The sequence below is a fragment of the Brachyhypopomus gauderio genome, chromosome 4 (assembly GCF_052324685.1).
Source record: "Brachyhypopomus gauderio isolate BG-103 chromosome 4, BGAUD_0.2, whole genome shotgun sequence".
Classification (NCBI taxonomy): domain Eukaryota; kingdom Metazoa; phylum Chordata; class Actinopteri; order Gymnotiformes; family Hypopomidae; genus Brachyhypopomus; species Brachyhypopomus gauderio.
Genome location: NC_135214.1, coordinates 14199638 through 14324007, shown reverse-complemented (window position 1 = coordinate 14324007; position 124370 = coordinate 14199638). Strand labels below are relative to the sequence as shown.

Genomic DNA, 124370 nt, shown 5'->3' with positions numbered 1-124370 from the left:
ATGCACCACCATCAGTTATTTGTCTACATTTTATATAACTTCATAATGGGATTACTGGGATGGCTTGGGAGCTGTTCTTTTTTTAGATAATTTACTTAAACCAAGAACGAAGTCATTCTTCTTTAAACGCACCACACTTCACACTTTGGCATTTCTCTTCTGACAATAGTTGTGCTCTGAGGACAAGGGTTCTTACATAGCACACTGGGAGTAAAGGTCAGAGGCCCATGACCCCTGGACCATTGACAGCACGCTGCTTCTTTGCACCATGGGACTAAGCCAGTTTCAGACATACAAGTCACATGTGTTCATTGACGCTCGTGTATTTTTCTTCTTACAGCTAGTTACTTTAAGATGTCCTGTCATATAGTGCAAGTCTTGCAATACCATAATTAATTTGCTGGTTTGTGATTTAAAGAGGTGCCTCTTTAAGCCATCACCATTCTAGTGCTCATGTCATCACCATGCAAACTGCAAAGCTGAGGAATTGTGGGGCTTGTAGGAAAGTTATAGGGTCTGAGTCTAGGAACAGCTATGGATACTGGATCACAGTCAGCTAAGGGGTCACATGATGTGATACAGTCCTGGTCACTAATCTTGCTTTCTATAATGTTGTTTCTTTTTCCACCCATAATTCCCCCACATGTTTTGGATGAGTTACTTGCAATAATGGTCCAATGATATTATATATATAACTGGAGTTGTGTTTGATGAGCACTCAGCTGAAACATATTCCACAGTAAGGATTCTTGCATCTTAGTAAACTGCAGATGGGTGCACTGATCGTGTACACATTCAACATGTACATTTGGTGAAACTGGATCAGAAAAGTGATTTTCTCTGTTACTCCAAACTGCTTTTCAAAGACCTATCAGATATTGTTCATCTTTTCCCTCAAACTCTGTCTCTTGAGTCCTTTGACCTGCCCACATGATACACACCCACCAGATGGAAGTCATCAGGTTTTTGCAGATACATAAACAGTCCCATTATCTGCTTAGTTGTTTATTGCAAACTGTATATAAGGATTACTTTCACTGATATCAAAATATCTTTGAAAAAAACATCTTTGATATTTGGTTTATTTATTTATTACCATTTTATCCAGTTCTTCTGCCTCAGGTTAAGATCTTCAGTACACCCCGGTGTAAGCAGTGGCTTGTGTGAGGCCCTCTTAAGCTTTGCTGATGGAGGCCTAACCCTGACATCATCCTGCAGGCATGAATAGGCAGGCGTGCTGTGCTGTAGGTCTGAGGGCAAAAACCAACGATATATCTCTTCTCTGTATTAGCTTGGGCAGATTGCATCGAGTTGTAAATTGGTCACTAAACAGATGTCACTCACCAAATTCTCTGTATGGGCATTAATAAGTGCATGAACTTCTTTTATCATCCCAGATTTAACAAAGGAAACCTATTTAAGGTTACTTTTTTACACTTCGTATAACAATGTGTTTGTATTGATGAGAGATTCTGTTAGAAGTACAATGTTTAAAGAAACTATACCATAAAGTCCATTTAAATTTTAAACATAAAATCAAGAGGTCAAATGCATACATCATGGGTCTTAAAAGAACTACTACAGAATCATATCACCTTGTATGAATGCTAAAGAGGTATTGGGGATTCACATGTCACCACTTGAAGTCAAATTAAACAGGTGACAATCTGACTAACTTAAGACAGAGTTTAGAAAGTCAAGTTAAAAGACCTTAAGATCCAGGTGAATCAAAATTTTTGATCTATACATTGTCTGTATTCTATTTTTTTTTTCATAGAGACATTACTCATTATGTAAAACTCTTGTGTGAACAAAACAGGATTTGTATTTGAAATTTAGATACGTCTTCCAATTACTGTCACGTTATGGAGGGCCCCCTGCCGGTCGCCCCCATCCACAGCAGCAGTTGTCCTGTTTTTGTTGCATTGTGTTTGTCCCTCAGGTGGGCGGGGTCTATGATCCGCCTCACCTGATGGTCGTTTGTCTGACTATATATGTAAAATTTGAATTACTTTATTATGTCAAAAATTTGAAAAAGACATTTAACATACAATATTACACATTAGTCTTTAGAAGGATGATTATATTCATCCTGACTACTCTATTTATCAATTATTTTATTCATCCAGATTATTCTATTCTTATCAGGAAAAATCATTAATCTTTCATGTGACATTTGTGACACCAGGTACAAAACTGAATTACTGACATTTGAGATTAACTATTCTTGGTGGTCATTTATGAAAATGGTCTTTTCATGTAAAAGTTCATCTACAATGTATGTTGAGGAAAATTGCATAATTTATTGCATAATTGCTGTACATATATCCAATCATGAAATTTGATGAATTGTGTATCAATTCGTACATACAGTCACTTTTTTTCTAACTCTTTTTCATACCCCTATTAACTTAATTATGATATTAATCCACATTCACCATTTCAGATTGGTTATAAAATTTTCCAGATTGAAATGTTGTGCTGGTAAATGATAACAAAAGACAATAAAATAAAGTTCAAATGTTCACGTGTTGGTTTAACATGTTCTCTTTTTTATTGTTTAATATACATAGATTCTCTTCTTGACAAAAAAATAAACGTGTGTAAAAAATGTGTTCTAACATGCAAACATACCTTTTAAAAAGTCAAGTAAATGTTCAGAAGATTTTCATTTTCAACATGATTTTGATAAATGGTCCAACAAAATATTTCTATAAAAAAGTAATTAGGATGCAGAACCATTTGCCAGGTAATTCTAGCCAAGACATGCCTGAAGTTAAGTGATTATCAACCACACGATATGAGCGTCTTTGCAGCTGAGGCAAATGAATGACTTGTGAGGATAACAGTTTCATTAATCAGTCTGATCACAGGAGAGTAGAAGCCTGGCCTTGTTCACATTGGTTGCCACAGGATAATAAACTTGAATAGATGCCAAAATGTAGGTAAGGAAGGAGGAGAGGATTGAGAGACTGCACAGTTCAAAGGTCATCTGAGACTGCCAGGTACTTTTAAACAGTCTACATGCTTTACTTGCTACTTCCTTCCAATATCACTTTAGTTCAATAGTTAATCTAATATCATGTTGCACTCAAATAATATATTGCTTATTTAAATAAGTTGAATAAAAATTTCAATGACCTAGTCAATAGCGTGGCCCCTCACTGTGGCCCCAGCATGGCCCTTACTGTGGCCCCTTACTGTGGCCCCAGCATGGCCGTTACTGTGGTCCCTTACTGTGGTCCCTTACTGTGGTCCCTTACTGTGGCCAGTTACTGTGGCCTCAGCGAGGCCCTTACTGTAGATGTGCTTCTAAGACTGGAATTAGTGTTGCATTTTGTAAGAGTTCAGAAAATATGAAGCTTTCTTGATTACTTAATTGGTGATGTTTAAAACATCTGTGAGGAAATTTACCTCATTGTAAGTTTTACTGAATCTGCCACTACAGCCATGACATTTCAGTTAAATAACTATTTCAATTTAAGCATCTTAAAATATTCCTGCTTTCACTCTCTGCTTCTCTTTTCTCTTTTTTTAAAATTTTATTTCATTTTATTCTGTGTGGTCAAATTTCACACATCATTCATTCGTCATCAAATCGTTCTCCAATATTTTTACTAGCAAATCCAGCATTCATTGAGAAGTATATTGTATATCTATGTATATTTATTGGGGAATTGTCTGTTAACTCAACTTCTGAAGTGCCCTACCTCCAACCATCTGGGCTGACGGCAGATCAGTCTGTTTCCAAGGCAACCCCCACCCTGCTCCTTGTATGGTTGGAGGGCTTCCATTGTGTTCCATTGACTTTTTGTCATGTAACCCGACCATGTTTGGGAGGGCCTAAAACAGGACAGATCAGTGAGTGACCAGGGCATAACAGATTCACCACTGACCCTTTAGGTAACGAGACTCACCACAGGTCCTTTTCCTCTCTCTCCCACTAGAGAAATAACCAAACAGAGGAGCTGGTTTCTTCCCATCCCCCATCGCCTCACACCACCTTGCCGCTCAAACTCACCCACATTTGCAGTGGAAAAAGACTGGGGTACCCCTAGACTGCAGACTATTCATTAAATAATTACCAAAATATTTGCATTCTATTTACTAAACCATTTTAGCAATAGATTAATGTCTATAATAAAATGTTCTCTTTGTTACTGGTGATAAATGTGCTCATATTGAGTATAGCCAGAGAGTTCGACTGTAAAAAGCATTGTTACTTGTAGTGTATGTATTATTAAATAAATTTGTTAAAATCACCTGAACTACCAATTGTCCTAAGCAACAAAGAACAACGAAGGATAAACCAAATTAGTTTAATATTTAATAATAATTTAATTTAATTTAACAGTGTGAGTGATTACTATAAAACAGTGAGTTTTAACCACACAGATGGTAAAAATGTGTGTGGCTGGCACCTGATTCCACTTTCATTTATAACAGTGAACTGAAGCATTAAAGTCCTGTGAATATTTATGGCACCATTTGATTAATGTAGTCGGCAGACAGTTTATAAAATTTGGGGCATATGCAATCAACAAACACAACATGGCCTTTGTAAAACAGCTTGCGTGGTGTGTCTGCGGTGTATGGGATGTGATGAAGCAGATGTTTCAAGCCTGAAAGTATTTTTTTCTTGTCAAAACCACCACGAGTGGCAATAAAAATACCACAAACAAGCCACATTATTTAGGTGTAGTAATCTGACTGCATGTGTCTCCAGTTAATGGAATTGTCTTGTACAATAATGTGTTAGCAAAAAACAAACACGGTTTTGGACCTTCTAATTAAATTACTGGTGGTATGTGGTAAATACTGAATGCAGGGAAAATGAACAGAAAGGCTTATCACTAGGGTTGGCATGGAGATTGTGTCAAGTATGCATCAACAGTATTATAGCTGTTCCAGCAAATCCCTCCTCCCCTTGCTTTAGTTAGTGGTCAGCATGACACACACTTAACGCTAGAGTCCCACATTTTGCCGTCTTTGTTGTGTGTGTGTGTGTGTGTGTGTGTGTGTGTGTGTGTGTGTGTGTGTGTGTGTGTGTGTGTGTGTGTGTGTGTGTGTGTGTGTGTGTGTGTCTGAAATCTATGCTTAGATGTAATGCTAAGTAACATATAGAACTGCATAAAATAAATGAATAAATAAAGTAAAAAAATAAGGTAAAATAAATAGAGAAAACATTGCACTGTCATACTATACGGCTTCATCGAGCCCCAATTACAGCTCCTCATCCTCATGACCACCTCACTTAACTGACAACAACATGGATGTTTTGGAAGCATCAGCATATGATGTTGCGCAAGTATTGTCACATGCAGCCTGGTGGTCTCCATGGCACTCACCTTTGACCTACACAGCTGTTCCGTTCAAAAGGTGGTATGAACCAAAACATGCTGCACAATTAAAACATATCACAAAGGTTACACCTTATGGATATACATTCCAAAGATGAAAATATAGAAAATATTGCAGTAAAGTAGGAGATCTTTGTTAATTTATAGTATAAAGGTGAGTCAGCTAGCCAAATAAATATCTTGTGACATGGAGATGTCTGGAATACACCCACATGTACTCTCACTGTTTATCAATAATTATCTCAGTATTAATATAAGTATTGTACCAGCTAGCTTGGACAACCGTATGCTGTAGGCGAAGAATTTCGCTGAATTGTCCAGCTGCGCTGAACTGCTTAGCTAAGCTGCACAAGCAGCGGTAGAAACATGCCAAACACACCAGGACATTCCATGCAGAAAAAAACAGTGGGAAAGCTTTCACCCTCCTGGATGGACTGAGCTATTTTGTGATCAACGAGACACTGTGGCTAACACTACGTAAAACATGCAGATTCAAGAAAAATAGAATCATTCTCTAATATAACTAATGTTTGGGGCACATTAAGTATATTGTAATAGTGTTTATACAATGTATAATTTATGTAATCATTGTTTTTATTCATGTATTTATTTGTATTTATATTTTTTAAATAGTGTGGTTCCCACGTCCCACATTATAGTTACTACCAATGAATTATCCTTAAACACAGCAGCAACAAAGTAATGAATTCTTGATAAAATAAAGAAGACAATCCAATATAAACTCCAATATCACTAGAAGATAATAACAGGTTCCACTTTACTATTTGTCATCATTGGTGTACAGTTAAGACACTCTCCAGAGGATGCACACCAGTGATGCCCCAAGAGAGCCCTCCAGAAAATGTCCCATACACATACAAAGAACTCACATTTTTATGCATGTTCAGGAATGATAATGTAATTGCCCCACCTTCTTTGAAATAGTGTTTGGAATCTCCGAATCATACATTATTCAATAAACACAAATTAAAATGCATCATTATGCACATTTAAGAATGACATCTTCCCACTGGAAGATTTTGAGCTCACACCACCAGACACCTGTAAGATAAAGTTAAATTCTGCAACATTCTGACCTTACTAGAGACAATAAATCATACACAAAGACATACAATAACTAACAAAGAGGCTTTCAGCTCATTAAAATTATCTTAGCCAGTACTGACAGAGTTACATCCCAAGGTCCATTTTCCAAGGCCTGCTAAGAGAATGTTCCAGAATGGTCCATCTTAAGATTGCACAGTGGCCCTACAGCCACCCACACCAGGGCTTCTTAGACTTATTTCTTAACTTTCCCCCTGTAAATGTTTTAATTACCTCAATAGAAAATGGCACCTCCAGCATTATTAGAGAGAAAGAATATCTGATCGTTCCTCTATTACATGATTCAGACAGGTTACAGTGTTACCTGTGAACTGAACACAATTTGATAAAGACTTAAGGTTATCAAGAACATCCAGTTGATATTCCAGGAAAAGAAAATTAAAATGTGGCTGGTTCACACATCAATGTAAATGTGAGGTATGCCCACCTTTCTTGAATTACTTAAAGCCAAGCTCCTAAAAGCCTGTCATTCAAGGTCATTCAAATTCAGACAGGACCACTTTACTTTTCCTGAATGAGCCATTCACACATGCCTCAGAGTCTACAAAGAGTCCGCATCGTAGGGCATAAAACCAGCAGTTACAAATTGCATGACAAGTCTAATTGTGCAAGGCTAAAAAACAACTCTTGGCAAAGGATGTGAGAAAGAATGAAAGAAAAAGGGACAGTATACAGGAAGCTTTAGCCACTACATCCTTTGATAATGTGCAACAAGAGGAAATATCTCCAATAACAACGACTTCCTAATGCCCTTCTACAACAGGAAGAGAGGAAGCTAATGCCACACTGGTCCTTGTCAAGTGCATTCACCAGGCCATAAGCAGCCGTGCATTGATAAACTACACATTGATAACGCGTCGGGAGATTGCGAAGGTTTAGCGTCCTCTTCGTCACTCCACAGTGCCTTCATCACTATTCGCTCAGTTTGAGTCAGTAATACACACATATATATATAGGCCCATATATTTTTGGAAGGGGTTTGACGTTTCATCGCAGCATTTTTATTGTTGGCAAAAACGACTGCTAAACGAAGGAAAACTAATGTAACAATTTGCAAGGAAATAGTGATGTGAGAAGGGGAGAGGACTATCGGGTTTCAGACCCGGGGCCCCTGAGGGGGTGGGCTGTTCAGAAAGAGGGGGAGGAGGAAGAGGAATTTCGGGATACTCTTTGTGTAGACGGTAGCTATTTAGAACCGAGTCGGAGCAGAGGGAAGGATCACATGGAAGCGTAGTAAACTCCAGTGTGTTAAGAGTTGAGAAGCAAGGCTTTTGTCTGAACATGGCTAAAATGTGGTGATATTTTATACCTATTCTAGCCCAAACCTTAAAGGAAAACGTGTGGAAATCTACTCGTGGTACGTGGATTCTTTGTTTATACTAAGTGTTTCAACCGTATATCATACTGGGATTAGATTTAATAGTGGTAGGCTAGCTAACAAAGCTACTTATATTGGTTTGTTAAGTAACCACGTATGATTTGATTGTCTAATTCATTGATAGTTAGTAACTATCCAAATAAGCTAGAAAACGTCTGAACAACGCTGATGTTCTAGTTCGTAGGTGAGTTCTTTGGCCACAGTCATTTTGAAATGAGGTTGTCCCATCCTGAACGGAACGCGCGTTTCTCGCCTCAGACGGAGAACAATAGTGAAGTTGCTCATCTTCACGTTTAATGGAATTCGTGGTGAAACGTGTCTTGTTCTTAAGCGCGTGCCGTATCCCAGCCGTGACGTGTGAACGTTAACGGCGGTTTTAATTTGTTTGTGTAACGGTTCACCTTTTAAATGTTGGAACTTAATGGCGCAACAATGGTCATCAAATCTCGCGCGCCAGGTAATACGAAGTTGCTAAGCTAACGAGCTAACGCCACAGGACGTTACACTAGCCACGGAGAGGAGGCGACACGTTGCATGCCACACAAGCGCCTTAAACGGCTTTAAAGGGACGGCAAAATATCTGTAGAAGCCATCTTTTTAATTTCCTACTGGTTTTGGTACTTTACCTATTCAGTAGTCGCGTTATGTCTTTCGTGACTGCACACAAAAACCATGGGGAAAAAATCAATAGTTATTGAAGAAAGTGTGTCTGATTAATCGATTTATTGGAAGTCAAGCTTGGAAGGCGCGAACTTGACTCGTTTCATATTGGGATATCTTTAGTTTGCTCTGTCCCACTTCACTGTCGTGATTGTCGTTTTGTCTTAAGATTTTATGACATGGGTGAATAGCTTTTCAGGGTGTTTTGTCGAAGCTAAATATTTCTCAGTGAAAGGGGACTGTGATTTAGCTCCAAGTCTCAAACACAAGGCCATTGTGGGATCATTTGCAAGTCACCTTAAGAAAAAAAACCTTTCCAGAGGGTAGATCTAAGCTGTTTGTTTCTCCTGACTACTCCAGCATAATCTTCAACCCCAGAGGCAAAGAGTTTTTGGGCTGGAACCTTAACTACTCTCCCAGATGTGTCCCACAAAACCACTGTGTTCTTGTGAAGTTATAACTCACACTTGAGGACTGTAATGGTCGCAAAGCTTTACTGAAATACTGTCAGGAGGAGTTTCACAGTTTTTTAAGTGGTGCTGGAGTTCAAGGATTGTCCCAAAATCGAAATGGCAAGAAAACAGTAGGCAGTTCATAGTACTTCTCTGTTGATTACTCCCACATCTCCTAATTACCGGAGTGAGATGAGCTTAACTATATCAGGAGCTTCACAAGTGTGGCTTGTCTTTTTAGTTTACTTTTTAAATTGATCTCTGTGACATTAGAGGCTTGATTCTTACACACTGTGATATCTCAGTCTTTGGCAGGACATTCTCGACAGCACCTGCCTGATCTACCTCTGAGTTCCTCCCCTTGCTCTATTGAGGGACTCGGATGTTGCATCAGCTCGTAGTAAGATGGCCCGTCTGCAAATACAGCGAAACAGCTGGAGTGTCCTACGTGGAGAGGCTGTGTTGACCCAGAGCGGTGTGGAGCGTTGGGACCGGCTGGGCACCAGCTGTGGGTTTTCGCATTACAACCGCTTCATTGTGCTGCTGACTCCAAACGGATGTCTTTCTGGCACAGAGTACAAATTGCAGTGATTCGGTGCTTGTGACTGTGGTGGCGTATACCTAAGTGTACAGCTTGGGAGCACTGTGACTTCTGCTGTGCTAGCCACACAGCCTCCCATAAATTTTCCCCACCCACATGCCATCAAGCTGCTTTACCTGTAAAATTGCATCGCCTGCAGTTATTTAATTCACTTTTTAACTATTTAAGTCACTAATTTGAAGGCCACACCCACCGCAGCTTCTGCGTCTGAATTTTCCAGTGGACTGGATGGATTTCAAGTCCATGTTTGTACCGTGGCAGTCGTGAGAAGCACTGGGAGCGAGTTGGGTGTGTGATGAGCAGGTCTCGCGCTCGCTCCAACGTGCCGCTACATGTCACGGTAGTGTTGGCATTCCCCCGCCCTCGTTAACCCGGCAACTGGCAGAGGTTGTGAACAGCAGGCCAGAGGGGTTGCCGGGTACCTGATGAAAGAGATTTACTGAAGAGAAGCGTGAGGATGGCTGTGTTTGCACTGGGGGGGAAGGGGTGCGGGCTTGACGTCTAGAGCTGCTTACACAGGCAGTTCAAACACTGCAGTGCATCACCAAGTTCCTGTCCAGGTGTGGGATTCCTCTCCTTGACCGGACCACATCCCCTTGGCTCTGTGTCACTTGCTAAACTGGTTGGCTATTTTGAATTTGCAAGTAAGTGCTAGACCACTTAAGTCAAGCAGCTCTAGAAAGACAAATGGTGAATCTTAGCAGTTTTACACTTTAGTTTACCGCCAGGTTTTGGCTGAAATGGCTTAGTCCTTATAATGTAAACATCATTATAGTGGCAAAACTGCAAAATAAGACAGGCTTTTGTACAGAGATTGACAAACAACAAACTAATTCTTTTGTTTATATAAAACAAATTAAAAATTAGGGGGGGGCAAAATGGTTTGCCAGTGTTCTTGTGTTATTTGGTTAATGGCTGGGATGTTCAGTTGCCAGGTGGATAGCAAAGACGTGTTTAATGCAGTTAAGCATGGAGAATGCTTTGTTATCGAGGTTAGTCACTGATTGGCAGTGGGGGCCTTCACAGCACTGGTGGCGCCATCTAGTGGACAAAGCACAAAATGATTTGTTTCCTTTTCTGGTTTATTTTGAGGTACCCATCCCAAAATGTTAAATGCCCAGTATGACAACATCAGATAATTTTCTACTTTTCTCTTTTCTCGAAGAGCCAGTGTTCAGAACAAATATGTATTTCAGAATTAATTCAACAACAATATAGTTTAACTAGTGTTGTCACTGCAGTGGGGTCGGGGGTCCAGGTCTGAATGCAGAAGTTGCCACCACAGTAATAGCAAATCAGGTCAGTGTGTCTCAATTACCAGGCCAGAATTTTCAACTACAGAATACAAATTAGTTTAATTGCTATTCGTGTACACCATATCGCCTAAGGCGGGACAGTTGGGTATTTAGTGGAGAATGGGAGCATGTAATATAACCCTAATATAACTCTAACCTCTTCTCATGCAGATGAAAAATGAGCAGGAGTGTGTGCTGGGGTTGGTGCTGAAGTGTGTGTGTGTGTGTGTGTGTGTGTGTGTGTGTGTGTGTGTGTGTGTGTGTGTGTGTGTGTGTGTGTGTGTGGATATCTCAGTTAAATTGTGGTACTGTAGCAAGAATGCTATTGCATGGGTGTGCCTAGGCTCATGTTTCTAAACGCCATGTAGGAATGTCTGCTGTAGTGCTGCTCCTAATTTCTGGATGTCTCTGGTTTTCTTTGGCAGTACTGAGAGGCGTGCTGCACCGGCGACACCATGAGCTGGAGTTTCCTCACTCGCCTGTTGGACGAGATCTCCAACCACTCCACCTTCGTGGGGAAGATCTGGCTCACGCTGCTCATCGTCTTCCGCATCGTGCTGACGGTGGTGGGTGGCGAGAGCATCTACTACGACGAGCAGAGCAAGTTTGTGTGCAACACGCAGCAGCCCGGGTGCGAGAACGTGTGCTACGACGCCTTCGCGCCGCTCTCGCACGTGAGATTCTGGGTCTTCCAGATCATCATGATCACCACGCCCACCATCATGTACCTGGGCTTCGCCATGCATAAGATCGCCCGCATGGCGGACGAGGAGTACCAGCCCCGCGGGCGCAAGCGCATGCCCCTGGTGAACCGCGCCGCTAACCGCGACTATGAGGAGGCGGAGGACAACGGCGAGGAGGACCCCATGATCTCGGAGGAGATCGAGCCCGAGAAGGAGAAGGAGCCGGAGAAGCCCACGAAGAAGCACGACGGGCGGCGGCGAATCAAGCGCGATGGCCTCATGCGCGTGTACGTGCTGCAGCTGGTGTCGCGGGTCGCCTTCGAGGTGGCCTTCCTCTTCGGCCAGTACGTGCTGTACGGCCTGGAGGTGGCGCCCTCGTACGTGTGCACGCGCAGCCCGTGCCCGCACACCGTGGACTGCTTTGTGTCGCGGCCCACGGAGAAGACCATCTTCCTGCTGATCATGTACGCGGTGAGTGCGCTGTGCCTCTTCCTCACCGTGCTGGAGATCCTGCACCTGGGCGTCAGCGGCATTAGGGACGCCTTCCGCGACCGGGCGCAGCGCCACCGCATGGCCATGTCCGCCCCGCGGCCCCTGATGTGCAGACAGGTCCCCACCGCACCCCCCGGTTACCACACGGCCCTGAAGAAGGACGTGGGCAAGCTGGCCATAGGCATGAAGCCCGACTACAACCTGGGGGACTCGGGGCGCGAGTCGTTCGGGGACGAGGCGTCCTCCCGCGAGCTGGAGCGTCTGCGCAGGCACCTGAAGCTGGCACAGCAGCACCTGGACCTGGCCTACCAGAGCGAGGAGGGCAGCCCGTGTCGGAGCGGCAGCCCGGAGTCCAACGGTACGGCCGTCGAGCAGAACCGGCTCAACTTCGAGAAGCAGGAGAAGCAGGCGGCTGCTTGTGAGAAAGGTGAATACCGGTGGAAACGTTAGCTTGGTTATGCATGACCAGGATTTAAGTCTTACACACACGTTCCTGTTCACTTAAGCATCGTTCTAGTCCTTTCACAGAATTGTATGTACGTAACATGTTGGCATTATACATGATCTTCACTGTCTCTTCCGTAGGACTTCGAGCCTGATTCCTGAGACTTCTCCTCCTGTCCTGCCAAAGGAATGTCCTGGGAAAATGGACGTGTACTGTTTTTTGTGTGTGTTGGGTTTTCTGTAGCGCAACATGACACCGTGTGTGTGCGTGCGTGCGTGCGTGCGTGTGTGTGTGCGTGTGGACACTGGTGGACCGTAGGAACATGCTGTGCAGTATTATATCAAGATCTAGTGTCTGTGTCTGAACATTTCAGCAGCCAATCATACTTGAGACCAGTCCGCCTGACATTCCAAAGTAGCCAAGACTAGGTGGAACCTTTTTTTGGTTTTGTGGGTGAACAGTTTTTTTTTTTTTTTCGTGTGCGTATCATCAGAAAGACGGCTGTGTTCCTTCCACATGCTTAACCCATAGCAGAAGAGCCGTGGGGTGCATCTCAAACGCCTTTCGTTTTGAACCGGAGTTTACATGTTTTTGTCATTCCAAAAAGAAACTGATGAGCCAATGAAAAACCACAGTGGGCTTTTTGGATATCCTCGGTACGTATTTAGAACAAGTAGACTTTTTGTGTTAGTAGTGCACCGTAATTAGGATGTGTGTCTGTGGGCTGGTGTCAGCTAGTGGCCGCCCTGTGGTAGAAGCTAGGATGCCATTACTTGCTTTTGCAGAGTTTGGGTGGGGAAGGTGCATTCCTCCAATAGCATCAACCAAATATCTGTGTCTGGTTGTAAAGGAGGTTTTTGGCTGAAGTTAATTGACTCAAAATTTTCCATCATAAAGGTTGCTAAAGAAAAACTAATGTGTTTATATTAAAGTGCATATTGGGTTGAGAATCAGACCCCCATGTTTAAATCCATGGCTACTTTAGGTCATAACACCTGAACACAGTAGCTTGCAGCGTTGGATGTAAGACCGCTGGTGTTTTGCAGTGATCGTGTACAGGCACACAAGTGGCCACATCTCCACTGTTTGTAAATGTCCATTCCATACTTGCATTCTAAGCGAACATATGATGTTGCACAGAAACCCAGTCATGGAGTTCATTTGTAAGGTTTGGGATGCCAATTATTTACAGCAGCGTTTGCGCACCCTGCCTTCTCTCGGCGATTGTGCCATGACGCCAATGGTGTTGATATGACTTGAGTTCATAGATTGGCAAATGTATCTCTGTTCCTGGGGAGACTTTCTCTGGACGAACTGGAAACGCGAGCAGGTGGAGTGGAAATTTCACAAAGGCAGCATCTCGCTGAGCCAGCAGGGGGCAGCAGTAACCACACCGATGTTCCAGAGCTCTCTGTGTGTCTGCTCTGCTGCACTGGAAGATCGAAGCCACCTTTTGGTGCCTTTTGTCTGAATGATCAAAACGATGAAAACCTGGGAAATGCTTGAATACTTGTGAATCTTAATTGTTGATCCACAAGGAAGCTTTTGATAGTTTTTCTTTCCATCTTATGTGAGATGTTGAGTGTATATGGAGATTTGTTGAAAGTGCTGTTATTTTGAAGTGGACGAAAAGGCTTCTCTGTGAAGAACAAAAGATTTGTCTTAATTTTTATGGGTATTGTGTTGACTTGTTTTTGTTTTAATTTTTTGTTGTATTTTGTTTGTGCTTTTGGTTTTTTGTTTTTTTTTACATTCATTTTTGAAACTATCATTAATGTTGCTTCTCTATGCAAGCCTAATCAAGCTGTTCCAAACGCACCAGTATGCAAGTCTACCAATCTGAATTCTTAAGCACAGTGAGGCTCGGACCATAATCTGGAGAAGCGGGGTCCACCAGTTGTAAACCTAACCGTAACATGCTCCTGGGAGGCACAGAGGCCAGTATAGGTAACCGTTTAAAGAGAGTAGCTCCAGGACACGCATACTATGGACCTGGTTTGCCAACACAAGTGACACAATGCAAGTATAGGGGAAGAATGAGCAGTTCGCTGGTCCTGTCCCTAAAACTTCTTCAGTGTGTTTCCCTATACACTAATGGCTTGCTAAGTATGTGTGGGCCCCCACATAAGTTGCTGCTTCAGACACGGACTGAGTGGAAAACCTTGTGAGTTTGGGGCTCACTAGTGACTGTAGGTTTGGTCTAAGACTACTGTGTCTTGAAACCCCATCCAAAGTAATCATGGTCTTTGCTGCAAAATATTGCAATTAGCTCCAATTATTTGGCATTAGTTCTGAGCAAATATCTGTGGTCATCTCAATTTTTTTATTGCTATGTTTTGTAAGTTTTTTTTATACATTTTTGTACAAATCTTATTTTTGGGCAAGTTAAAATTCAGAATAAAAACTTTTGAAATTTACTTTGTGGTTCTTGTAACTTTTTTTAGTGTTGGTGTTTTAAACAGATTTATAAATACATTCCTGTGTCATTCAATGTAAAATTTGGAAGTGAAGTCAACTATGTAGTCTACAGTCTGGTGTAGTATAGACTACACCCTGTAGACTACAGTCTGATGATGTAGTAGAAAAATTGCTGAAGAAATTCTGTGAAGTGTGTAGTACGCTGGTAAGGGCTACTACTGGATGTGTGTAGTACACTGGTAAGTGCTAGTATTATACCCACCCCAGCAATGTCCTCCATCATGTTTCCATGTAAGAGAAAATGTTAGAAGGAAATTTGCAAAATGGTTTAAAAATTGTAAAATTTCAACAACCCTGACTTTCCAAATTACTCATTGGTATGTAAATTCCTTTGATAAATAATTAATCAAAGATTGAGTACAGTTCTTTGTCATATTTAACAGATCAGTTCTTATTAGTGCTGTCAATTCCAGGTGCCGCGATTAAAAGTCCTCACCAGGATTTTGCTCAAGCTTGCTAGATTTTCTAAATAGCAATCCAGGTAAAATTAGTGGAATCAACACAATCCAGGAAGCCTGAGCAAAATCCTGGTGAGGACTTTTAATCGCGGCACCTGGAACTGTCAATTCTAGTTCTTATTTACTAGCACTAGTTCTTATTTAGAAATGCCTGAAAATGTATATATAAGCTTGCCATGTATGTTGAATTAGAAACAAAGCCATGTAGTCCAGGGAATTCTGCTAATCTCCAGTGTGGTGGTGTGTCTGGGATCTGGGAAAGAGCTTCAAAAAATCAGAAGCCAGGTAAGCAGATTTGACTCCTTTATTATGATCTGGGGAAAAAGTACATTCAGTGTTCTGTGGCCCAACCTGTAAAAGAGACAAGAACCCAACGGACACTCTTAGAACTTCAGATAACCTGTGGTGATAGGGCCTGTATCTAATACTTTGTTACTTGTATCTTCATGGTAGAGTGGCTAGACAGAAATCTCTCCAGAGTAAATGCAATATCTTATCTGGAGATTGTTGCATGGAATATCAAGGACCCAGCCTGAGGAACAACATGCCAATCTGATTAGGGGAAAAATGCTTGCTCTTAATGGAAAGTGTCATATCTGATGCAAACCAGGTATGGTTCAGCATAGCTAATAACATACTCGGGGGAAAGAAGGACTGGAAGGCTGGTCATGATTTAGGAGATCAATAACAAAGTCAAAAGCACAGAAGACTTGGAAAAGGATGCTTTGGCGTGCTCGTCACCTCCGACTGGGGCTAGAGTATCCTGTCCTAATGTCTGCTCAAAGCACACTGCAATCCTGGAGTGACATTGTGGCGAGCTTGTGCTTGTCTGTCGGTGACCCTCTCCTCCTCTTCTGTCTTGAGATAACTATGTAGTCAAATTAACCACTGAACTCCAGTGACCTTGAGTTAAGTTCAAGTTAATCTCTTGTAGAGCTGGTTATAGAAGCTCCTGCTTACCTGCCACTGTGTTTGCTTTATGACCTGCTGTTTTCTGTGAATGTGCTTTTGGTTTTTAATGCTTTACCACTTGATGGCCTTAAACTATTACCATTACATTAATCAAATATGACATTAAAGGCAAAGCCAAAAGTTTGCAGTTGCTTTTGAAGTGGAAAATAGCATATTTATAGACGATTTTGTAGAACTGCAAAATGAAAGCATGTTCTAATAGTTTGTGCCACTCTGGTATATCTTTATGGATATACTTTTGGGGAAATTTGATAAGATATATAGTGCATGTTAAATGACTGCTTTTTCAGTCTCTTGAAAGATACAGTGAAAAATTATTTTCTAAAACCTTAACAATATTGCTTGATTAAATGAGATGAATATGGTTCATTTTGATTAATGTATACACTTTGTAAAATGACAATAAATGAAAATATAGACTGATCACATTTCATGCATGTAAATTTGGGTAAAATGTTATCAGTCTTTATGGCCAATTTTCACTTATCTGAGTTCAGAGTCTTTCTGCTGTTATCAGACTGGCTGCAATAAAAAAATATTCATGTCATATCTAGCTGACTTATATGATTCTGCAATTGATAATCACTCCATTTGGCTAGTGTGTGTATAAATGACTCTGAGAGGAGTCTCCTGAAACATTTCTATGGCAAAAATGAAGGACTTGGGCAGAATTCTCTTATTCTGCCTGTGGAGTTTCTACTGGGTCTGTATTCATGGAGAACATCCACAGAACTTCATGCTCCTAGCAGGTCCTTTAACCAATCGCCTTGTGAAGGATTTGAAAAGAAACCCTTCTGCCAGACTAATTTTGCCTCTAGAGACACCTTCAGATTCAGATGATGCCTTCCTCTGCAGAGATCCTCTACCATCACAGTCCAAGAACTACTTCCAGTACCTTGGGAGGAGAGGAGTGACCCATTTCAAAGTTCCTTTGTCTTGGTTGAACATCCTTCCCATAGATGATCTTCATCATCCCCACGAGGAGACAGTGACCTGCTACAGGAACCTCCTGAAGCACCTGAAAGGGGCAGGCATCCAACCGCTGCTGGAACTTAATGGTTCCACAATACCAGAGCCCGTTCGCATCAGATACGGGGGCTGGGAGAACCCCGTGTTGGGGAAGATGTTTGAGACCTACGCGTCATTTGTTTTCTCTACATTTGGAGATTTGGCTGACACGTACATCACTTTTAGTCACGTACATGAGCTCAAAGATTCGTCACAATTTCAAAATGTCCTCCAGGTCCATATAAATGTCTATCAACTCTACCATCGCACGCATATTGGTAAGATGTGTGGATGTACACAACTTGCCTTACCCCAAGGTTACATTCTGAATTACGAGATTAACTTTGTCGTTTACCAGGGATTTAAATAATATCTCAGTTTTAGTATAATTAGAATGAAAATGTAATGCAGTGCAAGCCTAATAGATATATGTGTGATTTTTAGGTGGCTATATTTCCCTTGGAATCAGAGCCAGTGAGATTTCCAGTCTTTACCAAACAGGACTAATGAATATGGTAAAGGTTTGCAAGTATCATAAGTCAATATTTATGGTATAAACATGTTAATCTGAATTGCCTTCTTTTTTTCAGAAATATATAGATTTCTTGTCTGTTCACGTGGACTATACCTGCACAATGACAAATCTCAGAGAGGAGCTAACAGAAGTTCAGGTAATTCCAATGTGTCAGTTTTCAGAATTTACTTTACTTTACTTTACTTTACTTTTACTTTATTGTCCACCGAAGTGGAAATTTGCCTTTGGCTTCTCAAGAAATGTACAAATAACAACGTACCAAAAAAAAAAAAAAGGGGGGGGGGGGGGGGGGGCACACACAATGCAGTGCAACAGTTACTAGGATCCTACCAACCGCGATAATCAGATAGTACAACCAACTAAGGAAACAATAACCATATATCAATAAAAGTAAAATCACAATAAATAAAAATACAGTCACAATACATCAAGAACAATCTACCCAGACACAATCAGTTGGCATTCAATGCCAGCACAGCATGAGGTACAAAAGAGTTTTTATATATGTTCCGGCTTGCCTTTGGCACCCTAAATCGACGGCCAGATGGAAGTAACTGAAACTCTGAGTGCAGTGGGTGTGAGCTATCTCTACTTATACCTTTGGCCTTTCTAAGCACAGCCCTGTCAAATATATGACACAGGGGAGTCTGCACCTTACCAATAACCTTCCCAGCAATTTTTATAATTTTTGAGAGCTTGTTTTTATTCTTTACACTCAGGAATTTTATTTTAATGCTACCTGTTCTCTTAAAATTTTAAGTATATCACTTTTGCTTTCTTATTTCCAGAGGATGATTGGTCTGCAACACATTCTCATATATCAGATAAGTATTGAGAATTGTGCTGAAGACAGTTTTCAACCTCTCATCAGTGCCCTTGAAGGTAATTGTTGTCATGTATCCCATAATGATATGGTTTAGTGTTTTATGTAATCAACAATCAAAACAATTTGCACTTGCGTGATACTATACCATTTAAACAAATCAAGAGAAGATATGGATCATAAACTGGGAGGAGGTGGGGGTTCATCAAGTGTTTTTTTCTCTTTAATGCTCCAAAGGTCTCAAAACATTTAATTTTATATGGTTAAAAGTAATGAAACATCTATGACTCTGTTCTCCCCATGGGACTATACAATGTACACTATATACAATGTAATATCCAATGTATATTAAGATAGCTCATGGGTTTTTAAGTGCCAAAATTCAGTTTTATAACATTTACAAGCATTTGGTGTGTGTGTGTGTGTGTGTGTGTGTGTGTGTGTGTTAGAGATATAGAGCGAGGGAGAGGGAGAAAGAGGTTTAAAATTTATTTTATTATAATTTTCAGCCTTAAAAAGCACTGAGATTTACATTGTTGGCTGTGATGTAACTCAGCTGTTACTGGAATTTGATCAAGGAGACAAAAGGTAAAAAAAAAGACATTTATTTTAAATACTGATTCATTTATCGGTATTTCATTTGATGCTGGTGTAATCTTTTTGAATATTTCATGCAAATATTATTCCTTAAACCATGCAGCATGCTGAGTGACAACACACTCTCTGGTGTGGAGGAGAAAAGTACATCTGCACTCGCTTACCAGAAGGTCTGGGAGAAATTCAGAACTCAGAGCCCATCTGAAAGAGATGCTTTCCTGAATGGCTCATTCCCAGATGGGTTTCAGTGGGCCGTCTCTACTGAGGCATTCCAAGTGGAGGGTGGCTGGTCCGAACATGGAAAGGGGGAGACGGTCTGGGACCGTTTTGGCCACGAGGGTCGTGTCTTTGGTAACGAGACTGCTGATCTGGCATGTGACAGCTACAACAAAGTAGACTATGATGTGTATCTGCTTAGGGGCCTGCTTGCACCTCATTATCAGTTCTCCATTTCTTGGGCTCGCATTTTCCCCACTGGTCAGAAGGAAAGTCTGACTGAAAAAGGGACACAATATTATGACAAGCTGATTGATGCGCTCCTACAGTCAGGAGTAGAGCCTACAGTCACCCTGCATCACTGGGACCTGCCGCAAGCCCTACAGGACCGTGGAGGATGGACCAACGACTCCATTGTGGGGGCTTTCAAAGACTTTGCAGACTACTGCTTCTCTAAATTTGGAGACAGAGTGAAGACATGGAACACCTTCAGCAGTCCCTGGGTGGTTAGCAACTATGGGTATGGTACAGGGGAACACCCCCCAGGTATCAAGGACCCTATTGTAGCTTCTTACCAAGTAAGTTTGTTAAATTGGCCTAACAAAGTACCATTCTAAGCATTTTAAATTCATGACAACAATCGACCCACCTGTTCTTTTCCTCTCAGGTGACACACAACATGCTAAAGGCGCACGCGGAGGCCTGGCATGTCTACAATGACAAGTACAGAAAGCAACAGGGAGGGAAAGTGGGCATTGCTCTGAGCTCAGAATGGGCTGAACCAAAGAACGGCGCCAGTTCCCAGGACGTAGAGGCAGCAGAACGTTACCTGAGCTTCAGGCTGGGAGCGTTCGCTCATCCCATATTTGTGAATGGAGATTATCCAGCACTGCTGAAAAGACAGGTTGATCAAAAGAATACCGACTGTAGCAAAGAGGTGGCCAGAGTCCCAGCCTTTACACCAGCCGAGACACAGAGGATCAGGGGCACGGCTGATTTCTTCGGGTTAAGCCACCACACCACATGCCTTGTCAGCTATACTCGGGGTAGCTGCACCCCTGGACCTGACAGCATTGGAGACTTACAAGCTCACATTGACCCAGACTGGCCCACCACAGCATCGAGCCAAATCCAGTCTGTGCCATGGGGACTTCGTAGACTAGTGAACTACATCGCTGCAGAGTACTTATCGGTCACCAGTGTACCCATTTACATCACTGGGAATGGGGTACCAACAGAGTACAGTAGTGATCTGCTAAATGACACTCAGCGCATAGACTTCCTAAAGGCTTACATCAACGAGGCAATGAAAGGTAATTATTAATTAAGGTCATTAATACCATTATGTGGGGAAATGAGCAAACATTAGATAGCTATAATAAATATATAACATTAGATATATAGAGTTCTGCCGGAACAGGATCCGGGAACTCTTTAATTTTGAAGCGTGCATTCCGGTAACTGTCTGCCTCGATCCGGTAACATTTTATGTTATCCGTTGTTTGCATTCCGGCATCGTTTGATTTACAAATTAAGCACTGACTGAAACTGCATGCTCAAATATACCTTGGTCTTTTTAAACAATCTGAATTTTTTAATGTGTTAAAACAGCCATCAAGTTGGACAGTGTTGCTGTTCAGAGGTTCACAATACAGTCCCTTTTAGATGGTTTTGAGGGTCCTCAAGGATACAGTGAAAGGTTTGGTCTGCATTTTGTAAACTTTGAGAATTCCAATAGACCCAGGACCCCAAAAGCTTCGGCCTACTATATCTCACAAGTCATTGAAAGAAACGGCTTTGAGGAAACGAGAGCAATTCCTTTTAGACAAATATCTGGCAGTGAAGAAGAGAGTTCAAGACGCCCCCATCTGCCACCATCTGAAGTTCCCTCAAAATCAAAAGTTGTATGGGAGAAGTTTTCGCCTCAGTCCAAATTTCAGAAGAAACTTTATCACTATGGAACATTTCCAGAGGGATTCCAATGGGGTGTTTCGACCTCAGCATACCAAATCGAAGGTGGCTGGAATGCTGATGGGAAGGGATCTAGTATATGGGACACTTTCACCCACAAGCCAGGTACAATCCAAAACAACGACAATGGTGATGTGGCTTGTGATAGCTATAATAAAATTGAAGAAGATCTCTACATGTTGAGGGCCCTGAAAGTGAAGGCATATAGGTTCTCTTTATCCTGGCCTAGAATATTCCCCAATGGTTTCAGGTCTTCTTTAAACAAGAAGGGAGTTGATTATTACAACCGACTCATAGATCGGCTCATAGCATATAACATTACACCAATGGTGACGCTCCACCACTGGGATCTACCGCAGGCTCTTCAAGACAACAACGGATGGGACAACATAGATATGATTGACATTTTCAATGACTACTGTGACTTCTGCTATGAAACGTTTGGAGACAGAGTAAAGTTTTGGATGACCTTCAACCAACCGCATACGATTGCCTGGTTTGGCCATGGACTTGGGATTCTTCCCCCCAATATAAAGAAACCCGCCGACACTCCTTACAGGATAACACATAACCTCTTAAAGGCTCATGCTAGAGCATACCACACGTATGATCAGAAATACAGAAAGACACAGAATGGGCTGGTGTCCATTAGTCTGAATGCTGACTGGTTTGAACCTCTAGATGTAAACGTCCCACGAGAGGTGGAAGCAGCAGACAGAGCCCTACAGTTCCAGCTTGGATGGTTCGCCCATCCCATCTTTAAAAATGGAGATTATCCTGATGCCATGAAGTGGCAGGTGGGTAACAAGAGTGCTCTTCAAGGCTCCCCGGAGTCCAGGCTGCCATCTTTCACCGAGGAGGAGAAAGCTTATATCCAAGGCACTGCTGATGTCTTCTGCATTAACGCCTACACCACTAGAATGGTTCGCCACGTGACTTCTAGGCTCTCTCCTAAGTCCTATGAGCACGATCAGGATATTGGCGTGAAGAATGTGGGAGACTCTCAAGACACAGCAATAAAGGAGATGAGGGCGGCAGCCTGGGGACTGAGGAGACTTCTTAACTGGATAAAGGAAGAGTACGGCGACCCAGAAATTTACATAACAGAGAACGGAGTGGCCACAAACACTGGCACAGCTGACGATGACACGGACAGAATATTCTTCCTGAAGACCTATATTGACGAGGCTCTGAAAGGTGTGGTAATGTTGTTAAGGGTAAATTCCATGATGACAATATGGATTGGGAAAAAAGTATTTCATGTTTAAAACATTGTGCTTTCTTTTAATAGCACACAACCTGGATGGAGTACGACTTAAAGGTTACACTGCTTGGTCTCTCATGGATGCTTTTGAGTGGCTCAGTGGCTACAGTGTTAGCTTTGGACTTCACCACGTGGACTTCACACACCCAGATCGCCCAAGGACTCCGAAACGCAGTGCTCACTATTACTATGGTGTCATAAGAGACAATGGTTTTCCACTACCAGAGGAAGAGAAGCCATTGTATGGTTTTTTCTGTAAAGGATTTGTATGGAGTGTAGCCACAGCATCTTATCAGGTCAATAATATCTTAGCTATTATATACTGTATATACGTTTTTGGGGGGGGGAGGTGTTGTTTTGTTTTGCTTGGGAAACTCTTAATTTTTTTGTTTTATCACATTTGCAAATTTTAGATCGAGGGAGGCTGGAGATCAGATGGAAAAGGTTTAAGCATCTGGGACAGATTTGCACACACACCACTTAGAGTGGGAAATGATGACACTGGAGACGTGGCTTGCGATAGCTACCACAAAATCAAAGAGGACGTTGACACACTCAGAAGACTCAGGGTCAACCATTATCGTTTCTCCATATCATGGCCAAGAATTATGCCCGATGGAACTACAAGAAATATCAACCAGGCAGGACTGAACTATTATCACCGCCTGATAGATGCACTTCTGGAAGCCAACATCAAGCCTCAGGTGAGCAAAATCTCCTCAAGACGAACCAAATACATCTTTGAAGGACACAAATAAAAAATCCTTCTCTTTGCTCTTTGGTTTAACTCACTTGGGAGTTAAAGTTCTGTAACAGCAAGAGTGTGTTGGTCACTGCCCTGAAGATTATACAGAAGTATACAATAATTGCTTTAATTATATAATCCAGTGATTTTTTTCTCCAGGTTATTACTTTTAAGCATAGTAAGTCAAATCTGACCAGAGATGTTTATGTTCTCTATGTGTCTTATTTGCAATGTATAAGCTTCGGAATTAAATATCAAGGGGTTATGATGTAAAGTGTATATCCTTATTATGTTATTTTTAAATTGTAAAAGTGAAGATGTATTTTTCTTGGCAAACAGGACAAAAGACGGAAAGTGGGGATCCCAAAGTCTTTTGTTTTATTCATGTTTTTAACTCCATGCTAACAGGTAACGTTGTATCACTGGGACCTTCCTCAAGCATTGCAAGATGTTGGCGGTTGGGAGAATGATACAGTTGTTGAAAGGTTCAGAGACTATGCTGACGTTGTCTTTAGTAATCTAGGAGAAAAAGTGAAGTTTTGGATCACCATTAATGAGCCCTATAATGTTGCAAATATTGGGCATGGCTACGGCACTGCTGCACCAGGTATGGTAATAATTAAAGAGCTTCATTATGGACTCGGGTTGGTATGAATGATGGAGTCAGCAAAGGTGTTTAATTTCTGTTCAGGTGTAAGTTTGCGGCCAGGCACAGCACCGTATAATGTAGGCCACAACCTCATAAAGGCCCATGCTGAGGCATGGCACCTGTACAATGACAAGTACCGTGCCAAACAAGGTGGAATTGTGGGTATCACCATAAGCTCAGAATGGGCTTTGCCTAGAAACCCTTACAAACAAGAGGACATTGATGCAGCCAGACGCCATGTGGAAGTAAGAATGAGCACGAGTTCCTATGGCTTAATTCTATGAATATGTTTGAAAATAAAATCTGACACCTGAACTACCGTTGAAACACAGTTTCAGATTGGCTGGTTTGCTCATCCTATCTTTAATGGAGATTACAGTAAGGTGATGAAGACCAGGATCAGAGAAAGAAGCTTGGCTGCTGGTCTACCCAGATCACGGTAACGCACGTTTCACTTGTCTTCGTCTAGGTAGGGGAGGCTCAAATGTCATGCTGAAGTAACATCTTTATAGACTTCCAGAGTTTACCCCCGAGGAGGTGAAAAGGATAAATGGAACCTATGATTACTTTGGGTTCAATCATTACACCACTGTCTTAGCTTTCAACATGGACTACAAGAACCTCCAACACTACGATGCAGACAGGTAACTAATCGTGTTCTTCTAATGGTTGCCCAGTAAAGCCAGTAAAACCTTTCACTTACATCTGCTTGCACTTATGTAGGGGTGTGGGAACCATTCATGACCGTTCATGGCTGGACTCTGGATCTGCCTGGTTGAAGGTGACTCCACCTTGGTTCAGAACTATCTTGAACTTTATCAAGGAAGAGTATGGAAATCCGATGATTTATATCACTGAAAATGGCATCTCTGAGAGAGGAGACATGAATCTCAATGACATCCACAGGATTCACTACTATGAAAATTACATCAATCAGGCTCTGAAAGGTACAACAAACATCACTTCATAAACGTGAATAATAAACTTTGGGAAAGCATGTTGGTCATGGATAAAATCATTTTCAGGGTTTTCACATCTGTTTTCATTGCCTACAGATGGTCATTTGCACTATGACGTACAACTACATAGACAAAAAAAATCACTTTTATAACACTAAAAATGCCACATTTATATTTTAGCATATTTGCTTGATGGAGTGGATATACGTGGCTATGCAGCCTGGACTTTGATGGATAATTTGGAGTGGGCCACAGGTTTTGCTGAGAAGTTTGGCCTCTTCTACGTAAATCGCTCAGATCCTTCTCTACCACGTATTCCTAAACGATCTGCCACATATTATGCTACCATTGTCAACTGCAACGGCTTCCCGGACCCGATTCACGGACCCCACGATTGTCAAATCCCTGATCCAGAAGGTAATCGCCTGTGTCATTGTAACATTTACAGTCTTATTCAGAAACATGTCACATTAATATCACACCCGACCAACCTTTGTAAGCTTTCGCAAACATTATACTTCAGAGCAGGGCCGGAGTGGGACACTTTTTCAGCCCTGGAGTTTCATGCCCAAATCCGGCCCAAAATTATTTTTCCCTCCCAATCGGCCCAAACTAGAGACTGACATGAGCCGGCCCATCGGAAATCCTCCCGAATCTCCAGATTAGCCACTCCGGCTCTGCTTCAGAGCATTAACAAATAATCAAAGAATGTAAAAAGGTTACGAGGCCGTTCTCTGAGGTGTGCTCTTCCATGACAGGAACAGGTACGCCTCCCACATCAGCTCCTCTGCCTGAATACATGGTGCTGCGTTTCCTGGGTTTGGAGGTGTCTGCTCCAGACGCTGAGGTGACGCTCTATGTCCTTCTAGCTCTCACGCTCACAGGCGCCATCATGGCTGCCTTCTTCGCCTTTGGGTCATTTAAAGCAAAAAAGAAAGCAAAGCAGCCCAATGTGGAGCAGTCTTTTCAAAATGTATATATGAATGACTTATAAATGCTTACATGCCAGCAATATCAATAAATGAAAAAAATGTTTACTTGAATTATGACAATATGTTGCATGTGAGGACTTCATAATATCCATATTTGGTCATCAGTATTGTATCAGTAACAAGTGATTATCTTTATTATTGTTGTTACAACTGTATTTAAACACACAGGTGTAAATTAGTTAAGTTTGTTTTTTTCTAAACTAAATAGTCTGTATTTCCATTACAATTGTTTAGACTCCGTACATTTCACAACATAGAACTATTGCGAACAAATACATCTTAAGCTGAGTTGAGTAATCTGAGTGTCTCTGTGGAAATCTATTAAAATTATATTTTCGTGTTGAGTTCCATAGTGGCAATGGCCCCTAGTTATAAGCAGTTAGTCTGACTGTTGACAAATAAAATCACACATTCTTTAAGCAAATGCTCATAAACGCATTAATATACTGACACAGATTGCACTGTCTGAACAGAGTTTTATCACTACAAAATGTATGCTAACCATTTCACTCCTGTGACTTTGTGAATAACACCAAATATGTAAACGATAAAATCATAACTAAACATTCATTTGGCTGTTATGTCATTTATTTAATACAGTGCATATGTATTATGACTATTCTGAACAATAGTGCTGTTCATGGTGTCCGTGACCTTACTATACATTGCTCAGGATCACATCACAGTCTTAACATAAAAACACCTGAACAGAAGAGGGGAGAGGGCTGGAGTGAAGGAAAGCAGAGATAGTTAACTGCTCACCTGTGTAGTGAGCTCACCTGTGTGTAGTGAACTCACCTGTGTGTAGTGAGCTCACCTGTGTGTAGTGAACTCACCTGTGTGTAGTGAGCTCACCTGTGTGTAGTGAGCTCACCTGTGTGTAGTGAGCTCACCTGTGTGTAGTGAACTCACCTGTGTGTAGTGTGTAAAGTGTAGTGATGAGTCCTGACTTGCAGATCCAACCCAGTGCCTCAGAATTCACTAATTGACACTTCACATTGCAATTGGACAATGATCCAAAACATTTACACCATTTCATTTATAATGTAATGTAATATATTTTATTGTGTTTTATTCAACACATGGGACCACCCAGACTGACTTCTATATGTTCTTGGCTTTCTCTTAAATCTTTTTACTAGTACTAATAGGCTAAACTATTTGGGTGACATAAAAACTATTGACCTGGCAGAGACAACAAATGTATAATACAAATAAATACAAATATACTAAGAATACCAGTAAATGTTTTGCACTTCCCCTGCATGTCTGAACAAATGTAAAATAAAGTTAGTGTCACGTTGTGGGGGGGCCCCCTGCCGGTCGCCCCCGGTTACAGCGGCAGCGGTCCTGTTTTTGGTCACGTGATGTTCGTCCCTCAGGTGGGCGGGACCCGTGATCCGTCTCACCTGAGGGTCGTTTGTTCGTCTATATATGTCTTGTCTTTGTACCAGTTGACTGCTGGTTATTATTTCCTTAATCTGGATCTATGTCACGGGTTTTTGGTTTGCGCACTTTCTATTAAACCATCCTCTTTCCCTGAGACTTGGCGTGATCGCTTCCTTTTTAGTTGCTCACACTGCCCGTCACAGTTAGATTGTTTTAATAGTGTGAAATATTTTACAGCATGTCCTTGTTTTTGTTGAAGGGTGTTGAATTTTTGTCCCCATGAAATAAAGCAAGTGAAAGGTGTGAATGTTGGTTTTAATTTGGATGTTTCATGGCCCACATATAAACACTGAAGATAAACAAATTTTTTTAATGTGTCCACATTTAAATATTGCAGAGAACTTTAACTTAAACATGTGTATAAACATGTGTATAAAGAGGCAAAGTTAACATCTAAAGCTGCATGAATCGGAAAGTTTTCTATGTCAGTACATACATAGGTTTCTTCCAGCAGTAACGTTAGAAATAAAATGGCACGTTTACTTGATGTCCACTAGGTGGCAGCAGATCCCCATATAAAGTTGCTTTCAAAATAGAATTGAACAACCGGTGTCATGTATGTACAAATATTAAATAAAAAAGTCTCATCCACCCAGTGGGTGAAGAAAGATGATTTTTTTCCCTCAGATCTTCTGCCAGAGTCTTGAGAGTTTGTGTTTTTCCTGCTCATAGAACTGTGCTGTTCTGAACTGAATTTGATGTTGTCATTCCTGGGATCTTATGGAGTCAGTCCACCAATTTAGGGGCAACAGCTCTAAACAGCCTGTCACTGGGACAGCCTTGGTTTCAATATTCCACTTTCACAGCAAAATTTTACTACCTCTGTCTCTCTCTCTGTCTCTCTCTCTCTCTCTCTCTCTCTCTCTCTGTCACACACACACTCTCTCTCTCTGAAAATTACACATGTAAAAACTTAGTGAAGTCTTGGACAAGAAGGACTCCACTGTTTCATGAAGAATGTAATGTTCTCTCTCCGCCTGAGTGGTGTAGAGCTGCTGTCTCCACCAAAGCAATCATTTAGAGAAGAGGCTTGCATTAATTATCCACAGGTGTCTCCTAATCGCCTGTGAGCCAGAGCGTGTTGCCTTTAGCCGTGCCTTGCACTGCATTCTCGGTTCAGTTTTCATAGCTGTTTGTGAATTATCAGACTGGCCTGGCCCTGGGCACTTGGAATACAATTAGCTGTGTTGTGGTGTGAACTGATAAATGTGATTGGTTTACCTTAAGTGGGTGATGAAGCTCCGCCCCTCTGCGCTCAGATTTAGGACCAGTAGTGATTCCATATATCCAAGGTTCTGGAGTTAGACCTGCCAGTTCTAATGAATCTCTTCCATAACCCCTCTCCTATCAATAGCACATATGTTTGAATGCAATATTACATTTAGAAAAATGCATTTCCTCTTGAGTTTTTTTTTTTGTCTTTATGTATTTATTGACTTATTTGATCTTTTCTTTGGTGCATCACAACACAGAATGGATCGTTTATATTATGCTCCAGTACATTATTAAACACATTACCATTACTTCACCACTTTGTTCCATCTGTGACATTGCAAGAGAGTTTTTAAGATCATGTGTGATGCTCAGTGGATAAAAAAAGGTCTGATCTGATCTATTCTCAGAATCAATTATATAAATTAGTGCTTAAAAATAGTTTAGCACAAATTGCAGTGCTATTCTCTGTGGGCCAAAATGAAGGAGCTTCATGACTGAATGTACAGTCACAGCACGTAGGTCTTCATGCCCGAGAATGCAAGAGCATAATAATAAACATGCACCAGGATTCTTCTTCCCATCTAGCTGTTTGTCTGTGTCCTGCTTGCAGAGATGGGCTCTCTTCCTGTGTGTACGCAGGCTAATCTTAGACCACCGAAATCAGATCTCAGCGAGCATCGGCAGCGAGCCCCCCCGCGGACAGCTCGGGCGAGCCTGCAGCTCCGTGCTGTGTTCCAGGAGACCGGGTCAAACCGGGTCACGCTAGCAGCACAGGCCCGGGTAGCAGCGGTGTTACCTGGGCAGCGTTGACGTCAGTAAGATCTCAGCTCCAGAAGAACGACCCCCTCTGGGGTACGTGGTGTCTGTGGAGGCTGACGTGGCGCAATACCAAACTAGAACAATTCCCTGTCTGGAAGGAGTCCTGAGGTAAACATTTAAATAGAGTTACTCTCCTCGGCTAACTCTCTCGGTGGAATGAGCCTCTCGCGTCCATTAGGAGCACTCGTAGCTGTGGCGGAGAGATGTAGATGAGATGTTCTTCATGAGGCGTGTTTTTCTCTCTTTCCCTCTTCGCTGGATATCTGACATGTTCCCCACCTCACCCCCGACCACAGAAGCTGAAACGCAAGAGCACGCTGGGGCGGGAAACGGAGGTCCGGACCGGAGGGAAATTGTTCATTTCAACAATCCGAACGTGATACAGCACCTGTGTGTGGCTGTGCGTGTGCGGCGTGTGTGTGCGGCTGCCCTCCACAAATCCAGCAGCTCTTCTCAGAGGCCCTGGGAGGAGATTTGGAAGCCGTAATGACTTCAGTCATATGTAAAAGGTGGCAGCACATTTGAAGATAGCCCTTTGTGTGTTATTGGTTCCAGAACCCCTCACACAGGGAACAGCTGTGTCATGTTGCAAATTGTTATTTTACAGTGCAGCTTTGTGGCTTTTTCCTAATGTCTAAACCTCCCCTGGTCTCATCCGTTTAGGAGCCGTATTAAAGAACACTTGTCTGTGGGTTGCATTCGTGCCATCGTTTTTCTGGCTGGATTTCCTATGTTCTCCGAGAAGCCATCATCACCCACACTCTTTCTGTGCCTTGCAGAACAGGTCTGCAGATCTCTGGATGAATTATAGATGATCTCTGATTACCACTGTACTAAAGCATCAATTACATGGAATAACATTTATGTAGGAAAACTCCTTCACTGCCAAACTTACGTGAATTTCTTTAGATGGTATACATCAGTCCTGTCACTGCGAGACGTCAGTTCTTTGCCCTTGGCTACACAAAGTCCCTATTCATCTAACACAGAGCCAATCACTGCAGGAACTCGACGGGTGATGCATTTTGGGAAAGGAGAAATGTAATGTTCTTGGGACGCCATTCAAGTAGAAACAATTTCGCTATGCAAAACTGACAGCTGGGTTAAAATAGCTTACATTAATATTTGTTTTTGTTCAAAACAGCTGGGACTTGTTCAGCCTGTAGCTAGGGAGTTGTTGTGTCTGGTGCCCATAGCAACCTGCGATGGAAGAATCTGGATTGGTGAGTGCGGTGTGGTGTAAAGTTTTACAGTCTCGTTAGGGTGGTGTGTTGCCACATTAGAGGAGAAGAGAGACGGACACCCACACTCGCCACTACATGTGCTGAGCAGAGAGGAGTGATTATGGGAATCACGTTTTATGCCTCACCACGTTTGCTGGTATATAAAGGAATGGCCCTTATCCTTTTTGGTTTGGTTTGATGGTGTGAGCATATCGGCTGGAGAAGTGAAGCTGTTGTGTTTTCAGTTCACCCCTGCGCAGTCTCAGCCCTGTGCTGTCTCACCCCTGCGCTGTCTCACCCCTGCGCTGTCTCGGGGTGGCTTTGCTGACCTGTCGTTCCGTAGTCCTGCCTGTTGGAGTTTTTATCCTCTGTTTTCGGGATTTATTTTAACGCCCCTCTGTTAACTGGCGTTGGCACCAAGACTTGACAAGAGACCTAGAAGTGTGGGTGTTCTGCGGATGCCTGGTTGCCATACAAAACTAGCTGTTAGGCTCTGTGGGGAGACCTGTCTGCTTTGACAGGTCTTCCACCAGAGCACGGAGCACACTCATTCCATTAAACTGCCGCATTCAGGCAATATTGTAAAGCGTTCCTGTTATGGAAGCACTCGGTTGAATTGTGATCTAAATAAAAAGACATTTCATCTTTACTGACCTAATCTCTCTTGCTCGTGATCATCGGAGAAACGTTAACGGACCCGTGTCACATTCAGAAGGATGAATGCCACTCCATAACAGAAGGTCAGACTCATTTCTTGAGTCTTTGACATTGTGCACAGTCGTCGTTTAAAAAGGTCAATTTACATAACTGATTAATTACTTTGCTAGGACATCCTGGATGTAATGTTTTGAAGGTGAAACAGCTGTATCCTTTACATGAGAACAACAAATAGCAATGAAGGTTTCAGTGATTCTGGTAGAATTATTTTTTTTTAATAAAAAATGATTTCAATGCAGTGTTTGCAAAGAAATAGTGTATGCATACTCAAACCAGGTTGCATTTTGTCTACATTGATAATTGCTTTGGGAGTTTAACATCAGTGAGTTGTTGAGAACGTTATTTATGGTTAAATGTGGCTGGTGATTGGCTAAAGTCACCTCCCAGATTTCAGGTGTTACATAACCACATTTATCTTGATTCCAGCTAATCCTGAGATAAAGAAAACACCTTTATGTGCAACTGTCACCCCACAGTACTGTTAATACATCCACCATGTTCAGATATCTATGTGGGACCTCACATAAACACATGAAACCAACAGCAGCGTTTTGGGTTTCTTTGGGTTGTGGGAGAGTCGTTTTTGTGAACATTTCTGTCAGAAAGGGCTTTGGCCAGGACAGTTGCTATACAGCACCAGATGAAATACTATAAAATGCTAAAGGCCAATGATTCTGATTGGTGCTTTAATGTTTTGATGTATGCAGCACAATGAGAGATACTGAGTTCTGTGTTTCTCACTGGTGGGCAGTTTTGAACATATGAACCACCCCATAGCTGTTCTAGGCTTGATCTTGAGGCGGTGGTTGTGTTTCATACTTCAAACACTAACCTTGCAGCAAAGGGCAGAGTGTGAGTGGCTAGGGTGGTGGATCCTTCACACAGGAAGCTCTTAGGAGGCTTCCTGCATCTGTGTCCTGATAACGAACCGGAGAGCACAAGAACCATCTGCACCCAGCTGAACATGCTAACACCTTTAACACTGACATTTATTGACATTTAGAATACGTAATTACGGAAAAGAATATTCAGTAGACTTAATAAAAAGCTTAAGGTTTGGGAAGCAAAATTCACAAGAAGTGAGATAATCTCCTAGAGGCTTGTCACTGGAATTTAGCTGGTCTTGCAATAGTCCGGTCTTATCACATATTCCCCATCTTCATGAGTTCTAAGCTCTGTGCATGCTGGTTGGAAATGACACTTTGTTTATTTATTTAGCTTCCTAAGTTGCTGAAACTGCAGTTGTAGCATTTTAGGCTTTTCCTTTCTAATTGAGATGATGTGATTTGGGGTAAATTGATCTTACCATTGTGGGGAAATGGTTGAGTATCAAATTATTTCAAGCAAGCTGCTGTTTGTTTTTTCTATGTTGATTTCACTTCAGTAATGGATGCAGACGTAAGAGCTATTTATACACACACACACACACACACACACACACACACACCCTCCGGCTTCATGTGCTGCCTGGGCACGCAGTCCTTGTTGAGCTCAAATGATTGATGATTGAAGCAATTAAAGTAGAAAGGGGCACTTTAGGCAAAAGACAAGCTCACGGTTGCACTCGGACTCCCCCACACCTGGAGACATCTGCATGAACATCGGTTTGAACTGTTTGTTTGTTTGCTGTTTGTTCTCTCGTACCCTTAAACAGTTTGTTACCAAAAGATAAAAGACAAGGCATGATGAACTACACAAACCTGCACTTTGTGGATTTACAGACGGTATGCCTTACACCGCATATTCTACTTCTTCACATTCCACACACAGTTTTATTGGCAAGTCAACCAATGGTGAGAACATCCATGAAACAGGTTGACAGTATTTGGAGGGGTTTCTGTGTGACTGATTCCTCTTGTGCTCTACTTAAGTACCACCTGGTTTGTCCCATGATGCTCTGCTCGCTCCACGTGAACACACAGCTCTGTTATCTTCTCATGAAGGCAGTCTCCAGACCTATCTTCAGAACCTGCAAGGCTTTGCTCATTCCAAAGTTTACTTCAAAGGCCATGACATTTGACTTCTCTTAAGTGCCCTGCTTGGTCACTGATACTAAGATAAAGTCGAACAGCGTCCCCCCGGCTGGGAGACATGTGAAGTCAAAGCAGCAAAGGCATTTTGTAGAAAAAAGTCTCTATGATAAGAAAATTTGTCTAATCTGTATAGTCAAGTCACTCTGATTTTAAGGGAGCTATTTGTGGATTCAGTTGTGTGTGTGTAACCATGTCTCTTTGTCTTAATCTGATAGATACTAACCCTAACCCACATATTACATATGAAGAACGTGTATATTGTAACGTGGCTCGCGCCACGGAGCGAGGAGACGGACACAATCGCTGAGAAGAGCGAGATTTATTGCAGGGCATTCCATAATCGTCATCGTAGTGGCAAGCAGGGGTCATAACAGGAGAGCCATCAAGGTTGGACAGGTACAGGGGCATAACGATACGGAAAGCAACAAACGACAGCAGGGCAACACGAAACTGAGAAACACATAAACGGTCAGACATCCAAAACAACCGACCACCAGACTGGGGAAATACAGGGACTATATGAACACTGAACTAAACTAGGAACAGGTGGGGACGATTATGACAGGGGCGTGGCGGACAGTCAGGGAATCTCAGAGACAACGAGCGGGGCAGGGTAAACAGGCACGGAACACAGACACGAGGGAACCCAGAGTGGCAGCCACGAGAGGGGGCGTTGCCCTACGTGACATATATACAGTATGTATATTTGACAAGGGTTCATAATCTCTGACTTTATACTAAATATCTAAATATATAAATAATTAATCTATATAATAAATTTATAATAAACTATAAAAAAAGAATCTAATTAGCTAATTAGAAAATGTGAGCTCTGTTTTTAATGTTTTTGGCAGAGACATACAGAAAGCTTACTCTTAAATATCAAGACATAGTATTCTGTGAATCTATGAAGATCCTTAAAATGTTTAATTTCACTATGACCTAAAAAGGATCCAGGGGTCAGAAAGCTTTATTTAAAACACCCTCAATAGAGACTCACTGTGAGGCATTTTGAATTAACCTACTTATTCATGCAGGTTCGGCATAACAGCTGGGGAAGACTGTGAATCCTCCTGTACGTGTCTAACGTCTAAGACGAGCCTTGATGTGCGTCTTCCGTTTCATTAGAGGTGTTGAGTATGAAGATGCTCTGTGATTGTGTTATGGTTTGTTACATATTCCGCTGTGGTGGTACCTGACAGGGTTCTCTTCACGGATGGAGAGCTGTTGTCGCTGCAATTCGAAGGCAAATGTGGAGTGTTCTGTTAGAGAGCATCGTATTCTCCTGTATCTGACAAACAAACAGGGAATAGGGAAAGAGCCATTATGGAGAAAATCGTAGTCTGTGCTACCGCAGGGTGTAGTGCTATAGGAATCCAGGTGGAAAGTCTGCTCGGAAAGATCTAGATCTTAGATAAAACTTGCTCAAGCCATTGACCTTTAGACCTACATGCTTCTCAAAGAGTTCTCAAATAGTTTGGGATGTTGTGATTTGCATCATGACACATGCTCTCAGAGGCTGTGTTCACATTTACAAGGTCAGTTTCTTTTTTTTTTTTGCTTATATCTAATGTTTTGTCCTGGCTGTTCATATTTGTAAACGATCCATGTCTATATATGTATCATCTTTGTGTACAGGAATGGGCATATTTCCAAAAACATGGATGTGACATCATCATAAAAATAGGAATAAGAAGAAGCAGGACGTGAGTTCATTGGCTGAGTTTGAGTTTAAGGTGAAGATGTGGCAAACGTCCAAGATCTTCAGGCCGAAGCTGTTGCTTGCCCATCTGTGCACGATGATGTGTGGGTGTGGAGAAAGAAACCCAACTCAAAACCCTCTAACTGCTGAGACTGGGGTTACACAGCTATAAATATATACATATCTGGGACCTCGTATGAAAGTGACCAAGATGTGATTGGAAAAAAATATGTGATTGGTTGTTTTGTGTCTGCGTTTAAATAGCATAGGGGAAAAAATAGCGATCCCTGCTTCTCTTGCAGCTCTTAAGTTACAGCATGGTGGTGGCGTGTGTGTGTGTGTGTGTGTGTGTGTGTGTGTGTGTGTGTGTGTGTTTGGGCCCTGAGGAGTGGAGGGAGGCCCCATCTCATCCAGTCACCTGCACTGTCTATGGAGTCTCAGCCCGCCAAGTACAAAGCATTTAATAACTAAGAGAGGTAAAGGACATAGTAAGAAAAACTGTGAGAGGCTTCAAAAGAATTCTGTTCTGTCACCATCTGTCCAACTCTGGCACAAACAAGAGTCTTTTCCCCCTTACCCTGCGACAGCCTGTTGCTGTTGTGTCAACCGCTGGCGTTTTGCTCAAAATTAGGGGCCCGATTTGCTAAAAATGACACGGCACCTTCCTCTCTTCCCCTGCTAGCGTGCTGGCTTCCTGAAGCTCACTTCTGGTCCCCCAGAACCGCTCCCAAACTCCTCCGTGGCTGCCTGTTCGCTCGTCTTAACAAGGAGGGCTGCAGCTTGTTATTTCTGGACTAAGATTGATGTCACACGAGGCACATTCAGAGCAACTTGCCACGCTGTAATTTAGCTGTCAGAGGAAGTGTCAGCCCTCCTTCATATTTGTCACTATCCAAGTGAATCGCATTTGCGTCAAAGTCAGCTTCGAATGCTTTCGCTGTTTGAAATGTCTGACAAGGTTGAGTGATGACAATATTCTGTCAGAAATCTTCTAATAAGTGGTAAAGTGCCATTGACATCTGTGTCACTCTCACATGACTTATTCGCTTTCTCGTGTAAAAGTCTTTGTGCCCCTTAAATAAAAAAAAAACATTTAAAACACTTTCAGTTTAAGAGCTAATAAAATGCTATGTCATTCTAGTTCAGAGTCTTTTTTTTTTGGTTATGCTGACTACAGATTAACGGAAAGTTTAATTAAATTTCTATCAAAACTATAACAGGTAGTTTACACAGCTGCTCTCTGATGGCTGAATTTCAAAAGGGGAATTGATTTGACTGGAGGTAATTATATCCCAGGTGTGAGTAATAACCTGCTATGGATTTTAGCAGAGATGCATAATATTGTGGTAAACAAGCATTAATCGGATATCGACAAAAGAGTCGTCAGAATTACACAAAGTTTAACTTTTTTTTGCAGCTTTTACATTACCTATATGGTTCCTTATATAGACATGCATTATGTAAATGGACATTCTGTTTAAACTTGACAAGCTGAAGATGAACATTAAGATGAACTTTTTCGGACCCTAAGTGGTGATGTTTGTGGACTATTAGAGAGGGATGAATTAATCTGCGGTGACAGAAGGATTTATTGAATCTTTATTATTGAGCATGTTCAAAACTTTTTTCCGAGATAGAGGAACAAATCTTTTGGTGGTGTTATCAGCCTCCACTTTAGGAGGTGTTCATGTTATTGATTAGTGGCTGTTTTGGTCCAGGTTCCAGCTGGGACCTCATGCTCCACCCCTGCTGGTTTCCCCGGTCCAGACCGATGAGTCAAGTGGGCTTCATACAGGGTTCCTGTGGCTCTGCTTCTACCTACTGCATTCTCACCCCATAAACACCACCCTCCATCCTCCCCACGCACGTTCTAATGCCTCTGCTCCACCCATAAACACCACCCTCCATCCTCTCCACGCACGTTCTAATGCCTCTGCTCCACCCGTAAACACCACCCTCCATCCTCCCCACGCACGTTCTAATGCCTCTGCTCCACCCATAAACACCACCCTCCATCCTCCCCACGCACGTTCTAATGCCTCTGCTCCACCCATAAACACCACCCTCCATCCTCCCCACGCACGTTCTAATGCCTCTGCTCCACCCATAAACACCACCCTCCATCCTCCCCACGCACGTTCTAATGCCTCTGCTCCACCCATAAACACCACCCTCCATCCTCCCCACGCACGTTCTAATGCCTCTGCTCCACCCATAAACACCACCCTCCATCCTCCCCACGCACGTTCTAATGCCTCTGCTCCACCCGTAAACACCACCCTCCATCCTCCCCACGCACGTTCTAATGCCTCTGCTCCACTCGTAAACACCACCCTCCATCCTCCCCACGCACGTTCTAATGCCTCTGCTCCACCCATAAACACCACCCTCCATCCTCCCCACGCACGTTCTAATGCCTCTGCTCCACCCATAAACACCACCCTCCATCCTCCCCACGCACGTTCTAATGCCTCTGCTCCACCAATAAACACCACCCTCCATCCTCTCCACGCACGTTCTAATGCCTCTGCTCCACCCATAAACACCACCCTCCATCCTCCCCACGCACGTTCCAATGCCTCTGCTCCACCCATAAACACCACCCTCCATCCTCCCCACGCACGTTCTAATGCCTCTGCTCCACCCGTAAACACCACCCTCCATCCTCCCCACGCACGTTCTAATGCCTCTGCTCCACCCGTAAACACCACCCTCCATCCTCCCCACGCACGTTCTAATGCCTCTGCTCCACCCGTAAACACCACCCTCCATCCTCCCCACGCACGTTCTAATGCCTCTGCTCCACCCGTAAACACCACCCTCCATCCTCCCCACGCACGTTCTAATGCCTCTGCTCCACCCATAAACACCACCCTCCATCCTCCTCACGCACGTTCTAATGCCTCTGCTCCACCCATAAACACCACCCTCCATCCTCCCCACGCATGTTCTAATGCCTCTGCTCCACCCATAAACACCACCCTCCATCCTCCCCACGCACGTTCTAATGCCTCTGCTCCACCCATAAACACCACCCTCCATCCTTCCCACGCACGTTCCAATGCCTCTGCTCCACCCATAAACACCACCCTCCATCCTCCCCACGCACGTTCTAATGCCTCTGCTCCACCCGTAAACACCACCCTCCATCCTCCCCACGCACGTTCTAATGCCTCTGCTCCACCCGTAAACACCACCCTCCATCCTCCCCACGCACGTTCTAATGCAGATGTTAGATAATTAAGTCTTAACAAGCAACTTCCTTTCACTGGAGGCGGTTATTAGAAACCTCTGAGGCAGATCATCGTGTTTCTGAGGATCAGCACAGACAAAGAGAGATCAAATGGCTTCCTTGCTGACCTTTGCTGTCTTCATCTCAGAAGCCATATGTGTGCGCAGATGACTTTGTATCTCATAGGTGTGTTTAACGCTGCTACTACTGCGTGACGTTTGAGGATCTCAGCTGCATTCTTGGATCCGACTGCCCCGTTCCTCGGTTCCTCCTCATGTTGTGGTAAACTCCCACTGGAGTGTTCCCGTAAGGTGTGCCAATGGTGTGAGCAGTGCCTCAACACGTCCAGCTCTTCCAGGGCACAAAGCCAGAGTGTCTCGTCTCATAGAGGGACGTGGGTAACAGCACCAACTTCAGCCTTATAGCATCACTTACACTGTGCATATTACATTTCTGGGAGTTACTGAAACAATATCAAGGGTTAGTGATATAAATAGTATTTCACAGCAAACTCAACTTCCAGTCGTCATGTAATAACTAACATTATACGAAATGCTATTGTTAGGCTTGTGCTACTAATTTGCTATTATCAACCATAGCTAATGATTTGCTATTATCAACCATAATTAAAAGACAATAGAAATAATGTTGTTACATGACAACTGGAAGTCGTGCTGTATAGCCTTCTCTGTGTGCTGTGATGCATTATTTAGGATGACATGACATTCACGATGGCATGTCACTATGTACACTGTAGCAGACAGTCGGGTGGGTGTGGTAGGGAACATGCGTATCTGCTGTCCACAAACGCCACCACACGTCAGCCCAACATTAAAGGTTTGGCATTTCCCTCATGCATGAGGGGCTTAATTAGCTGGCAGATCTGAAATGAGGAAGCTTCTGTTCTTCTGCATTAGCATTCTTAAAGGAGAGAAAACCACAGCATCAGAATCGTGAGAAACTTCTTCTCTGTCTCATAAATGGTCAGTAATGACCACAACATTACCGTATCTCTGTATCAACCTTACTCAGGCTGCGTCCCGCATGCTCATAGATTCCCCGAACACAAGTAATGCAGACAGTACAAGTCAGAGGAGATGACATTCAAGACACACAGCAGCTTTAAGTGGATTTCCTCAATTAAACCACATGGAACAGCTTCATCTAAACATGACCTTTGCAGACTCACCAAATGCTCCTTTGAACATGCTAACAAAAGTCCCACTTATGTTGGCAAACATTAACCCCGTTTAAACCTGAGTTGCTATAAAGTAGTAACAGGCAACCACTTATCAACCTTTCTTATTATATCTTTGCCACACCTTAAGTGTTGTTATTGCTTTTATAATACAACAGATTGCCTGATCTCCTCACATGCCCCAAACCCAGATTTACAGGCTGTTCAGCTAGGAAGGCCGTGTGCCGCCCTCTTGAGTGCGTCAAATGAAATAACAGAATCATGAAACAGCACCGCCCTCATGGACAGCCAGCGATACTGTAGCGTGATGTAGCACCACTGAAATTCAAACTCTTTGTATGGTTCAGCATTCTGCTGCATATTAGGAAAATGACTGTGAAGAGACTTGACATATTGTTTTGAAATCTAGGTCCAATGGCAAAGTGTGATTGTGCTGTAGGATATTTTGTTTTTTTAAAAGCTGCTGAAATCATTTCGCAGACTTGTGTAGAACGAACCAGTTCCCCGAGCAGCAGCCTCATGAACCTGGCAGGTGCTAGTCTATTCTATCAATCCTTGAGGACATGTTACATCAGCCTTGAAGAAACTGTAGTAATTGTTCCTGCTGGTTATCATTATTCTTATCGCTCCGCACGGCAAGGTCCAACTTATTAACGGGGTCTGTTGAGCACATAAAAGGAATAGCAGGATGGCGTTTTATCCTGTGAAGGTGTGTTTCTGTGATCTAGCGTGGCTAAGGAAGGGTCAACAGCTGCTCAGCTCCGTGTGGTCCTAATATAGCGTACTGTACCTTGACGCTGCTTTGTGGGTATTTCAGGCCTTGATGAACTACACCGAGGCTTGCCGGGGTCCTCTGGGCGAGATCTCAGTACCTGCGGTGCTGTAGGGGACCAAGGTATCTACCAGGCTTCTCCCATTAACATGTGGGTGTCTCATGTGCCGATTGTGTGGGCTTCTTTCATCTTCCAAGCTTGGCAAATTTCTTAAGCAGCTCTTTCCTATCTGACCAATTCATATATTCATGGATTCTAATCAAGAAGACTTTAATTACAATATGGTAAGAATGCAGAGCCGGAGTGGCTAATCGGGAGATTCGGGAGGAATCCCGATGGGCTGGCTCATGTCAATCTCTAGTTTGGGCCGATTGGGAGGGAAAAGTAATTTTGGGCCGGATTTGGGCATGAAACTCCCGGGCTGAAAAAGTGGCCCACTCCGGCCCTGTAAGAATGTATCCTCTTCATTCTAGATGAATTATCATATTTCATTCTAGATCAGATATCTAGATCATGCTAATTGTCTCGCATTCACACTCTGCCTGCCCACCACTCAGTGGATCAGAGAGGTGCTCTCAACTCAGAATGTTAGCCGGCAGGAAAGCACTTCATCTTGACTTCCTATCTTCACAGCAGTGTCAGCTTTGGCTTTGGGTTGAACTACTTTAGCACAGTAGTGGGTGAGATCACCGCCTTTGCCAGTTTAAAGGCTCCGTCTGGTTTCCACTCCCACAGCGTGTCCTTGTGTGTCAGCGGTCTGAGTGGGTCATGCACATCAGACCTACGGCTACAGCAACTTTCAAAGTGACTTAGAAGTTGGTGGACCAGGAAGCTGCAAGCTTTGCTAAATAGTTGTGCAGTTAAACGGGCCACCATTTAAACCTTGTGATGCACGAAGGTGTCTGGGGCATCACGTTCGGTAGAAGCCTCGTTTAATCTGCACTCAGCTTCCCTCATTCTCTGTTATGGTCCACCATGCTGAAACTGACTGTTTTAGCCACGCCCCCTTTATTTCATAGCTTATTCAATATTCTGCAACCCATTTTGGTACCACAACAGAAAACAATAAGCTGGTTAAAACCTGTGCAGATCCTCTGTTGTGGCAAGAGGGTAATGACTCCCCATAAGTACCTTATTTAGGGGTTTAGAGTCTGTACACTCATAATATTTTCCCTATTTGATTTATGCACCACAGAGAGACTACTGATCCTCTCTGTGGGTTTTATTTTTTGCTATTGAAGTGCAGCTCTGATCCAGATTTGCAGGCTGACCAATTCCCTTTGGCTAACACAGCTCCCCAGAGCCCACGACGTGCCTGCAGCTGCACTTAGCCCTAAACGGACATGCACGGCCAGACTTGCTTTGCCTGGTAACAACACCCTCTTCATGACACACTGCAGTATTCTCACTTTATATTCTACATCAACCAATGACGCACTGCCTCCCATGTCAGAATGTTGCACTGTGGTACAATAATTAAAGCCCATAGCCGCAGGGCCTTACTGCGCCACTGGATCCATTTTTAGCCACGGCCACAGGTTCAAGACTATTACTTCTTGTTGCACGGATTTGTCAAATTTAGCATAAACGCTCCCGTGTCCTCTGTTTATACACGACTAGCTTGTGTCTGCTGTTGTCCACCTGCAACTCCCGTTAGACGCAGGCGCATTCTAGCTGGAAACGAACTGGCTTTTAATTAACCTGAACGTTGGCCAGTATTGCTACGTGTGCGTACGCGTCCTCCACTCCATTCATCCGCCGTGGATTGTGAGCTGAGCGTGATCCTGTCCGCTATCTCAGGTATTTCTCCACTCATGAATCCAGCATGTCTTTGTCCTTTCACTCTTTCTAACGCGCTTACTTTGAACACAACATGAGTGCATACGCTCCACTAATGTTCCAATATGCTCCCGAGAGCTGATCTCTCTGAGATGGAATCTCAGGTTCTGGAGAGGTCAGGTCTCCTCCCTGTGTAAAAACAGCAGGTTCTCCCTGTAGCATCTTGTAAATTCCATATTTAACATACAATCCAGGCGGTGATAAAGGCTTGCAGGACGCAGAATGGAGCTCGTAGCTCAGCAACGTTTTGGGTCGTCAGGTCACAGAATGAATCCAGCACAGGAACCACTTGTCACCTTGACACCTACCTTAGTTCCTCAAACGCAACTGATTCACAGATTTCTCAGCCTCCAACTCAGATAATAAATATGCTTTACCTTGCAACTCAAAAAAGGGGAGAATGCTTTAAATTCATCTTTTCATCTCTCAAGCATGGAATCTAATAAAAGCAGATGATTTTATCTTCCGTGAAGTCTCTAATCAGTGCTGTAATTGTTTTTACTGAATTGAACTGCATATTCTCCCTCTGTGAAATTCCCATCCAATATCAAGGTCAATTCTATCGCTCCAAAAAGACCATGCACAACCCTCACTCTGTTTTCCACCATACCCAGCTACGTATATATACAACTGTTCAAACTTCCCAAGTTCTCTGGCTGAAACTGTCAACTACAAATGTGATGTTTGAACAGCATTGCATTCATATTGTGGGTATCATAATTTACAAAAGTGAGTGGTGCCAGCTTCTACCAATGGATCTTTTACGCCTTTGCTTTCCTGTGACGTAAATATCTGGGGGGACCCAAGTAGAGACCAGCAGCATCACAGGTTGATGTACTTCACGAAAACCGATCTGTGCAAACCATTGATTAGTGCATGTGTGCTGGGGAGGTAAGATATGTATCATGTTAGCAGCACTGATAATAGCAGTGTGAATTCTGGACAGGTGCAGCCTGCTATGGGGGTCTTACAGTGTACACCAGGCAGATGCATACAGTGAGATGTGTATGTCTGTTTTACATACACTCATCATTGTATATTGCAAAGGTGTGGGTGTGGAGCTTCTGTAGTGTTATATAGTTTTATTTCAGATCGATATTCGGATCCAGTAAATACTAACATGCCCGTATATTTAAATCTTTATGCAAAATTGCGTATATACTCCCAGTTTGTGGGGTGTTATGGGGGTTTAGTCAGATGCTGGACACAGGCTTCTTGGCTTGTAGGGTAATGCTGTTCTTACAAGTGTGTTCTGTTTTGCTCAACTTAGCCCTCAGTGGTAAAAGAGTGATGCTTACAAGCTGGAGACAGGCTGCAGCATTTTGAGCAACCTGTGGGGAATTGTTAAAAGATTCTGAAGCAACAGCGGGACAGAGCAAGAAAAGCCCTTGGACCACAGTAATCTGTGTTTAGCACATTGTGAAGAAGGGCATAATAGTGAATAATAGAATATATATGTATATATGGAGTTTACAGTTAATGTTAATGGTTAATGCACCCTGGTTAATGCGATGTCTTGTAGAATCTTTCGATTGTAGTAAACATGTTTTCTCAAGGTTAAGCTTGTACAAAATATGAATGTTTGGAAATATTCAAGTTGTGGGGACATGCGTCCTGATGATTACCTCAGGCATCATCCTAATCCAGCCAGAAAAGTCTGAGATTAACTGCTGAACACATCTCACATTCTCACTCTTCTTCCAGCTGAAGCAGGATCCGCTTGTCTCCCATCTGTTTGTCCGGGTCATCCCCTACGCCCAACCCCTGACCACTGACTCCTGCTCTCACGTCTTGGGCTGCTCCGCCTATCTGTGTGGGTTCTGGCCTTGGTCATGGAGACACACGCAGCTTCGGCGCCACATGAAAGCGGTGTGCTTATCAGCAGCAAAAACTACACATTCCGCCATGCCATGATAGCGCAAGAATTGAGAGGCGATACACGCTGCTCAGAACTGTGTCATTAAGAAAGACTAACAGATGGCAGGTTCTGGATGCAACCCAGATCTGAGTCTAAAAATGGCAGAGGGAGAAACTGGTTCAGGCCAGTTGTCACATTAATAGTTCTTTGTTCTCAGTCATCTCCACCAAACCTCCACTGCAGCTCAAAGACAACAGCACGCTGCTCTTCATCTTTACGGCCATGTCGTGATGGCCCTGGTCCCGCTGTCACTGTGTCTGTTAGCATTACCCAGCTCACAGAATACTGCCAGATACTGAATCATCATTTCAGTGAATGAAACAATGACATATGGAGATATAATGTAGATGTACCACGCCAGTCCAGCTCCAGGCCTTTAAAACCCAGATGGTTTTATCATTCAAATCATCTTACTTTGGTGCTTTTCTGTCACATACAATTACATTTTGTTTATGCAAAATGCAAACAAATAGCTGTTTACATTACATGCAGATCAAAACATTCAATAGACAGAAAAGTATACGGGTTAGTGTTTGGTTTCTTTGAACTTAATTAAATACATTTCAAAGTTTGTACAAAGTTGGTGCAAAGGTTTCGAGTTGAAACACTTTACAGACTCTGTCCTTACCATTTTACAGACACTTTACAGACTCTTTCACTTTACATACTCTGTCCTTCCCATTTTACAGACACTTTACAGACTCTGTCCTTCCCATTTTACAGACACTTTACAGACTCTTTCATTTTACAGACTCTGTCCTTCCCATTTTACAGACACTTTACAGACTCTTTCACTTTACATACTCTGTCCTTCCCATTTTACAGACACTTTACAGACTTTCACTTTACAGCAGGGCCGGAGTGGGCCACTTTTTCAGCCCGGGAGTTTCATGCCCAAATCTGGCCCAAAATAATTTTTCCCTCCCAATCGGCCCAAACTAGAGATTGACATGAGCCGGCCCATCGGGAATCCTCCCGAATCTCCCGGCCACTCCGGCTCTGCTTTACAGACTCTTCCCAAATGTTCTTCCCATTTTAAAGACACTTCACAGACTCTGTTCTTCAGAAGATGATGTCTGATCGTGTGAGGTCAGCAGTTGTCATGGCTTCAGACCAGAATGCAGGACACAGGACGCTGCTGGGACAGAAGAAACGTCTTGCTTAAGGTGTCGCATGTGGAGGGCGTCGCCTTCTCTTCTTGGTGGTTCTCTTTGCAAGCTTAGTTCGGAGCACAGAAGGTATAACTTGGCCCTTGACATGTGTAGTCCATTTTTCACTCCGAAGCATTCCTACAAAACACATCCTCTCCATAAAATCAGCACTGTGCAATTTATCCAGGGGGTTTAAACACACAAGAGTAGTTATATAACACATTATAATCCACTGTTTCTATGGATACCCTAGCCCCAACTGGCTTCGGTTGTGTTGCCAGAGAGGTATGTAATTTAAGCTGTTACTCTCACAAAAGCTCATCTTCCCGATGCCACAGAACGCTGCTGTTGTCACTGGATTAAGGGGGGGATTGTGGGTATTGTGCTAGAGAGCAGCATAACTGGACCATGGCACATGTCCACCCTCCCCCCCCAACCTCCCAAAAAAGGACACGAGACTGAAGAAGAGATGGAACCTGCCACTGAATACAAATGACAAGATGCAGTGTTCAGAGTCTTAACCCTGTTGCTTCTGTTCCTGTATGGAATAGGTGGCTCAAAGCCTGTACAGATATAGATACAAATAGTACAAGGTCTTTGTACAGCCACACTCACATTTTCCTTCTGCGAAAAAGCAGCTAAGCCTGTTTTAATGGACACCTCTATATGTTTGACAAACACGTCGACAGGTTAGTGATTTCCTTTCACTGTGGCTGAAACCAGCTCAAGTGTCATGTGCACAGAATCAGGGCCGTGGCTCTGTGTAATGAATCTCTTGGCGTGTTGCGTTGGCGGTAAGAGGGTGTTTCATTATTGTTCTGGGTGACAAAAGCGCTGAGCTTGTGGAGTGCGGGAGAAATGGCTCCGTGCTTTAGGAGGGCCTGAGGGGCCGGCACCCAAACAGCCTTGATGAGACGTTGTAGGTCCTTTAGAGAACAGGGGATTGTGGTCAGAATCACCATAGTATGTGTGTGTGTGTGTGTGTGTGTGTGTGTGTGTGTGTGTGTGTGTGTGTGTGTGTGTGTGTGGAGTCACTTGTACTGTATATAGAGTCACTTGTGTATGGAGTCACTTGTACATGGAGTCACTTGTTTTTGGAGTCACTTGTATATGGAGTCACTTGTATATGGAGTCACTTGTTTTCAGAGTCACTTGTTTTCAGAGTCACTTGTTTTCCGAGTCACTTGTGTATGGTGTCACTTGTCTATGGAGTCACTTGTATTTGGAGTAACTTGTATATGGAGTCCCTTGTGTTATATGGGGTCACTTATATATGGAGTCACTTGTATATGGAGTCACTTGTGTATGGAGTCACTTGTGGAGTCACTTGTATGGAGTCACTTGTATATGGAGTGGCAGAAACCTGGTTCACTCCTCAACAAGATGTGGCAGGAAAAGTGGCCCTTGCGGCTCACAGTCCTGTAACACACGGTGTCTAAATGTACTGGGTGCTGAAATGGGGACATGTCCAGTCATCTTTCACCCAATTACAGTAGCCAGCGAGCAGAGCTGAGTCTCACCTGCTGGCCTGTCACACAGCCCAGCACACAAACACAGGTATTAGCACTAAAGAGATGCCATCTCTGTTACTGACTACAATAATTGAAAACACTTTTTGTGAGCTGGAGAGTGAGAAAAACTCAACATTCTTTCTGTAAACTATAAACTGGACGCTGGGGCTAAAAAACATCTCAGCATGTTAAGATGCTGAGCATAAGGGTGGTATGCTGAGAGGTCAAAGTATTGGTGGGGTGTGGGGGAAGAATGAAGGAGATTTCTTTGCCTGGGCAACTGGGTGTGGTACTACAGGGGCAGTTACTTCATGTTTTTTTCATAGAGATGGGCCGACACCTCAACGATAATGAGATTAAATAAATGTGCTAGGACTCGCGCTTGCATTTCTCCCCCTTTTGCCTCTGTTAAACTAAAATTAAATAAGATAAAATTAGATAATGGAGTTATTAGATTGTGTTGTGGTACTATTAGATTATGGCATCAGAAGAAACTTCATGGTAATGATGTGTCAGTCCATTCTCTGCACGCATTGTGTGTTTTGGCATCCTCTATAACACCCCCAAACCACACACACACACACACACACACACACACACACACACACACACATACACACAGCCCCACCTCCCCCAAACTGGATGGCATGGAATTGGTTTCAGTGTACAAATGTCTCATAATTAACGTATCTTCTCATAGCACCTCTGTCTCAGAGGACATGGTCTTTCGAGCTTTAGAGAACCTGATCTTCTTGTCATAATGAGCAGGACGTTCTATGTCTGTTGTCAAAGCTGTATGTGCCTGGAGTTTCTTATCATGTTGTTTTGTCAAATTATTTCATTGTATTTGCAGAACATTTCCTGGGTTAACTACATGTTCAAATGGTTAAAATAATATCCACACAATTTGTAAAAGCATTTGTAATAGCAAAATATAGCATTTATCCATTTTTTCACGGGTGTGTTTGTTTCTGTAACATAAATCTTGATCTATATTTTTTCATTATTTAAAGAAATATTAGTTAAGCATTAATTTTCGATGAAATCCCTACAAATTGCTGAATTTCCATAGCTGTAAAATTCTGTGGTTGTATCATCCCCAACACTAGTAAGGGTTTATTTCCAGTTCGAAAATATTGTACACAATGTGTCACAACATTTTTCATATTCTACCATTCAGCCAGTAACCTTAACTTACTAAACGACAACAAAAACAACAACAAAAAATGTAATGATGCTTTTGTTGCCCTTTCCACTGTCAGACCCCTGTTGGCTCCTGGAAGCTATGATCCAATGCAGGGACTGGCTTGTTTATATCCTGTTAGGAATCTGTCTGCTAATTGGCCCGCTTACATAAGAGAAACCTGTGGGAGACAGGAGAGATGTTGTCAGACGTGTGGAGCAAACACAAACAATGGAGTCGGCCGCGGGCAACGCACCAAAATGGCTGGTGGTGGGAGTTCCCGGGGGAGCCATCAGTCAGGCTGGCATGGACACTGAAAGACCAGTGGAGAGGAGACAAGACGCAGAAGAATCTCCACACCCTGCACGAGACTGAAAATGCTGAATAACACAAAGCACAATTAACTGAATCGCCCCGGGCGAGGGTGCAGGTGTGTGCGGACGGGGAAGGTTGTGACAGGGTAACAAATAGCTCTGAAAGAAACGGTACATAAAACTCTTTTAAGAGCTTTTGAACACGAACTGGCCACTAATCTGTACAAATTAGCGCCTCTACTTTCTGGAAGAGGAAAACAATGCCGGGTTATAACTCATAGCAGAATCAGTGTTGCTATGTTCAGATTAGAGGAAACTGCTTGAGCCACTTGCTAATCTGTAATAAACTGAGTGGGAATCTCGCTCCTTCTAGTGGGAAACGGTTCCTTCTCCAGATTAATTTATCTGGGATGAAGTGAGCTCGCAAGAAATGGTCAGGTCAGTCATTTGCTTCTGTCCAGTCAAGGCAGAGGGTGACACTGCAGGAGTAACTATTTGCATAGCTATATATAGCTATTTTACTTGTCAGATGCATATTGGTTCTTTTTGGGTCACATGTCTGATCAGAAAATGTACTCCCTCGAGTGACATGCAAGTTCCCTTCCTGTCTGAATGATGGGAAAGAACAGCAAACCCTTCAGATCCCTTAATTCACAGATAATCTGACCAGCTTTTATTTATGATCATGACATCACACTCAGCACCAATATGGTCTTAGCTGCAAATTCACAGGAACTGGAAAAACTCCATTTAAAAAGTTAGGAACAGTAGAGTTGGGGTTGGAAATAGTTTTCTGACTTAATTCACAATGAAAACACCCTTGCTCGTAATTCTTTCAGATCGCCTCTCACAAAGTGGTTGGGCTGTTCACAACTGCCATAAAGTGACATTCATTAGCAGACTTTTAAAGTGAAATTCTACATGCTGCCCATTTAAGCTGATCTGTGGGCTGGCGGAGCATCAATTACCACACAATAACCTTTTCCTGAATCGGACCCTAACAGCTCCAGTAAGTTCCCTGCTGAGATGAGATAAGTGCAGAAGCGTGGACCGTCCTTTATCCGCTTATCTGGCCATTCCACAATGTGCATGCTTTATTTATTTGATTTTCACCCACCATCTCTATTGACCTATCCGTGCTCGGATGTTCAAAGTCATTCTGCCATCTGATGAGCGTGTATGCTGGCATTTACTGGATCAGAGGTTCATCTGTCTGTGCTGTTCGCCTACAGTTGGTGTCTCGGGCGCGTGTGTGTGTGTGTGTGTGTGTTCGGGGGGATGATGCACTCTCTCTTGCTGAAGCTGAGACAGGAGAGTCGCTCTGGTTAATTACAGTGACAAGCGCTAACCACCTTCTTTGGGCCCTCTGTGCACTCACAGAAGTGACGGGCTCATTTTTACAATGTAAACAAAATCCTACATTCACTGTAATCTAATTAGCACCTGGAGCAGAGTGTGCAGGCAGCTTGCCTGTCCTCACACTGGAGAGAGCTACACGATCCCTCCAATTCCCTGATCACACACTCGATTCAGCTCTGCATGCATACATTAGCACGACTTAAGTGGATAAAGACAGACCCGACACAAGGTTTAAACATATAGAATATCTTTTTTGAAAGAATCTAATTTGATATTTTTTTGATAGTGAATGAAATTAACACAATGGTGAGACTAAATGTGACGTGAAGTGCTGTTTTTTTCTCACGTGTTGCTGAGATATCTCACGTGTCAGGAAATATCAAGCATCTTGAAAAGGGCTACAGCTCTGCACAGAACTGTAAGCAGCCTGTCCTTCTGTTTCACAGCTTTAAATAGAATTGCACTGAGCAGACGAGACTTGGCATGTCTGCCCAGAACATACTGGCCTGCAGAGTGAATATCGACAGATCTGTACTCGTGTATGCAGATGTAACATGCATGTGTATGTTTGTATGCTGACTAAAAGGATGCTCACTTGATGTATGAATATGAATCATCTCCCTGCCACTGTCAGGACCCATCAGGGCGAGAGTTATGCACCATCTGACAGCTGCAGTCCGTTGCCCTCTGCCAACGCCTCAAGCAGCCTTCACGACCAGACAGCGCAACTTTAGCAACACGAGACCTCAGTCCTGCTATTGGCATACTATAGAAGGATGTATTTTTGTGCCAAAGAGTGTTTTGAATTCTCATAAAAAGAACATCAACTTAAAAAATATGTACAATAAAACAAGGCTTCATCCTGTTTTCTCTCATTTTAATTGCTCTGCTTTCCTAGGGCTTGTTATTGCTTTAGGAATAATGGGTTTGTTTTGTTTGGGATGCTGGCAGTATTGAGTGGTAAATTTATGATTTCATTGGAGCTTCTCCGAGAATAATTAAGGTAATTAAATTTGGTCCAAGATAATCATTACTGTTACTCAGTCAGTGCAATGGCGGCTAAATCGAGAATTTGGGAGTGCCCCAGGGAAAAGTACAAACCCATAAATGAATAATAAATTATTAATAACAACAATATAATACCTGTGTCTTATATGATGTTATGTAAGAAGCAGAAATTTCATAAACAAACTAGTTAAATAAATAAATAAAGGTTAGGTAAGGCAAAGCAAGGGTTAATTACTGTATACATACCAAGCAAAGTTTCAAAGTGCTTCATAAAAAAAAATAAAGTTGCAACATAGATAAATAAAACATTTGATTTATAGGGAGATGATAAACTAAAAACAAATGATTTTAATAAAATATATTTCAAGTGCAGATCCCAATGAAAACAAATTAAACGTAAATAAATAAAGTAAGAAATAAAAGTGCCATGTAATGCTGAAATTTAAGAGAGAAACCGAACTGAAGGAGCTGAAAGTGCTTAAACTGAAATGTAAGCCTGGTCTAATAAGAACTGTTTCAGTTCAGTACTTAACAGCATCTGCTGTTGGGGCTCTGCTATTTTCTGAGAATTGGTTCCATTTAAAAACAGCATAAAGCTAAACGCTGCCTCTTCATGCTCCATGTTTCTACTGTGAGTTGGCAATGATCTGAGAGTTTTGATATCAGACAGAAACGTTGGTTCTACACCATTAAGTGATTTATAGACCAGTAATAATACCTTAAAGTTAACTTTGATAATTACCCAAAACATGAAGTTTTCAAATGAATGTGAATTTCCCATGCATTTCTGAGAGGCATTATATTTACTGAAAATAATTTAGCCAAACCTCTCTGAAAATGTGATATATAAAGAGAAATATTCTGCCTGCTCTCAAAGACTTCTTCATAAGTAAGAGAAGCTATATATAGCAAAGCTAAATTAGCAAATCTTTCAGGAAAATACCACAAAATAACACAACAACAACAACAATAACAACACTGTTCTTAAAGCCGATGTGTTGGAAGCCAGAAAAATGTCACTGGATCTGAGCGACTTTGAGAAGAACCAAGCAAACTTGTGATGGCCTGACAGCATGGTCAGAGGATCTCTAGAAGATCAGCCACTGACAGCGTCATGTGAGCTCTACACCCACTGATGTGTGAGAAACATAGATGGAGGAGTGGAGGCTTAAGGAGTCCTAGCATTCATATCCATGTTACTGTTATACATACCTCCTACCCAAACATTGTTGTGGACCAAACACTCATCTTCCTGCCAATGGCATTCCCTAACACCGGTCTCCTTCAGCAGTATAAAGTGTCTGGCTACAATGTAAAACATGTCCACAAATGGTTTGTGGGACATAAGAAGAATTTCCCTCTGGGATCAATAAATTATTTAGCTATCTCTATCTAATGACAAAGAGTTAAAGATGTTACCTTGACCTACACATTCCCAATATCTACATTATGATTGAGCGTCTATGTTATGTGCTGGAAATCAAGCTTGATCGTGGAGACCCCACCTCACAACTTACAAGCTTTAAAAGATTTTCTAATGTCTTGATGTCCAGATACCTCTGGACATCTACAGGTCTGGGGGAGTCGGTTAACGGCTCATTACTGTTTTGATGACAGGATGGGGAGCTTGACCACATTTGGCAATATATATATATATATATATATATATATATATATATATATATATATATATATATATATATATATATAATTAAGTGTTTTCATTTATTTTTAAACTAGTTGAATTTCAAAAGAACGCTCACAGATCATGTATGATAAGCCTACATGAAATCTAAACCTGTGTTTAAAACATTACTTGTCCTTATGCTGTGCACATTCGTTCTGTGTACATTCGAGCGCTCGTTTTCGCTCTGAACAAACCCAACTCGTCCAGCCTGGGCTACAATGCCATTCAAATCTCTTTAAACCTCTTTTATTCTCTTATATTCCAGCGAGTGCACCGCCACACACACGCTCCCGGCTCCTGCTCCTGCCCCACCGCGCTCATGTCGCCTTTAAAGCAGCATTTAGAGAACTTTCTGCTCTCTGCGCCCGCCTCTGGAGGAAATGTGGGGACGCCACACGTGATCCGTTTGCCAAAATCCAGTATGGCGGAATCCGTCCGTGAGTGAATCCGTCCGTGAGTGAGTCTTTCCGACGGGGACTTGAGTCCACAGCGTTTTGGGTGTTGTGGAGGACGCATCTGGACCCGTCTGGACCCGTCCGGACCCGTGTGGACGGTGAGAGGTGAGAGCGGCGCGTTCCTCCCCATCTGTGTGCTGGACGGAGAGGAAACTTGAGCGCGGACGAGACGATCACAACAATGTCCGTGTGTGCTGGGTCCGTTTGGACCGCAGCGCTCCGTCTCCGGTTAAGTTGTAGCGCGTTCTCGCTTTCTCGGTGGACTCCAGCAGAACTTGGCGGTGTCGTGTGGTGTTCCGCCGTGTTCGGGGTTATAAGGGTTTTCATTTGGTGAACTATAGTGTGCTTTTTGTTGTTAAACTGAAGCTTGTGCGCGGTTTTCTCCAATTGTACGACAGCCTGCGTGATCGCCCGTTCGTCCCGGGCGATGTAGACGACCATTCGTCCTCTACTGTGTCCGGTTTAGTGCACTAGACGTGAACCAGGCGGGTCGGGCTCGTGCATCATGTCAACAGTTTAGTGGCTCGCGCGTCTTTAACGTCCCGCGAGCGGAGGACTGAGTTACACCCGCTCGCGCTCGACCTGCCCTCGCTTGTTTTTGTGAATGAACTAGTAACAAGCTTTTTATATGGTTTCAAACCGGAAATAAATGTTTCTTTATTGGGTGTGGGAAGGGGGCGACGGCGGTTAAACGTGTTTTTAAACAAATTGTTTCCCTGTTAAATGTTTATAACTTTGTTTGATACTCGACAGTCGCGCGCGTGTTGCAGCGAGGCCCTCCTGATCGACATGCACCACCCCTGTCAAACAGTGCAGAGTTTGAGCCTAACTAATCATAGGTAGATTTATAGATATAATTGACCCGAAACTTGTTTTGCTGTTCCTGGAATACGGTCTTTATTTTGACAAGGTACGATCTTAGATCGGCATTCATGTTTCACAACACTTAATGGAAACAGGTAGAACACTGCCTTGCAGACTCCCGTGTAGTCGTACACATCCACCCTGTAATCAGAGCATGTCGGAAGTGAGCCCGTCCACATTCCTCTTTCCAAGGTCCAGCCCTCAGAATTCCATGCTGCACAGGAAGAAGGTCAAATCAGCCTTCCAAGAACTTGGCACAGAGGCTAGTGTAGGTCCTGAATAATAGCCCAGCCTTGTGAGTGCGACCGCATGTCTTCCTACAGGTCCACGCTTTTATAGGCCCCGAATAACAATTTACATCAGTTTTGAGGCCCTTGTTAATCAATTCTACTCCTCAGGGCACATAATTAACAGTGCTGGCTGATTCGTGGTGCTTGCCAGATTGTTCTCTGCTCTATCTGGGGAAAGAGTGAGGGGGAGTGCTAGCCTCGTGCCCTGTGCGTGTGCAGCGCAGTGGATGGAGTGTGTTAAAGCTGGTTACAGTGAACCCGGAACGGTGACGGGCCTGACTGTTGTGGCACCTAATGACAGGGCCGGATGCGCAGGTCATTGGAAAGTAGCGTTTTGGCGGCCGGAGGCAGCGTGGTTTAGGAACTGATTATTAATGTCCCTGGAGCTTGTGTGGTGCCTGTTATGCTGCTTGGCTGCATCTTGGAGCTGAGCAGTAATGAATTACAAGGCGAGGTGTGAAATCGGACAGATTCAGTGGGTGAACCTGCTAGGCTGTGTGCAGTTCGACAGTTGGACTTGCTCGGTGGCGGCGGTGCCGTGCGCGCTCCCTCTCCTTTGTGTTCCCTCCGAACTTGGCCAGGCGGCACGCGAGCCGCGGCAGCCAAAAAATGGCCCCAAGACTGCAATTACCAAGCGCCTGCTTGTTTCGATTGGTCGTGTGATGGAAGCTAAACAGTGGCGATGGCTGATGTGTCGCGGGCATTGCTTCGCCAGACGCTTGGGCTACGAGATGCCGCCCACCGCCATGACTGGTGGTCCAGGGCTGGGTCGTGATATGGTGGGGTGACACCACCCTGATGTTGTGGGGCTGGGTCGTGATATGGCGAGGTGACACTGTCCTGATGTTGTGGGGCTCGGTCGTGATGCGGCGGGGTGACACCGCTCTGATGTCGTGGGGCTGGGTCGTGATGCGGCGGGCTGACACCGCCCTGATGTCATGGGGCTGGGTCGTGATGCGGCGGGGTGACACCGCTCTGATGTTGTGGTGCTGGGTCGTGATACGGCGGGGTGACACCGCCCTGATGTCGTGGGGCTGGGTCGTGATGCGGCGGGCTGACACCGCTCTGATGTTGTGGGGCTGGGTCGTGATGCGGTGGGGTGACACCGCTCTGATGTCGTGATGCGGCGGGGTGTCACCGTCCTGATGTTGTGGGGCTGGGTCGTGATGCGGCGGGGTGACACCGCTCTGATGTTGTGGGGCTGGGTCGTGATGCGGTGGGGTGACACCGCTCTGATGTCGTGATGCGGCGGGGTGACACCGTCCTGATGTCATGGGGCTGGGTCGTGATGTGACGGGGTGACACCGTCCTGATGTCATGGGGCTGGGTCGTGATGCAGCGGGGTGACACCGCCCTGATGTCATGGGGCTGGGTCGTGATGTGACGGGGTGACGCCGCCCTGATATCATGGGGCTGGGTCGTGATGTGGCGGGATGACACCGCCCTGATGTCATGGGGCTGGGTCGTGATGTGACGGGGTGACACCGCCCTGATGTCATGGGGCTGGCCTGCGACTCAAGCAACAAACAGGTGGAACAACTTCAGCATCAATCGCACTCTCTAAAACCTGTGCATCAAGAGTTTGAAAAATGGGTTACAACAGGTTGCAAAAAAGAGACGTTTTCCTACATGTTCCTGTGTGTCCCCTTTTTAAAAATACATTTGCTTTATTGGCAATCCATTGTGAAGTCTCAAATTCTTGCTGTTGACAAGAAAACTTGACCGATAAATGATGCATTAAAGCAAAGGGCTTTTGGAACGGGACACGCCTACCAATAAATGTTGTCTTAATAAACAACATACATTTTAACGTCTTTTAAACAACATTAATTCTAATATCTTCTAAACAACATTTCTTCTAACATCTATTGATTTAAATGGTTTACAGTGACATTAGACCTGCTTGTCAGAAAGTCAGATCACCCTACTGGAGTAGTAGATGCCCAGAGCGTCTCAGGACTCTGAAACAAGCTAAACATACAGACCTGTTACCTTCAGTCTTTTAAAAAGGTCCAGGCCGTTCTTCCCCTAAAGAGTATTTTCCTGCACTCTGCAATTATCCTGCCAGTCCTTCATATCACTTAGACAGTTAAATAGTTTTAAATTGGATTACAGCTGGTTATATAGTGGAAAGAAAGACTGTAACAGTTTGAATTTTTATTAGAAATTGTCACATTTTGAAGTTCATTTAAGAGGCAATTAATAATGAATCTTAAACCTATTTTATGATATGTCAAAGGTTTAGATATGTCATTAAAGTAGCAATAAGGGATTTCTCCAATGATTCTTCTTCACATTGATACAGCCATTGTACCGACACCTAGTGACCCAGATGGTTCAGAGACTCTACTAAATCTGTTTTAAACATGGTCACTTTCATGTGAGGCATACACAGGTCCATTTGAGGACTACAAAGCAGTTTGGTTTATGGGGAAAAAAGTAATGTTCATGAATATTGTTACATTACATGTTGGTGGTAAAAATATCTTTCTCTCACACACACACACACACACACACACACACTCACTCACTCACACACACACAGCTTGAGAGAGAGAGAGAGAGAATAATGTGCAGTAGTTCTGCTGCTTGGTGTCAGACGGGCGCGGTGTGGATGGAAGGCACACACACCTCACTTCCTGCCCTGCGTCTGTCTCAAAATAGCCCAGCTGCTGCGTGAGCCCCGCCACGTGAGGCCCTCCGCGTGAGCCCCGTCTGCAGCGAGCGTCCCCGAGGGCCTACGCCCGAGCGCTGGAGCTCCGCACGTGCTCCCCACTACTGACTCCACCGCAGGCGCGGCAGGCCGAGCTGATTGTTGTTGGGCTGTGCTAGTAAACACCTCCTCCTACCATTCAAGGATAACAGCCCTGATTCGTCAGGACTAACAGTGACCACAAAATGGAGTCTTAAGTGTCACTCTGGCAGTAGGCTGACGTTTGGAGATGACAGGTTCGCCCACAGCAACAAGAAATCCAACATGCGGGTGGAAACGTTTGTGTAGTGGGTGCATGGGCGGGGCGTACGCGCTCCCTCAGCCTGTCCTGCAGACCCCCAGCGTTGCGGGGTCCATGTCGCCATCGTGAGGGCTGTCCAACATTTGTGCGTTTTGGATGGACGGGGGCGTGAAGTGCTTCTGTGGGCTCTCGGCCAGCGAGGTCCGAGTGTGACTCGACTTCATCCCTCTTCTTTCTGAGACGCTGCACACGATCAGGCAGGGAAACAAAATGGTAACGCTCATTGCTCCGGTGCGTCATTAGGGGGAGATACTTTACTTTTAATAGAGCTAGCTAGATTTAGAGAGAATTTAAATTAAATTAACTAATTTGTCTTAGCAGAAGAGATTTTGAGAACTTTGGAAAGAGAGGCTATTTAAGTGATGAATAGCTTAATAAATTCTGTTGAAGCCTTTTTACATTTGAAAAGGGAAGTTTTCGAAGCCTCTGCTGGCCGTAGGTTTTGGGGCAGGTTTTAGCCCTTGCTGTCCACACCCCTCCTCAAGGCCAGCAGGCGTATACAGTGGCAGAGATCAGATAGCCACCACAACCAGCCAGGCAGCTCTACAACAGCCCAGTAGGCCCCAGAATGCCTGAAAGGCTAGCTCTGCCACTGCTCACGTTCAGGAAGTGGGTTTGTGTTTTGGGGGACTTTTGAAATGTTAGAGATGTGAACTGTGCAAAAAAGAGAAATGCTTTTAGAGAGCTGGGTTGACGGGTGGTACACGCCCCTCTCACTGATTTAGTGGGAGCTCATGCCCACATTTACAGGGCTCTTCACGAACAGCCCCCCCCCCCCCCCCCCCCCCCCCCCCGGTGTCTGAGAGGGGCATCTGAGTGGGTGCTGTGTACCCGTCGGCTTATTTAAAAACGGCGTGTGTGCGTGTGCTCAGCTCTGGCTCGTCCTCCTCCGTGTGCGGGATGGGACAGCGGGAACTCGGTCCCTTCTCCTCCAGGGATCACCAAGACGCTCAGAAAGAGCCGCAAGTCCAGCAGATTTGCCCTGGAAGAGGTTAATTGCCCCTCTGTTTAAAACTGGGCATGGCTTGGCGGTGCTGTGGAGTGTGAGCGGCGTGTGGAGCAGGCCGAGCCGCCATCCTGCCTCCGTCGGCGTAGGTTTGTGTGTCATCTGTTGATGTGGGTGGGGGTGTTGGAGGAGGGATGTTTTCTTTCATTAGTGTAATGATTGCTACCTCTCAGCACACCCACACACACACACACACACACACACACACACACACACAGGCTTCACCACAGGCTTGAGTATTTGTTGTAACTAAGATCTATATGCCCCACAAGCTGAGGCATGGTATTATATTATTCTCATAATATTTTACCGTGAAACTCATATTTTCAGGATTCTCAAGTATATATATATATATATATATATTTGGTAGAATGGATAAAAGTTGCGCATTTCTGAAGTGGATTATCTTCTTTTGTGACCAACATGAAGTAAAATCATTACAACTTTTCCCAGCTTTTCATAGTGGTCTTTTGAGCATTTGAACACACAAATACATTTCAGATACTATCTCTCCCCCTGGCATGTGAGAAAGGTGTCGGTTCTGACCCGCTGCGTGGATCCATACCTCTGTACTACCTGTGAGAGATGCTTGGGCCCAGAGTCCTTCAGTCCTGCCTCTGGCCTGAAGTGTCAGTCCAAGGGTTCAGGCGCACGCTCACGGTGGGGGAGGAGCTCCAGAGAGCTGTTGGAGCTCCACGCCTCTTTCTGTTGCTTTATCAGTAGTGCGGCTGAGCTCGTGGGCAGGGGGAATATCCCCACCCCCCACACCGCCTCCACTCAGACAGCAGATATACACGAAATCCCTTCAGATGCCCCAGCTGGTCCTGCCCCGGGGCAGCTTCTGTGCTGCAGGTGACATGCCGGCTCAGGGAAGGCATCTATGCTACCAAACAGGCTCTGCTGAAGATGTGCGTGTGATGCGTGCGTTATGGGGACGCAGACACGCGACACCCCCGTCCTGTCATGCGCATGCGTGTCGTGTGTCTGTCTTTTCTTGCCCGGCTTGGTTTCGTCCCGTCTGAGTGAAGACGGCCGCGCTGGAAAGAGTGTCAACGGTGTCGGATTTCTGCCATGTCATGTTCTCTGACAAATATGTGTCATAGCATCCTTCTGGCCTGTTCAGGGTCGTGTGTTTGTGTGAGCGTGCGCGCGGGTGGGTTGGTGGGAGGTGTTTACCTCAGAACAACAAACGTGTAGGTTTGGCAGTAGAGAAGGTTGATATCGCTGTGACTGACTTTCTGTGTCTCTTTGTATCTTGTATGCCTCAGTTTTACAGTACGAGTAGAGAGCCAGACGGACCTGAACCACTGGATAAGCGCACGGCCACAGGGGGGGGCGCTATGACCAGCTGAGAGCCCTGTCAAACCCCCCTTCCCCCCTCCCCCTGGCCCCTCGTGCAGCGGGACAGCCGGCTCCGTGGATGGTGTTCTCCCTGCAGACGTCCCGGAGCACCGAGGTCCTCTCCACACCTTCCTCTGCCAGGACACCCACCTCCTCCCCCCCTCCCTTCCCAGAGTGACCCGAGAGTGAGGAGTGGCGGAAATGAGCTCGCACACTCACCCAGGTAAGAGTGCTCTGCTCTCCCATCACTCCGGAACCTCAGTCCTGAAGTGCTGCTCCCCGGCTGTGGAATCGGGCTGAGGGCGCTCCGCCTCGCCCATGGAGAAACACTCGAGCGGCCGCGAGTCGGTATTGGCTCATGTTTGCGCGAGGTTCTGCTGTGTGATTGGCTAGGGTCAAGCGTCAGGTGTGTTCTGTAGTCGTCAGCGTTACGGGGCTGCTTGCAAACCAAACCTATTGGGATTATGAGGTTGTGGCGGTACAGGCTGGTTCGTGGCGGTACAGGCCGATCGTGGTGCTAGTTGAGATACTTGGTTTTCTCTCAAATACCTCCCTGACCTCACAGTGCCCCTCTGCCAACCCTGCATTAGCCAACTGTCAGCTATTCTAGGAGACGCCATAGTCATACGCAATGCCAACTTTTCCTTGCTTGCTCTGATTTTATTATATAAATAAATCAGAGCAAGCAATATATATATATATATATATATATATATATATATATATATATATATATATATATATATATATATATATATATATATATATAAATTTCTATATTTTGCCTGTCCTATTTCTCCAGAAACTTTGTGTACTACAGCAGAATTTTTTACCCAGCCCCTAATCTTCCCTCCTGTCCTGGCTGTTTCTTGGCTAGTCCCCCCGGGCCCCCCTCTGGGCATGGCCTGGTGGAAAGGTAAACACTCTGAGGACGTCGTTAGGCTGGGCACATTTTTCGTCGTCCCTCCAGGGCCTGGCTGGGTCGAGTCGTGCCTGCGTCAGGTGTCCGCTCCCTCCGCCTCGCAGCGCTGCTCAGGGCTTCTTTACACTCACCTCCGAGCTCCCCGAGCCGTTTAGTCAACTCTTGCGGTAATGTCTGCCCCGGGTCCGGCCCAGCTGCGTCCGGGAGACCCTCTCCTCCGTCCCTGCCGTGGTGAGGAGCGGTGAGGAGCGGTGAGGAGCGGTGAGGAGCGGTGAGGAGCGGTGTATCTGTGGCGTTTGCTCTCCGCCCCTTGCCTCAGGAGCCGTGTCAGGCGGGGGTCCTGGCTCACACTCCCGGCCCCGATGTGTGTGCCGCAGCTGGGCTGGAGAAGCTGTCGTGCTGCCCTCACCGTACCCTGTGCTTAAGCTGTGCATATATACACAGGAGCCTGGGGCCAACTTCCGCTCGTGTCTGTGGGCCTGCCGTACCTCCCCAGCGTAAATGATTTATGGCTGTAGGAGGCCTCCATCACAGGAGCATGTGTTCTACAGCCCTCACACACCCGTAGAAGACACTTCAGGGCTCCATCATAGGCACATTATCTGCACCTCTGCAGATCTGTGTGAGAGTGTGTGTGTATCTTATATCATGGAAACCAGTTGTGTGCAGTAGTGGTTAGTTTTGGTGGTTGGTTTTGCATGCGCTCTGAGCCAAGCTGTTCGAGTCCGGCGCCTGCCTGCATGTTGGTTCCTCCCCTGAGCAGCGGCGGGTACTGGAGGTGTCTGGAACAGCTACACCCCAATCATCTGATGAGGTGGTGGGGTTTTTCCCCTCCGTGTCTACTTGGCCAATCTTTCATGTCTCCTCCTCTGCCCACAGTCCCCTGAGCCACTTGTAAGCGTGTGGGCGCGGCCCACCGCTGTCCTCGGTGGGGGGGGGGGGGGGGATTTGCCCCGGTCTTCCTGCACGTCTTCCTGATCTCATCCCCTGGCAGCTGGGCTCCCGGGGATGGGTCTACTAAGCACCTCACATCGGTGTCAGATCTCCATTCCTCTGTCCTGATATGCACTTGTGTCAGACAGCAGCTACTGGGACCTGAGGGGGGACAGGTTAGGCCTCCCCACAGGGAACCATTTGAAGCCAGACCTGTGCTACACAGTCTGCCCACATGAACACACGGTGTCTCTGGGACTGCTGTGAGGAGCAGGGCAGTCTGTTTAATCGCAGGCAGATTCCCCCCACGGATGGGTTTGTTTTGTGTTTCCCTGCTCCTCTAAAATGTTTTTCTTTTGTTTCTTCTGCTCTTTTGTAATGACCGTGTCGTGCAGGACGTGTCTGATGTTAATGATGTTGAAAGGTTACCTCATTTGTTGGTCTGATTAGCACTCTGGTGAGAGGTGACCCCCCCCAAGAACACGATAACGATCTTCCGTTAAATAACATTTCTCTGCTGCAGAGACGAGCTGCACACCTGAACGGAGTCGCCTTGCTGATTTAGGATCGTCTGCTTTGACTTCCTGTCCCCGTGAGGACTTGGTTTTTGCTTCCCAGGCTTGTGATCGTGTCCTATTGGGAGCAGTGAGGGTTAAGGGTGCGTTCTGCAGGGACCCATCCACCACCGCCCCCAGGCTCACGGACCCCCTGTGAGTGGGTACGCGGGCCGCCCCGCCGGGCCGGCAGAGACCCGACTCCCTAGAGGAGATTAAAACCTGCGTAAGGCGGTTGCCATGGAGTTCTAAGTGAAGCTCCCTCTCTGGTGGTTGACTGTGATTGAGGTGTTAGTTAGAGGCCACATCAGCTGTATTTATTTATAATTGGCAACTTGGACTGTTGATGATGATGATGATGATGTTGTTGTTTTGTTTACTCCCCTGAATGTCTAATGGTCACCATGGACTCTGCTGCTACTGCGCTACTGTACTTTGGCTAATAGCCACACAGAATCTTCCAGAAGGACTGAGTTCACCACTCAGATGTCATGCCGGCGTTCTGCCGGATCCAGTGGCACGCGAGTAGTATTGGGAGGTGAAGGGTCCGGTTTAGCCATCCATGTCTAACTGAGTCTGATTATGTAACGAACTGCAGCTTCTTGTTTCCACAATGGTCACGTGACTGCCGGGGTTGTTCCATGGTCACGTGACTGCCGGGGTTGTTCCATGGTCACGTGACGGGGTTCTCCAACCGTGATCATTGTACGGGTGTTGTAGGAGTGGACAGGTTCTGCTCCGGGGGAACAGGTGGAGTGTGTTTCTGCCCCTCCCTCCGCCCCACCTTGGGGAAGGTTAGCAGGCCAGGAAACCACACCAGCCACATGCCCGCTGGTGGGGTCCATGTTGTCAAAGTGCTCATGAGCAGATCCTCCCAGCCATAGCACCACCCTCAGCTGAGCTCAGACATCTCTCCACCCGCCCCCCCACCCAGACGTGCCTTTCGCACAACTGTGGAGGATGTTCTTAAAAGCTTCTTTTAAGTTGTTATATAGATAAGTGCAAGACTTGATGAGAAAACATTTAATGCCCCTTTTAAGACAAAAACGTTATCTACGCCCCCAAACGTGGATGCCAGGTTTTTACGACTGCCTTTGTGTGCCTTTTTGAAAAACAGGCGTACCGCGATTAAACATTAAACATCACTTCACCGCTTATGGACTTCCAAGAAATTTGGATGCTATCAGTCATTTGTGGCTGGAGTGTTTGATGTCCCCGATATAACTGTAGTGCAGAGCTGACATGTTTGGTCACAAGTAGATGATTATCTAGTCCTGTTTTTCAACAAGGTGTGGGTTGTAAAAGTTCACACCGATGTCCTAGTGACTCTGCAAATCTGCACGCGTGTGCACGGTCTTGTGCGTACCTTGGCCACCTCTCGGGCTCGCGCTGCGTTTTTGGCGTTTCCCCGCACGGCCGCTCGTCGGCTCGGTTTTGGTGGGTAAATCGAGGGTGTGTGCGATGCCCTTTCAGCTGTTCAATCTCTGCAGGGCTGCCCTGCCCTGTCGGTAAACATTCACACTGTTGTGTCAGTAGTTTCTGATTGGTGGGGCCGCGTGGCTCCTGATTGGGTGGAGGCCTCATTCATTCCTTCAGGGAGACTGTGTGCATGTGCTGACTCTGGTGCAGCTGGGCCCTGGCACCACCCTCCACAGGCCACTTCCCTGACGGAGGCCTGGGCGCAGCCCGTCCTGTGCGGCCCGGCTGACGTCAGGGCCACTAATCTGCAGGCTTTCATGACCCAAACGGCTCTAATGGTGGCTCGGCTCCAGGGCAGGGGCTCGCGGCCCTGATCCGACCCAGCTGCGGGCGCTGGTGTCCTGGGAGCGAGAGCTAGGCAGCGGTGCAGGACCGAGCCCTCCGAAACGTAATGGCAGTCCCTGCTTTCTGCTCCGCTGCAGAGGGGAGTTGGTTCTGCATGTCCCGCGGGCCATGGGCCGCCTTCCCTCACGCGCTTGGCCCGTAGTGACGGCACCAGCCGGACCTTTGGGGTGTTGACTTGAACTGCGTAATAGCCTGGATGTATTTAACCGAATCAAATCAGAATAGACTTAACATGTATGAGACAGCCCAGGAACTCACTGCAGCCTGCCAAAAAAGTTTATATGTCCCACAGATATTTTCATTGCCAAATTAAAGCTGATCCAGGCATTTTTCTGAGTCGTGTGTAGTTCAGAGCAAAGCAGATGTGCGAGACTTTTCTCTCTCCCTTTTTCTTCGGGTAGAAAGTTTTAAGTGAAAAAGTTTTTTTTTTTTGCTTTTATGTATTCTGAAAGGACTAATATACTAATTGGAGTAGTGTTCAGGCTTGAAATGCTTTTAATTATTGTGGTTGAGGCAGATAACGGGTGAAAATGAGTTCCGTTTATAGCGTGGATGAGACCACGGCTCACAGATACATCACATTTGAGGTCTTCCAAAACAAAATTACATAGTGCTTTAGTCGAACGTATTTGTCTGTTTCCTTTCAGCATTACTAATGTGTTATCTAATTCCTTGGATGTTTTGACTGTGTTGTTTGGACACATGCCTTGGGAATTTGAATCATGCATCGTTGGCTTGTGAGGTGTGTATTTTGGTTTCCATGGTACAAATTTTTACTTGTGATTGTTTGGGCGTGCTATTTATTGGGCCTGTGTTCTTATGTAACCCTGCAGCGGGGGATGGGCGTCCTCTCGCCACTGTCTGACTCAGAGACACTTTGTACTGCCGGTTCAGTTTCATATTCAGGCCATTCCTTCTTTTCTCATTATACGAGGTGTCGGCCACCTGACAATCCAGAGAGCAGGTAACAGTAATAACACCCCCTCAGACCTGTCAGTGCATCTACAGTGTCTTTAGTGACCAAGGCCTTTTGTGTCCTGCGTCTCCTGTCCAGTTCAATTTCTGTCCATTGCATGAGACGGCAGAAGTCCCCACGTGTTGGTCCAGCCTAGCGGTTTCTGATGGATTTGGGAGGGGTTGTGAGAGCCTAGTCATTTTGAGGCTGGACCTGCTGTGGTAGTTTGCATAGGGCAGTTCCTCTTCCCAGCAAGACCGTATGAACATTGGCAGACTGTAGGACTAAGAAACTGAATGACTTTTTTGTCGGGTTCTCGGTCTGTTGCGTTTTTAATTTGCATGCGATTTTATTTGTTTTGTTTTATGTTTACATATGTTTGTTGTTTTGAGACACTTTCCAAAAAAAAGATTTGGAGAAAATGACTGTAAATGCATCATTCATAAAGGTTGTGAACCGTTGCACCTCACACGCATGTCTGCCACTCCTGATCTGATCGGTGTCCTGCAGACGAACATCCTGGAACAAGAGCAGCGCAGGTGTGACACGTTCTGCCGCTGAGAGAGCTCTTCTGGTCTCCTCAGCTCTGGCTTACTGAACAGCGTGTCTCTAACAGGTCGCCGTCAACCACCAGCCAACAGCGGTCACAGCAGCTTTGTGTCAGGTCTGTGGCAAAACCTGCCCGGGTCCGCACGTCCGGGTCCGCGTCCCGAGCACGTATGAATCCATAAGCATTAGCACTGTTAGCTTCTAACAGTGCCTCGAAGGTTGAAATAAAAAACTGCGTGGATTGCCTCGTGTGTGGGCAGCTGAAAGCAACACTGATGTTTCTCTTTACAAACCAGCTCCACGTATCAGGTGAAGAGCCCCTGGGCTGTTGATGGTGTGAGCGGAAGCACACAGCCAGGGCTGAGGATGAGGATGCAACTCTTCCTCTGCAGTGCAGTGAAGCACTCAGGGCACTGGTAGAAAGTCGCAGGCCCTTTGTCGGCCATGTTTCTGGGCGGGGAACCTGGACCACATGTTGAACTGCCTTTTCAAGTAGGTTCCACGCCTGACTTGCATGCCTGACTAGTTACACGCCTGACTGGGGCTCTGACTCGCATGTGCAGTCTCTTTTTTTTCTTTCATTCTTTCTTTCTTTCTTTCTTTCCCTCTCCCCGTCTCTCTGCCCACCCCTCTCCGCCGAGTTTTATCTATCTGGCTTGTGCCTGAACAAGCTCTTCTCCTGCCGTGATGAATTGCCAACAGCCTGTGTGTGTGTGTGTGTGTGTGTGTGTGTGTGTGTGTTTGGGGATGTCTTGCGTCAGTAAATCGTCACAAAGGCAACACCTCTGCTTCGAACGTAAACACGGGGACGTGCTGGGTGGCGGCCGATGCCTGCCTGGAGTTGGGCCCAGCGCCACGGGCCGTCCCAGCCCCACAGAGCCACTGACTCAACACCCAGGTTTTATAAGGAGGTCTGGCCGCAGCCCTGTCTGGGCAGGCTGAGCTGCTGTGAGTCTGGGCCCAGCTCCATGCCATCTGAGCGCACGGCAGACACAAAGTCTGACTTACTGAAGTGATCAAACGAATTGGTGTTGGTGTTTGATAATGGAGCTAAAGTAATAAGGGAAGCGTTTTGTAATTCACTTATGTATTCCTATAGGGGAACGCTTGAGTCCTTCAGGCGCCGGTGGCAGATCTGTGGTGTTTGTTTCTGGGGAAACGGCTGCTTTCATATCACTCTGCAGATCTCAGCTTTTTGCCATATCTCTAACAGTACGCACTAATTTGCAAACTAGCGGTACTTTTTTTTTTAATATACAAAAACAGATCCTCAAGGGGGGGAAAAAGTTTCTGTGACCTGGTAAACTTCGTTTGTATATGAATAATTGCGCATGTTCTAAAAACGTACCGAGCAGAAAGCCTATTTTGGCAGGTGCATACCCTGTGGCTGCTTGCCTATACAAAGTAATGAGTAAGCATAAAGCATGTTAATTATGTACATGTTCAAATCCCAGCCATGCTCGCCACCACGCATGTCTCTGCTGGGGCTTTGCAAGAGCTTCTCGCGCAGTTGAGTAGCTCAGAGGCTTTGGAAAGTGCTTTTTTGACCCATCACAAATGGAGATGTCGGAGGAGTCACGTGTGCGCGCAGATATCAATGTGGAACGTGTGTATGTATAATAAAACGAGTTGTTTGTCTTCTAGTCCTCTGCAGCTGTAACTTCATTGCCGAGGGAGGAAAGGCCGTGAGCTGTAGGGTTTCCAAGACTCCATATTCTGTGGGATAAGCAGAACGACCCCACATTTATCTTGCGGAATGATTGGACGGAAATACCTCGTTCAGAATTAAAGAAATGGTGCCAGTCTGTTGAATGGTCCATTTTGAAGGGTTTCGTATCCTTAGAAACCTCATTCATCACGCGTCAGTCTCACTGGCCGATGCAAACGTGATTGTGTGGGCTATATGTGACCATATTTGACTGTGAAGTACGGTAATGTTTTGTCGGGGGGGGGAGGGGGTGGTTCTTCGTTATTTCATGTACATACAGGGCGTTTATTCCCCTACTGAGGTTCCTTTATACGCCGTGGCTGTGGATCCTGGATGCATGTGACATTCCCGTGTTGTTTTCGGAATCGGATTTGGAGTTTGTCTCTGTCCGGCCGATCCAGCGTTCTCCGTTTGGATGGTAGCCATGTTTGGGCTTGATGCCAGTGGACTAGGGTGTGCATTCCCAGGATGGTAAACCCTGCTCCAGGGGGACCTTTGCCCACTGGGTGAGGCAGAGCTCAAAGACTCAAAGTATCCCTAAATCTGTTCTGCTCTCGCCTGCTAGCAGATGGTTTTGAATAATTCATGACAAGTTTGTGGGTAGTGTTCGGCATCGTATTTATCCTGGAGACTATTGGATTTCAGAACGAGAAACCTATCCAAACTGTTCGGCAAAGGACTCGTGCTCTGAAAATTCATTCTGCGATTTGATATTTTTAAGTGCTGCATGTAATTGGGATCCAGCAACAAGAAATCAGATTTTATGCATTGATTAAGCAGTTTTGTTCTCTGATATGGCTATTTGTTATTCTAATTACGTTTAATCATGACTAATAGGATGGAACAGTCCACTGCAGGAAACGAAAGGTCCACGTGTAAAGGGTAATGTGCATACAGTCAAGGGGTACAGGTGCATTATTTGAAATCTGGGTGTGTTGTCTTGTTTGTTTTCCTTTACAGTCAGTCATACAGTATGTGAATAAAACCTGACACTGACATGTAACTTCCAATTCTTGCTACCACTCTGTGTTCTGCCAGTACAAGGTTTAACGCGTGTGGTGGTGATTAGCTGTGTTGCAGGCGTGTTCTATGCCTGGCTGAAGCTGCCACGGCTGTATGTTTTCCTCACGGGTTTGGCGTGTGTTTGCAGATGGCCTCCCGCATATCTGGAGGGGCTGCGTTCTGACTGTGGCTTCAGAGCTAAAACGTCTCTTTCAGCTGCCCTGACTCGACTCTATCGGAGAGCCCCTGGCCGGGCGTCCCTCGCCCGTGAGGTGCGTGAGCGAACGCTTCGGGCCCTCGCCAGGGGCAACTCGTCAGGGTCAGACGGGCAAGTCTCCGTCCAATGATCTCTTAATGTCCCACTGCATTACAGCCTCGCCTGGGTGGCATTATGTAGGCTCACAAACCTCTGGGGCTGAAGAGAAAAGCATCATTTTCAGAGTGCTTAGAGTCTCATTAGTATTGTGGATATTGTCATGGGGGAAGGGTGTGTTCAGGGTGTTACTGGAAAATGAGCACAGGAATTGATTAATACAGTTAGGTTATAATATGATTGTTTGGCTGCTGGTGTATTAATGGAGCTGTTTCCACACACACCGCTAAGACAACAGCCCTGTTTCACTGACGAGACGAGGCCGTTGGGCACAACATGCTTGAGGGAAAACATCAATCATGATCTTATGGTTTCTCAGTGATGTTTAGAGTTCTGAGTTTCAATAGGTTACAAAAATGTCACTCTTATTAGTCGTCAGCTACTCTGGAAAATTCTTCTCAATGGAAACACAGATTTGTAGGCGGAAACCACAAGAGGGGAACTGAACGAAGCCTCCAGAGAACAATGGAAAGTCTCACAGGGTAATGAGACGTGTCTGCCGCTGTTGCCTCATTCACAGTTTCCACACTATTTAATTTGACTAATTTCTTTGGAGGATGAAATGTGCTCACATGGCATCTTTGGGCTAGTTTTATATTGTGGTTCAGACTTGGTTTGCCACAGTTCAGTTAGGGTGCAAATTCTAAACGCAATATGACATTGTTATGAAGTGACATTAAACAGCTAATCTTTCCTTTCCTCAAATCTAGTCTGGGTTGGGGGTAGGGTTATGCTCTTGTGATTTGTTATAGAGCCTTTAGGCTCCGGATGATTGGTCCTGCAGGGTAGGAGGTGTGTGTGGGCCACAGACAGCTACTGAAACCCACAGCCAGCACAGGGAGTCCTAGCATGGCGGAAAAAGCTTCTAATTGCAAACTTAACATTCTGCCTCCGTCTGGCACGTGCTGCACACACAGCTGTTAAAGCGCACGTCGCTGGGCCGCGTGCTCTTCAAGGGCCGCGTGCGCCTTTGAGCTCGTCAGCGAGGCCCCGGCGGCGAGGCTGTTCCCTGCGGGCCTCGCTGCTGCATTATGGGAACAGACGGCAGGCCGGGCCGGGCTCCATCCGACGAGGCCACGTGGTTAACCAGCACGCAGAAAACGCTGCAAACTTCAAAGCCCTGTGGCCAGATGCAACAGGGTGCTTTTAAATAGCCCTCAACACCTTCCTACCCCCCCTCACCACCACCCAACCCCCCCCTTCATCTTTTTGTTTTTTATGAGCAGAGATTTTTCACGGACCACACTGCTTCGTGTTTCCTGTTCCTTTGACTTACTGAGCCCTTGATGATGTCTATGGTTCCCAGAACGTACTTTTCCGGAGCGTTAAGCGTGTTTTTAAATTAGTTTCTTCATGACTTCCTCGTGTGCACACACTCCCGAGTGCTAGACAGAAAGCTTCAGCGGAGGTGCCCGTGCTGACGGGGCTGTTCTCGGATCAGCCCGAATGAAGCTGGCTCACATGGTCTGCCCTGTACCCTGCTTTGGTTGGCTGGAGCCTGCTTGGATTTCTGCGTAAACACACTGCACTGTGATGTTTCAGGAAGGGCTTTGATGTCTGAAAGGTTTATTAGAATAGAATCAAATAAAGAAATAATCCATGAGCCGGAGAGGAAGGGGCGGGGTTTGTGTCGAGAGCTGGAGAGGAAGGGGCGGGGTTTGTGTCGAGAGCTGGAGAGCAAGGGGCGGGGTTTGTGTCGAGAGCTGGAGAGGAAGGGGCGGGGTTTGTGTCGAGAGCTGGAGAGCAAGGGGCGGGGTTTGTGTCGAGAGCTGGAGAGGAATGGGCGGGGTTTGTGTCGAGAGCTGGAGAGGAAGGGGCGGGGTTTGTGTCGAGGGTCTACCCATGTAAATCCTCTGCTTTTTGGGGGTGTTTGTATAGCCAAAGCAAGGTGTGAAAACACCCTCAGAAACTTGGGGACAAATGGTTTCCCACTGCGGTGAGGGCTGGTGCCTTGTGGACACTGGTGCCTTGTGGACACTGGTGCCTGAGGTGTGAGGAATCCATCCTGTCCTTGGTGGTGTAGTACATCTCCTTGATTCTATAAATCCAAAGCTTGGTTGTCTAGAGCTTTTTCAGTCACATTTTTCCTTTGCTCTTGTTGGCCCAGTCTTCAGCTCCACATTAATGCCCCAGCTTGGAGAAGAGCAGGTGTCTGCTTTGCCATGGAGGAGCGATGTGGTTGATCATGGATCTACAGATCAGCCCCTTGTGAGCGAGCAGCCGTTTGCGGTTTGAGTCGGCGTGTAACGCCTTCATGTTGAATGGCCGGCTGGCTTGCGACATCATGCGACATCTGGCGACCACATCTCAGGCGTGTCGGAAGGTCGCCGGCCGTGCACCCGTGCTCGGCACCGTGGCCCCGCGATGCAGCTGAGAGCACCTAGTCGCTGTCGTGATGATCTGCTGGCAGAGAATATCTCAGTTTTCAGAAAGAGGAACACCCATTGGCTTTGCTCTCAGAAGGGCCACGCCTCACGTTCCTCTGCCAAAGAGGGCTGAATAACGGTGAGGTTATTGTTGGGCTTAATCCCTGGAACTCCCCACAAGTACTCTCACTACCGTAACATGACATTGCACCAACAAAGAGGAACGTTTCCTTATAAATTGAAAGCAGCTTTTAAGCTGTAGGTGGCTGTTGTGAGTTGCTGCTGTCTGAGGGGGTGTGGCCAAGTCAGAAGTGGGCGAGGCTTCTTCTTGACCTCCTTTATTGGCAGCTCCCTCAGGTGTGTTTAAGTGGGCAGTTGGTCCCTCTGGCAAGTCATGAAGTCTGCGACCTTTTCCCGATAATCGACCCAGCACCGGATCAGCGAGATGAAGGCACTCTCGATCTTCACTGAGCCCATGCAAATGGAGTGCTCCAGCGAGATCTCTCTAAGTTGATAAATTAGTCCCTCCTTCTACCTTTGAACATCAAAAAGAGAGCAGGAGGGGCGATGTTGTGTTTCTGCTGGGAACGAGAACGCTCCATGTGGGAGGCAGATAATGCCCAGAGTGCAGGGGGGGGCAAGTGGGGGTGCCGACAGATGGCCACATTTGCAAATGCTTTTTATGAAGAGCTTCTTTTTATGAAGAGTTCTTTATGTCTTCTGCCTGCCTCTGGTCCAAGATCTCACCCATCTTCCTGAAGCCTGTTCCACTCATCTATGGTTCTGTACTGTGATCTCACCTATCCATCCCATTCCTGGGGCTCTCCTTCACAGCTGATCTGACACCCCACCTATCTGCTGCAGCCCGTCGCCATGACGTCCTGCCTCTGCGGTTTGTCTTTTAACTGAGCTTGTGCGGCTTCTTTGTCGGTTGTGGGGGGGGAGGACGGGGGCGCTTATCACTGGCCTGACGGAGCAGCAGGCCCCACACTGTTCATCTCTTTACTACAGATAAGTACCGAGAGCCACGGAATCTCCCCTCTTATCTGTTTAAGGCTTCCTGGTCCTGGACGGAGGCCTGGGTCTGCCCTGCAGACCAACATCAATCACACTGGCAGCCCAGGACTTAAAATAGCTCCATATATAGCACCGGGGATTTCTTCAAGTACATTCATCTGCTCGACAGTAATAACAGACATGTTCTCTGCCTATTGTTTGTTATTGCAAGGACTGTGATTAAAGAATCAGTCCTGGCAGGTTGCGATACACCTGCATTAGCAGCCACTGCTTTGAGTAGATACGTTATTGGATAGCGTTCGACTGAGGAGTTGTTGAGGAGTTGCCTTTCTGTCTCTCTCACACACACACACACACTCTCTCTCTCTCTCTTTCTCATGAAGGCATCCTCCTCTCCTAAGCCATTTAAAAATGTAGGAGGCAAATGTTAGGACACAGCGAAGACAAAGTGAAGAGGTAATGGTGGATCAGCGAGACGCCTCTGCTATTGTCCTGCTGGGATGGAGCCATTTCCTGCTGCCGCGTGGAAGATGGCACAGCTGGAACTGTGCAGACTTCATTACTGTTATGAGTCTGCGCCTCCTCCACAAGTCTCCCTCCCTCCCTCCCTCCCTCCCTCTCTCCCTCTCTCACTCTCTCCCTCTCTCACTCTCTCCTTCTCTGCCTTTCCATATGTGTAATGTATCAGCTTTCCATGTCATTTATTTTAGGGGAACTGGGTGTATTCGCGTACGACTCTCACTTCCAGATGTCTTGAATTCTTTTCGTATGGGTGGACATGTTGCAGTCTCTCACTGAGTGAATCTGATTGGTGGTGATCACCACATGTGCTGGAAATCGGATCGACTGAGGGCGGTAAAATTCTGCCTCATTGTGGATCTGTGGTTATTGGATTTGCTACTAGGAAATGACTGGCGTGTCTTGGGAAGATAACCTCCCTACTTCAGCGAGAGAGGGCTGCTAGCAGTTCAGTTGTTCAACATGTCTAGACAACACTGTTGCCTGTAATGCAAGTGTCTGTGTTGTAAACTCCAACCTGCACGGACTGGAAGTGTTGATGTAAATTTGTAAGTATTAATGTTTTGTGTCATGTCTGTTACTTTGGTTCTAGCTCTTGAGCTTCCTGACATGTTTACGTGAAGCATTTTCTCACAAAGGCATTTCTGTGCACTGTGGTTTGTTAAGAGTGCAACGGCATAAACCGTTTTATCAGTTATTGGCCCTTTCTCGGAAGTGTGTGATTATACTTGATGGCTTACTGCCCTGTTCCATTTTATGCATCCACTTTTTGGAAGTAATTCAGGCCAGAGTAGTGTCTTGAAATATCTAGCCTGGTTAAATATTAGAGTTCGTAGGGTGTCTGTGTGTAATGGTGTAACTAGATGCGTGAGTATGTGTGGGTGGTTGGATACAGCTTGGCCTGTTGCGTACGAGTTCACACTCGCGTGCACGTCTGCGTGTCGTGCCTGGGTCTCCTCCTCCTCTGTGCTTCGTAAGCCCTGAAGCATTTCACTGTCTGTCTCTTCCTCTCCTTCTGCATCTCGGCCCGGTTTGGAGAACAGCTGTGGGGGCCGTATGGCGGTACGACACCCCCTGCGTTCTCCCCCCCACCAAGTGTTTTCGTTTGGGTCTGACTGCTTCGTTGGACTCCTTTTGTCCCCGGGAGGCCCGGGGTGGAGGGCTGCGGTTGGCTTTGCCCGGGCGGCTTTCCGTCTCCGTGGCAACCTTGGCCTTCCTGCAAATTCCTGCCTCTCAGTACTCCACAAGCTGGTGTCCGAGTGTGCCCACCGACTACCGGGCCGGCCGTGCTGCCCCCTGTATGCTAACGCGACCTTCGCTGTCGCCAGTGCCTGAGCAGAGGGACTGTTCCATCCATTTACCCCACCACCTCCATGCCCCTTACTGATTCACCCCTTCTCCACACTGGTGTCGCAGCACAGCCACGCCCCCATTCTCAGGCTCCACCCCTCTTGACGCTGCAGTTCGATTCATGACACTTTGACTGTTGGTTTTTGTCTGATTCCTCTCAACGAAATAAAGATCCATAACCACGCAGAAAGCAGCGTAGGCGTTACACCGCCGAGGGAATGGAGCTTCTGTGGGGAAGCTAAACGCAGAAAGACCAGCCATTACCCACAATAATACCCATAACACCCATACGGCTTAAGGCCTTTCTTTAAAGGAAGGCATATAAGAGCCGAAAGCCTCGTCTGGCCTGGCACAGCTCCCATGTCACAGAGAAGCGCGGTGGCCAGTGATCGCTGCTACTTGGACCCGCCCACATAGTAATGGCTGGACTGAAAACCACTGGAGCAGTGCAGGGTCACAGACAGAGGTTAATGGCTTTCTGCAGGGCAGTTTAAAAGCTCTCTGATGGACAGGCTTGGATGAAGGCTGTGGTCATCCTCTCCACACTGCTTCTGTGTTGCAGAGCTTTCTACAGAGCAGTGGAATATTGTGAAACAATCAGTGTTGTGTTAACCCCCGTGGCCATCACGGGGACCCAGTGGAATTACGCCTTTGTATTTTTTTGGTGCCTTTGCTGTCTAGCTATGCATGGAGATCAGGTTTAGTCGAGTTGACTATGCCCTGAACGGGCAGTGGAGAGATGCCTTCGCAATTCCTGCAAAAGACTGTACTGGTTAAGGACCCAGCGATGAAGTGGGATTGTGTTGTCTAAGGATGTAGCTCACACTGGGCTGAGTGGAGCTGGTTTGAGGTGAGTGGCCCGTGCAGCGACGCACGTCTGCCTGCCCGCTCGCTTTAAGAAGTGCTGGTGTTAAAAAGGCCCCTCCACCATTAGCCAGACGAACTGTGTCTGCCAGCACCATGGGTCAGAACTTGGCACTGTTAAGATGCCAAATGCTGCTGAGGTCTACATCCTGCTGCAGAGACATGACACCAGCCAAGAGGGACATTTCCAGCCCTTGGAGTAAAACTACCCTGCCAGATAGCTGTTACAGTCTTTACAGGCGAGCTTGAAATCGCATGTGGCCGTCGAGGTAGTGGGCCACGTGACCGATGTTTGGTTCAGAACCGGTCGAGACTGTGGTCCAATGAGCAGAGGCATGACTCGGCACGCTGGCTCTGTGTGAAAGGAGCCTGCTCAACTCCCGTGAGCCCGATCCCCATCCCCCGGTGCCGTTTATAATCCAGGTTGGCCCACTTTTGAAAAGCAAAACAGTATGCAAAGCCGCCACTTACCCACTGGCACCAGTCAGGTAGTGACAGTCCTGCACCTTCCACATTTGGGATAGCGAGGTAAGCTGGCGGGACCGGGAGCCTGCCGAAGGCGGACGTCACGTGGCCGTTCAGACACCAGCACGCTTCCTGCCTACAGCGGCTGTGTAGAAGGAGTCCGTGGTGCACGACTGGTGGTGGAGTGACCTCGCACTGCTCCTTCCTTCTCGAGCGAAAGTGTTTGAAGTGCTTTGGCTTGACCACTTTTTAAACACAGCAAAACCAAGCTCTTATGGTTTCTTACAGGCCAAGAGTGAGTGTCCACCTGCAGCAAGATCAGTCTTCCTCCCACACCTCCCCAGACCCCCCTCACTGATACCAGGCTAGAGCATGGTGCCCCAGTAGGAAATGGCTCTTACAGCTGGGAAAATATTTAGTCACACTTCAGTGTGGAAGGGTTTATCTGTTCAGAGATGATTCGATGACTGCAGCTGGGCAACATGGTGTAGACTTGACAAACAGGACATTTGCTGCATGACCTGAGACCTCGTCACTGCTACTACATTCTTAGAGGTGCACGATATATCGTTTGACGATATATTATTTACCCTTAAGGTCTATTTTTTATTTAATGTTTATAGTTTGATATTGAAAATTTGTCTGATCATTATATACGGATAAATTCATCTGTGCGACACGTTAAGCCTTCTGTTTAATTTAGACCTTGTTTGTATAAGAAAAATACCAATTGCAAATGCTAATTTGTAAAATTGATGGTGTTTGGTTTTTTGTTTGTTTCTGGGATGTTTCCAGCTATATTCTTTCTGGTACCACTTGAAGGAATAAACTGGCACTTTGCCAATAAAACGTAATGAAGCTATTTTTGTTCCCCTTGTGTTTGAACTTGATTTTAAAATGCATAAAGCTAATGTTATTGGTTTTTAATATTGGTATCAGATACAAGGTGCTAAATATTGCCCATCATATTGGTGCAATACATTCAATATCTGCATTCCTACATTTTTCCAGTTAGAGCTGTAGTAGGGGCATTTGTGTTTGATTCCAAATCTACGTGCAAATCTACCCCACATATAGGTTTAGTTAGGCAACACTCCATACATTTCTTCATGAGCCAGTATGACTATGAATGAAAACACATGGCATATCGACATGTTTGTTGACACTTGCATGATGAGACATTTGTTTCATCTTATTGGAAAGCCGCCCATGTGCACACAAATGTGTTTTTCCCCCCCTCTTCATTTCAGCTGTTGCATATACTATGAGATTTGATATGGGCTTCGTTATGTATGTAGTGTGCAACTTCTACCATTCATATTGTAAAAGGAGTACTAGTATTCATAACTGACCATGATGGCTTGTAAAAAAAAAAGCTACTGATTATGCAGTGGTGCAGAGGGTCGGTGTAAATGTACAAATATTTAACATATTTTCCATTTACGTTAATGTGCTGTATCAAGAAATGATGTACCAATTAGTTTACGTTTTTATATAGCAGCTACAAGGTTAGCTCGCGTAAGAAACTAAGAGGCTAATTGGCCATATTGGTAATGTTATAGAAGTTTCCATGTGAAAATACATGAAAGCATACATTGTGTTGACTGATTACATGTCATATAGGTAAGCGGAAAACCTTATTTAATTGTTTCTCACAATTCTCTTACAGCTTCTAAATTTGTGCTGTCCAAAATTGAAATGCTGAAGTGCCGCCAGAACCACTTAGCATTGGAGTGGACCTCCGCACCAGTGTTCCTAGGCGGGAAGCGGGCTGGCACGGCCGTGATCTCGGGGCCGCCGTGCTTCACAAAGCAGCTTTAATTAGCGCTTCAGCCGGGCTGGCATTAATGAATCTCCCTGCTGCCATAGTTCGAGAGCACGCCGGGCTGGAGCGGTTCGGTGCGACTGCTGGCCTGAACCGGGCTTGTCTCTGACACGGCGTGGCTGTCTTCTCTCTTCCATGGCCCTCCTCTCTTCCTGAGAAATTGTTGCTGGTGACGCCCGCGGTGCCCTCCTCCTCCTCACCGTCGTTTTGCTCTTGTGCGTGCGGATGCGTGTCGGTGTATTGGAAGGGGCTGAAAGCGATCGTGTGTGACCGGGTAGAGAGATTGAGTGGAGATCAGACTGCTTGCATATGAGCTATTTATACACGTGTGTGCGTGGCTACATTTGCATTCCGGAGGCACGAAAGAATCATTTGTTCAAGAAACTTAATGACCTCAAGGTAGAAGTCACCTCTGATTCTACCATGGTACCGTTTGCATTAAATGAGCTGTGGATGAACCAAGTTTCAGCACCGCATAGTGAATCCTCGGCTTCAGGCAGCCGCCACCCAGTTTCAGGGCTTTTGCAGACACACTTGTGCACTATTGTGAAATCTTCATCTTCCAGATTGTGCTGAATCCCTTTTGTCCTGTTCTGTTTATTTTCAATGTCCTGAATTTCCCACCTCTGATGTAAACGCATTGGATTGGAGACTGGGGGGGGGGGGGGGGAATGTCTCGTTTCTCCACTTATTGTCAGTGATGTGGTGTTTCTTTCCCAAGGGCTCTGCAGCTCATGTTGCACTAATCTAAGGAAATCATGCCGTAATAAGAGAAACTGATGAGATTGTAAAGTATCATCCCAGATTATTGGGTTTTCCAGTGTAATTCTGCCCAGGGCTCATACTCCTTGACGTCAGCGTAGAGAGTAGACAGCAGAAAGTGGGACCAGGCACTAGCGCATTGGGGACACAATGCCACAGGGCTCCACAGAGTTCTGCTCTAGTAGAGATGACCGCCTTTCCACTGTCGTTGGTCATGTAAGCTTCAGGATCTTCTCAATGCTGGAGATGGAAAATGATCTTTGACGTCATGGCCTGATCATCAGCAAGTCAAGCCAAGAGCCAAGCCTTGGATTTTACAGAATAAAACTTTAGGATTTCTTACATTACTGAAACAACACTCACCTCTGCACGCATGCAAAGTGTGGTTGTTTAAGCGTTTTTCGGATCCCTTTGTCAGAGACAAAATGCAGGAAAACTGAAGTTCTTCCATTCTGACAAGCTTTCTTTTGTGTGCTGTCTCAACTGGGCTATTTTAAAACACCGCTGAGCTGCGATTGTTGGAGAGTCACTGTTGGGTTTATTTAACCTGGACCGAGTCATTGCTGTGATTGACATAAATGAACAAAAGGCTTTGAGAAAAACATAGCCATGGTGCAAAATGTCACAACCAATAAAATAGGGTCATAAGCGCACAACAGAAACATGGCTATCTTCTTGTCTTCCACAAAGGATGATGGGTGTTTTTTCCCAGTATGCTCTCTGTCCTTGGTCTTTTGACTTAAGGTGCCTACATTGACCTCTCCATTGAAACCTTCTGCTCTTAAATGTTCTATACCTATTAAACTCTATTCAGAGCATTCCCAGCAAGCACCGACACCCTAATTACACTACTTTTACTGTTTTGAATTGTGAATAGTCTGGAGGTATTCTTTAGATTGTGACCAGGGTCATTTGTAAACGTATAATTTCACCCCACCAATGTGTTTTCCATTCTTTCATTCGTTTCATCACTCACACCCCTAGTGTCCTATCGTCCAAAGTACTGAAAAATAGTAGTTTGTCCTACAGCTGGTGTCCATCTGTGTGGTGAACCAATGTGTCTTCTGTATGGTGGACAAGCGTGTCCTCTGTACTGTGTATTCGTATGGCAGCTCTCTGTCCACCTTCTGCGTTCCCTGCGAGATCGCAGACTGGTGCTTCTGCACGGTCTTTGATGAACATGGGGTGTTCGGTAGTGTTCAGCACACAAGGTGCTGATGAGCTGAAGTGTAATCGGGCACCTGGCATAGCAGCCGTTCCTGGACCATGAACAGCAGAACTCGTTCACTGGAACTTTTTGTTCTCAGGGCCGAAGACCAAGCTTCTTGGAGATTAGCTCTGACACCCCCGGAGCTTTTGACACGCCATCTCCTAGTCTTGATGACTCTTGACACCATTTCGTACGAGAGACATTTTAGCCATTATTGGAACAGAAAGCTGCCTCCTGTGTGCTTTGGATCCTCAGTGTCAAGAAGTGACATTGAATGTGAATCTGGTGGATACTTTCTGAACCTGAAGCAGCTGTAAAATTTCTGTTCGACCCTTCAGAGAATGGCTCTTCAGTTGAGGTTGGGGGGGGGGGGGGGGATTACAATCACATTTACATAGTTGCACTTTTTTGGTGGTTATAAAATAATTTTTTGAGTTAATTTCTACAATGTATTTAAAAATGGAAGAATTTGAGTAGGGGAGGGGCTAAAGTGGGACTTCAGTTCTCCAGCTCTGTCGTGGGTTTAAAATGGAGACAATGATCCTATAATTACATTTGCAAGGCCTTTTCATACCAGTTACCCCCTGGATCCAGAACACCAGTACCTGTCAGCCCATGACTTCCTAATTACTGGTTTAAGCTCGGTGCCAACATGGAGACTCCATTTCAGAAACCTCACTTATAATTAAAACATCTCTCCAAAGAAAGTACCGGGCATATCCCACTTGTCATATAGCCCTGTGTGACCATGTGTTATTGCATTTGCATCTTCAGTGTGGGAACAAGGTTGTGAATGTGCTCCAGTAGAATGGATCAGACTAACGCTGAGTGAATGTGTTATGTGCAGAGATTTGACGGATCGTATGCTCTGTCTGAGTTTAGAAAGATTATGGATCACAAAACTTTACCAAACTGCTTTTAGTGAAGGGCAGAGTCCAGCAAGAAATGGATCTAATCTTTAAAATTTAAATAGAACAGGACTAATATTTTTACAATAAGCTTTCCTAAAGTAATACATGAAGTAATTAAAAGAATTAAAAAAGTTACTTAAAGTTTCCTGAAGTAATGCTAAGCTTTTCCTAAATTTTATGACTGAGCATTTAGGGGTATAAGAGCTCTCATGATTGTATCAGAAGGTCTCAGGACATCAGGACCTTCACGGGGCTCGCTGATCCTGGCTGAGGCTGAAGCCCTCCGCCTGACTAGCGGAGGTGCCTGGTCTCCAGAGTTGGGGGTGGTTAGGCCTGTTTCAGGCCCCAGCCGTGGTGGGTTGTGGTGGGGGTCAGGCCTCTGAAGGTCTCCCTTCCAGTGCATGGAGAATGTGGAAGGTTTAATGTTTTTTCTTCTATGCTGAAAGTTGCCATCTTTCTACCTTCCTGTCCGTCTCTCACCACTGCAGACGGTTTTAGGGAAGCGGCGTCCGTGAGCTGGAGTAAAAGGTCGAAGTAAAAACGGCCCTGTTATTGTTTTGGGGGAAGAGCACCAGATAAAGGACGCTGAGACTTTTATGACAGGAAGAGAGAGCGCTGGACCGTGCGGCAGTGGTGCCCTTTCACCGCGGGGCGCCACGGGCCTGAGCGTAACCCTCAGGAAGCGCCTGCGGACACAGGAAGGCCGGCCCAGTCGCCCTCCATCCTGAATTGCTTCTGTTGTTTTGCAGACTAGAGATCATTAAAGCCTGCTGATGGTGCTGGGAAAGGAACCAGGCAAGCAGCTTAACAAGCCAACTGCTCTGGTCCTGTGAGTCAGGAGTGTCGTATCCTTGGCTGGGGGAACCTGGGTAAACTCCACTGGACCACCGTGTCGGTCTTCCCGTCAACCAGGGAGTCCCGAGCCGGTTACTGGCAAAGTCATTAGTCAAAAGTGGTTAAAGTGGTTGGGGTTCTACATCAGGTCCCTCCAGTGGTGGGATGGCCTGACTTTGGAGAGCAGCTGTATTTTACTTCGTGATGAAGACTTTTATTTTGGCGTGAGTGGGTCAGTGGATTTGTGACTAAATCCAGCTAGTGTGTGGATTAGTTGCTACTGGAGTGGCTGTTGACATCAGATGGGAACGAAGACTCACAAGCTCATGACAGGCTCAGCTGAAAACCTGTCTAGATCCTCGTTCTGTATGAATATGGAAATGAAAAATAAACTGCTTAAAACTGGGATTCTGACTAAAATCCTCCTGAGTCTGTTCCATTGTCAACAAGATATGGCAAGATAGAAATCGCTAAATTCACAGCAGTTTGCAAGTGAAATGAATCATGACTAACTTGGAGGAAGCCAATATTTCAGCTGGAAAAATAAGACTTAAATAATAATAATAAAAAGACATTATTAAAATTTAGTATATTATGACACTGCAATTAATTTCCTTACAGTTCTGAATGATCTACTAGACAATAATTGCTTTTGCATTCATACTAGACAGGATCATTCTCCTCCCTGAAAAGGTTTTATTGCAGATTGTCCATGAGCGCCACCAGCTGGTGAGAGATCTTCGGGTGTAGAAGTGTGACTGGTGATGCGTTCCCAGTAAGCTCGCCCAACGAGCGCTACACACGTCACCGTGAAAGTAAGTGCTGTACGTTCCAGGTCTGCGGCGAGCTGGTTTCTCCACTTCTCTCCCTTCCTGTGCTCATGTAAGTCTCCCGTAAGGCTCCTGTAAAGCTCCCATAAAGCTCAGAAGCTTCTCCCACCTGCTGTTACCCCTCCCTCCCTCTCAACAACAAGTGGAGAAGTAATGTGCCCAGTGTTGCTAATGTAACTGTTTATCACAAATAAGACAGTTTTGTATGTTTTGCACTTACAGTGCTACCGTAAGTAAGCGTAACGTAACCAGATGGTTGATTTACGTGTTCAAATTGGCGAATATGAAGACTTTCACCTGAAGAGATGAAGTGGAAACGGTGCACAGTGCTCTCGACTCGGCCAAGGTGGCGTGTGCAGGAAATGTCATGGGCGTTTGTAGAGGGCTGAGAGCTTCTCTGTACCCATGCCAGAACACTGTGGCGTTTTTCTGATGGAAGTCAGATGCTCAACGCTGTGTATGTTCCCGTAGCTGGCCGTCCAGGTGGTCCTGACCCGTGCGCTTGTTCAGAGACATCCTCCCGGTTCTGTTCTTCTACCAACACACACATACGCTCTTCAGCGCACACACACACACATACACACACACACACACACACCTTTCTCCGATCATCTTCTAGCATGGAAAGCATGAAGTATAGGTGGTGAAACAATGACTGTTAACAAGAATACCTCTAGGTATATCACACACAAACAAACACACACACAGTACTCAAACAGTGACTACTTTACAAAGGCGCGCTGTTAGTATAGCAGAGCTGTGCAGGGCTCCATTAACCTGAGAGATCAAGGATGAGTTAACGATGCACTGTGGTCTCTTTGGCTTCTCGGGGACTGCTGGCCTTCACCCACATCTCTGCAGAAGCTGGAGTTGGGGCCCATGGCTGTTGAGGAGTGTGGCAGTAGGAATCTACCTGTCAGTCATCAGCCAACCGCCGTATGCTCTGGAGGGTACGTGTGGGCTTCAGGCCTCTCTCACCTGACTGGAGTGTGCAGTCATCATGTGCCGATAGAGCGAGGCCAAGCTTTTGTGAACCTCCACCAGAAGAGGCTGGATCTGGAGTGTGTGTGTGTGTGGGGGGGGGGGGGGGGGGGGGTGGTTGGTGTTGTGTTAGCGAGAGGGGGTGTTGTGTCGAGGGAGGTTCCACCCTCACTGTAATCCCATGACCTGTAGGGGCTGCCAAACAGAAAAAGAAAAACAAAACAAGAAATACAGAGTTACGCAAGCAAGGAGAAAAGAAAGAGAAAAAAGAGTCTGGGAAGGTACAGTATTGACGTCAGAGGGACCCACATGGAAGACATTCTCGGCTAATTGGTTGGAATGTGCTCACTTACTGTGAAGAAACCCAAGTGCGTTGTGGAGCGGATGGTGTTCCAGGCACGTCTCGTTCTTATCTCACGGCCCGCGGCACTTCTCCTGGCTGGGGCACTTCGCTGGGCTTTGGTGGGAGCCGTGCCAGGGGCCGTGGCGTCTGGCCCCCCCAAGGCCTGGGCAGACTGGCTAGTGCGGGGGGAGGCGGAGCGTCAGGCTGCCTCCAGCAGCGGGAGAGCCGTCCTTCACGCCAGCACCTGAGAACTTCCTTCGTTGTTCCGATTGCGTTCTTTCAGCTGTATGTATACACCGGCAGTCAAACCAAATTGCTTAAATGTTTCCGGGCCTGCTGACTGGTTACGCACCACAGATACACGGAAGCATAAGGAAGCAGGCAGCTAAAACCTCTCATGGGTGTTGTGTATGTCCTCTAGCCCTGATTGCTCCTTCACACAGCTCTGGTTGGTTTTTTAGCGATGAAACTGAACTGCGTCTTCTGCGCTCGACACCGTTTCTCTCCGCCTCCCTCTTTCTCACACCCTTCTGTTTGTAGCCAACTGTAGCAGCAACTTCTCTTTGCAGATATTTCTTTTCTGCCAGCACGATGCTAAGCTTGTAGGCCTTAATTTAGAATTTAGAAAGTGAACCCATGTTATCAGGGTGCTTTTCATATACTACCATATATGAATCTGATTATACACACACACACACACACACACACACACACACACACACAGCAGCTAAATGCTCCCACTACAGTGAACTTTAAACACGTGTACTGAGTGTGCCCAGATTCACCGGGGGATGTGCAGTATGTAGAAAGGTACCAGTCCTGCACTCATATGGGGTTTTCAGTGGCTGATGTGAACATTTAGAGAACAGAGACGCACACAGCTGAGAGATGATACTGAAGTCATGTTGTCCTGTTCCCCATCTTATAAAATAAAGCAATTCAATGACAAAAGAGACAAAATTTCTGAGCACTTTTGAACCCTTATTTAACCGTTAGTCTGTATACTGTCTGCAGTGCATTTATTTTAAATTAAAAATGTGTCAACGAAATAAATGCCCACTGATAATCCCAGAGCTAAACTTTGTGAAAACAAACACGCAAATGTTGGCCACTACAGAAAAAAATCTCACCAGATGGCGATTAAAAGCCATCTCTCTCTCTCTCTCTCTCCATTTAATCGACCTGTCATCATTAGCTTGGGTGAAATACAAACCTACATCTACATGGCATCTATACATTGAACCCAGAACACATTGTTACTATATATATATATATATATATATATATATATATATATATATATATATAGTATGCCAGATGGCAGCTTTATCTTTCTTAATGGCAAAAGACATTTTTTTCATTCTATGTCTTTGTACATGGACCCTTCCCACCACACACACACACACTCTCTCTCTCTCTCTCTCTCTCTCTCTCTCTCTCTCTCTCTCTCTCTCACACACACACACCACACACGCAGTGTTTACACACAGCATTTACCTCATCCTCTACATGACAGGGGGGTAACCCTGCACCCCTGCCCCGGTGAGGGTGGTTGTCCTGCACCCCTGCCCCGGTGAGGGTGGTTGTCCTGCACCCCTGCCCCAGTGAGGGTGGTTGTCCTGCACCCCTGCCCCAGTGAGGGTGGTTGTCCTGCACCCCTGCCCCAGTGAGGGTGGTTGTCCTGCACCCCTGCCCCAGTGAGGGTGGTTGTCCTGCACCCCTGCCCCAGTGAGGGTGGTTGTCCTGCACCCCTGCCCCAGTGAGGGTGGTTGTCCTGCACCCCTGCCCCGGTGAGTGTGCCGGGTGGTGGCTGCTCCTGATGTGTCTGGCGTGTGTGTGTGTGTGTGTGTGTGTGTGTGTGTGTGTGTGTGTGTGTGTGCGCCTATGCTTGGCTGGCAGCAGCAGCTATTCTTAGACAGTCTGGGACGTGAGTTTGCCAGAGCACCTGCAGCTCCAAGGTCTCGCCGAGACGGGCCGAGACGGGCCCCGCCGGCCAGCGCGTGGCATTTCCAGGGTCCTCTGTGCCAAAACGAAACATGCACGGGCGTGAGCACTGCTGCACTCCTCCTGTAATTAAGGCTGCCGGGGCTTGGTGGACACGGAGCAATTAGCAGATCTGGTCATTTACCCGGGCTGTCCACGGTAATCAGGCAGAACAACCGGGCTGTTACTGTGGCAGACGGCATCATGGGATGGTGGATCATCACACCCACATAAGGAGATTTCAGCTGGGAAATGCACTTGGGAAAGACATTGTAGAGAGAGAGAGAGAGGGAGAGAGAGAAAGGGAGAGACTGCTATAATATATGGTAACATTAATTGTCTGGACAGCATGTGGCAAGCACTGGATGTCTTTTAATCAGTGTGCTGATTAGGGACCAGATGGCAGTTTGGGTTGTGCAACATGGGGCCCTAATGTTAGCGCAGGCAGCTAACGTTACAGCAGACACGAGGGGCCCGGTGTAACCGGGGTGTTACCGGGGTGTTACCGGGGTGGGAGGCCTAACGTCGGCACAGGCAGGAGGTCCCAGCTTCTTCTCAGCTGCTGCAGATCCAGAGAAGAGGAATGCGTTGTCCTCTTCTGCCCATGTGGCCACGAGGCTTTCGGAGCCGTCTGGGCCAGCGGCGGGTCGGAACCTGCTCACACCCTGGAGACTCCAACCTGGACCCTTTGATGTGGTGATGAGTCAAAGCTCTTCTGGCTCTTTGCAAGGAAACTAAAAGAACGGCTTCCTCTTCATTCAGAAAACTTCTCAATGAATGCACCATGAATCAGAGGTGTGTGTGTGTGTGCACACTTCTCAGGTAATAGCAGATGTTTTTTGAAAGCCATGTGTGTGTGCGTGTGCTTTGGTTTGGGTATGAGGAAGTGAGGGTGAACGTGCTGACTCATCCATCCTGTTTCTCACACACACACACACACACACACACACACACACACACACACACACATGGAGATTAACCTTCTCGCTAGAATCATGACTCTGCATGCCCACACACACATGTAGATTCTCAGCTACTCACTGAAGTCTGCAGTACCCACACACACGTCTTGCTCCGCGGGCCCAGTGTAAAGGTGAGAAGCCTCCGCAGGTGTCCGCCCTCCCCCAGAGCCGAGCTAACAACTCAACAAATACGCCAACTCGTACGCCTCGCTGTGATTGTGTCTGTCCTTTGGCACTGTGTTTTACTGATTCTGAGAAACCGACTTCAACAAAGAAGGGGGGGAGAAAAGAAGAGACGCACAGTGACCGTCAGAAAGAGATGTACAGAGAGACGTACAGAGAGACGTACAGAGAGACGTACAGAGAGACGTACAGAGAGACAGTGACTGTGGAAGAGATAGAGGGGAGAGACAGTCCGTGATGGTGAGAGGACAGAAGCTACTGAGTGAGTTTCGTCTGCCCAGGTTTGATATTTTTGATCACAGCTGGTAGAGTCATGGAAAATGAGACTGCAGGCAGCAAACAGAGTAGCACAGCGTATCTGTGTGATTTCCAGGCCAGACACACACGTGTGTGTACAGAGGAGCTACACTCCACCATGTTCATGCATATTGTGCAGAGATACGGTCTGTGACACACACACACACACACACACACACACACACACACACACACACACACACACACACACAGCTAAACTCCATTCAGGCCTCTTCTGAAGTTCAAGCTCAGTTTTTTTAAGGTGTGTATTTGTGTGACGCATCGTGTCCAGGAAGTTCTGGCCTGGGAACGTGTAGTCGTGGTTTTCTGCAGCAGTAGTTCAGGTCTGCTGTGGGTCAACCTGACTGTACATGCTCACGACAATTAACACCTGTGATTAGCGCACATTCATCCAGACAAAGGCCTCCTTAGTCCATTCGGTCTCGACCCAGCTGGCATTGTGTGGACGGGGCCTTCATTGGGCCAACCACCCCCATCCCCACCCCCACCCATCATCCCCACCGACTGCCACATGCCCCAGGATCCCATGCTGGTGAGTGGGTGCGCGGGCAGCGGCCGTGTTCTGCAAGCATGCCCGGGTTCTGCTGTAACTCGCTGCCGTAATTCCCTGTCATAATTCGCTGCCATAATTCGCCGCCGAAACGAGCCGGACTCTAACGCAGGTGCAGAATGGTCATATCCAGGCACGGGCGCTTCCTCCGTGGTTTGAGAGGCTCTCGCGTGGTGTTTACGTCTGTGCATGGCGGTGTTGATAAACAGGACGTGGCCTCATTACACGCTGTCACTGGAGGCCAGAGCAAGAAGAGTGCAGGGTGACCCAGCGAGAGAGTGAAAGAGCGAGACGCAGGGAGACACAGCGAGACACGCTGGGAGACAGCCAGGCACAAAGGTTGTGCTCAGGCCTTTTGTAAACCATGTGGATCTAAAGGACCTGATCTATTCTGGGACACCAGAACGCTGACGTGATGAGTCTTTGAGGTAATCTCGTGGAACCATCACAGATCACATTATAACATTTTTTGTTTTCGGGGTTTTATTCTCGAAAAGACGTGTGCATGTTTCTGTCTGGTAGCGTGTAATGTCTGATACCGCTGGGGCAGCAGAGTAGATGTCACTTTGCCCCTTTATGCTAAGGTACCATTGGCCACGTGGCATTAGTGGCAGATGCAATGGGAGGCGGGCCTTCCTGAAGCCCCACCCCTAATCCCTCCCCATAGCTCGGCCCACCCACTACCACCTTACACAGCTCCTTGTCTCTTTACCTTGCTACTGTCATATTGTTGAGGAAGCCACGCCCACCACGTTCTCTCCAACATCAGCCCAGTCCAGGAAGGTTTAAAAAAGAGCAAGACAGAGCATGTTAAAAAGGGTCATAAAGATAAATAAATAAGCTTAGGAACAGACTGTAGTCTTCACACTTGTCCAAGTCTGTTAATGCCATATCTTAAAACCCGTAGTGGAGTAGAGAGACATCTTTTGACAGGTTTTTTGTATATATATTTCTTTAATTAAAAAAGCGACATGTGCTCCTGCTGTGTGCTATCGCCCCCTACAGGCTCGGAAGGGCACGTCTGAAAATCAGCCGGGTCTGTCGCGCACGCTGGGTCCCCAACCTATCGCGGTGTTTAGCAAGACCTTACGCATGTGGCTCGGCTTGGAAGGAGGTGGGGGGGGGGGGGGGGGGGGGGATCAGCTGCCTGGTGTCGTGCTGGGGATAATGACGGGAGACGCGGCGAGCGTAGCGCGGCCCTCGGCGTGGCGGTGGGCCCGGCCCAGCTGCTGTGAGGCTCAGAGCGCGTGTTCAGGAGCCATCGTTTCTCATGGCGGAGAGAGGAAGAGGAGGACATTAATGCTTTCCACTGTGCGGCTAATAGCTGCCAGTCGAGATCCCTATTAACGCAGCGTTGTGCGTACACGCCTTTTTCCTGTCTGTCACCCGTGCTCCCACTCTCTCTCTCTCTCCTCTCTCTCTCCTCTCTCCCTCTCTCTCTCTCTCCTCTCTCTCTCTCTCTCTCTCTCTCTCTCTCCCTCTCTCTCTCCCTCTCTCTCTCTCTCTCTCTCCTCTTCTTTTCTCTTCAGCCCAGCCCTCTCATTTTCCCTTCCTGTGTCTCTGAGCTGCCAGGCCCTCTTGGCTAGCGTGAGGTGCCGTGGCCTTGGGCTGTGGCCCCTGGGGGTTCTCGTTGCCGGGAGCGGGGCCCTCTCGCTCTGAAGAAGCGTGCGCTAACATGCTCCAGTGGCTGACAGATGCTGGAGTGAAAGAACGCCACTACCCTGGCAGAAGGCTCCCTGCCTCTCAGGACACGTTTAGTCCCTTCTCTGTGCTCGGAGGCTCCTCTCTGGGCTGGCGGAGAGACCCTTTAACCCCCCCTCCAGCTCCCCTCCCCCGGACTCCCCTCTCTCATGTAGCCCTGAGCTCCCAAGAACCCAGCTTGGGTTACAGAACGATCCATTCCCTCTCCCCATTAGAGCGAAGTCGGCCGGCCTGCCCTGCTAAATGGGCATTGTGTGTCTGGCAGGGTGAGGCCTGGCGTGTGGATGGCGGACGGGTGGGGGGGGGGTCATGGCCCGCCCCCCTGCGGCCGGCCTGTGGAGGGGGCTGCACACTCCTCATGCTGTGTGTGATGGCTGTGGCCAGGGCGGAGCGGGCCAGTCTAGTCCATCTGCTGCCCTGTCTGTGGAGCGGCTGCTTACATGCGCTGAGCAGGCTGGAGTGGCCCGCTGAAAGCTCATCAGCGCCAATGAGGAAGTGATGAAGGACCATGAAGTGCTGCAGTTCCCCTTCCGACCTGCGGGGGGTTCTGGGAGCTCGCGGGTTCTGCTCCAGTGAGGAGTTTACGGTTCTGGCAGCCATGTTCATAACTTGCTAAGCTGCTTAGCTACACAGCAAAATTACTGTAACATTGATTGACTGTTAAAAGTAAAAGGTGTTAAAGCTAAAATATATATATAAGTGAAACTGGCTTTAGATGGTGTATACACATTTTTGGACCTGAAATTCTGAGGCAATGTTTGTAAAGTGCATGCATCTGTGTGTACATACACATGTGTGTACATACACGTGTGTGTGCGTGTGCATGCATCTACATGTTTGTCTGTGTGTTTGTATAGGTGCTGGTGTTTACATCACGCGAGCCAAGGCTCTGTGTGTGCGTGTGTGTGCGTGTGTGTGCGTGTGTGTGCGTGTGTGTGCGTGTGTGTGCGTGTGTGTGCGTGTGTGTGCGTGTGTGGTGCGTGCGTGTGCGTGCGTGTGCGTGCGTGTGCGTGGCGCGTGCGTGTGCGTGCGTGTGCGTGCGTGTGCGTGCGTGTGCGTGTGCGTGCGTGTGCGTGCGTGTGCGTGCGTGTGCGTGTGCGTGCGTGTGCGTGTGCGTGTGTGTGCGTGTGCGTGTGCGTGTGTGTGCGTGTGCGTGTGCGTGTGTGTGCGTGCGCGTGTGTGTGTGTGTGTGTTGGAGGTCATGTTTTTGGCCCCTGTGCTACCGTCCCTCTGGCAAATACACAGCGCCACATATCAGAATGGTGTGCTGGCTTTGTGTTTGTATGTTATTGTTATGTGGATGAAAGATTAGAGCTGTGTACGGAGTCTGGAAATGCAGGGATGCTGATGGACCTTCCTTTCTCAGCACCCCTCCTTCAGTCTCCCTCTCTCTCTCTCTCTCTCTCTCCCTCTCTCTCTCTCTCTCTCTCTCTCTCTCTCTTCTCTCTCTTCTCTCTCTCTCTCTCTCTCTCTCCCCCCATCCTTTCTTCCTGCTCTTCCCGCTGGTCCTCTCCTCCCTGTCGCGTCCCAGTGAGTGAGGGTCAAGGTGACCTCCTCTGGCTCTGCTGTCATCAGAGGCTATATTTAACCCAGGGCCTGAGCCCCTTCTCCCCAGAGCCTGGGGTGAGTGGCAGGCCCGGGGCGCTGCAGGGGTCGCCCCGCCACGCCCCGCCACGCCACACCCCGCCATGCCCCGCCATGCCCCGCCCCGCCACGCCCTGCCATGCCCCACAGCTATGGGCTGGCATGCTTGTGTCATCACTGTGCATTGCTGTGTAGATAAATTAGAATATTTATACTAATGTATAATATGTTTATATTTATTTGTTTATATTATTTTGATGTTCATATATATATATATATATATATATATATATATATATATATATATATATATATATATATATATATATATATATATATATATGACATTTTTACTTAATAAATCGTTTTAGCGGCAAATACATTTAGTGAAACATTAGGATTGCTTGAGCACATTTTATCCATGTCATCACGCGCACGCATTATTAACACAGCACAGCCAACCGGGTTTGTATGGGTTAAAGTTCATATGGTTTACTGGGGGAATGTGAACGTTACTGTGTTTCGTGGTGGTTGTTGAGAACACGACATTGAGAGCCTGTTTAGAAACACAGCGTACGACGTCTGTGAAGGAACAGTGTAGCTAGCCCCGCCTGCTTTCACCTGCACTGTGCTGTCCCCCCCCCGCCTGAGCCGGGGCCCGTGGGGGCCCCTGAGGTGCGGAAGAGCCGTGCACTGGATGGGATCAGAGATGGGGGCCCTTCAAAGCCTCGGCACCACTGTGAATGTTTGGCCAGCGTTGCTGTGGTCCGCTGGGTTGTGTCCCAAGGCTGAAAAGGCTATTTTTACTACTAGGTTAAGAGTACAGGAGCATGCCCACTCCTCTGCTCTGTGTGTGTGTGTGTGTGTGTGTGTGTGTGTGTGTGTGTGTGTGTGTGTGTGTGTGTGTGTGTGTGTGTGTGGAGGCGGGCTGCGTGGGCACGGTGAGAGGCAGCCGCGGGGCAGTGCGGTAGTGTGGATACGCTCATGTCTCTCTTCTCTTAATGTCTGTCCTGTGTCCTGTGGCCTGGCTGCTGGGGTGTAAGTGTGTGTGTGTGTGTGTGTGTGTGTGTGTGTGTGTGTGTGTGTGTGTGTGTGTGTGTGTGCCCCCGGTGGCCCCTGGTGTCCCTGAGCTCAGCTTGCACTTTGCCATTGCTCACTGAATCTGTTTTTGCAAGCTTTAAGCCAGAGGTGATGGGAAAGTTATTAAAGATTTATTTAAAAACCCTGACCTTACACTAACCTTCTCCTGAACTCCTCGCCATCACCCTAAACCCAGTGACAACTCTAACCTTTGACTTTGTTCAAGTTGTCATATATTTTTACTTCCTCTTAAATTGATGTTGCTATCCCTCTTTGAATTCAAATCTAAACTACATCTGTATGCTGCATTTTTATGTTAGGCTGTAAATATATCTGTGCGAGCGTGCGTGCGTGCGTGCGAGCGTGCGCGTAACCCTGGGTCTCATGCCACACAGACAGACGGACTTCTCCTCATCCAGCCCATCATGTTCTGGTGTCGGCTTTCTGCCATCTGCCGTGGCCTGCCTGTCTGCCCAGCTCACATCTCACTACTACACACACACAGCTCACAAAACTACACACACGTGTCTCACAATAATACACACGCACAGCTCACAATACTCCACTCGCACAGCTCACAATACTACACACTCGCACAGCTCACAATACTACACACTCGCACGGCTCACAATACTACACACTCACACGGCTCACAATACTACACACTCGCACGGCTCACAATACTACACACTCGCACGGCTCACAATACTACACACTCGCACGGCTCACAATGCTACACACACGCACGACTCACAATGCTACACACACGCACGACTCACAATACTACCACCCACACAACCACACACCTCCCGCATGACTACACCGCATACCCCGCCCCCCATATCACCCCCCCCCCCCCCCCCCCCACACCACCAAACATCTACCACACCACTGCACTGCAATATGGAGCATGCACACTGCTGCAAACCTGAGAGGCTGATCTGATATCTGATTTGGGCTGATCTGATATCGGATTGGGCTGATCTGTTCTCTGATTTGGGCTGATCTGATGTTGGGCTGATCTGATGTTTGATTTGGGCTGATCTGATGTTTTATTTGGGCTGATCTGATGTCTGATTTGGGCTGATCTGATGTCTGAATTGGGCTGATCTGATGTTTGATTTGGGCTGATCTGATGTCTGATTTGGGCTGATCTGTTCTCTGATTTGGGCTGATCTGATGTCTGAATTGGGTGATCTGCTTTTATTGTTACTTTAATCACAATAAGCTGAAAGTTACAGTGGAATCTTTTCCCCATTAGCACAGTCCGCTCTGTTTCCTAAATGAGTCCTGTTGTCAGACTGAGCAGCGCAGACAGGACGGCGAGTTTCATCACGTTTGGGGATGCAGTACCTGCTCTGAGTTCGGTTCTGGGGACAGACAGACGGCTCGACAGGTTGGGTCATGGATGGTGTGTGTAGGACTTGGAGTAACGCTCTCTGTCCAACACCTTTGGCCTCCGAGTCTTGCTGTGCGGCTCTGAAGGGCCTGAAGAGTCTGTTACAGTTATGTCTCCTGAAACCAGGAAGTGTGTGGGACGTTATGGTTTACTTGTTTTACTGATTGGTATCTTGGACACTTGTGTTCTGTGCTGTGAACATGTATGATGTGACACCGTAGGCCAAGAGTGTGGTGATCTTAATATGACATCACGGTTTTGTCGTGCTGAATCATTTGTTCTATTAAAGTGATTTTGTGAGTGTCGCCAGTGGACATTTCTCTCGTTAAACCCTCAAAAACATCGTCCTCCCAGCCTGCCGCTAGAAAGCATAACAGGAAGTTGTAACTCTTAGTGTGAGCCCAGATGGTGCGACTGTGTAACACACACAGACACGGGCTGTTAATTGTGGGGCGTGTTGGTGGCTGTTGCCGAGCGACGCAAGCCGCATCCTCCGGCTCAGTGGGCTAATTAAAACAGCGTTATTGCGCCGGCAACATGGACGCCCACCACACGTCCAGAAATAGAGCCGAGAACCTCGTCCCCGAACGCACGACTGCCGCCGCCGTGTCCTTCCTCCCTGTCCACTCTTCTCCTCATCCTCGTCCCCGCCCCTAGGGGCCTGGCTGGGGGGGATTGTCTCCAGTGATCAGCGAGGGAGGTTCGGATCTCGCCTGCGGCACCTCTGAACACGGAGTGGCTGTCAGTCGTGCCCCACGCTGTCCAGTATCATCTCACCAGCATCCACACTGGTCACGTCAGCCTGGGTTTTTAATTCAGAGCAACTGGCTGCAGGTGGCTAAGATCATGTGGCCATTTACACACTGAAGCCAACTGTTATTGGTGTCTAATAAATGCATGTATTAAATATGTGTGGGCCTCTCTTCTGAAGACCGGAGTCTGCTCTTCCGATTGCAGCCTAGCAGGGGTCTGTTTCCAGTATTTATTGCCAAACTATTCATGTTTTCACCTTCACATCTAAATGCAATTTCATGACAAACATCTTGAAGTGTTGGTGAGTGCACACTCAGCCAAAACTCAGGCGTGTTTTTAAAGCAGGCCGTTATATGGGTGCACCATCCCCGGGTGGAAAAACCTTTGAATTTGCATATGCTCACAAATACAAGTTTAAACGCTCTCTACAAAGTATCTGTCCTGTCATAGCTCTCAGCAAGCCCAAGCTGGATGTGTGTGTGTGTGTGTGTGTGTGTGTGTGTGTGTGTGTGTGTGTGTGTGTGTGTGTGCGTATGGGTGTGTGTGTGTGTGTGTGTGTGTGTGCATATGTGTAAATTTGTGTATGGGGGGTGTGTGTATGGGTGTGTGTGTGTGTGTATGGGTGTGTGTGTGTGTGTATGGGTGTGTGTGTGTGTGTATGGGTGTGTGTGTGTGTGTATGGGTGTGTGTGTGCACGTGTGTGCCCACTTCCCAGTGTTCTGCTGTCACAGTAAGATTGAACAGGTTCTGCTGTGTGTTGCAGATGTGTGGTGGTTCCAGAAACACTCCTAATGACTCCTGATCTTTACTATACTGTCCTTAGTGTCTATTTATAGTGCCTCACATCACTCTGTTTTAAAGTTATATTCATATATATGCTTTTGATACACCCCCCCCTCTCTCTCACTCTTTCTCTCTCTCACTCTCACTCTTTGGCTCTGTGTGTGTGTGTGTGTGTGTGTGTGTGTGTGTGTGTGTGTGTGTGTGTGAGAGAGAGAGAGAGAGCTGCTGTGTATAGTATTTGTGTGACAGGCTGTCGGAGATGTATAGTGTGTGTGTGTGTGTGTGTGTGTGTGTGGTATAGTTGCTATGTATCGTGCTTGTGTGGCAGGCTGTCGGAGCTGTACTGTCCGCCCCGGTGTATGTATGTGATATAGCTGCTATGTATACTGCTTATCTGGCAGGCTGCTGGAACAGTCATGTCTGCGTGTGTGTGTGTTTGTAAGATACAGACACTGTGTACAGTGAATGACAAGCTATAGTTTACTACAGTGGGATACAGGTGTCCTGGACCCATCCAGCCGTCCCTGACTGGGCCGGACCGGGCTGGGGCTGGGTGGCGGTACCCTGTGGCGTTTCTGAGTGTGCCTCTTCTCTCTCTCCCACAGATGGCCTTCCCACCAAAGAGCAGCCACTGGAGCTTCTCAAGCCATCTGGACTCAACCACATTCCCTCTGGTAGGAGTGTGCGCGCGTGTGTGTGTGTGTGTGTGTGTGCGTGTATCCGCGTGCGTATCCCCTTGGGCTCGTCTTAGACCCGGTTGTCCATCCACAGTCAACTTAGCGCTACACCACTGTTGTGTTGCCTAGTGAACCGCCCGTCACCCTCTTCTCCATCCCACCGCGAGTCCGATTTACATCTAATCCCCTCCCAGAACCCAGACACCGCGCTGTGGGACGCCTCCATGCTTCATCTCACTCTGATGCTAACGGGCTAAAATGCTAGCGCTGCCTCTTCGGTACACTGGGGAAAAGGAAGAGGAGATGTATCCCAGAGACTGTAGGACTGCAGTTAATCTCCTTCTCTCTCCCCCTCTCTGCCTATGAAGGACGCTAGCGCGTCTCTGACCGGGTTGGAGAGGAGGTGTGTGTGTGCGCGTGTGTGTCTGCCTCTGGCCGTCCGTCGGTCCGTGTGTATGTCCTTAAGGGGTTTTCCTCTGCTCCGCCTGATGTGTGTGCAGACAGTGTGTGGGTGCCGTGCGAGGGCAGGCGGCGCTGTGGTGAACAGTGTTTAGTGTACTGTCGCACGCTTCACGCTCCCTTTGGCTTGGCTTATGTAACCTTCAGGCAGATGGGGGCCGATTTGGACTGCGTGAGCACTGTTGAGTCGAGTGATGTTTCCAGGAGAAGTGATGTGTTCTGGGTGACTGTGTTGCTGTGTTTGTGGGCCCGGTGCCGCTGTGGTGTGCGCATCTCGTCCCCGCCTGTAGCTGTGCTGCTGCTCCCCGGGCCCACTGCTGGAGTGGTTAAGGTCCGAGGCCTTAGTCTTGGAGCTCCTCAGGGGTTAGAATAGATGTGAGCTGGATTTAGACTGGGACTAAACTGTGGTGGATTTTAGAAAAGGTGAGTATAGGCCAAGATTAGACTGGGTTTAGGTCAGGTTCAGGTAAGTTTAAACTGGGTTTAGGTCAGGTTCAGGCTGAGATTATGTTGGGTTTAAATGATGTTCAGGTGAGATAAGGCTAGGTTTAGGTCAGGCTCAGGCTGAGATTAGGCTGGCTTTAGGTCAGGCTCAGGCTGAGATTAGGCTGGCTTTAGGTCAGGCTCAGACTGAGATTAGGCTGGCTTTAGGTCAGGCTCAGGCAGGAACAAGTTACAAGTAGGAAACAGATGGTGCTGAAGACCATGTGGTCTCCTCGTCTGGAGACAAGCCCACTACCATTGGCCCCACCATGTCTCCCCATTCCCTGTGTCCTCTCCCTCACTATCTCACATGCCCCCCCCCCCCCCCCCCCCCCCCCCCCCCATCCCCCCCCATCTCTCACTGCTCGTGTTCTGCCCCTACCTCATTGGCTCTTCCACTCTCTGGCTGCCCTCCCTCTGCAGTAATCAGAACACTTCATCCCACAGCGCTGTAGTAAACCACCACATGGACCTTCATCTATTATTCATCCGGCGTGAAACATGTAACCATTAGATATGGATCTCACAAGGCTGGTCTTCACAATTTGTGAAAATAGTGTCCAGTGCACACTAGAGGTGTGTGTGTGTTTTTGTGATGCTAAGCAACTGTGTGTGCGCCTCAGTGTGACGGTGTGTGTGTGTGTGTGTGTGTGTGTGTGTGTGTGTGTCTGTAATAAGTGGCTTACACAGTGAAAGTACGAGGGGTTATTACAGAAAGATTGTGCATGTGTTAATGTGTGACTATTCCCTCCAGCATACAGTCAAATACAAAACACATGCACACTCACCCCTTTCACGTTGGCGCTCTCCCTCTCCCTCTCTCCCTCTCTCCCTGGCTCTTTCGCTCTCTCATTTCTCTCGTTCTTGTCACATCTTGTCACCGTAGGGCTCAGTGCATGCTGAGAGCTGATGTCACTGCCCTAAACTTGGCCTGCCTTATGTCTTATTCATGCAGGCAGCAGGTTTGTCCTGGTTTCCTCCCTCCCTCTCTCTCTCTCTCTCTCTCCTTCCCTCTCTCCCTCTCCCTCTCTCCCTGTGTTTTTTTTGTGAGTGAGCACAGCAAGCGTACAGATTGGATTCACATGCTCTTGGGAGTGCTTGCTCTGTGTTGTTCAGTGTCTCCTCCGATGTCGTGCAGTGCGGAGCAGTAAATGGCCTCAACCCTCCCGTGTTATTAAGATCAGTCACGCGAGGCTGCGGTCGCCGAGCCCGCCATCTGAATCACGGCCGGGTCGGCCACTTTCGGGCAGGTTCTGCGTGGGCGTCGGCATTAAATATTCACGGGAGCGTTTGGCACAGTGCTGAGTGGGGCGAGACGCCACGCTGTTACCAAAACAAACAGAGCCGTGCCAGTAACAGACGCCAAACTGGGAGGACACCGTGGCAACTGGGATCACTGGTAACACAAGGTAGGACAGTGTGGCGGGGTCATTCACAAAGCAATACGGTACAAGCAAACACACACAAAATACACAAAATCTATGCGTGGGTCCAGAATACGGATCTGTGTGCTGGTGTAGTGTGTGATGATGTTAATCATGATGTCATGATTATGATGTCAGGTATGTATAACATTTTGATAAGTGAAAAACTGGAAAATGTATGTCTAGCCATATATGGCTTGAGCTATTATTGTAGTTTAAATTACTAAGCATGCCAAGTCATTTTAATTACTACGCATGCTATTTAACCACCATGTCCATGTGGTAGCTTTTATTTTTGGTAAATGAACCTAAAAATATGACGACGGTTTGAACAGGATATATTTAGGCTTTGTGAATATTCAGATCAATAGTATGATTGGCTGGGGCCACTGACATTTGCATTCACCTCTCAGCTCATTTGCATGCGCACTGCTTGATTGACTGCTGAGTGGTTGTTTGTCTTGTGCCTCCGCACTTATTGGCTGGCGGGCACCAAAGTGGCGGAGAGCCTCAGGTCTGGTTAAACACTGTCGGCGTTGTTTCCTACTGCGAGCGACGCTATGAAAATGAAGCGAATATGGAGATGAGCGTTTGACTGTCTGCTAGACGCCCACGTTGAGCCGCTGGAGACGGTCGACTCTGGATAAGCGGGTGGAAATGCATTTGCACTTGGTTCCAGACGCTCTCTTTATTGCTGAACACAATTGAATTTGATGGCAGGTTGTGCGTCCGCATGCGTGCATATGTTTGTGTGAGTGTGAGCGCGCGTGCTTGAGTGCTTGCGCGTGCTCGCGCCTGTGTGTGTGTGTGAGTGAGTTTGCCGTTTGGAGAGGAGGCTCTGACGCCCCTGATGAACAAACCGATCTGATGAAGTTGATAAAGACAGATTTGCATGCATGTTAACGAGTCTGAGGGGGAGGAGCGTGTCTCATTCAGGAGTGCAGCACTGAGAGACACGCTGGCCACGGGGGTGTGGACGTGGGTGGAGCACCACACCCCCATCATCTCCACCCAACACCCCTCCACCCCAGCAACTGGAAAACACACGCCCGCCTGCACGCAAATATACCCAGACGTACGTGTGTATGTAGGAGGAAGGTGTGTGTGTAAATATTTCAGGTCTCCAGTGGCATTAAGCTTGGAGAAGCTTCTTGGTACCAGATTCACCATAGTGGAGTTTCTTTATTTAGGCCACTGAATAACAGATGAGCTGTGATGAGTGAGAGAGGAGTAAAGAGAGAGAGAGAAAAGAGAATGAGACGGAGAAAAGAGAGAGAGACTGAAAGCTGGAGAGATGGATGATGGACTGACAGAAATCCAAAGTTGAGCTCTTTAGAACATTTCAGCTGAAATCATGTGCACCTTGATGTTTTTAATATGTTGGTGATTTGTAAACATGTCTCAGTCCTTGTCCTGTCTCAGTCCCTGTCCTGTCCCTGTCCTGACACATTGCACGACTCGTACTGCATGGTCAGCCTTTCTCTGAGGACAAGGACACATGGTTGTTCTCAATGTACTTCTAACTTGCACATTTTAGGAATGTGAATATTTTCTGAATTTGTTACTCTCTCTGTTTCACAACATGTACCGTCAAGTTTTAGGTTTGGTGAGAAAAATGTACTTGTTGTGCAAGCTGTATTGATTGTTATTGTTATTGTTGTAGTGTACTGTAGTGTTAAACGATGAAGACGGTGTTAAACGATAGACACTGTTTAATAATAAGACAGTGATAAAAGTTAAAGGTAGTGCTAAATGATTAGAAAGTTATACAGTGTTAAACCATAGACAGCTCTAAACCATAAGAAAACACCTGCACCTTCTGCTGTGGGAGAGAGTGTGTGGTGTGTGATGGTGTGGGTGTGTGGTGTGTGATGGTGGTGTTTGTGGTGTGGGTGTGTGATGGTGTGGGTGTGTGGTGTGTGATGGTGGTGTTTTGTGGTGTGTGGTGTGTGATGGTGTTGGTGTGTGGTGTGTGATGGTGGTGTTTGTGGTGTGGGTGTGTGATGGTGGTGTTTGTGGTGTGTGGTGTGTGATGGTGGTGTTTGTGGTGTGGGTGTGTGATGGTGTTGGTGTGTGGTGTGTGATGGTGTGGGTGTGTGGTGTGTGATGGTGGTGTTTGTGGTGTGGGTGTGTGATGGTGTGGGTGTGTGGTGTGTGATGGTGGTGTTTGTGGTGTGGGTGTGTGATGGTGTTGGTGTGTGGTGTGTGATGGTGGTGTTTGTGGTGTGGGTGTGTGATGGTGTTGGTGTGTGGTGTGTGATGGTGGTGTTTGTGGTGTGGGTGTGTGATGGTGTGGGTGTGTGGTGTGTGATGGTGGTGTTTGTGGTGTGTGGGTGTGTGATGGTGTTGGTGTGTGGTGTGTGATGGTGGTGTTTGTGGTGTGGGTGTGTGATGGTGTGGGTGTGTGGTGTGTGATGGTGGTGTTTGTGGTGTGGGTGTGTGATGGTGTTGGTGTGTGGTGTGTGATGGTGGTGTTTGTGGTGTGTGGTGTGTGATGGTGGTGTTTGTGGTGTGGGTGTGTGATGGTGTGGGTGTGTGGTGTGTGATGGTGGTGTTTGTGGTGTGGGTGTGTGATGGTGTGGGTGTGTGGTGTGTGATGGTGGTGTTTGTGGTGTGGGTGTGTGATGGTGTGGGTGTGTGGTGTGTGATGGTGGTGTTTGTGGTGTGGGTGTGTGATGGTGTGGGTGTGTGGTGTGTGATGGTGGTGTTTGTGGTGTGTGGTGTGTGATGGTGTTGGTGTGTGGTGTGTGATGGTGGTGTTTGTGGTGTGGGTGTGTGATGGTGGTGTTTGTGGTGTGTGGTGTGTGATGGTGGTGTTTGTGGTGTGGGTGTGTGATGGTGTTGGTGTGTGGTGTGTGATGGTGTGGGTGTGTGGTGTGTGATGGTGGTGTTTGTGGTGTGGGTGTGTGATGGTGTGGGTGTGTGGTGTGTGATGGTGGTGTTTGTGGTGTGGGTGTGTGATGGTGTTGGTGTGTGGTGTGTGATGGTGGTGTTTGTGGTGTGGGTGTGTGATGGTGTTGGTGTGTGGTGTGTGATGGTGGTGTTTGTGGTGTGGGTGTGTGATGGTGTGGGTGTGTGGTGTGTGATGGTGGTGTTTGTGGTGTGGGTGTGTGATGGTGTTGGTGTGTGTGGTGTGTGATGGTGGTGTTTGTGGTGTGGGTGTGTGATGGTTGTGGGTGTGTGGTGTGTGATGGTGGTGTTTGTGGTGTGGGTGTGTGATGGTGTTGGTGTGGGTGGTGTGTGATGGTGGTGTTTGTGGTGTGTGGTGTGTGATGGTGGTGTTTGTGGTGTGGGTGTGTGATGGTGTGGGTGTGTGGTGTGTGATGGTGGTGTTTGTGGTGTGGGTGTGTGATGGTGTGGGGTGTGTGGTGTGTGATGGTGGTGTTTGTGGTGTGGGTGTGTGATGGTGTGGGTGTGTGGTGTGTGATGGTGGTGTTTGTGGTGTGGGTGTGTGATGGTGTGGGTGTGTGGTGTGTGATGGTGGTGTTTGTGGTGTGGGTGTGTGATGGTGTTGGTGTGTGGTGTGTGATGGTGGTGTTTGTGGTGTGGGTGTGTGATGGTGTGGGTGTGTGGTGTGTGATGGTGGTGTTTGTGGTGTGGGTGTGTGATGGTGTGGGTGTGTGGTGTGTTGATGGTGGTGTTTGTGGTGTGGGTGTGTGATGGTGTTGGGGTGGGTGTGTGTGGTGTTTGTGGTGTGGGTGTGTGATGGTGGTGTTTGTGGTGTGGGTGTGTGGGGTGTGTGTGGTGGGTGTGTGATGGTGGGTTTGTGGTGTGGGTGTGTGATGGTGTGTTTGTGGTGGGTGTGTGTTGTGGGGTGGTGTGGTGTGTGATGGTGGTGTTTGTGGTGTGGGTGTGTATGGTGTGGGTGTGTGGTGTGTGATGGTGGTGTTTGTGGTGTGGGTGTGTGATGGTGTTGTATTAAGCTTGTTCGGTTTTCCTTGTAAAATTAGCAGAGGTCTTGACCCCCAAATCATGAGACTCTGTGGAATCCTTATTCCCTCATTAAGGGCAGTGTACGGTGTAGGTCCAGTAGGGACAGTGTAGGTCCAGTAGGGACAGTGTAGGTCCAGTAGGGACAGTGTAGGTCCAGTAGAGACAGTGTAGGTCCAGTAGGGACAGTGTAGGTCCAGTAGGGACAGTGTAGGTCCAGTAGAGACAGTGTAGGTCCAGTAGGGACAGTGTAGGTCCAGTAGAGACAGTGTAGGTCCAGTAGGGACAGTGTAGGTCCAGTAGGGACAGTGTAGGTCCAGTAGGGACAGTGTAGGTCCAGTAGAGACAGTGTAGGTCCAGTAGGGACAGTGTAGGTCCAGTAGGGACAGTGTAGGTCCAGTAGGGACAGTGTAGGTCCAGTAGGGACAGTGTAGGTCCAGTAGGGACAGTGTAGGTCCAGTAGGGACAGTGTAGGTCCAGTAGAGACAGTGTAGGTCCAGTAGGGACAGTGTAGGTCCAGTAGAGACAGTGTAGGTCCAGTAGAGACAGTGTAGGTCCAGTAGGGACAGTGTAGGTCCAGTAGAGACAGTGTAGGTCCAGTAGGGACAGTGTAGGTCCAGTAGAGACAGTGTAGGTCCAGTAGAGACAGTGTAGGTCCAGTAGGGACAGTGTAGGTCCAGTAGAGACAGTGTAGGTCCAGTAGGGACAGTGTAGGTCCAGTAGAGACAGTGTAGGTCCAGTAGGGACAGTGTAGGTCCAGTAGAGACAGTGTAGGTCCAGTAGGGACAGTGTAGGTCCAGTAGGGACAGTGTAGGTCCAGTAGGGACAGTGTAGGTCCAGTAGGGACAGTGTAGGTCCAGTAGGGACAGTGTAGGTCCAGTAGAGACAGTGTAGGTCCAGTAGGGACAGTGTAGGTCCAGTAGAGACAGTGTAGGTCCAGTAGAGACAGTGTAGGTCCAGTAGGGACAGTGTAGGTCCAGTAGAGACAGTGTAGGTCCAGTAGGGACAGTGTAGGTCCAGTAGAGACAGTGTAGGTCCAGTAGGGACAGTGTAGGTCCAGTGTGCTGTAGGGACAGTGTAGGTCCAGTAGGGACAGTGTAGGTCCAGTGTGCTGTAGGGACAGTGTAGGTCCAGTAGGGACAGTGTAGGTCCAGTAGGGACAGTGTAGGTCCAGTAGAGACAGTGTAGGTCCAGTGTGCTGTAGGGACAGTGTAGGTTCAATAGAGACAGTGTAGGTCCAGTGTGCTGTAGGGACAGTGTAGGTCCAGTAGGGACAGTGTAGGTCCAGTGTGCTGTAGGGACAGTGTAGGTCCAGTGTGCTGTAGGGACAGTGTGTGACTGGCCAACGTCCTGGACCCGTCCTGTCCTCAGAATTACGGCCAGGTGGGTCATCAGGGAGTTTCCTCCTCCCTGGGTCAGATGATGCATCCGTCTTGTATTGGATCACTGTAGTGTGACTCTCTGTTCTATAGGAAATTGGGAAGTGAAGCTGTGTGTGTGCACGCGTGTGCATGCGAGTGTGTGTGTGTGTGTGTGTGTGTGTGTGTGTGTGTGTGTGTGTGTGTGTGTGCATGCGAGTGTGTGTGTGTGTGTGTGTGTGTGTGTGTGTGTGTGTGTGTGTGTGTGTGTGTGTGTGTGCGTATGCGTGTGAGTGTGTGTGCGTGGGAGTGCGAGTGGGAGTGTGAGTGTGTGTGCGTGCGAGTGTGCGTGTGTGTGCTGTCTCTCTGGGTTTCTGGGCAGGGCTTCATGTTTAGAGCGTAGCAGGTTGCTGTGTGCCTGACGAGGGGACAGTTAGAGAGCTGTCAGGGGTCACCTTCGCCACTCAGCAGGGGCTGGGGGCCAGAACAGTCAGGCTCCTTACCCACAATGCACCTTTGGCTTACAACTGTCCCTCGCTCGTCCTCTCCTTCTCAGCTCCCCCTTACACATACACACTCACTCTCTCTCTCTCTCTCTCTCCCTCTCCCTCTCTGGTTTGCAGTGCTGGCTGGGAGCCAGGGTGGAGCCTGCGGGGGTGTAGTTTCAGCTCCATTGTACTCCTCCACCCGGCCTGTGGCTCTGCAGCCCTGGAGAAAGAGCCTGCCTGTATTTAAAATAAACCCTGCTGTTATTACTCTCCATCAGACCTCCATCATTTCTCCATTAATGCTCCGCCCCTGCCCCGCCCTTGCTCCGCCCCTTCTCCGCTTCACAACACCTGCATACATTCAGCGATGAACTAACAGCAGCATATGCCTTTAATAAACATGATATTTTCATAGGAAATTAATGCTATTAATATTAATGCCAATGTAAATGTTAGAGTATTCTTAATGGGAACTGCCCTCCGTGAGCTCTGATTGGCCGGGCGTGAGGTTCTTTCTGTAATGTGAAGTCACCCGCGTACTGTACATGTGCTTTAGCGCGAGGGCGGCTGGCGGCCGGCGGTGCCAGCGCTCACAGATGGCCGCCGCACCGCCCGCCCCAGGCCACGCCCACTGCCACGCCCACTGCCACGCCGTGCCAAGTCCCGGAGCCAGGGGCCCCGTGCCAGCTGCCTCGCGCCCGCCCCCTTCCCCCGACTTGGGTGCTTACGCGTTTACGCCGGGTCAAGGCGTCTCCTTGACCTTTCGCTGAACTCTCCTTATGTACCACTCCGTTCGTTGTGTTCATCCCCCACCTGATCCTTTTACTTTGAATGACTGAGCGAATGATCAATAAATCGATCGATAGACCGATCGATCAATCGAGTGACCGACTCGCTCGTGCGACAGTGCCTCAACAGGAGCGTATTAGCAGGGTCGTCAGTCAAATGGCTGGCAGCGTCTCCGGCTCTAAAAGCTTTGTAGCCAGCTCCCATAATGCACTCCAAATGTATCGTATTATGTGATTGAGTGTAATCAGCGAAGTCAAGCCCGTGTGCTGTAATGGTGCCGGGACCCAGCCGGGCTTAAGCGCCCGGGCTGGAAGATCAATACGTGACTGTGTGGTCTCCACGGCTACGTCGCTTCGGGCTGGCATGGACTCGGGCCTCTGACTGCACGTTGAGACGTGGAGGTGTTGTCCTCCCGGTCCGACGGCTCGGAGCTGGGTGGATGCATCTGCGCCGGTCCCTTGTCTGGCGTTCAGCGTGATGGACCGCCCTGTGGTCCGATGACGGAGAATCTGCGGTCCTGGCCAGGTCCACTGCTGTGGTCCGCTTCAGGACTTCTGGCCTAAACATGGGCACAAAACAGTGTGTGTATCTGCGTGATTTCCGCGATGCCTCTGGCTGTCGTTCAGACGTGCGTTTGTCCCGCGTCGTCTGTGACGGGAGCGATGTCTGGACGCAGGACCCCTTCACACTGAGAGCGCTTCTGTCGTGCTGCGTGTGCTCGCATGGAGGCTCCAACTTCAGCAGGTGGGCGGAGGTGGGCGTGTGGAGGTGTGGAGGACAGCCCCGTGGGGCGTGACCCTTTCACCTTCCCTGTCTGGCGTGCGAAAGACGGCTCGTCTGGACATCTGTTCCTTCATCCTGCTTCCCCGTCAATCCCAGGTCCCGTTTCTCACAAGACAAAGTGCATTTTTGACTGGGACACTCTAAGAATAGATTCTGGGTGACGGAGCGCCAGGTGAGACAATGTCGGAGGTAACAGACAGTGCTCTCACTCTCACTCACTTTCTCACTCCCCCCTCCTCTCTCTCTCTCTCTCTCTCTCTCTCTCTCTCTCTCTCTCTCTCTCTCTCTCTCTCTCTCTCTCTCTCTCTCTCTCTCTTTCTGTATGTTTTGCTCTATCACTGTCATTTATGCCTCTTAATGTGAGAGGTTTATTTTGGCTGTCTTTTATAACTTAAAAGCCATTCAACAACCTCCGATGTACTTACCACATTCATTATTAATATCTCCTATAGGAACCGACATCTGTGTGCGTGTGTGTGTTTGTTTGTTTGTGTGTGTGTGTGTGTGTGTGTGTGTGTATGCGCGCGCGTGTGTGTGTGTGTGTGTGCGCCAGGCTGTTCTGATTGGCTAGCAGAAGGTCTGTCCCGGTTGAGAGGACTGAGATGAGCTGCTCTTCCGCTCCCCTGAGCCTCAGGCCAAAGCCACTGAAGCCACGCTGCCAGGTTGGCCTGAGGGGGCGAGGGGGGTAGGGGACTAGGGGGGTAGGGGACGAGGGGGCGAGGGGGGTAGGGGGCGAGGGGGGTAGGGGACGAGGGGGGCGAGGGGGGTAGGGGGCGAGGGGGGTAGGGGGCGAGGGGGGTAGGGGGCGAGGGGGCGAGGGGGGTAGGGGACGAGGGGGCGAGGGGGGTAGGGGGGCGAGGGGGGTAGGGGGCGAGGGGGGTAGGGGGGCGAGGGGGGTGAGGGGGCGAGGGGGGGTAGGGGGGGTAGGGGGCGAGAGGAGGAGTAAAGGGTGTAGGGAGAGAGGCAGCAATGATGCAGATGCAGAAGCCACAAGGGGCTGCGGTGCGTGCGTGCGTGCGTGCGTGCGTGCGTGCGTGCGTGCGTGCTGCTGCTCCCAGTCTAGAGCCATCGCACTCCCAGCCTGTACCCGTCGTGCCCAGAGGTGGCCCGGGGTACGTGTGGTGGGTGCTCAGACGTCGCTTTGACCTCTGAACTCTCTCACGGCTCTCCTCACCCAGATTCTTGCCGCGTTCGGCTCGTGTGACGCTCAGAGGCAAAATCCCCCCCACGCAGAGGTTTCTGGCCGAGGTCCCGGGGTGGAATTTAGCAGTGGTGGCAGGGCTGGTATGTATGGTATAGCTCCTCCTCCTTCCCCAGGTCTTATCAGAATTAAATGCCACTCCATCTTCCTGAGAGCCGAAGCTGCAACACGTGCCCGTTAGAGAGGGAGGAAGAGAGAGAGAGAGAGAGAGAGAGAGAGAGAGAGAGAGATGGCCCCAGTCAACCGAGGACATAAATAACCACCGAGGCAGCATTCACACACCGGCCCTGAGGAGAAAGAGGAAAGTCTTCTGGTGGTGGTAGCAATGCTCAATCTTATTCTTCCACCCTCTCTCTACCTCTCTCTTCCTTCTTTCTATCCCCCTCTTCTCTCTCCCCCTTCCTCACTCTCCCTCTCCCTCCTCCATCGCTTTTCTGTTTACACCGGTGTAGTCTTTATTTATTTATTGCCCTCATCTGTTTGGTTGGCGTGGACGTCTCCCTGTCCACTTTACCATTACAGCAATGCTGCATTATTTACTGAGCCGGCAGAGGGAGAGTGATGACGAGACCAGTGAAAAAGTGAGACCATCTCTCTCCGAGACCACAGAACTGCTGAGGATTGTGGGAAAATCTCCGCCTCTGTTGCTTCCCCTGTCGGTGCGACGCCTCTGTGGTCTTTTCGGTTGTGTTGCTCCGGTTCCTTTCGCAGAGCTAGACGCAACTTGTGTTTGTACAAGTGCATGCGACTGTGTGTGTTTTGGGGGGTAAATTTAACTGGCCAGCAGCAGGACAAGGAAGGGCAGGGCCCTGCTGGTCGGCCCGGCAACGAGGCCCCTCCCCCTCCCCCGGCGGTTCTCTCTGGCACGTTGGCGTCACTTCCTGTCGGTTGTGCTCGTGTGCGTCAGTACGCGTTTGCACGTACGTGCGTGTGAGTTTTGCAAGCAGGTTTTGTGTCTTATCATCACGGTTGTTGTGCACGCATGCATGTGGATGTTATCTGGCGTCTCGGAGCGCACGGCTTCAGGAGCAGATAAGGGCTCTGCGCCGTCTCTAGGTGTGTGTAGTGGGCCGCAGGAATGCAGGCAGACTCAGTCCTGTAGTAGAGTCCCTGACAGAAGCACACTCAACCTCTCTCAGCTCATGCGTCACCCGGGTAGTCATTCGAAAAGTAAGCTGCTTTGTAGTGTACTGCCTGAGGGTGGGTGGGTGTGTGTGTGTGTGTGTGTGTGTGTGTGTGTGTGTGTGTGTGTGTGTGTGTGTGTGTGTGTGTGTGTGTGTGTGTGTGTGTGTGTGTGGGGGGTTACACTAGCACGATCATCTCTATAGCACTGACATCACTGCTCTAGGCCACTGCACTCTTATTCTGTTAGGATGGGAAAGAAGTGACTCCTGTGATTCCCAATCCTTCCACCAGGGGGTGTCTGGGCTGGTGTGTCTCGCCACAGGGCGGGCCGTGATCTGGCCTGGTGCCGGAGGCCCTGTGTACAGAAGCGCCGGGTGTCCCCTCCAGGTGTTGGCTTTCTTCCATCGCTTGTGGGGCGTCCCCACACGAAAAGCGATTCGCGCTCCGCCCTCTCCTCCTGCGCCCTCTCCTCCGCCCTCTCCTCCTGCGCCCTCTCCTCCGCCCTCTCCTCCTGCGCCCTCTCCTGCGCCCTCTCCTCCTGCGCCCTCTCCTCCGCCCTCTCCTCCTCCCTCTCCTCCACCCTCTCCTCCTCCCTCTCCTCCACCCTCTCCTCCGCCCTCTCCTCCGCCCTCTCCTGCGCCCTCTCCTCCGCCCTCTCCTGCGCCCTCTCCTCCTGCGCCCTCTCCTCCTCCCTCTCCTCCACCCTCTCCTCCTCCCTCTCCTCCACCCTCTCCTCCTCCCTCTCCTCCGCCCTCTCCTCCTCCCTCTCCTCCACCCTCTCCTCCGCCCTCTCCTGCGCCCTCTCCTCCGCCCTCTCCTGCGCCCTCTCCTCCTCCCTCTCCTCCACCCTCTCCTCCTCCCTCTCCTCCACCCTCTCCTCCTCCCTCTCCTGCGCCCTCTCCTCCGCCCTCTCCTCCGCCCTCTCCTCCTCCCTCTCCTCCGCCCTCTCCTCCTCCCTCTCCTCCGCCCTCTCCTACGCCCTCTCCTACGCCCTCTCCTACGCCCTCTCCTCCACCCTCTCCTCCTCCCTCTCCTGCGCCCTCTCCTACACCCTCTCCTACGCCCTCTCCTCTGCCCTCTCCTGCGCCCTCTCCTCCGCTCTCTCCTACGCCCTCTCCTCCACCCTCTCCTCCGCCCTCTCCTCCGCCCTCTCCTACACCCTCTCCTACACCCTCTACTTTGCCCTCTCCTCCACCCTCTCCTCCATCCTCTCCTCCGCCCTCTCCTCCGCCCTCTCCTGCGCCCTCTCCTCCACCCTCTCCTCCGCCCTCTCCTCCGCCCTCTCCTACACCCTCTCCTACACCCTCTACTTTGCCCTCTCCTCCACCCTCTCCTCCATCCTCTCCTCCACCCTCTCCTCCATCCCCTCCAACCCGAACATGCCAGCTATTGATTAACATGGTGCTGGAGTAAATGTGCCATTGATCTACCACCTGGAAACGTGCGTGCCACTCTGTCTCGCCACACTGCCTCTCCCGGGAGTGTGTGCCAGTCCAGCGGCCCCAGTGTTCCCATTACAGCCACCAGTTCCTCCACACAGCTGCCCAACAGTGTGAACAACTCAGAGTCCAACCCTGATACTCCGCCTCATGGCTGTGGGTTTGGGTGTGTGTGTGAGTGAGTGTGAGTGAGTGTGTGTGCTTGCCCATCTGTGTGTGTGTGCGTGTGTGCGTGTGCAGGTGCATATACACATGTGAAGATGTATTTCGAAAGTGCACGGGTGCGCGCTTGCGTGTGTGTGTGTGTGTGTGTGTGTGTGTGTGTGTGTGTGTGTGTGTGTGTGTGTGTGTGTGTGTGTGTGTGTGTGTGTGTGTGTGTGTGTGTGTGGCAGAATTCTCCTGCTCTCTACGGCCCCTGACGGCTTCATCCATCTCGGACCTAATCGCCTCATTTCTGATTCTGCTCAATTGTCTCCCTCAACCTTAACTCAGTCCATCATGCCCATTACTCAGAGGAACAGTTTGAATCACTGTTTTGTGATGTTTAATGAGCTGCTGATGAGTCTGGCTCAGGAGTAAGAATCCTTACACCATATGTCCCGTCATTATTGTCCTGTTTGTACTTTATTGCAGCCAGTGCTCTGTGACTGCATGTTGCTGTGTGTGTGTGTGTGTGTGTGTGTGTGTGGGGGGGGGGGGGGGGTGCAGGATCAGGCTCTTTATTGTAGCCTTCTAAACCCACATCTGGAGCATCTTGCTAAAAGTATATATTTTTGGGATTAAGCTCCTCTTAACTGAGCGATGGCGTGTGTGGAGCGTGTCAGTGGGACGGTGTCCTCAGAGGACGTGTCATCGCCTCAGTGTCTCTGACACACGAGTCACCGGATGAGGCGCAGAGTCACAGCTGTGCAGACACCACTGCTGACTGCAGCTCACCTGTGTGTACATGGCATGATTTATTACAGTCAACTGTACCAAGAACTGCTCGTATGTACATAAGCTTTAAAAAACAACAAAAAAACCCACTTTTATGCACACGGCGCCACACGTTTATGCCAGTGCTGGAAGCGGAGTGTCCTGGACTGTGTGAGCTCTGGCTGTAAGCCCAGTCCGAGAGGCAGAACCTGCATGTGCAGGGACTGGGAGGTTTGTGTGGTGCATTGTGTGTGGCGTGTGCGGACCCGGCGCTGATCGCCAGCCGGGAGCCTGTTGGACTACAACAGCTGCACACCCATTACAGCCCCGCTGACCGGATCAGCTCGGGATCTTTCAGAAAGCGCTTTCTACTCTGAGTGTACAGCTAGTCAGCGCGGTGGTAGAGGTGGGGGAGAGATGGAGAGAGAGGGAGAGAGGGAGGGGGAGAGAGGGAGAGGTGGAGAGAGGGAGAGGGAGAGAGAGGGAGAGAGACTGGACCTTCTGTGAATCTCCCATGTGTTCCAGGAAACAGAGCAGCGGTGTGCATAAACACTCAGCATGCCTGCAACGGCTTTCTGATGTCACCAGAACGAGGGAGGGCGCGAGAGAGATAGAAAAAGAGAGAGAGAGAGAGAGAGAGAGAGAGTGGAAGGAAGGGAGGGAGGGAGAAAGAGAAAGGGGAGGGGACAAAAGCAACTAGAGGCACAGCCTGAAGGGGAGGCGAGCAGAGTCATTGAGAGGCGGAGGAGAGAAGGGAGTGAGTTTGAGAGAAAGCGTGCGCGGGAGAGAGTGCGCGCGCGTGTGTGTGTGTGTGTGTGTGTGTGTGTTCTTGTACACCCGTGCGCGAGTGCAGACTGGCGCTTCGTGAGGACTGACTGTGAGTAAGAGCGTGGGTGTGGGTCCCAGCACAGAGAGGCCACACCGTTCCACTCACACACACATGCCACCGTGCTCCACACCACAGAGCCTATGGGTAAGAGCTCTCTCTCTTCTGTGTGTGTGTGTGTGTGTTTGTGTTTGTGTGTGGCGCGCTTGTGTGGGCGTACAGGCTGTGCAGACTCTGCTTTTATTGAACGGTGCTGATGTGTTTTAGCCAGCGTGGTGTGTGGCTGTGAACATCCTTGACCGGTGTGTGTACACTGCAGGAGCCGGCCATGAGAGCGGATCACTCTTTACTGTGTTGTGCTGTGCTGCATTGGGTTTGTGTGTGTGTGTGTGTGTGTGTGTGTGTGTGTGTGTGTGTGTGTGTGTGTGTGTGTGTGTGTGTGACAGCGAGAAGTACGCATCCAGCACACTGCATTGGGATGTTTGTGTGTGTGTGAGAGAGAGAGAGAAAGTAGAGAGGCATTGCATTGGGGTGTGTGTGTGTGTGTGAGAGAGAGAGAGAGAGAGAAAAGTAGGCAGCCAGTGTGCTGCACTCAGAGTGATCGAGCTGAGCTTTTCTCCTTGGCTGTTTTGTTTCTGGTTCTCCATCCAGTACACGGTGTTCCGAGAGGGAGACAGAGATCAGAAGGAGGTGCTGCTGGACTCTAGTGAGACACTACAGTATGGGCAGTGATGGTGAGATGGTGCTGGACTCTAGTGAGACACTACAGTATGGGCAGTGATGATGAGATGGTGCTGGACTCTAGTGAGACACTACAGTATGAGCAGTGATGATGAGATGGTGCTGGACTCTAGTGAGGCACTACAGTATGGGCAGTGATGATGAGATGGTGCTGGACTCTAGTGAGACACTACAGTATGAGCAGTGATGATGAGATGGTGCTGGACTCTAGTGAGACACTACAGTATGGGCAGTGATGATGAGATGGTGCTGGACTCTAGTGAGACACTACAGTATGAGCAGTGATGATGAGATGGTGCTGGACTCTAGTGAGACACTACAGTATGAGCAGTGATGATGAGATGGTGCTGGACTCTAGTGAGACACTACAGTATGGGCAGCGATGGTGAGATGGTGCTGGACTCTAGTGAGACACTACAGTATGGGCAGCGATGGTGAGACGGTGCTGGACTCTAGTGAGGCACTACAGTATGGGCAGTGATTGTGAGACTGTGCTGGACTAGTGAGACACTACAGTATGAGCAGTGATGGTGAGACTGTGCTGGACTCTAGTGAGACACTACAGTATGGGCAGTGATGGTGAGACTGTGCTGGCCTCTAGTGAGACACTACAGTATGGGCAGTGATGGTGAGATTTTGCTGGACTAGTGAGACACTACAGTGTGGGCAGTGATGGTGAGATGGTGCTGGACTCTAGTGAGGCACTACAGTATGAGCAGTGATGGTCAGACGGTGTTGGACTCTAGTGAGACACTACAGTATGAGCAGTGATGGTGAGACGGGGCCGGACTAGTGAGACACTACAGTATTGGCAGTAATGGTGAGACGGGGCCGGACTAGTGAGACACTACAGTATTGGCAGTAATGGTGAGATGGTGCTGGACTCTAGTGAGACACTACAGTATGGGCAGTGATGGTGAGACTGTGCTGGACTCTAGTGAGACACTACAGTATGAGCAGCGATGGTGAGACGGTGCTGCTGGACTCCAGCTTGCTTTAGTGGAGCAGCAGGACCTTGCAGAGAGCACGAGCTGGGCTGTGGCCTCTCCAGGACCAGCATGCTGTGCTGTGTTGGGTAGCGTTTGGGCTGGCCATGCGGGCCAGAGCAGGGAGGCCAGCTCCTGGATCTGATGGCACTATTGCTAACCATCACTCTGAACAGCTCTGTGTTTTACACTCCTTCCTGGATCAGTGTGTTAGTGTAAATATCAGTGTGCACACCTTTAAAACACACAAACATGTTGCTGTGTGAGTGGAAGGTGGAACTGGACTCAGCACTTTGGCAGGACAGACTTATGAACACACACACACACACACACACACACACACACACACACACACACACACACACACACACACACACACACACTCACACTCCCTTTCTGTCCCCTCTCCACTACCACACGCTCGCCAGCAGCCTGCAGTGTCCTATCTCAATGCCATTCACATCTCAGTGCACATTGTTCAAGCAGTGCCCGCTCCCCTGCCTGGTCTGGCTGCCACACGAGTATGGCCCTGAAGGGGGCGCTGTCCACAGCCCGCCACGGACAGCCTGCCCCCTTTTTACTGTCTGCCCAGTGAAACACAGGAGTGAACAGTGAGTTGAAGTGTGTGTGTGTGTGTGTGTGTGCGCATATGAGTGTGTTGGTAGCTGGGCGGTATCTAGTCTATTAATGCTAGAACAGCTATGTTTAGTGGTGAATCTAAATTCTCTTTCATTTAAACCCGGAGGAGGAGAAAGGCCTTAAGCTGAGGGACATAAATTGTCAGATGTGTGTCTCCTTTATTATTCCTTATTCTCTGATTTGATAAGTGGTCTCTGTTCATTTAGCGATGGCTAAACTCCCTCAAAAAAAGTTACTGGTGTCTGCATGCAAGGGGCTGTGATATCATGACACGATGTTGTTATTTCGGTATTATGGAGAGGCTGTAAACAAGCGTTAATTACACTGCACTGTTAAGCCACACACTAGCACATGGATGTCAGCTCATTATTCTCTTACCTTATCTGTTTCCTTTATTGATTCATTTTTTTATTACAGTTGTTTTTTTTCTTTGTGTTTCTTCTTAAATTGTTCAGTTTTGTTAATGTTGCAGTAGAAAACCCTGAGGTCACGTAAAATGTTCTCTTACACATCGTTGCTTCCTAGCAAACCTTAGAAAAGCTAAATATTGTGATAAGTATTGTGGAAATGTTTACGATATTATGTTACTGCCATATTTCTCGGACCTCCGAACACGCCCCGGCTTCTGACCAATCACAGGCCGTTTCCCAGGTTACCCCTCCAGCCTCTTCCTTTAGCTCGCCTGGTGTCTGTAGTGTCAGTTCTCCAGACCCTGCGGGAGCTGATGTTACCTACGCCCTGAGCTGTGGTGATACAGAATCTCCCGTCCTGCTGCGCTGGGCTGTTCAAGAATCCTGGTCTATAAGTAGCTCCACCAGCCAGCTTGGATCATGCACTACGACCATCGACTGGTGGTCAAAACCGATCGATGTGAATTATCTCAGTATGAAACGCGATATCGCAAGATTTGAATGTTGTAATACCCTGATATAGTGGTGGCAGCATCTGTTCTGGGGCCTAGGGTTTTTTTTTTAAGCACGGATACTTTATATAACTTCTTTGGTTTGTGTAGAAAGCAAAACTAGAGTGAACAGCCCATGTGTTGGCATCAATTAAGAAAAAAGAGCTTGGTCTTTGTTGCATATTTAGATCTCTTTTATCCTGATTCTTTGACAGTAACCTCTTAGCAGTCAGTGTCTTAATACCTCACCAGAGAAAGCACTGTTGAAACATCTCTGAAGATGTCGGAAGTCGCACGTGCAAATAATTCCAGAAGCAGTCGGAGAACATTCCACATCGCTGAAGCATTCCATCCACTCCTGGCCTCCATGAAGCCCACCAGGCTCCTTTCTTGTTGTCTCTGATTTTTGTTTTGGTTTTTTTTTTTGAGAAACCTTGTGGGAGTGCATTTTTGGCACAGCTCGTCCACATTCACAGCGTTCATAGCTGGACAAAGCTGCCCTGGACAGTGAAGCAGGTGAATCTGTCCCCCTGGGCATCCTGGATGTCCAGTTCTCCGGCCTCGCCGCTGAAGCATTCAAACGCAGTGCTGTGGGCCTGAGTGCTCCTGCCCCGAGGGCCCGTGGGCCAGTGGGCCGGCAGCGGTGCCAGCGTGTGCCCGTTTGAGTGGCTCGGCGTTGGTGGGGCTGTCTTTACATTAAGCTGTGTTTAAACCTGCTGTGTGTAATGAGCATTGGTGCTCCTGTGTGATTTGATTGGACTACATAGTATGTGACAGACAGAGAGAAAGAGAGAGAGACTTGGTTGTTCTTACACACTCTCTCACTCTCCTATCTCTCTGTATCTCTCTCTCCCTCTTCCTCTCTCTCCCTCTGTCCCCCCCCCCCCCCCCCCCCCCCCTCTCTCTCTCCCTCTTTGACCCACTGCTCTCTGTTGCACTATCCAGTGCCCTGCAGTGGTTACCGTGGCCTCCCCATGGTGACAGCAGGCCCTGGCGATCCACGCGGGGCCCGCTCGTCTCAGGCGTCCGAGCGGTCCTAATGCCCATTGATCGCTGGCCGTGGCGTTCTGAGATGTACAGAGTGCAGTTCTCCAGTCATGTGATCAGCGAGAGAGGATGATGGAGAGCCTTTTAACTAGCACTCACAGCTTCACTCCAGAAACTTCTGCAGAGCTTTTATTATTATTATTAATAATGTTTTTACAGCTGTCTTCCGGTCTTCTATTAAATAGAGATATATGCGCTTCTATTGAAAGCTTAGAAAAGTGTAGGTGAATAAGTGTAGTATTGATTGATGTGAGGGTTGTATAAGAGTAGACCGTTGCTCTTAAAAGCAAAACATTACTTTTTTTCCAACATGCATTAGTCCAGTAACCATCTCACGTGGATCTCCGGAACACGCACTCACCCAATGGATCTCACGTGAATCTCCGGAACACGCACTCACCCAATGGATCTCACGTGGATCTCCGGAACACGCACTCACCCAATGGATCTCACGTGGATCTCCGGAAGTGTTTTGTCCATGCTGGGCAAACATGAGGCTTGTGTGGACTGAAGACATTGCTAACAATGACTTTGCAAAATAATCTAGTGACCAAGTGAACGTTGCCCTGTTTATCTCCAAATCAGGAAGATTCACTCCTTAATGTGTGCCTTGGCCTTTCAAAGTGGGTCAGTCCGTGTGTGTGTGTGTGTGTGTGTGTGTGTGTGTGTGTGTGTGCACGCCTGAATCCTGTGTATACACACACACACGTACAGACTCTTGGGGGGAAAATGTCTTCATCCCTACGCAGACTCCACCCTGACCCTGTGCCCTGTTTTTGGGTTCTCTGATCAGTGGGCGGAGCTCGTGAAGGAAGGATGTGTTCACATGCTCCTGCTGGGCCAACCCAGCCCGTCCTGAAAGGAGCCTTTTTACGGGCACTGCCATGCTGACGTGCACTGGGGGGGAGACCTCAGCCATGCCTGGTCCATGGGTCCTAGCCAGAGGGCCACCCAGCAGTTCACACACACACACACACGCACACACTGCTTTGCCACAGGAATACTGTTGAGGTCATTATGACCTCATCACGGTGCCGTCAGCCAGCGCCGAGCTGTGCTGTTAATGCTCATGATGGATCCGGGACCGGGCGGATTGGTCAGGGGGCCACGTGAGAGGCACGTGTGCCCGGCTGATCCCAAGACTCCGGGCTTTTCTGGGGAGTGAACCACGTGACCTCTCTGCACCTCTGAAGTTACGGGGTGGGGGTTCGTTTGTTGTTCTCGCGCCTCTGCTTCTGCGTCTCCAGCGGCTCTCGCCGGGTTCTCCGTTGGGCTGAGCTGCGTGAGAAACGGGGAGCGCTGGAATTGACAAGCGCTCTGGAGAGGGTCCAGCTCGGCCTTGGCAGAAGCAGGAAGGCATCAGACTCGTTTATGTCATTTACAGGCATGGCTGATGAACGCCGTGTTGGAAGCTATTTTTAGCTGGCTGGCTCTGGGAGGGCTACGTTCTTCCCACAAGCACTGTTGTTCCTCCTGCTTTCTGGTTACCCTCACCCTTTTCACTCTCTGCTCACCTCTCTGTCTCTGCTGGCCCCTCCCCTGCCCTGGCCCCTCCCACTTCTACACATTCCCCTCTCTCTCTCTCTCTCTCTCTCTCTCTCTCTCTCTCTGAACAGTGCTTGGGGCCTGCACATTCACTGCTTGCTCACGTCCTATTCACTGGCCTCTGTGTGTGTGTGTGTGTGTGTGTGTGTGTGTGTGTGTGTGTGTGTGTGTGTGTGTGTGTGTGTGTGTGTGTGTGTGTGTGTGTGTGTGTGTGTGTGTGTGTGTGTGTTTGATGACAGAGTCTTTGTCTCTGCTGGAGAACAGACATGTCTCTGTAAAATAGCTCATAGCTCTCAGAGGCCTTTGCTAACGTCACAGTCATGCAACCTTGCTCTCACACAGCCTGGGCGGGGGTGACGTGGTCAGGGAGTCGCAGGGTCCCGGGGGGTTAGGGCAGCCCTGGACTCATGGATGTGTGTGCGTGTTGAAACGCTGGCGGGCCCGGATCAGACACGACCCACTGATGACCGTGAGGATCAGCATGTGGAATCCAGCTGAAAGCAACACGCTCCCGTCCTAATTAGAGATGTTGTGTATCTGAACATTTGTCTGGCCTGACCTTCAATGGCGTGTGGAGTCTTCACTGTGAGACACTTGGAGAGGGAGTTGATCAAATTCTTGTTTCCAAAGTGGTGCGTGTTGGGTGGTTGTACGTGTTCTTCGGGTGGGGTCATGCAGCGGTGCGCTGGGTGGGGGAGGGTCGGTCATCAGGACACAGCTACTCCCATGATGCACCACTTGATGGATATGGCCACACGCAAAACACACGTGAATCATTAGTCTCCATTAGTGCGTGTGTGTATGTTGGTGGGGTGTGTTTCATTCTGCGTGGTTATTGTGTGTGTTGGGGGGGTCACACCATGCTGGCTAGGAAGGGTGTGGAACCTTGTGGAAGGGTGTGGCTTCGCTGGGGAGTGAGGAGGGGTGTGGCCTCACTGGGCAGGTATGCAAGGGCGTGGCTTCACTGGGGAGGTGTGAAAGGGGCGTGGCTCCGCTGGTGAGGTGTGGAAGGGGTGTGGCTCCACTGGGGAGGTGTGAAAGGGGCGTGGCTCCGCTGGGGAGGTGTGGAAGGGGCGTGGACCTCTGCTGTGTCCAGGCCTGTGAGAGGAGCTGCTTTTCTGTAAGGTGTTTAAACTTGGCTGCATGAGGCTGTTCACTCTGAGAAAGGTGATTGGACAGATATCTCATGCATCTCATTACTGGGCTAATGATGCTTCTGCTATAAAGCGAGTCAAGCAACCTTTTCCAAATAAATAATAAATAGTACATTTTTCCATCATTTTACGTTTATTAAAAGACTGTTCCGATGTTTACCAGAGTTGTTTAATTAGAGGTTTTGTTTAGTTTGCTGATGTCGTGTGGAGCTAACCGGCATGTTAATTAGTGCTAATAGTTGTTTGTTTTGAGTCGGTGCCTGTGCCGGGCGCGAGCTCAAAGCAGACGCCACCAACGTTTCGTCCTGCGAGAGCGCGGGGGGACCAGGGTGGACAGTGCACGCCGGTCTGAGAGGAGGCGCTCGTCTGAGAGGAGGCGCTCGTCTGAGAGGAGGCGCCCGTCTGAGAGGAGGCGCCCGTCTGAGAGGAGGTGCCCGTCTGAGAGGAGGTGCCCGTCTGAGAGGAGGTGCCCGTCTGAGAGGAGGCGCCCGTCTGAGAGGAGGCGCCCGTCTGAGAGGAGGTGCTCAGAGGAGTGCGGTGTGCTCTCTTCTCTGGGCCTGGGACTTTTTCCCTCCTTGTGCAGCCAATTCTGCACCACAGATCTGATTTGATTACATTGCAGCAGAAGTGTTTCCTCTTGTGTACATGGATAAAACTGTACAGGCCGGACCCTGAGCACACACAGCCTCTGTGGGCTTTACCTTGACCTAATTATACCGTAACAAAAGAGACAGTCAACCAAACCGACAGCCAGTGATTCACTCCACTCTGAGTCAGACCCATTCACCCCCACTCTGAGTCAGACTGATGCAAGTACGTAAAACTTTGATCTAGTCTGAATGCCTCATTTGCACAAGACTTTGGGAGATTCTTTAACTGAGATTTACATAAACTGTAGTTGGTGTTCAAAAGCATTGAAAGGTTTTGCATTCCTAATTAAATACTTTTTTGAAGTTGGATGTTTTCTTAACAGTTCCTCATCCTTAACACACATTCCCATTCCTGTCCTCTCCCCTCTCTCTCTCTCTCTCTCTCTCTCTCTCTCTCTCTCTCTCTCTCTCACACACACTCACACACACTCTAAAACTTCCCTCTGTTTCAGATTTCAAATTCAGATTTATTGGCATGTGTTATAATTAACAACAGTTGTCAAAGCCATTAACAGAATTGACACTAATAGTGATAAAACTGTGGAGAAAGATAATCAATTAATTAAATAAATGTATTTTCATTTAATTAAACTAATCAAATGCATAGCACAGAGATGGGATGGGTTTAAGATGGGGCTTGATAGTTTTGTGGCGGTTGTATTACACTGCGATGATATTTTAACAATTCAGCAATTTCTATTTAATCGAGTTATTAATGTATTCGTCTTTGCCGTTTTGAGCTGCGGTATGGAGAGGCTGCAGGGCATGCTGGGAAATGTGAAGGTGCTGTTTCCCTTTGATGGATGTGAGGGGCTGTGTTTGTGGTAGCTGCTCAGATATGCCGTGTGGTGATGAGAGTTGGGGCGTCCCTGGAGAAGCGTGAATGGTGTTTCAAAGCTTGTCGGGGGGGGAGGTTCACCCAGTGCCGTGTGTCTCCTCCGTAGTTGATGTGAGCGCGGCGCTGCCTCTGTCCGTGCCCCCGGCCGCCATCCCGATGGACCTGCGCGTGGACCCGCACCACGTGGCCCCCGCCCCGCCCCCCCCCGGCCGACCCGGGCCCGCAGGAGCAGCAGTTGCAGCACGAGCTCCTGGCGCTGAAGCACCGGCAGCAGATCCAACGACAGCTTCTCATCGCCGAGTTCCAGCGGCAGCACGAGCAGCTGTCACGCCAGCACGAGGTCCAGCTCCAGGAACACATCAAGGTGAGCCCCGCCCCCCTCTTCACGCTCCGCCCCCCCCGACACTGCCCATTGGGCGGGTGGGTGGGTATGCGGAGCTCCGGATGAAGGCGTTTCCCCGTCATGAACCCTTCATTCCTCACGGCCCTGATATTACCATCCGTAGCAGAGTGTGGGGCTTCTGGGTGTGGAGAGAACTTTAGGTGTAAGGAAGTAAGTGTGTGTGTGTGTGTGTGTGTGTGTGTGTGTGTAGGGCTGTGGTTTCCTGAAGCCGTGCTGCTGTCAGTGCTGTCCTGTCTGAGGTCTCAGTGTAAAGCCCATGATTGCAGAGTGGAATGTGCTCAGCAGAATGCCAGTTTTCTGTGGGACTGTGTGTGTGTGTGTGTGTGTGAGAGAGAGAGAGAGAGAGAGAGAGAAGAGGGAGAGGGAGAGAGACAAAGAGGAGAGAGTGTTCAGTTGAATGTCACTATTCTGTGTGAAGGTGTGTGTGTGTGAGGGAGAGAGTTCGTTCAGCTGAACTATGAACTGTGGGAAGGGTTGTATGTGGAGAGAGGGGGCCTGTATCGCTATGGGAACCCTCCTTGGGAAACACCATGAAACAATGAGCTCAACAGACCTCTGGCTTTGCTGTGTTGCCACGGTGAGAGTTCTGACCAATCAGAGAGTAGCAGTCTCAGCTCTGCTATAAATAGAACAGTGTGTGTTTGTGTGTGTGTGTGTCTGTGTGTATGTATGTGTGCATGCAGGATGGACATTGTATGGGCAGACAGAGAGATGGAGGGAGAGATGGAGGGAGAGATGGAGGGAGAGATGGAGGGAGAGATGGAGGGAGAGATGGAGGGAGGGGAGGTTGACGGATGTTCTCTCTACGTTGATTAGCACCAGTGAAGAGGTTGTGCTTCCTCATCTATGTTACTCTGTGTAACAAATGACTGCAGGAGAGGGAGAAGGAGCAGTGGGTGTGGGGGTGGAGGAGCAGTGGGTGTGGGGGTGGAGGAGCAGTGGGAGTGGGGGTGGAGGAGCAGTGGGAGTGGGGGTGGAGGAGCAGTGGGAGTGGGGGTGGAGGAGCAGTGGGTGTGGGGGTGGAGGAGCAGTGGGAGTGGGAGTAGTGGGTGGAGGAGCAGTGGGTGTGGGGGTGGAGGAGCAGTGGGTGTGGGGGTGGAGGAGCAGTGGGTGTGGGGGTGGAGGAGCAGTGGGTGTGGGGTGGAGGAGCAGTGGGTGTGGGGGTGGAGGAGCAGTGGGTGTGGGGTGGAGGAGTAGTGGGAGTGGAGGAGCAGTGGGTGTGGGGGTGGAGGAGCAGTGGGTGTGGGGGTGGAGGAGCAGTGGGAGTGGAGGAGCAGTGGGTGTGGGGGTGGAGGAGCAGTGGGTGTGGGGGTGGAGGAGCAGTGGGTGTGGGGGTGGAGGAGCAGTGGGTGTGGGGGTGGAGGAGTAGTGGGAGTGGAGGAGCAGTGGGTGTGGGGGTGGAGGAGCAGTGGGTGTGGGGGTGGAGGAGCAGTGGGTGTGGGGTGGAGGATCAGTGGGTGTGGGGTGGAGGAGCAGTGGGTGTGGGGTGGAGGAGCAGTGGGTGTGGGGTGGAGGATCAGTGGGTGTGGGGTGGAGGAGCAGTGGGTGTGGGGTGGAGGAGCAGTGGGTGTGGGGTGGAGGAGCAGTGGGTGTGGGGTGGAGGATCAGTGGGTGTGGAGGAGCAGTGGGTGTGGGGTGGAGGATCAGTGGGTGTGGGGGTGGAGGAGCAGTCTGTGTGGGGGTGGAGGAGCAGTGGGTGTGGGGGTGGAGGAGCAGTCTGTGTGGGGGTGGAGGAGCAGTGGGTGTGGGGGTGGAGGAGCAGTGGGTGTGGGGGTGGAGGAGCAGTGGGTGTGGGGGTGGAGGAGCAGTGGGTGTGGGGGTGGAGGAGCAGTGGGTGTGGGGGTGGAGGAGCAGTGGGTGTGGGGGTGGAGGAGCAGTGGGTGTGGGAGTAGTGGGTGGAGGAGCAGTGGGTGTGGGGGTAGTGGGTGGAGGAGCAGTGGGTGTGGGGGTGGAGGAGCAGTGGGTGTGGGGGTGGAGGAGCAGTGGGTGTGGGGGTGGAGGAGCAGTGGGTGTGGGGGGGTAGGAGCAGTGGGTGTGGAGGATCAGTGGGTGTGGGTGTAGAAGTAGCCGTGAATATAGAGATATCTCTTGCGTAGACGTAGATCACAACCACATTGGCATTACAAATGTGATCATGACTATGAGCGCCAGTGATTCATGTGCTTGTGGGATTAAGATGGCTCCCTAGTAACAACACGTTTATTCATTATGTGTGAATATCTGCACAAAACAATTATTTTAGTAATCTGTTAATTAATCAAGTAATCTGAAAGACTGCTGTGACTAGCTTTTCTTCGTTGCCTATGTTTTAGATTATATCTGTTTTTTATCCATTTGTGAATTAGAATTTAATTATCAGACTGCAGCATCCGTTATCTCAGAAGTACTCGATGGGTGTAGCACTGAAACGTTATTATGACGGCCCATCACCCATGAACCACAGTGCAGTCACTATTGTTTAGTTCATTCTTGGAACAGGACCGTTACTGTACAGACTCTTGGTCAGATAATGAAAGTGTTCACATTTAACAATACTTAGTTCACTTAACGGAATCAGATTCCTGAAGAGGGTCTTTCAGGCGAGGGTTTAGTGGGCGGAGCCAGCTTGGCTGTGTTCCAAATGCATGCGCTGTCTAGAATGGAACTGGAGCCCGGAGTGCAGGGTTGAGGAGAGACAGACAGATGGCGCTCTTGACTGGGCCTGTCGGGTGGGAGTGGCCTGTCATGTGGGAGTGGCCTGTCCGATGCAGCACCCTCAGCTAGAGAGATCGGACCTGAACAGACTTGTGGTCAAACATGTTCTCCTCAATCTTCTTGTGTTGTCTCATGTTTACTTCATATTTAGTTCATTAAAGTCAGTGTGTTGGTGACTTAAATATACTAACAAGTTTTGCTCATGCACATGAAAACATGTAATGTACAGTTTCACTGACCTGACCTTCTCTCTCCGTCTCTCTCTCCCTCCCTCTCTCTCTCTCCCTCCCTCTCTCTCTCTCTCTCTCTCCCCCTCCCACCCACTCACAGCATCAGCAGGAGTTGTTGGCTCTGAAGCATCAGCAGGAGTTGTTGGACCACCAGCGTAAGTTGGAGCGTCACCGGCGGGAGCAGGAGCTGGAGAAGCAACAGCGTGAGGAGAAACTACGGCAGCTCAAGAACAAGGAGCGTGGCCAGGAGAGTGAGTACACACACACACACACACACACACACACACACTCACGTCATCATCAGCAGGGGTGCTAAAGCCACGCAGCTGTGGAAGGCATCACGCAGGCTTTTGACTTCATCATGAAGCTTGGATCGTTTTTCCTCGACATTTCCTGGTCCTGTGGAGCTTTCTAGTGAAGCCCATTTGTATGCATACGATGTAACGATATCAAAGACTGACATTTCATCCTGCCAGTCAAAGAGGCAAGAGCGCAGAAATAGCCAGAAGCTCAAGGACCACAGGACCCGGTTGACATGCCTCTGGTCTGGGCTTTAAAGTAGCACCGCTCATTTGAAATTACACATGAGTTCATGGCATTTAGCAGACACAAAGTGCTTTAGTTGTCTACTCAGAAAAGCTCAAATAGGTTAAGAGTTCAAAAATGCCCTTGAAACGAGATATTTTCAGTGAGTGCTGAAACCTGGAGATACAGCGCAGTTCAGTGCTGCCAACCCCACCAGTCTGCCCAACAGTGCTGAGTAAACGGCTCTGGGCAAACGCAGCCAAGCTGCCCGGGCATGCGAGGGGGCGGGAGGGGGCGGAGCTCATTCAAAGCGCTCTGAATGCTGGCGTGTGATTGGCAGGTGCAGTGGCAAGCACAGAGGTGAAGATGCGTCTGCAGGAGTTTGTGCTAAATAAGAAGAAAGCGCTTGCCCAGCGGAGTCTGAACCACTGCCTGCCCAGCGACCCACGCTACTGGTACGGGTGAGTAGCATGCCAAGGGCAGACACACACCAACCAGGGACCTCCCCCTCAAACAGGAACCTCCCCCCCAAACTGGAACCGTCCCCCAAACGGGGACCTCACCCATCACACAGGCGCTCCTTCTGAAGAAGGAAACATCAAAGCATTACCCTTCAAAGCATGAATGTTGGAATGTTGTCAGAATACAAGGTGAGGCAGCTAGACAGCTAATTTATTAAAGAGTAAATCCCAGAACAGAGGCCGCGACTCTGAAATCTCTTTATTTTCTTAATGGTCTTAATTTTTTCCCCAGCACTTAAAAGAAACAGCTGTGCTGTGGAGAAATGTGAAAATGTAAGTTTTCACATTGTAAAAGATAACAGACGTAGGTTCACACACACGCGCACACACACACAAGAACACCCACACTCCTACACACATTAGCTGCCAGACTCGGATAATGAGGGAGAAAACAGTGTACTGCACTTTCATGTGTGCAGTGTGATCAGTAGCATAATGGACCACTCTGTTCTCACCCTCCTGTGTGGGAGGAGGAAGATTACACACACACACACACACACACACACACACACACACACACACACACACACACACACACACACGCAGGATAGGGGACTCTGTATCCTCTGTAATCTTACTGGACTGTACAGATAGTGGCTGGTTGATCTTGCGCATGCTAGCAGTAGCATCATTTCACTGTTTCAGCGTTAGCCTTGAGGCTAAAAGCAGCAGTCAGTCAAAGGTGAGCGTGTTTACCGTCTCACCTTCACAGTAAGTAAGATCAGGAGTGATGAGGGAACACAGGCAAAGCCAACCAGGAAGGTGGAGTGTTTCATTAATTGAACGGTTCCTTCTCACAGTCTTAAGTTCAAGACCTTTCTCCCAGTTGCGATATCGTCCCGACGCCCTCCTGTCATTGGTGATGGCGGGGCGGTGGGAGGAGCTAGCAGAACCGTGCAGTCAAGGGCATCGTGCCCAATCTCTGCACCCACAATGCTTTGGGCCTTCGTTCTAGAATTTTTATTTTATTTTTTTTTGTGCTGCGTCGCTCACAGCAAACGTCTGACACGGCTGTACGACAACAGAAGACCATCACAAGAGGCCACTTTGTGCTGCACACAAACCAAACAGGCATACACTTAATTGGTCGTGTGTGTGTGTGTGTGTGTGTGTGTGTGTGTGTGTGTGTGTGTGTGTGTTGTATTTATGTTGGTGAACATAAGGCCTCAAGATCTGTGCAGCTGTCACATTCCCAAACCTGGACTGTGGTGCCCTAAACACCCAGCTGCTGAACCTCTTCTCTGCCATCACACACTTATTTCAGCCTTTGCACTGATGCCTTAAGCTCTTCGTCATTAAAGCAAGACTTGGAATCAGATCTGGGGATTAACATGCAGAATTTTATGTTAAAAAATAATGAAATACAAAAGCTAATTTAATTAGATTTTTGGCATTCAGATTTCTTAAGTTTTATTTAAACTGAACTGGTTCGATTCCAGGTTGTTTTCTGAAGGGTCTTCAGTGGGGCATGAAATAATATTTTCACATGTAGCAGAAAGGACCACGTTGAGAGGTGATTTATGCTGTGTGAGGCTGTCTGCCCGACGGCCTGATGTTGACTCTCTGGGTTTGGGTTGGACCGCTTGTTTGGATCCTCGCTCGGGGGGGAGAGGGAGGGTCTGCCAGAGCAGGAGAACAGCGTGAGCTACAGCCTTGACCATCTCATCTGCCACTTGGCACGAGCCGATCCCTATGACTAACTCTGTGTGTGTGTGTGTGTGTGTGTGTGTGTGTGTGTGTGTGTGTG

General features: G+C 47.7%; 3 protein-coding genes across 4 annotated transcripts; all 3 read left to right on the top strand.

The window, feature by feature from the left end:
• The first annotated feature begins 7685 nt into the window (after positions 1-7685).
• On the top strand, positions 7686-14908 carry gjc4b (gap junction protein gamma 4b). 2 transcript variants are annotated; one of them, XM_077002470.1, is made up of 3 exons: positions 7686-7842; positions 11297-12473; positions 12632-14908. In XM_077002470.1, the coding sequence occupies exons 2-3, from the start codon at positions 11327-11329 to the stop codon at positions 12643-12645; spliced, it is 1161 nt and encodes a 386-aa protein (XP_076858585.1). In that variant the 5' UTR covers positions 7686-7842; positions 11297-11326; the 3' UTR covers positions 12646-14908. The 2 variants fall into 2 exon arrangements, with proteins under 2 accessions (XP_076858585.1, XP_076858586.1); XM_077002471.1 differs by lacking the exon at positions 7686-7842 and adding an exon at positions 7912-10875.
• Positions 14909-17051: 2143 nt separating this feature from the next.
• On the top strand, positions 17052-29632 carry LOC143511687 (lactase/phlorizin hydrolase-like). Its single transcript, XM_077001261.1, has 18 exons — positions 17052-17685; positions 17852-17922; positions 17998-18078; positions 18731-18824; positions 19275-19353; positions 19466-20156; positions 20246-20891; positions 21190-22746; positions 22841-23109; positions 23227-23517; positions 23967-24165; positions 24250-24452; positions 24540-24646; positions 24720-24851; positions 24931-25154; positions 25347-25583; positions 25925-26118; positions 29462-29632. Exons 1-18 carry the CDS (start codon positions 17052-17054, stop codon positions 29630-29632), a joined length of 5880 nt encoding a protein of 1959 aa, XP_076857376.1.
• Positions 29633-52879: 23247 nt separating this feature from the next.
• hdac4 (histone deacetylase 4) lies at positions 52880-122564 on the top strand. Its single transcript, XM_077002469.1, has 6 exons — positions 52880-53049; positions 59387-59682; positions 94458-94526; positions 118357-118614; positions 121678-121828; positions 122443-122564. The coding sequence occupies exons 2-5, from the start codon at positions 59661-59663 to the stop codon at positions 121734-121736; spliced, it is 408 nt and encodes a 135-aa protein (XP_076858584.1). The 5' UTR covers positions 52880-53049; positions 59387-59660; the 3' UTR covers positions 121737-121828; positions 122443-122564.
• The last annotated feature ends 1806 nt before the right edge of the window (positions 122565-124370 follow it).

Bases quoted from the DNA above. Each gene is read 5' to 3' on its own strand.
- gjc4b (XM_077002470.1), top strand. From the start codon at position 11,327: ATGAGCTGGAGTTTCCTCACTCGCCTGTTGGACGAGATCTCCAACCAC.
- LOC143511687 (XM_077001261.1), top strand. From the start codon at position 17,052: ATGAAGGACTTGGGCAGAATTCTCTTATTCTGCCTGTGGAGTTTCTAC. The intron at 23,518-23,966 runs GTGAGCAAAATC...CCATGCTAACAG, and splicing joins AAGCCAACATCAAGCCTCAG to GTAACGTTGTATCACTGGGA. The intron at 24,453-24,539 runs GTAAGAATGAGC...GTTGAAACACAG, and splicing joins CAGCCAGACGCCATGTGGAA to TTTCAGATTGGCTGGTTTGC.
- hdac4 (XM_077002469.1), top strand. From the start codon at position 59,661: ATGAGCTCGCACACTCACCCAG. The intron at 94,527-118,356 runs GTAGGAGTGTGC...TCTCCTCCGTAG, and splicing joins ACTCAACCACATTCCCTCTG to TTGATGTGAGCGCGGCGCTG. The intron at 118,615-121,677 runs GTGAGCCCCGCC...ACCCACTCACAG, and splicing joins AGCTCCAGGAACACATCAAG to CATCAGCAGGAGTTGTTGGC.